General features: G+C 37.2%; 3 protein-coding genes across 5 annotated transcripts; 1 reads left to right on the forward strand and 2 right to left on the reverse strand.

The window, feature by feature from the left end:
- Positions 1–11,383: 11,383 nt before the first annotated feature.
- On the reverse strand, positions 11,384–76,676 carry LOC129742191 (dynein beta chain, ciliary). 2 transcript variants are annotated; one of them, XM_055734053.1, is made up of 30 exons: positions 76,476–76,676; positions 44,139–44,345; positions 43,733–43,863; positions 43,217–43,672; positions 43,006–43,158; positions 42,773–42,946; positions 42,658–42,695; positions 37,506–38,021; positions 37,184–37,449; positions 36,312–37,124; positions 35,043–36,252; positions 34,712–34,984; positions 32,943–32,972; positions 31,984–32,823; positions 30,980–31,926; positions 30,721–30,922; positions 29,926–30,638; positions 28,683–29,859; positions 28,262–28,623; positions 27,263–27,419; positions 25,658–27,007; positions 25,419–25,588; positions 24,864–25,361; positions 24,720–24,798; positions 24,055–24,657; positions 23,673–23,989; positions 20,600–22,016; positions 12,223–12,371; positions 11,934–12,066; positions 11,384–11,866 (listed from the first exon to the last, which is right to left on the reverse strand). In XM_055734053.1, the coding sequence occupies exons 2-30, from the start codon at positions 44,249–44,251 to the stop codon at positions 11,705–11,707; spliced, it is 13,449 nt and encodes a 4,482-aa protein (XP_055590028.1). In that variant the 5' UTR covers positions 44,252–44,345; positions 76,476–76,676; the 3' UTR covers positions 11,384–11,704. The 2 variants fall into 2 exon arrangements, with proteins under 2 accessions (XP_055590028.1, XP_055590029.1); XM_055734054.1 differs by lacking the exon at positions 32,943–32,972.
- Positions 76,677–96,181: 19,505 nt separating this feature from the next.
- On the reverse strand, positions 96,182–104,124 carry LOC129750131 (uncharacterized). 2 transcript variants are annotated; one of them, XM_055745361.1, is made up of 5 exons: positions 103,994–104,124; positions 103,836–103,939; positions 103,699–103,774; positions 103,120–103,560; positions 96,182–96,278 (listed from the first exon to the last, which is right to left on the reverse strand). In XM_055745361.1, exons 1-5 carry the CDS (start codon positions 104,087–104,089, stop codon positions 96,195–96,197), a joined length of 801 nt encoding a protein of 266 aa, XP_055601336.1. In that variant the 5' UTR covers positions 104,090–104,124; the 3' UTR covers positions 96,182–96,194. The 2 variants fall into 2 exon arrangements, with proteins under 2 accessions (XP_055601336.1, XP_055601335.1); XM_055745360.1 differs by having other exon boundaries at positions 103,120–103,563.
- Positions 104,125–119,573: 15,449 nt separating this feature from the next.
- On the forward strand, positions 119,574–133,427 carry LOC129748881 (excitatory amino acid transporter 1-like). Its single transcript, XM_055743663.1, has 4 exons — positions 119,574–120,366; positions 132,526–132,883; positions 132,964–133,169; positions 133,252–133,427. The coding sequence occupies exons 1-4, from the start codon at positions 119,657–119,659 to the stop codon at positions 133,403–133,405; spliced, it is 1,428 nt and encodes a 475-aa protein (XP_055599638.1). The 5' UTR covers positions 119,574–119,656; the 3' UTR covers positions 133,406–133,427.
- Positions 133,428–144,179: the final 10,752 nt, after the last annotated feature.

Raw genomic sequence — 144,179 nt, forward strand, 5'->3', positions numbered from 1 at the left:
AAAATATGAATCTGATTAATTCTTTGGCCACTGAAAAGGTGCTCGGCATGTGGTGGGATACAAATAATGATGTCTTCACGTTCAAAATTCCTCATCGATGCAAACGAGAACTACTTCTTGGTGAAAAGGTTCCAACGAAAAGGGAAGTTCTACGAGTTCTGATGCTAATTTACGATCCTCTCGGACTGATCGCAAATTTTATGATGTATCTTAAAGTTTTACTTCAAGAGATCTGGCGGGAAGGGACCAAGTGGGATGACCCAATAAATCATCAGCAGTTTGCGAAATGGCAGATCTGGCTTAAAGTCCTTGAGAAAGTAGAGACAGTTTCGATCCCTCGGTGTTACAGAAGAAAAGCCATGTTATCGACGAATACCAAGACCCAGCTGCACGTCTTTGTCGACGCTAGCGAGAGTGGCTACGCTGCCGTGGCTTACCTACGTTTTGAAACTGGCCAACATATCGAATGTGCGTTTGTCACCGCCAAAACTCGCGTAGCACCACTTAAATATGTTTCAATTCCACGTCTTGAGCTGCAGGCGGCTGTTATCGGCGTCAGACTGGCGAACGACATCAGAGAAAGTCACAGGATCTCTATCAGCAGCCGTTTCTTCTGGTCAGATTCAAGGGACGTGATTTGCTGGCTCCGATCGGACCACCGAAAATATAGCAAGTACGTGGGAGCGCGAGTTGGAGAAATTCTTGAGAACACCGAAATTCACGAATGGAACTGGGTGCCAACCACACTCAACGTGGCCGATGAAGGTACGAAATGGCAAAAAGCCCCGGAATTTACAGCGTGTAGTCGATGGTTCAGAGGTCCGGAGTTTATATGGAATAAACAAGATCAGTGGCCACTGCAAAATAACCAACAGGAACTAACTACCACCGAAATGCTGCAATCTGTGAATGTACATACTATACAGGAACCAATAATTAACTTCGCAAAATTTTCTAAATGGTGGACAGTCGTGCGAGTCTATGCTTTCGTTCTACGTTTTTTAAGAAACTATCTAGCAAAATCCAAACCAGAAAATCGCATATCAGGAATTCTTAAACAGAGTGAACTTCGAGAAGCAGAGAACCAAATCTATAAACTCGTGCAGCGAGAAGTTTTCCCAGAAGAGATTGCTATTCTTTCAAACACCAAGCGGATACACATTCAGGTCTCCAAAGGCAGCCCACTCTATGGACTTTCACCTTTTTTGGATGAGTACGGGATCTTACGCATGCGAGGAAGAGTTGCGTCATGTAAGTTTGTTCCTCCTGCATCCGCTCATCCAATCGTGTTACCCAAAGAACATCCAGTAACCGCTCTTATCATCAAGTCTTGTCATGAACACTACCGCCACACGAACCATGAAGCGGTTGTCAATGAACTCAGGCAGAAGTATCAAATCCCAAAACTTCGTAGAGTATGTGCGAAACTACGCAAAACATGCCAATGGTGCAAAAATGCAAAGGCCCAACCGCAGCCACCAATGATGGCAGACTTGCCACCAGCCAGACTCTCAGCATATTCTAGACCATTCTCATATGTTGGGATTGATTATTTCGGCCCAATGCATGTTGCTGTTGGAAGGAGAACAGAAAAACGATGGGGTGTACTCATTACATGCTTGGTAGTCAGAGCAGTACATATAGAGCTAGCTCACTCACTTACATCTAGCTCCTGCATAATGGCCATACGTAATTTCATAGCCCGACGAGGAACTCCAACAGAAATTTTCAGTGACCGTGGAACAAACTTTATCGGTGCACATCGTGAGCTGAACGAAGCACTTCGCCAAATGAATCACGATGAACTAATGGAGGAGTTTACAACAGCTGATACTAAGTGGTCGTTCCTACCACCAAGCAGCCCGCACATGGGAGGAAGTTGGGAGCGACTAGTACAGTCGGTGAAGAAAATACTTCAAAATATGCAGATTCCAAGAACGCCTACGGATGAAGTACTGAGAAACGGTTTACTGGAAATTGAACACATCATCAATTCCCGCCCATTAACATACATGCCCATCGAAGATGCAGAAAGCGAAGCCCTGACTCCTAACCATTTCCTGCTCGGGTCATCTAGCGGATCGAAACCTCCAGTACCGTTCAACGACACCATCGCTACGCTTAGGAATACTTGGAAAACATCACAGCTCATTGCCAATTATTTTTGGAAGCGGTGGCTTCAAGAGTATTTACCGACGATAAACCGGAGAACGAAATGGTTTCATCCAGTAAAACCGATAAAAGTAGACGACGTGGTGATCATCGTGGATCCAGACCTACCCCGAAATATGTGGCCCAAAGGACGAGTGGTGAAAGTTAACGAACGTAACGGACAGGTTCGTAGCGCAACCGTGAGGACTAGGTTTAAGGTATATGAACGTCCCGTTGTTAAATTGGCTGTATTGGATGTCGGCGCCACCGATAGTAAGCAGCAAATGGGTTCCAGCTTACTGGGGGGGAGTGTTACGGAATCAGTAAACGCGCCTCCGCTACCAAGAAGACCCCACCAGCAATCGACGTCAATGATAGGTATAGATGAGCCTTCCGGAAAGGGAAAACAGAAAACAAAGAGGAAGATATAAAACGACAAATCAAAACGTTTACCACGTATCGTGAAGTGGAGTTATTTCGGGAAATAGTTGTAGTCTAGTGTAGACAGTTGAATTTCTTTGAAGTCTATAACAGTATTAAATACCAGGGAATAATTATCTTCAGGTAAACTAGAAATTACAAATAATCTTACACTATAGTTATAAACACAAAACTTAACCTAATTATCACAGATTGGCTATCACAGATTGCTATCACAGCACGTTTATAGAACTTTATCACAGATTGTACCGTAGCAAGGTCACGAAAGGACATTATATCTAATTTGAATAAGGCATCGCACAGGTAACATATTACATATACTATTCGATGTGTGAAAACTAAAATGTAAATTTGATAAACAGTATACGATACAACCGTACCAGAAGTGAACACCGGCAACAAGGCTATTTAATTACAAAACGCAGGCACTAAACGTGAGTACAACACAATCAAACTTTGAACATCAATTCAATTGTAAAACACTATTGATAGGAACCTAAAATAATGTCAGATATTGGTTACAGGTAAAATTTAACAATTCATCAAATACATTGTTCAAATTTTCGGAAGTTTCCTGTTTTTGTTGCCGATTCACCAACAGGCAATAAATTGAACTGTCCCAGCAAACATTTAAGGAGGTATATCGCAGGAACAACATAATTATTCAAAAAATTATACCAGATGAAAAGATTGTATTAAACTTACCAAAATAGCATATAGCTACAAAAGTGGAGGCGATATATCTACAATGACAAGCCTCACAAAATGCAAAATAAACGATTTTAAGTAATTTGAGTAAAACGAAAAAAAAAAATCCCCGGCCGAGATTTGAACTCCAGTCCTACGAGTCCGCAGTCCGGTATTTTACCACGATGCCAATTCATCAGTTAACATGATCCACGCTATAGCTCTATAGATGAAATTTTCTTTCTACGAACTGGTAAAAGAAAGAAAGGGAGAGATCGGATAGATTTTCAATCGATGGACCTCCAATTTATCGTAAATCAGCTCACTCAAATCGTAAATGTCGAATAAGCATATTCCCAACTTCTTGGAAACATATTTACGAATTGATCTACTTGAACTGCTATCCGACTCAACTATTTTTGGGCAAAGCTTGTCGTAAATGAATGATAGAAAATCACTCAATACGAACGTGTTTACGATGGTTATTAAAAATGTCTTAATATTCGATTTGGATTATCATTTCTATTACGATTTCATGTTAGCTGGGGTGAGAACTACTGAGCGATCACTGTTTTCAATACCGTCTACAAAGTGTTGTCCCGAATCCTACTCCGCCACCTAACGTCACAAGCAAACAAAGAAGGGGGAAGTCAGCAGACCGTCTTCATGGAGGCACGGTCTACGACGGACTAGAGCTTCACACTACGGCAAATCCTCCAAAAATACCGTGAACACTAAGTCCCTACCCACTATCTATTCGTCGACTTCAAAACCGCATACGACACGATCGACCGCGAAGAGCTATGGGAAATCATGGACGAAAACGGCTTCTTCGGGAAGGTGATCAAACTGATTAAGGCAATGATAGATGGAACGCAGTTCTGTGTGCGGATTTGGGGTGAATTGTCGAGTTCATTCGAATCGCGCAGGGGGCTTCGAGAAGACGATGATGGTTTATCCTTTGATGTTCAACGTGGCTTGTGAAGGTGTTATTCGACGAGCGACGAGGCGAAATGCGGGGCATTGACATAGTCAGCAGATCATCTGCGGCAATGGAGGAGATCAAATTCAAACTAAGCGCGAAGCAGGAAAGATTGGTTGGTACTAATACGTCCAAGATGAAGTACATGCTGGCCTGCGGATCCGAGACCGACAAAGCCCGCTTGTCCAGTAAAAACAAGGTCACGATCGACGGTGACAAGCTGGAGATAGTCGAAGACTTTGTCTATCTCGGCTCACTGGTGAGCCGTGAGATGCGACGACCAAGTATCAGCGGAAGTCGTGCCTACTATAGACTCCACAAGCAACTGCTGTCGAGAAGACTAAGCCCTCGCTCAAAGTGTAACCTGTACACGACGCTCATGAGACCGGTTGTCCTCTACGGGTACGAGTCATGGTTATTGCTCGAGGAGGTTCTGCGCACACTCAGAGTATTCGAGCGACGAATGTTCAGAACCATCTTTGGCGGCGTGCAGAATAACTGAGTGTGAAAGTGAAGGATGAACCACAAGCTCGCGCGACTCTATGACAAACTCAGTATCCAGAAGGTGGTGGAGGCTGGACGGATACGCAGATAATGGCAGGTCATGTTGGGAGATTGACGGACGACAGCCCTGCAAAACAGGTGTTCGCTGCGAATCCGGTAGGAACGGAACGAGCAGGGGCGCAACGAGCGAGGTGGTTAGACCAAGTGGAGCGTGATCTGACGAATGTGGTATGCCCGAGAGAGAAATCGGAGAACGGTAGCCATAGACCGAGTGAATTGGAGGGATATCGTTCATGAGGTTATGTCTTGAGATGGAAAACCACGTACTTCAATAATATTGATAAAATAAATATCCCTGAAATACAAACTACTCAATTTCAGGGAAATTTAATACAAATCAAGGAAAATGTACAGTAGGTGACAACATAAGAGTTAAAAAATCAAATCGCCTTAGCGCACAAGCACTAAAATAAATCTTGCTAGCTTTATTGCATCACTCACATCCATAAATATAAGTTTAGGATGATAAAAATTCATCAGCTCAAAAAATTCAAACAACGATAACGCTGTTATCGGCAAGTTTCCAACTTGCAATCGCACCCCATTTTACACCATCAAACAACTTGTTTATGAATAGAGAGGTGGAAACTTTTTGATTAGCACACAATAACCGGATTAGGAAACCGAAAGAAAGAGTGGCTTTGCCTGTTGTCGTTCGACATTGATTCGAGACACAAAAGACCGGCTGGTGGTTGGGTTCACTTTGCAAGAATGTGTATTGATGGAAATCAATATCGAGATCCATCAGGGGGTTTTCGAGGGGGATTCACAACCTTCGGAAGTTTCTATTTAACCTAGCGGAAACGAGCTTTCTCGAAATTTGCGTTTCCCTTCCCTTTTGCAACTTAAGTAAGACGACAACAATACTGGGCCATTTAACACCCGTGCGGATTCGCATATCCACTTGTCAACCCCAATCCAATTGAAATGGACCGGATGTTCGGAAATTCGACAGTAAATATGGAACGTGATTTGTTTGTTCCGTTCCGGCATCAGGGAAAACCTTCCTCGGTTTTGTTGGGGTCGAATGAATAGGAAAAATAATCGTGGGTTTGCATGGTACAATACTGACAGGAAATGTTCCGGATAAAAATGTTAGTTCTCAAGAAATTCATACCAAATACGTAAGCTATTGAAAATGATGTTTCTTTACAGCACTTGGCATGAGTTTGGATGACATTGTCGACCAAAAGAAAGTGTACTTGCTTGGAGAATTGAACCTCAGTCTTTTGAGTTGGGATGGATACGCTACCATCTGCAGTACGAAGGTAGGAAGGAGGTGGGGAGCTTTCATACATTTTTTTCATAACTAATCCATCAAATTAAACCAAATTTTACAGCGGAGTGTATTTTAATACGAGAAATATATTAATGACGGTTTGAGTCCTCCTTCCAGTAGGATAGTAGGAAAGAAAAGAGGGGGTTCCACAAGTTATTGCATAACTCGAGAAATATTTCAAAAGATCAACTTATAACTGGCAGAGAAGGATATTTGGATACGAGAAACGTTTCTATAATGGGTTGAGATGCCACCCTTCTTCAGGGGAGAGATCAGAATAGAGGAGGGGGCTTCCATACCATTTTTCGCGTAGCTCGAGAACTTATCAAGCAAATGGATTCAAATTTGTCAGGGTAGGGTTTTTGGGTACGAGAAATGTTTCAATGATGGTTTAAGACCTTTTCCTGTTTTGAGTAGGTAGATAGGAAACGAGGGAGGGAAACCCCCAAATTTTTTTGCGTAACTCGCAAAATATAAAGCAAATGGAATCAAATTTGCAGGGTAGGGTGTCTGAGTACGAAAATGGTTTCTATGACTAGGGTGATTTGCCAATCGTTGTCCCCTTACCCATTGTTGCACAGATTGACTCAAATTGGCAATATTTCAGCTGTTTTTCAACTTTTTCCCAAAAATAAAACTGAATCATGTTAATTGGAATGTTAACTGGTGAAATCATGCTTTGGCGATATTTTCGACTGTAATGAATGCATCTAACGACAGTTTTAATTTTTCTTGTTTTTTTTCACGCTATTTTTATGCTATTTGTTAAACAAAACCTTAAGATTCCTTCTTCGACAAATAAGGTTTTACGTCAGAACAAAAAATTTTTCGTATCAGTTTTCTTCATGAAACGTTTGCTGGACAATTTTAACACCATGATTTTGAAAAATAAAATTACGATCCATACACAACCAGAAAATATATTGGAAAGTGCAACAATTGGTCTGCTCAATCTCCTCCTGCCCCATTGTTGTACATAAGTCCGCTGCAAAATTTCTATGGAAATTTCAAATTTAATAATTTGTATATCTCCAAAAACATAGCATGGTTGTTTATACTGCCAAAAATAGCAAATTTTTTTTTTTGAAAATTCAGAACTCAAAAAAAATAGTTCTGAATTAGCGCAACGTGTTTTGATTTGTACGGGAAATGAAAATTATCATTCCAAAATCACCAAAATCAATCACCAATGTATTAAAAGTTTAAAAAACTTAATTTTTCGATTTTCGAAATATTTTTTTTGGTTTTTTCAATACATTTATTGTGAACAAAAACCAATCCTAACTTGTACCCCAAGAATGATATTAGATGTGTTACAAAAAATTTAAAATTAATATTTTAAAATTTAAGAGTTTTTGATTGCTAATTTGAAAGCTGGTTAACCGTAAGATGAAAATAAAAAATCGCAATTAACTGCTTTGCATAGCAAATGAGTTTAATGATTTATATAACATTCGCAAAAACATGTCATGGAACTATTGAATGCTCCAACAAGCAATGCATTCCGATTTTGTTATAATATTTTTCGCGAAATACTTTTCTTCTTCTCATGCTGGCAAAAAAAGAAGCATAAGTTTTGTTAAAATCAATATCAAATCAAAGACAAACTTCATTTCTACCTTATTTGAATTTCGTGGAAGGTTTCATAAGCAAAAATTTCTTCTTCCACACAAATTTCCATACAAAATTGAACACGTTCTTTGATTACATGCAACTGAAAAAAGAACTCGGATTGTCTTTTAATATGACATGTTTTTTTGTTAAATACTGGATATTGGCGTTTAACTATTAGTTTTAGTAATTTCTGTGCTTTAATCAACTGTTTCCCACTCAGAATGTTTATATTCTATGCACTTAAATTCGTATGCATTAAGTAAAAATCGATAGACTTTCAAATGAGTCCTAAAGCAATTATCTTATAAAATCACATTTTCTTCATAGGGGCAAAAGGGGGCAAAACCGACCGTGTCCTTTTATCCATTCACCTATAAATAGGCACTTCAAAAAAAGATTTAGATACCTTTCATGAAATTTCAATAACACAAAATTTTATGTTGGTAGAACATATAAAGAAAAAAGCTCTATACTGGGAAAATAACACTTTACTCAGATGGCTCCGGTTGAATTCAGAGTCATATTTGAGTTTCTGAGGAAATTTCACGTGTGATAAATGCGATTCCAGATACTCAAACCAGCGGCTTAGTGTTTTTTTTGTTTGATTTTGGGTCCGAATTTTCTTATTGAGCTTTGGACGCTTTATATGGAAGACCCCCCTAAAGAGGGGCCGTCTCCAAATTTGATTTCATTTGAACTAAAAGTTCACATAATAAACTTCCGTAACAAATATCAGCCTCTTTGAACACATGGTAGCTGAGCCTTATGAAGATTTTCGAAATGTGCAACAATTGGAAAAAATCGGACAGCATTAAGTACAAAATAAAATTTGCATGTGCAACTATTGGGCACAGACAAGCTATTTTAAATGATTTTTTAAATTTTTACTTCACTTTTTTTGAACATTTGAACTTTTGGATGTTGTTGACCAATCCTGTATGAGTGCAATCGACAAAACAATCGAGTGAATTCGGTTGAAATGACTGAAATACAGCATAAAAACCAAAATATTGTGCTTAGCTGTTCAACGATTGGCAAATCACCCTACTTATCTTCAAAGGGTGTCGACGATGAAATTTCCACACTATGGAATTGCTCTAACTTTTTAATCGTTGGGTAGAATTTAATGAAAATTTGGGGGATTTAGTTCATAGTGCGTTGTTTACATCCTGCAAGTTTTAAAGTCTTGTGATCAAAACTCGCGGAAATCGAGTCGAAAGAACAGCTCGTGCGTGATAAAATCTTGCGCATTCATCACGAGAACAAGGATCTCTTGCATCTTTCCATCACTAAAACGTTGGGAATCGCGAGTAACACGGTGATTAAGCGGTTCGAGAAACGATTGACCACCAATCGGAAGCTCAGAAGTGAAGGAAAAAGTATTCCGTACAACACCAAAAATCACAGCTGCGTAGTTGGGGCCTTCAACTGAATTTCGAACGTTTCCGTTCGGGATGTGGCTAAGCAGCTGCACCTAAGTCGAAGCTTTGTCCAGAAGGTCAAAACTAAGGCTGGGCTTCGAACGTTCAATGTATAGAAGGCCCCTAATCGCGACGAGAAGCAAAACAAGTCCGCCAAAACCCATGCCAGAAAGTTGTACTTCAACATGCTGACGAAACTTCAACGCTGCATCATGGACGACGAAACATATGTGAAGGCCGACTTCAAACAGATCCCCGGCAATCTGTTTTTCACGGCCGAGGATAAGTTCAGCGTTCCGGAGCATGTCCGCACTCAGAAGATGTCCAAATTTGCGAATAAATTCCTGGTTTGGCAAGCCATCTGCACGTGCGGGAAGCGGAGTGCACCTTTCGTGACCCCGGACACGATGAACGATGTACATGAAAGAGCGCCTCCAGAAGCGGCTGCTTGCTCTCCTGAAGGCCCACAACGTACCAATAATCTTCTGGCTGGATTTGGCCTCATGCCACTACTCCAAGGGCGCCCACGTGTCGGCAATTTTGTCAGCTTCACGTGTAGATTTTTGACAATCCGTAAATCGAAACATTGACGACGATTCGGAAGCCTCAAGCCAATCGTCGTAGTGGAACTGTCAAATGAAAAATGCGTGGTAAGATTTTAAAGACGATTAAGAGGAATTCCAATTGGTTTGGACCGTGATTTATCCAGAAAATTCAATGCTGCCTACGACTTGGTGCTGACCAAGTTCGATGAGTGTCTTCTGATGGACGATGAAACCTATGTTAAGGCTGACTTTGGGCAAATCCCAGGTCAAAAATTTTACCTGGCAACGGCTCGGGGAATGTTCCAGCCAAATTTAGATTTTTTTTCCGACAAATTAGCTCGAAAATTTATGATTTTCCAGCTGTGGCAAAAACGAAATGTTTCGTTACAAATAAGATAATGACATCGAAACTATACCAAATAGAGTGTCTCCAAAAAAGAATTTCGCCGTTCATTCGATCCCACGACCATCCCGTAATGTTTTGGCCAGATTTGGCATGCTGTCATTACAGCAAAGTCGTTCAAGAATGGTATGTAGAGAATGGGTTTCAGTTTGTTCCGAAAAACCTTTACCCACCCAACTGCCCCAGTTCCGCCTTATTGAGAAATTCTGAGCAGTCATGCAGAGGTGACTCAAGGCAAAGGCAGAGGTTGTCAAAGAAATCCATCAGATGAAGACCTGGTGGAATAAGATAGCTTAATCGATGGACAAAGAAGGTGTGCGCTGCCTAAAGAGCCGTGTTACAAGAAAATTTCGAGAATTCTTTCGAAACCGTGACGATTTTATCCGCATTTTTTCTTAAAAGTAGGAAGAAGCCGCTACATTTGCATAAAAAAGATCTTGAATTCAATAATAAATAACTGAAATACTGGCAATTGTTTTTGTTCCAATTCTATTTTAAGCAAGCTTTATTTAAGGATACATTTTGAAAGTTTAAGGTCAATCAATACCGAATATTACCAAGCAAGTGATGGTCGTCTGTCTGGATTCTGAAGATGATACAGTTCAAGCTAGGTCGTGTTCCGAATACGTACCTACTTGCATTATAATGTCTTTGCCTTGAAAAATACCGGCACAGGACACAACAACAAAGCTGCTGGAGATTTCTGGCTGCCGGGAACCTTTAGTTTGCAGAAAAAAACCCTACTTTCGATAAATTCAGAGCACATGAGCGACCGCATCCTGCCAATATTGTAGGTATATTTTGCATATGAATGGGATTATGATACGTCGATACTTGTATCCAAACTGAATGTGGGTGCAGTTGGTGGGGGAAATGAAAGCTTTATTGTTATTCAAGCTACATTTTATGTTGCGGGTGTGTGTTTGCGGCAACGATGGAGTTGAGTACTTTTGCTATAAACCTTTTCTTGTGGAAGGATCAACAAAACAGCAGATTGTGCGACGTCTTTGAACGGCTACTCCGTCAATAACAACAACAAAAATGCCGATTCAAAAGGGCTATACAAATAAGTTTGTTCAATTTATAGCGATAGCTTTCAAAGGAAAGCAGTCAATTCGAGACACTACTCAAGAATGACTCTGGAGCGTTTGCCCGATATACAGGCAATGCAAAATTTATTATCAATTTTTGATAAAGATTTACAATTTCAGATTTAAGATTGTTGCCGATTTAAAGGTAAAAAATTAAAGATTCATCTTTTCAAATTCTATCAGAATAAAACGATCTTATTTCGGTGTGTTGCTGCAGTGCTGAATGCGTGCAATCTTTTTATTTCTGAGATGATTGTTTAGATGGGCAATTAAACTTGGCTTGCTTGAAGCTACTCAACGACTACGATAAATATTTGTACTTTTCTTGGGAGTACCAAACTATTTTACAATAATGATAGTTTTACTAAATATTCGATCATATAAACTTAAAACACTTGATTAAATCCTTTTTTTTTTTGTTAATTTTCATATAATTTTCTCACTCATAACTCAACAAGCAATCTATTTTTTTTCTATGAAAAACATCTTTTAGATAGTAAAATAATTTTTTTTAAAGGTGTAAAACTTAGACTTGCATCAAAAGCGCAACACCAGCTAAAGTCCATTTGGCTGGTTTGTCTTTGGTCTTCAAGTTGAAAGTCCATATGTAGGTTGGTCCTCGGGTTCTCGTTTTGTAAACCGGGCACTCGTACATGTTCCTTAAATCTTGTTTATCTTGGGTAAGTGCCTGTGAAAATAATCAGTGTAACCGTTAGGTTAAATTTCCTTTTTTATTCGTAAAATTTCTTATTTACTCTAATGTTGATAACCGGCATCAGAGGGTAAAGTTCTTTAAGCTTGGATTCCATGATAACACCTTGCTGAGTATCCCAGCGGGCTCCTTCCATAAAGATTCCGTGAACGTAAGCTCCCTCTCTTGGACCAGCCCTAGATTTTGATTCGTTTGAAAGAAATAATTTTAATTATCATACAACCAAACATGAAAAAATGCAATAAGTTGAATCATTTAAACATGCAAAATACTGGAGAATGAAAAATATTTAAAAAAGTTAAAAAGTTAAATTTATCATTTCATTTGCATACGTGAAGTCGTCCTTCTGCTTTTTGGTAACGTCACAGTGGAGACACATTTTGTCAAGCGGAAGTTCATTCTTGCGGGCCGTCGACTGCATGATGGCCGTCAGCAGTGACTGGGGATTGAAAAATCCGGCCAGCCAAACGGAGATGGGAAGCTGGAATTGAACAGTAAAGTTTTTATGTTAGTTGAGATTTAAATATTTGAACACATGTCAAATTTTGAATGTATTGAATTGAAGCCTTGGCTATGCCTCGTTTTATTGTCGCTTTCCGATTTTTTTAAAGCATATTGATGTCAAATTTTGCTATTATGTATAGACAATTATTTGATGCCTCATACAGTGAGCGAAACAAGAATAATACCACTATGTTGTTGACATATGAATGATTGAAGTCAAAATTTCTTTCTACAATTTGTTTTAAATTGTTTGACGGATAAATCAAGCATAAGTTTACCTTTTTTGGATGAAGCAATTGGCGTTGAGGACCAAAAATATTTAAAAAGGGTACGAATAGTACCACTTATGTAGTTCTACAAAAATCGAGAATTTTTCTTAAAATTTACTGTGTAAATGTAAACAATAATGCTTTTCCGAGCTATTTAAATATGTAGCTAACTGCATTTTTTCCTAGGTTTTGAAGGGGTTTGAAGATATTTCCCCCCAGCACTAAGAAATTTGATATTTGTGCTATTATACTTTATTAAACTGCTGTATTTCTTCATTAACATGACGTGAAATGATGGATTTGAATCCAAAAAACAGGCTTCTGATCCAAAAATATTTTTTTAATCAGTAAACACTTTTTTTAGGTTTAAAACGTAGATGACAGCACTATCCCGAGCAGCATAAGTAGGTATTTGCTGCTGAAGTGAGTTGCCCGTGCTTTGCCGCAAGTGTCTGTTATCATAAAGGTAGAGGATCGGCATTGAAAATGCCGATGGTAAATGGTAAGGTCGGCCGATAGGTAAGATGTATCTAACCATATAACTGAAAATATTAGAATGATCAATCAGTAGACAGCTGGCCAGGTATATACACGGATGCCGGAATACCTGTAGTAAATATATAATATTTAATAATGTTATACATTTTCAACTGCTTGTGTACTTGATTGACTCATTCCTCCAATATACACAAACATAGACACGTGAAACATTATTACATAACAGTTCACACGAAGCCTTGGCGCCGGGTATTGTGTTCACAGCATTGAAGATATGCCGATTTATCTTAATTTTGAATGTGAATCTATACTTTGGCCAAACTGCGGTGAATCCGTGCACCCGTGGTGGATTAACAACATACATACATTAATTTCTGAATTCCTTGTAATTTAATTGATTATTTCCTAAAGCATGTACATCGCCAACATAATGTAAACATTTCCCTAAACTTCCCTGAATTATTGTTTGTGGTTATGGTTTGTGGTCATGTTTACTGTTCTTAGTTTTTTGTACTTAAACTGAACTTATCATTTTCGATATTTTATTCAAATAATTTGCTTCGCAATTTTTTAATAGTATAAATTTTTTTATTTTAGATCAGATGGAAATAAATATGGTTATGATACTGAATAAGGTCGGTTACAGCTAAAGGTAAGCTTAGAGTGTTTTGAGGTAAGATGGGTATAAAGGTAAGGTTATTCTGTTGTATAAATATTTCATTTATTTGCTATATTATATAAGAACGTCCAATCAGTTGCCAGCTGGGCAGGTATCTACACGCATGCGGAATACCTGTCAAAGATGTATAACACTGAAAATGTTATGAACTTTATACGGTTGCGAAACTGTTTGCTTGTTCTACAAATAAGACAAACACATACACGAAATACATTCATTACATGACAGTTCAAACGAAGCCATGGTGTCGGGTATGTGGTATATTGCATTGAAGATTGGCCGAACTAAAAATCTAAAGAATGCAATTTAGCGCATACGTTGGCGAAACTGCGGTGAATCCATGCACCCATGGTGGATTATCTACATACATACATACATACATTAAAACGTAGATGACAGCACTATCTTGGTATTAGATGGAATTGAGACCCATTTTCTAATATCCAGGATTAATTAAAGTGTGTTGGATGATTTTGGTCAAAAAATAAGTACTTGGTAGAACGTGAACGCCTTGGATATTCTTAGATCACTAAATCAAATAATCAGAATAATGTTTTACTTTCCGATGGAGTTTATAAGATTATAAGTATTATTAGCAATTAAATCGTTAGTTGAGATGAGCAGAAACATCGACAGTGGTATATTCTTGTGCTGGTGATTTCTTGCAAATCCAGAAAAGCATTCTTTAGGGTGATCTCCAACAAAATTGTGTTGAAAAACTACCTCGAAATGATGAAGATCGACCTTAATAATCCCGAAAAATCAATATTGAGACTTCATTTGGTTTTAACTGAACGATAGAGCTGCCATCTACGACTTGGAACTGGAAAAAGTATGGTTTTCTGAATAAAATCAGAGCTATTGAATTCCAATCTGTTTTTTTTCTTATTCAAAATTAATCCAGAACCTTTGTTTCATCGTTTCACGCCATGTAATGAAGAAATTAAGTAGTTTGATAAAGTGAAGTACCCAGGCGCGGATCTAGAGATTGCTCTTAGGGGGGGGTGATTTGGAAAATTTTCAAAAAATATGGCCAAATTTTTTTTGAGTTACTGGGAAACATAAAAACTGTGACAGGAAAAATGTTGATGATAAAGGTGAAGAGAATTCAGCACCATGTAAATAATGTTAAAGACAATTTGAAAAAAAAAGTTTGTTCAAAGAATTCTGTACATCTGGCTGGCTTAGTCTTTGGCTAAACGCAGACAAATATTTTTTCACTGGTATGAAGTTGAGTTGATTTATTGATCTAATTGGGGATATGGAATGCTTATTTTTATCAGATTAGAAATCCATTAGCAATTTAATTTTGCAAATCGTACTTTATTTATTTTCAGTCAAAAATAAATCTCTTAGTTTGATTTCAACTTATTCAAATGAGCATCGCTGGTTTTATGATTAAAACTATGTCTTATTAATTTTGAAACTATTACAATATTCGGGTTGAAACAATTTATACAAGTTTCAATTATATTTAATTAAAATATTTTCTCTTTTGAGATCCAATTTTAAACCGTACGCTGCTTCATTACTTATCGAAACCCGTCAATGTATTTATTCAATAATTTTACATATTTTCCACTTGAAGTTCCGTTCAAATATCAATTAAAAGACCTGAATCAAAAAACAATCTAAAACAAATAAATATTTTAAACACAAATAAGCACTTATCTATACAAATAAAATATGGATTGCTAATCGTTATATTTATTTTTTTAAAGAGGTTTGCTGAATAGATTCGTCGAATACTTAGAGCAAGTTCACTGGTGTTGGGAGAAAGTGGTAGAAATTTTGACACTTGTAGCACTTTTCTATCTTTATCAGAGAGACGTTCAGCCTTTGGCTGGTTCGCCTCTTTTAGCACATTTTGAAAATTCTGCCATGCAAAAACATTTTCAAGATCTGTGGCCTTCAAGTTTTTTTACAACACGTGTTGTATTTTCGCATGCTGTGATGCAAAAATAGCAATATTTCTATCACATACGGCTGAAAACATTTTTGCATGGTAAAATTTTCAAAATGTGCTTCAAGTGTCAAAATTTCTACCACTTTCCCCCAACACCAGTGAACTTGCTCTTGCAGCGTTTTTTTGCTGTGAGTTTTGAAAAACAAGTCAGTGGCTTAGTAACAAGATTTAACAATTGAACAGTTTTATTAACTCCACCAGTAAGATTGACTACAAAGAGCGGACAGACTTTACAAGAATAACCTTGCTCAGTTTTGAAAAAAAAACTAGCCAGCTTTTAAATGTTCCCGAATGCTTTGCACTTGCGTATCGTTTTTCTTTTTCAGCACTTCGACTTCTCAAATGCTCGGAGTATGGAATTGAAAATTGTGGTGGAGGTATCCGGTGTCTAGTTAAAATTTTAAGCTTTGTGATATCATCAATAGTTGAGTAAGGTTTAGGATGAGCCTTTAAAACAGCACCTATATCTATTTCATAGACTGATGGATCTGCAGCAGATGCGAACGTCTGATCATTCTGGAGGTCAGATTAGCTAGTAGATCTTGAAAACTTTTCGATGCATTTATGGTTCAGTTGCAGAGGTAGGTGTACTTATCCCAGATTCGGATGTCCGCAAAGTTTGATCGATCAGACCTTCGGTTGCTACATTTGGAAATAATATCAACTATAGAGTTTTTTTGACAGTTCTTACGCACACTTGCCTACGTATTCCTATGGATAAGAAAAGGAAAAATATCCTCCAAAATTTTAGTTAACAAAACGTTGATGTTCGTTCATGGACATGATCGCTTTTATGATTATTTTCCCATAGTTAAAAGTGTTACTGAAAATGTCAGAATTATGTCACGAAAATTTCTAGCCGTACATAGAACAAATATTGATAGTTTTCATCTGTGGTCCCAATAAAAATTTTTTTTAGAAAACCATCAAGTTTGGTAAACATGCATAAATAAGAATCACTTTATGATCAACTTGAAAATAAATGTTGGCTTCTTTCAGGCCTTTTCAAGAAATCATTCAAAATTAGTCACTATCAATCGAAGTTTCTGGTACTGGCGCTTACAACAACTCTGGATATCGGTTAATAAAGAAAACCAATCTGCTGTCATGCTTAAAGAAATTCCTTGAAGAGTGAGGTGCAAGCTTCATCTTTTTCGCACCCTCGAAACTAACACGAAGTTATACACACGCATACTATTTAAAGGTACTCAATTCAAGCATATTTTTAAGCAACTATTGAATTCTTATGCACGCGTAAAAATGGTAATGTCAATGTTAAGATATTTTGACACATGAAAAGGTTGTATTTCATCTAAATTGAGTTAAAAAATATGTGACCATTTTACTGATGATTTATTTTTTCCGCTTGGGGGAGGTGATCACCCCCATCATCCCCCCCGTAGATCCGCGCATGGAAGTAGGTATCATAGCTCAAATGTCAAATGGCTTAGTGCTAGAAGGAGAATCCCCTAAAAACTCCTTTAAAACCTTTGCAATACTAGAAAACGCCTAAAAATGCAGTTATCTATTCCAATAGCTCGTAGAAGCATTAATATTTACTTTTATACAGTAAATTTTAAAAATAATCTTGATTTTTGTAGAAAAACATAAGTGGTACTATTCTTATTTCGTACTTTTTTCATAATTTTGAGGATCAAAAATATAAAAAAAGTGATACGAAATAAAAATAGTATCAATTGCTTCATCCAAAACCTACCGAGTACCTACCTATACTGTATTTATCCGTTGAACAATTAAAAACAAATTGTTGAAAAAAAACTTTGAAGATTTTCAGTCATTCAAATTATAACAACAAAATTAGTGGTACTATTCTTGTTTCGCTCACTGTAGCGGTAGACTGAACCAATTTGAGGTCATTTTTAATTTGCTCAAAACCTAGAACTTTAGAACTTTTTTGCCTAATGAGATACGAAGTTATGCATGGTCTTCGACAAAATTGTTCAGTGAAAAATTTCCTTCAAAAAATTTGTAAATTGCTCAAAAGCAGGCTCAGTTGGAGAAACAAAAACTACGTTGATTTTTCAGTACAAAATTGTAACGAGTAAGGAAAAACGAGATGTTGTTAGGGTTTCAGTTTTAGCTTAATTAGGCATCACTTTACCAACCATGTGTGAATATTTTTGTTCTAATTTTTGCTGTATCAGGGCATGGCCTCGGATCCGATCTTACAAGATTAGATTTTGAATATACACCATTTACTCAATTTTGTAGATCTCTATATTGTTTCGTGGTTCAAAAAATGTTGTGTAGTCTTGAAATAAAATAAAGCATTATTCTTTACACACTTTTTTAAATCTAAGTTTCGATGTTAATACTGTCGAAAACTTTAAAGCACTTTCTGGTCACAGTAAAGAATAGCAAAAAGTTTTTTAATATTAAGATTTTTGAATCATAAACTAACTTTTTAGACATTTTTACGAAAAGTGAAAGGGAGAAATTCTCATATTTATTTAAATGAAGTAACTTATGAAAATTTAGGGGGAACATTAAAAAATAAAACAACATCAGAACGGCATTCGAAGCGTAGTTAGTCAGGCCAGCCGAAGTTTCTCTGGAATATATTCGAGCATCCATTTTTTTCGAATTTTAACATTTGTTTTAGTTATTTCTGTAATTTTCAAAGTTTCAATTAAATTGAAATGACTGGTTCTGAATTTCGAATTTGAACTCAGATTCTGAATAAGTTTTGACTCTGAATGTGACTCTAAGTTACAATTCTTGTTTCTGATTTTTGATTTTGCCTATGTAATATAATTCTCAGTTCTGACTCTGAATGTTGTTTCCGATTTGTGGTTCATAATTTTAAATTTTAATCCCGAGTCCTGAAATTGTATTAATTTGAAATATTGGTAATGAACACTTGAGCAAATATTTCAATGCGGTTTTAGTTTTGTATTTCGATTTTTTATAACGAAGCCTGGTTTTGTCTTAGTTTTCATCCTGAGTTCGTTTCTGGACAAGAATGAATTTTCATTTCATTAGTAAATCATCGCTACCAAAATGTGCAAGTTAAGATTTTGTAACCGAATTATAAGCTCAAATTCTGAAAGTGGAATTGATCACATCCGAACTTCTCATGTAATAAATAACTTTAGAGTGCGAATTTGTTTTTTTGGATCCAATTTGTCTTCAATACACTGGGTAGGCTGGCAGCCAAATAAGTTATGTCAAATTTCGCAAAAATACCTACTTTTTTCTAGGACTTCATCCTGTTGGATGGTTCATCCTTAAAAAATACCTACCATATACATTTTGAAGATAAGCCCAAAAAATTGTTCGTGCAAAATTTCAGCTCAATCGGACTTGTTTTAGGGATGCTTCTAAGCGCTCAAAGTTTCGTTTTTTACCCTAAAAAATCATCAAAGTTGGGACCAAAGGAATTCAAAAAAATCAAAACGTTCATTTTGTTGCCAACATGACCTCAAATGTATAATACGTCGAAATGTGGTGTAATTTCGAAAACAAATTGTTTTATCAAAAATTGACTTCAAAATTTTAGAAATTACGTAAGGGGGACGACCAAAGAAAATCGGGAAAATCGAAATTTCAATTTCGATGTCAAATGACTTAAAAATGCATGAAAAGGCAAGATCTGATGTTTTCCCGAAATATTTTTTTTGCCAAAAATAGACTTTTTTGAAAATCAGCCGCCCTAGAAAGTCAATTTTTGGGCAAATTTTTTTTTAAATAACACCAGATTGCAAAGTTTTATACATTTAAGGTCATTTTGACATCAAATTTAAAATTTCAGTTTTCCCGATTTCTACTGGCTAGAATTTTTTTTTCTATTCGAATGAAATGGCAATTATTAATGATAAATCTCATTATTTTTTTTCTATTTAAAATCATTTTTACGAGATTCGGAGGGCTGGGGACCTTTTATTTTAATCTTTCAAAAGTGTCAAAACAGTTTTTTTTCGGGAAATTTGACTTGTAGTTTGTTGGGGTTCCCCTGGCCGCAAATATTAACCGATTTTGTTGTTTTTAGTTTCATTGTGTAGATTATTTATTCTAGTTTCTTAATATTTTAAATTAAAGTTGATTTTTTTTAACCCGGTTATCTGCACTTGGTTCCGAATGAAAAAAATCCATAAAAACCATTTTATTTTTTAAATGCTTACAATTTCTGACAGTTTGGCTGTGTTTGAATGTTTCATTGATTTTAAGAGTGGTCAATGCAATTATAAATATGTGGAGATCCAACAAATGTTTTGACAGCTATTCCTGATCTTCCGAGAAATTTCCAAAAACAAGAATTTTATTTGAGAGATGGCCGATAAAAATAAATACTACATGAAAAACCCCAAATGATTAATGTAAACTAATAACAAAGGTACACAAGAACTTGTATGAAGATTTTTTTTTATTTGGATGTGAAATAAGCCTCCAGCCTCCACCTACTTTTTGAACATTTCATATAAAATACAAACAAATTTTTAATGAGACTTACAAAAAAAAAAACCAATATGTAGAATAAACACTTGAAGAAAATGAACTCTTCATCTTCAGGAATAGTTTGTATGATGATAGTACAACATTACTCAAAAAATGTTGATGTATATGTAGTATGGGTTTACCACAACAATAAGATAAAAAGTGTATTTGAACTTATTGAATACCCTGTAATTTTGCAAAATTTATAACGCAATTTTTCTTAATCACTGCAACCTTATTGTTGGAAGTTTGATTCGTTGGCCGTTATTTATTTAAACGCAAAAATCAGAGAGTTTCGAAAAGATGGGAGATAGACTTTGATCGCAAGGTATACTTACAACGAAATCAGCGGACCACGTTTCCAGCTCCCTCAGCCGCAGCAACAGATCGACGAACCACGCGTTCAGACCCAGTAGCGAAGGATAAGCTCTTGCAGCCCAAATCACTGGGACTTGATCTAGGAAGAGCGAATTCTCCAACTCTTCCATGTCGGAGGTGATCGTCAGCTCGCCCTTCATACCAAGATCCAATTCCCTCAGACTCCTCTTCATTTCACCCGTCAGGTAGTTCATTCGTTCGCATTCTTGGAACGCTACAACCACGTAAGGCGTCCGTTCTTCGACCTTGCCCATAATTTCGGGCATATTGAATTCTTCCGGTAATTTTTCCATAATTTCGTCCAGTATCTGTTTGACCTTGTCCTCGCGGGTTACGGTGGTGCCGGATCCGGAACCAGCGTCACGTGGTTGCATCTCAAATACAGTTCTAAAGAGATTTTCAGAGGTCGTCGTGAGGAAACCGATTTCCGCGTTCGGATGCAGTCCGTACAGGTACGGAGATTCTGGAGGCATTGCATCATCTATGTAGGTGTGATACCCTACATAGTCAGTATTCGGGGGAGCGGCGAATCCAGGGGCGAGGAAGAGTTCACCATCTACCAAATCTGGTTGCATCAACTCTTCCAGATACGTAATGCAAGTTCGGCGGTCCCAATCATCTGTGATGTGACCACCGTACATAATTTCTCCGAACAAATAGCGCAGATCTTCCCAGGGCACCTTGGTGTTTGCCTCTAGGTAATTATACAGGACTGATACAGATATATTAAGGTCACCGACGTTGAAGGGATAGGTTTTGTTCCATCCTTGGGGTCCAAATTTACGCCTCTCGGCAACGACGGCATGGAAGTAGCAAAGTGAAAAAAGTATGACCTTGAACTCTGCTTCTTTACCACACATTTCCAACGTTTCTTGGGTAAAGTTGTCCAAGGCCTTGTGAATGTTTGCCTGCATTCCTGTGGGTGGTTCGTTGGTGATCTTAATCGATGACTCCAGTATACCTTGAGGTATAATATGGGCTGCAGCAGTTGCCGCCGGTTCAGCACTCATAAACACCCGATAGTTTTCGTGCGAACCTTCGGCGTAGAATTCTAACTTTTTCTCCAGCGATGGCAGCCATTTACGAACCAAGTGAATATTCTGCAACACCACCCAATGTCCGGAGCTGGCCGCTTTGTCCATGGCCGATTCCGCGACTACCTCCTGACCCTGACCCAGAGAAACGTTATAGAATTTACCGTTATCCAGTGTGTAGCCCAGATTTTTGCCCAGCGCTTCTACATCCTTCAACGGGTTGACACCCGGCGATAGGATGAAGAAGATGGGTGTCGAAGGGCTGGTTTCTTCGAATGATTTGGCAAATTCCACCGTCCGGTTTTCGACGTACTTTGCGCCGAGCTTTTCTTCGATGAAGTCTCTGAAAATTTAAAAGTTGAACGTTGTTGAAGAGAATATTTTTTAAAAATATTATATAAATTGATGAATATAAATATACATAGGTTGTTCGTTTTAACAGGAACCGGATTGCCATTGAGTTAATGATACATCAGTCATACCAAATGATGTACTACTACAAGTTCTTGTGAAGTGAAGTTTTCAAAGCAAATCCAGCACTGATTTCAATGCTGAGTGTTAATTTTTTACTTTTAATCCGAAAATTCTCATTTAGACTATGTAGAACAGCATTCTCTTATCATTGTTTTTGAAAAATCTGACATTTTCAGGTTGTTTGCCCTTCTACTTAGCTCATGAGCAAATTATTCAATGAATTCTAATGCCTTTAAGTGTTTGCCGTACAGCAACAACATGTCGAGGTTTGTGCGTGAAGAATCATTATATTAATAAGTTTGATTCATTACATCATCACTACCATTACCTGATCATTTTTTTTTACTAACGTGTGGCAACTAAAATTTTCGATTTTTTTCGAGGCTCCAATACTCAAACATAAACGAGCTCAGAGAAAAATGAGAGTGTGTATGTGTAAACTTTTCTTCTCCTCTTTCGCCAGGATAGTAGTAAACTAAGTAAACAAAGTAAACTCGACGACTTCATCGAACGCTTCAAGGCGGCAGGTCTCAAAGTCAATGTCGGAAGACCAAGTCGATTGAGATCAACCCAGGAAATCCTTTCAGTTTCAGCTGGGAAAAAAGGAAACCCAGAAACCCGGATCAGAAAAGCCCGATTTGCATTTGCGAGTCTCCGAAACATCTGGCGCTCACGTCAGATATCTCTACGAACGAATATTCGGATGTTTAACTCAAACGTCAAAGATCGTAAACGACGCGAAAACTGCAGGTATTTGTGAATCGCTACCTATGACATATCATTCGCTCTTGGTGGCCTGGCAATTGGATCTTAAACATGGAACTTCATATCGCCGGTTTCATCAGAGAATCAAAATTCGGGAACGTAAGTGAAGATGGATTTGGCACACGCTGCGAAGAGATGAGAACGAGATTTGCAGAAATGCGCTTGAATGGAATCCAGAAGGTCATCGAAGACAGACCCAGAAACTCGTGGCGGCGAAATACGAACTGTCGACGAGAGTCTTGACTGGGATCAAGTGAAGACGCTGGCTCCGAATCGTCAACAGTGGATGTTATTTACCATGGTCTTATCGACACGGGACTATTAGGTTAGTAAGTAAGTGAAGCTACACTCACCAGCTAAATGATTTCCAGGCACAAACTTCGACATGTTTGACCGAACACTACAAATTCTGCTGGCTCTATTATAGATAGTTGATTAAGGTGTTAGTATGTGGCTACAAATTGATTACTAAACGATATCTGATTCGAACCTCAGCTTGTAATCGTCAATTACAGTTGTGTATTGACAACTGCAAATTTCTCATGGAGAATGAAATAGTACCTACAAATACCTCAATACCTATTACTTCACATTGTTCATGAAAATACTGAATTAACTTGTTACCAACTGTTAAGCCTATCGAAATACGAAATATACTTGAAAAATCTGGCTGTTCGTATGCTACACCCATCTGAATCTCCGGCATCTGGTTCCCGCTAAACCCGTTTTCCATCTGTGGTTGCCCGGGCATCCAACTCACGTCATGGCATAGGTCATGCGATCTGGCCGCAGTGCCCGCATCATGCACAGGCGCTGGAGTGCTGTCTTGTTCTTCCACTCTTGGGGGAACTTTTCCTTCTCCGGGCACTCGGACTCGATCAGTTTCTTCCAGCGCTTCGACGATGTCTCGATGTCCCGATCAAGGTTGCGGAACTCGTCTTTGGATGCCAAACTACAGATGCCACCCCAGGCGGTATTGTTCAGGAAATCGACCGGGGAGGTCACGTGTGGTTTTATGGGGAAACGCAGAAGGAAATCTAGCTCGGCGGGCGTTATCTCCTCTCGTATCAACAGGATCTGAAATGAGTTAGAGATGTTAGTTATGTACATGTTAATTAAAAAGTCTAGAAACATCTACGTACCTGGAAAGCCATTTGAGACATAAATATAAGTTTGTCGCATTCGAACAGCCCACGGGTTGTGTATTGGAACACGGAAAACGAAATACAATCGATCAGATTGTTCATTCTCAAGGGGACAGTTTCAGCTGGATCCGCTTTGGCAATTGCGTTCTGGAAGACAACGCTAAAAGCTTTCAGCGAGAATTGATAGATCGGGTTGATCGTGTTGAGGTCGTTCAGGATAAAGTAGAGCAAACTGGCACGTGCAGCTGCCGGTCGATAATGCTCTCGCGCTTCGTCAATCTCCTTGGAAGTAATTTTGGCCTCTGAGACCTTTTGCTCGATTTCGGCTGCTGTTTTCTTGGTTGTTTCAAGATTTTCAACGAGTGCTGTGTCTCCCAGGATGTTCTCTCCAGCCGATGAAAGACGAGATAGGAGATCGTCTTCAAGTTTCTTCAACATAATTTTAAAATCGTTCTGTTGCTTGGTCAGGTCAGCTTTTAGTTCCTCTAGATCTGGCCTTTCGGCTTTAACAACCTCGGCTAACAGTTGATCTTCGAGACCATCTCGAGTAACAGTGAAATTGATAAGTGTTGTTTGTGCTTGCATTTCTGGTTTGTAGTGCTGTTGGTAAAGAACGTTGCTGTCAGAAAATTTGTCTTAACTTTTATTTTCGTTTATCTTACCGGGTTAGCAAGTTTGGTGTGTAAAATCAATCTAAAAGAGGGGTTGTATTCAACCTCTTTATCTCCTATTTTTATAGCTCTGAAAAAAAAAAACAACATAATTATATCCATCAATGAAACCTGATAAACCCCATTTATACTAACTTTCCCTTCTTGATCAAATTTCGACCCAAAAGAGGATCGAGGACGGGATCCACGTTTTCACCGATATTTTCGATGAGTACCGTGTTTCCTTTATTCAAAGACAGCTCCAACGTTTCCAGGTAACCTTTGGTTCCCAGACGGATGATCTTAAGACTGTCACCATACTTCTGCTTGATCCATTTGATACCTTGTAGCTGCGGGTCGATCATCAACGGCCACCGATCGGAGTTGGACAGAATCGTAGCGTTCTCGATGGACATACGATCACTGGGCAAACCTTCGTTCTGCCAGGTTGCAATCTGTGTGTCATCGGTGAGTAATCTCAATGGATCAAGGCTGTCGGTAATCGGTATTCCAGGTTCGAGTGCCCGCAAAAATGGTAGCCACATCTTGTTGAGCAAATCTAGGCGGAATTGTTTTGTGAAACAACCGACGTAGGATATGAAGGCGGTTATCAGAAGTATGTCCCCCGGTAAGGTTGTTCCTTGTTGCATGAACCTAGAACATTAAATGGTTAATCTCAAATTCGATGAGACAAAGTTTTGTAACCATTACTCGGCAACAGCTTCTGCCCAACGAACGTTTTCACTCGCCAATCCACCGACCAAACGGTTCGCAAGCTGAATTGTGGCTTGTGTAGCATCAGCTTCCTGTTGACAGCGAAGTTTATCGGCCGTAGCCTTTTCAAAATCCGCTGTGAGCCTTGCCAATTGCTCCTCTAAAGACTGAAACACACAAAGAATCGCTCGGATCATGAGTAGAAACACTTAAATTGCATTACATCTTAAACTTACCGCAACTTTCCTTTTAATGTTGGCGAGTTTATCCTGTGAAGCGCAGAGTTCTGCATTGGCTGCAGCCAGAGCCTTTCTCTTCGGCTCGACGTCGCAGAACACGTCGAAGAATTTGATGACGTTGATGACCCATGCGCAAAGACCGGCGGCAGCAGCCGATTTAGATCGTACGAAATCGGGATCAAATTCAGAATCTTTCAGGTATGGTTGGATAGCTTTTATAATTTCCGGATGGATGTGTTCTTTGTCGTAGGTTATGAGCATATCGAGGAAGGAGTCCACTTTGGCCATAACAATTTTTGCAGCCTTCCAGCTACGATCCTTCGGTATCTTTCCGTTTGGTGCTAGCAGAACCATAACAGCCGCCGTCACGTTAGTGACAGTGCCTGGTGGTGATCCGAAGGATTTCAACTCTGTCAGATTGGCCTTGTTGAGGGTATTTAAAGCCTCTTGGGCTGCAATAAGGGCTGGTTCTGCTTTAACGAGATCTTCCTCACAATCTCGTTGTTTTTTCGCCACTTCCTGTGCTATAACAGCTACTTTTTGTTCTTCTTCGTCGGCAATGCCTTTTTCGTTTTGGACCTTTTCGGTTTCAACACCGACAATTTCGATGAGCGCATCAGCTGCATCATTTTTCTCTTTCAACTCAACTTCTTGGATGGCTAGTTTTTGTTTCAGCGTAGCCACTTGATCTGCAGTAGATCTCAGCTTCTCTAGACCATTTTCAAGACGTTCGACTTTTTTCCTCAACTCACCGTGTTTTTCTTTTAGAAGTCTGTCATACAAATTGATTTGTTCAAGGTACGATTTCGGTGTGGTGTAATTGTATCGACGTTCATTCTGCAAATACACCTTTGACATTGAGTTGACTGAGGTGTGTACATAAGCCATGAACCGTGCAATCGAGTCCTTGCAATCACCTGGTAATATAGTCAAATCTTGTAAGAAACGCAACGACACGGACATCAAAGCTTCTTGTGGCCATTCGTGGAACCAATTGATCTGGGTGCAAGTAATAATAGCTGGGAACTTGCGTGAACGGACCCTTAATGTGACGCCAACAGGTGAGAAGCACAGTACCACCTTCAATTGACGCCGTACTCTATCGATGAAGAACTTCCAACAGTTCTCTCTGGTGTCGACTAGACCGGCACCTTTTACTTCGTTTCGCACTCCGGAAATGATGTTTTCTACCTCATCGTCGGGGAAGAGGTCTGGGATTTCACCAGAGGATAGTAGATCGTTGATAATAACCAGGAAGCCTTCGTTGGAAACCTGAGCGTCAGTCATGAGAAACATGATTCCGACATTCTTTAGTCCGGCTTTGAGATACAAGCCAGATAGTTCGTTCTGCAACCAAAAGAATTGGATTGTTAGAAAACCATCTTGCGATGTAATGCCCTTATTTAGCGATAGTGCAGAGGTAGCAGGAATCTTTCGACGATACCATTCTATGTACAATGGTGCACACAGAATGCCAAGAAGGCCGTTCACCCGATAAGATCCTCGATTTGACCATGATTGAAATGTGTACTGCCCGGCTGCCTTGCCGCTACGTAAGCAATAGAATCGGTCTTAGAATACGCATGTTTTCTTTGTACCTACCTTCAAATCCTGAACGCCATAACCTTTCTTAAGCTGTATTTGTGCGACCTCCAAACTGGATATGAAGGCAGCCAATCTGCTCAAAGATTGTTTACCGCTGCCTCCGACACCTACCAGCAGAGCACTTCCTCTTGGTGACTCGAGAATGCGATTGATCCTGCAACGATTAGCGAATGGAGTTATTCGAATGGATTTGGAAATAAACTCTTTTCGATTGTAGAATTCATCTACTTCAAAAAATATACCTACTTATAACTACTTGTACCAATAAAGCTGTCTGTAGGTGTTTCAAACTACTAGTAGTCGGTAGATATTATTATTCCCTTTAAAAGATTCAGATACTTCGGGATGTACGTTATCGAATTTTTTCTAATCAGTGTATAATGTTTCATTTCTCCATTCCCGCTTCTAAGTTATGCTTTGTTTGAATATCTGCGACCGTCTAACAATGCACAAAATTTAAATTTTAATGCAACGAACAATATTCGTTTTACTTCTATCGAAGGAGGATAACCTAATGGATTAAATTCCTATGAAAAAGGAAAAAAAGGTCTACTTCTATTTGCATTAGAAGTATGCTGCAAACAACGTCCAAGGGATGTCGGAGGACATGCGTCATCTCAACACGCCAGAAAATTGTCTAATTTGAAAATGTAGGGTTAACCTCTAGCATACCTCGATAACATGTAAAATCCATTTGTCAATTAATTGTGTATTTATTGAAAGGGGTCGAAATATGGGTTTGGCAATTCGCATTCATCTCTGGACGGTACTTGAAGAAGAATCATATGTAAAAACGTTTTTTTGCTCACAAACTTTTATGTACTGTGCAAACAATGTGTGTATGTGTGTCGATTTTAGAGCAGGTCTACGAAGCATTTCAAAGGCTTTTTGAAAGCATTTTGCGATGTTTAACAGCTGCTCGATTTAGATAGCCTTCAAGCGGGCAAGCGCACTGAAAGTCAAGCGAATGTACCCTATTCTTTCTTATAAACTAACCTGCAAATGTGCATCATTGCATCCTCAAAAAGAACCAGATTCATGGCCGCGATCAAATCGTTGTACGACGTCATAGCTTCTTGTAGCAGCTTCGACAACACTCCCCAATCAGTGATGGGCATGTACTTTGGTTCACCAATGCCACCGGCAAAGTGACAATAGATATTGGGTTTGTCGAACACGATCGATTCATCGATTTCCTCAAAGGATTTCTTAACCAGATCGTTCTGCATCTTGGTGAAGCTGTCGATATCCTTATCATCCAACAGCTTATCGCCGTACACCCGCTGAGTTTCATGCAGCCAAAGCCGGATGAAATCGTTCGAAGCCAGAACGCAATCATTGGTACTGAAAAGAAGCCCCTGTAATCAAAAGATTAGTAAATTTCAATTATATTCATTAAGAAGCGCAGTAAACTGACCTGAAAGACGTTAGTCAGATCGCGCAGGTTGAAAACGTAGTGGAACTTGATGGCCGTCGGCAGAAATACTTGTGCCACTTTAGAGTGCAGAGCCAAACTAGCGGCGACAATATTTTGCGAGATTTTAGTTACAGCTATGTTGAATTTCTGTTCAGCATTCGCAAAGTGCTGAAGAAGGATCGAATGATAGATGGTAGTAACCGCCTCAGTACCAGGGAAGCTGACAGCGAACACCGAAAAGTGCCGCTGGAGTCGGGGGTTGATGGTGAAACTGCCGGAGGTGGGATTCATACACGACACGTACTGACAGTTGTGTATGTCTTTGAGCGTGAGTTTGTTTCGATCGTACCAGTGGCTGTAGTCGAGGTGCTGCCGTATCAGTGTATGAGGTTGCACCGTTCCGTAGGCGTCCACCTCTGGCATGTTCATATCGTCGATGAAGTAGATGAGTGTTTTGCTTCCGGGAGGTCCAAAATTACGACCCGCTTTCTTTTCTAATGGTTTCTCCATAACTTTTTGAAGCATTTCTGAAGTGGTGTAGAAGTTGAACGGTATGTTTGCGACGGCAAAGTTCTCCGACAAGTTCGACAATTTTTCGTTGACAACAACTGTCTTGCCACAGCCGGCGATGCCCACGAGCATGACCGGATGTGCGCGTTCCATCAGCAAATCCAGGAAAAACCGCAAGCGAATGGACTCAGAAGTATGTACCAGCACGGCCTGTAACGGCTGGTCACAGTCCATCTCAAACTTGGGTATGATCTCCGTCCATGGAGTCCAGTGCTTGGTCTCTGTATCGATGAAGTAGTCGAAGACTGTGCCGGTGGGCGGGAATTTAACGGTTTTGAACTCGTTTATCCACCACTTGCTGAACTCGACGCGGTAGTCAATAGCCGCATCTTGAAACATAGCTGAACCGAAAGCCCAAACACAAGAGAACACAAAATATAGGTCATGCCACTCCTTGGGACAATCAGCAGGGGTGTTGATTGGGATCAGCAGACACTCCAATAAGTGACAAAGCATCTGTATGTGAGCCATCTCAGCAATCGGAGTGATTTTCTTAAACCGGGACCGGATGTTGTCCAAACAGGCCGGGATGTATTTGTCGAACAAGATTACGAGGTTAGATTTCTCTGCAGGGATGGTACGAGTTTCGACCCAACTCGTCACGTAACTATGGACAGAAATAGCAAAATTAGAGTTCATTGAGATAAAGATCCTAAAGGGAACGATAACTTACGGATTCCATCCTAAATCTTGTGGATTAATATACAAAATACCAGCCCGCGATACCGTAGCCGGTGTCGCGGTACGTAGATTCGAAATTTCGAAGATCAGTCGCATTAAAGGCGTAAGCGCGATACGCTCATTGGAAGCCAGCGTTAGCACTTTGTTGTCATCCATAACGGTGTTCAAACTTTCGATCCACATCGGATCGATATCGCCATCGAGTATGATCCATTTGGGGTTGTCTCCAGGCAACGCTGCTTGATCCCTCATGATCACAGAGAACAAACCGTCTTTCCACTCTCTGGTAGCAGGGTTGATAATTCCGAACAATTCATCATTGGTTACCGCCTTCGGGTTCAAATCGTTGAAGATCGGTTTCTTTTTTATGTTCTGGTATGTTTTGTAAAGCGTCTTCCAAACTTGGGTTTTACCGGTTCCAGCATTGCCAACGATAAAAACCGAATGTCGTACCTCGAGTAATTCCTCTAGTTGAACCACTTTCAAAATGAAGTTATCTTCGGGTTGTAGCGCTCGATCGAGGGTAGCCTGTTTGACCGTCTTCTCAAATTCCATGTCTCTCTTCCGGGGTACGTCCAAGGCAGGGAAAAGATCACCGATCAAACCCATAAACACGGGCATGTCATCAGTTACGATTTTTGGGATGTTGAAATCACGAAGTGCTCGCATCAGCACCTCTTCCTCTGGTCGACCCGGATCACCGCGCTAGTAGGTAACAAACAAGTTACAAATAAAGAAATCTTAAAGAACCCCTGCCTAAGGGACGCGAATTTCAAAACACACTGACCTTCAAAGATCCCGCCACCACCAGCACAGATTTGATAGCTCTCAAACCCCAATCGTAGTGATCTTGCTTCGAGAGCAGCTCCTTACACAGGGTGTAGAGTGTAATGAATTTCCGTGCTAAAACCCTCGCATCCTGGAAACCTTCGGCCACCAACATGATTTCACATATCAGCTCGAAATCTGGAACCACCATGGCGCATGGTCTGAAGAAATATTTTGTTAGTTCATGTTGATCTAAGTATGGTAAAGGAAAGCCTTACCTGAATAAAGCTTTCAAGTTTTCTGGTAGTTCGGTACGACCCGCATAACCTGGATTCATTGTGATAAAAATTCCAACTGTAGGAACACACTTAATTATTTCACCCATAAAATTGAAGGTATCCTTTTTATCGCGAATAGCGTCCTGTACCGATTTGACCTGCACGGCTACAACGGACAAGACCTCAACCGAAATTCGGTTGAACTCATCGAAGCATCCCCAGGCTCCCGTTTGGGCTAAACCTTTGTAGATGTTGCCGCACGATTTGTAATCCATCTGTTCCGAGCAGTTGAAGACATACACCATGATTCCGAGAGCTCGTCCAAGATCTTTGGTGGTTTCGGTTTTTCCCGTTCCTGCAGGCCCAGCTGGACCGCCACCCATAACCAAATGCAGCGATTGGGTGAGCGTAATGTAGCAACGATCGGTTAGTGGTGTGATCACCAATCGTGGAGTGTTTCCTAGATACTCGTGACAATAGCGGAATTGCGCATCACAAATGTTAGCGAAACAATCTCGCTCTCCGTCATCCCAACGGTGACGTAGCTGCGATTGCCACTGGAACGCAGATCCTAGTTCGACTTTAGATTGAATCAGTTTACTGACGACGTCTCGCGAGTGGACATCGATGGTACAGATCGTCATGATCTTTTGTCTGTCTCCCTTTGTAAGCTCTCCTAGGAGTAGTGTGATCAGGGTGCTAAGTTGAGCAATCTGTTTCTTGTAGTAGTCCTTGATGGCATTATCGTAACCTTCCTCGAGTCGACTAAATGCGATGTTGACCTCGGTACACCACCAAATTTGAGTACCGCAGAGTGAAACTTGAGCAGGGTAATCGAACAACCAGTGCTCACGCTGTTTTTCTTCGTAGGCTACCACTGCATCGGCTTTGTAGTTCCGCAGGGAGGCTCTCATCGCAGCTTGAACTTGATCCAACCAAACTTCAACCTAGAAGAATGTAAAGGTTACAAAGGCTGAGTAGTATAAAATTTGTTATATCTGTACCGGACCAGTGCAGGGACACAATTCGTTAAACTTGACGTATTCGGTATCTTTGGCTATCATCCCGGTTGAGAAGCGAGTGACGCCATCAGGTTCTTGCTGAAACTTGAGTTTTGCAATCGAATCGAACAGTTTCGTAAGATGCTTGCAAACTATTTCCGGACGGTTTCCGTTGCTGAGGATATCGAGCAAATCGGCCGACGACACGAAGTAGAATCGGGGGAAAAAGAGACGTTTGGTCTCCAGGTATTCGGCTAGTGCCTTCTCGCAAAGGGTCAGTTCACCCTGAAGTTCGTCTAGCTTTTCGCAAAGTCCATCACGATTGGTAGCGTGAATAACGTTCGAAGTTTTGGACATTTCTTCCATCATAATTTTGAAGTCTGTATCAATTTTGTCGAAGCGAGTTGAATCTACCGGTAGTTGCTTTCGAATATCCTCGGAACTCATGAAAATGGACTCCAAATGAGTCCAGGTACGCTGAACCTCAAACCAGACCGTAATGACCTGATCTGCTGTGGTTAGTTTCTTCTGCCAGGTTGAAACCTCCTCCAAGAAGTGGGCTACGAATTTCGAAGTCATCAAATTCTGCAATACGACCTGGTTTTCTTCCAGGGTCTCGATTAGCTCTTCTGAGGCCTTCAACAAAGAGCATCCGGTTCGAGAGTGGATTTCGTTCTCGAATTCCATCGCTGACCACGTTGTGTTCAGATCACGCAGAATCTTCTCCATCGACATTTCCTTTACTGCTTTGTCGACTATGTTCTTGACTTCTTCTTCGCACTCGTGAAGGTTCAGCGCCAACAGGTCCGATAGTGTTGTATTTTTGTCCATAATAAACGTGACCTTAAAACGGAAAGAATGATTTTTATTTCGCCCCAATAAAAAGTTATTTAAGTTTCTGTTGTTCAAAATTCAGATAAAAATTATTTAAAAACGCATATTTACATGGCTTCGCAACTTACTGTTATCTCGGGCGGCAGATTTGCTAAACTCTGGAATGCAGATTATACGATATTTACAGGTTGGGGGGTTACGGTGTAGTGTATTTACAGACAAAAATTCATCGAAAAAGTGATGAAAGTAAAAAAAGAAAAAGTAGAAGGAATAGACATTGACGTTATTTACAAAGCTTTTTGTTTGATCATTTAAAAAAACAAAATCAGATGAAAATGGAAACGGAAGGTAATGAAAATATTCCACACACAATTGGGGTGCACGACACACACGACAGGCTTTTCTCGGTAAGCTGCTCGTTTTACCGATTAAGGGCGAAAAATAGGTGCTCTATCTCTAGTCTAGGGCATGAACAAGGGAAACTCGCTTGAGCTAATCAAAAGGAGCGCGGTAATCAAATTAGAGCTACACTAGTAGAGCCGTGTCTAGCTACATATAGTTGCCAGCTTCTGGGACTCGCTTGTATCGCGTGATCTGGAACTATTACCGGGTGGGCAATTCTCTGTTTGGCAAAGTGATTTTCTGCACATATCACAATTGAAAACGGAAATCATCAAAATGAGCAAGTGTGCCGGCATGATCTTTTGGGTTGTGTTATGTGCGGAATACTTCCAGAACCTGTGCGATTTGGGTGAGGTTGGCAGAGTTGTTCGTTTTTCTCGAGGAAAGCCTGTTGAATCAAGTGGGGTTGCAGGCGATTGGAAAGTTTTTGATTTGAAAAAAGTTGAAAATTGTGGACCATTCCAGTGATTCATGAATCAGAGAATTTGGCATTTAATAAACTTGATCATTACATCATATTTCTCGAAAAAATTTCGTTAGCTGTTCAGAAACAAGTTCGACGTGTGTAGGATTGCTACATTGACCATAAGAAGTACGGTTATACCGGGTTGGTTGATTATGGACTTCTATAAATGTAAACTTTAATGCAATACATGCTCAAACATATTGATAATGAAAAAAAGAGGCTCTTTAGCAAAGTCACCGATACTCAACAGTCGGAATGTTGAATTTCTCTTAAAAGTAGGTACAAAAATTGTGTTTACAGATTTGATACTCCCAAGGCGCACGATAAGTGGAAGTTTCTCCAATTTCTGAAAGTATAGTCAACAATCATAACTCTGATCGACCGTAGTTTACTGAAATTTGGTAGAAGTTGAGAAGTTTGCGCTACCATGAGTATGGAAAGTTTTGTAGATCATTGATAATATGTGTCAGTAGACTGAGTCGATTTGGGGTCATTTTTGAATTCCTCAAACCCTGGGGTATTAAAAGCTTCGTTTTGGTTCAAAACTCATCCATGATTTTTTGCAGAATTTTTAAGTAACGTTTACATGAGTAAATTTGAACTTTTAGGTTTCTATGGGAAAATGGAATATTTTGTACTGAAAAATCAACTTAATTTTTGTTTCTTCTGTGCAACAAAGCCTGCTCATGGTTTTTGTGCCAATTTATAAATTCTTCAAAGGAAATTTTCCGCTGAAGAACTTTGTCGAAGACTGTAACTTCGTATCTTATTAGACAAAAAAGTTATTTGCTGTTTATTAGGGGTATGTCTTTTGGCATTGATAAACAATAAATTCAATTGACACCACTGATGGGTGCCTTGCGAGGTATTGCATGAAAAGTAGTCAATATACAAAGTACTTCACCCAGCTGTAGCACCACTTCAAAGCAAAGGCTTTCCTCTTCCAACTCAAAAAGTGAAGTAATGCTTCAAGAAAAACGAAATAAAAAGTAAATGCATCTGGCCGCAATCCGAACGCGGAGTGTTAACCTTCGTCGATGACATCAGCTGATTCCAGTGACGCTCACGGATGGCCGGATTTTGCAGTTCACCAACGGCTCGCAATGATGTTAGCATATTTTTAACCGTTGCCTCCAGCGTCATGTAGGTGTCCCAGGATCGCATCTCCTTATCCAACAGACGGATATCTTTAGAAAACTTCTTACACTCGATATCCATGTTTTCGACGTCCACCTTTCTCCATGGAGTTGTTTTCCAGTCCTCGATACTGGTGCGGACAATGTAGACGTAGTCCCACAGTTGCTATAAAAAGATTAAATACATTTGTTAGTTTATGCTTGTTACGACCTTCAACACTAACCTTCAGCATCTTCATTTCTCTTCGGCACTGTCTCAGTAATTTGAACTCCGGCACGGGAACTTCGAAGAGACTTCCGGACTCTTGAATATCTGACATCTCCCGCTCCAACCTTTCCATATCACCGTTGATTCGATTCATGAGCAGATAAGGCAGATCCAGATCATACTTGAAGAATTCATACGTACGAAAAATATCCCGGAACAGAGTAATGTGCGCATCGAATGCAGCGATCCGATTCCGGATGCCGACAACTTCGTTTGCTTGCAGTGGTGCAACCTGTTGCTTAACAGTGAGTGCAATCTTTTTGGTATTGGCCCATTGTTCAGGCAGTTCCTGCAGATACACATTGACTTCCTCTGGGATGTCCATATCGTAGTATTTCAGTAGTTCGATGGTTTCTCTCATCGGTTCGAACATTTCGTCCGTGGTGGCCGTACGTTCCTTAACGTGCATGAGATAAGCCATAATCTTGACCAGTCCGTCGTAGTCGCCTTCCTTGACGACCTGCAGCAGCCCTTCGTCTGCTTTCCGGATGAAGTTGCCCAAATCTGTCAGACTGTAGGTGACATTGGTGACCAGGTGGTCCTTGAACATGTTACCCCACTTGCGGACGATGTTCAAGAGAGACTGCCGGAAGGGTCTTACGTCTACTTGGAACCACGCGTTGAATATCTGAAACGATTCAATCTTTTCAATTTCAAGGTATAGAGATTCGTAGTGATCGATCTGCTCTCGGAAGGCTTCGATAGCAGGAGGTTGAGGTTGGGGTGCCTCGGGGTCTTTGTTGTTTATTAGATCTAATTCGTCCATTTCAAGTTGACGGCCGTACTCCAGGAATATCTCCATGCTGTATTCACGATCCTCTAACCAAAGGTAACTGTATCTTTCGAAGTCTCTGCAAAACTGTGCAGCCTCCTGTATTACACGATCAACTCCTTGTAAAATTTCAGTTTTCATCTCCTGCATATCAGCGTTACTCATTATCTGCTCCTCGTAGGACTGAGTAGCCGTTTTAAGCAGTCGTGGAATCAGCGACGACATGTGGGTGATGTCGTTTACCAAATCAGCGAGTAGAAAGTTGAATCCATTGGGATCGGTGGGGTTTAGTGAGGGTACAAACACCAGTTCTGGTTCTAGGAGCTCCAGCCTTGATTCAAACAGTGGTGCTAAATTGTTGTTTGGGTCCATGTTCTCTACGAGATATCCCATACTGTAAAGAAAACATTAGTACTTTTTTGTCATTGAAAGATTGTTGGTTCGATTATTCACCTTATTCCTATCATGAAAAGCAAATCTTCATAGATAATGTTATCGACAAATTTCACGTATTTAATCCAATTTTCATCGTCCTGCCTTTCAGCCATGCCGAAAAGGTGCATATTGGTTTCAAGCATTTGGTGCACTTTGATTGCGGCGGACTCCAGTTCGGTGTAGCGTTTGGTTTTCCGATCCGGACGCTCTTCAAGGCACAGGACGGTATCTTTCTTCGAGTCCTTTCGCTCGAATAGTGGTGCTTTGGACCAGGAGCACATCAGAGTGCGAATTTCTTTCAAGTTTCGTTGAATTTGATGCATCCTGTTCTGCAGCTGCTCGACAGGGTTTCGAATCTGCAGCATGTATTCCGTTACGTCTTCCGAGTTCCAGGTAAGTTCGTTGATTGCTCGTTCCAGCAGTTGATCGATCTCCTCCACTTCACTCTTGATCAGTGTAAGCTCCACATCTGTGCAGTTGCGACGGATTTTATTATACCATTCCACTGTCTTCTCGAGATTGAGAGTGTAGGATCGATAGACATCGTTTTTCTCGGAGAATTCCAGTCCACGTTGAGGAATGTTCTCCTTTTCCATCAAACATAAGTAGTGAACTTCTCTTAGAATTGCAAACAGCTGAGGACTAAAGTTCAAGGCGAGTTCGGCGTTACCACGCTTCCTTATGATGAGCGAGGTATCCAGATGTTCTTCGATGGTTGGCTGAACTGTTTCAGCCCAAGCATCGAAAATAGATTTTTCGAATTCCTTAAGTTTTCGAATCAATTCATCGTAACGGACAATCAATGCCGTACCATCTTCCGATTGAACCACACTGAAATAAAACCAAGCTGATATCTTATAGCACAGAATACATTATATGTTCAAACTTACGGATGTTGTAGTGTTTCGAACTGTTTGATCGGTTTTGTGATACGGTTTGTGAGTTGCAAAACCCAGCGTAAACATGCCGTTACAGGAGGAGCACTTCGGTCTACGAAGATATGCCCCTCCTTGCGGTAGTATTCCATTTGCATCTCGTAGATATCTTCGCAAGTAGAAAGTTCAGCATCGATCATGTACAATATTTGTCGGTATTTTCCGGTGAATTCTTCTCTTATTTTTGGTCGGTCTAGGACTGTTCCGACGATGCTGATCAACTGTTGGGAAAAATCAATTTTATATGATTTCCTCAAAATATTTAAAGAAAACTTACCTTGAAAACGCTTTCCAAATTGTGGCAATCATCGAACGCCTGGCACAGGATGGCGGCGAGCTTCAAGTCCAGCTCCAGGATCCGGTCCTGAAACTTGACGAAGTCTTCCTTGAACGTGGGATCGTCCGGGTCCAGCACATCGTAGGTTTTTGAGGCAAACAGCGAAAAGCACTGATTGAACTCGACCGATACGCCAGTGATGCGGGCACTGAGCGCACGGCCCTTCAAGCCACCGATTTCAACCTTCTCAAGTTTGAGGAACTCGGTCACCGTGTTAAAGAACCACTGGATGGTGAACAGTCGTTCGAGGAACGCATTGAACCGTTCGAAAACGGCGTTCGGGTGGAATGTCCAGTTGACCACAGGGCGTTCTTTAAAGAACGGAGCGATGTTATCTTTGTACTCATCATAAACCGTACGGAAGTACTTGAGAATTTGAATCGATAGCGATATCCGCTGCATGGCCTCGTCGATGTCGCTGTGGAAGATCGATGACGGATCCAGGAAGCGTTTGGCCTGTCAATGGATTAGGTTATTATTTGGCACCTTAAATATGTATAGTTCCCAGATTTCGGTTGAATCTACCTTTTAAAATTTGTTTATTTCGTTTGATTGTGCGAATTGAAGTTCGATAATAGACTTTATGAATCACTTAGGTGAACATTGGTTTTGACAGACAGTCGCAACCTCCCGGACATCATCGACGTCAAATCCTGTCGAGGTTCCAACATCGAGTCAGACCATTATGTGATGATGGTGAAGATGCGCCCAAAGCTCTCTGTAGTGAACAACATACGAAATTGACGAACGCCTCGGTTAAATATCGCACGACTGAAGCAACCTAACGTTGCGGCAGATTACGCGCAATCGCTCGAAGCAGCGCTGCGGGCATAGGGCGAGCTTGACGAAGCCCTTTCGAGGACTGTTGGGATACCATAAAGGAAACCAAACCATCGGAACGACTGGTTCGACGAGGAGTGTAGGATGACGAAAGTTGTACTAAGAAGAACCCGTCGAAAAGTGGAAAATCACCTACAGCGGAAGAGGCAGTCCCAATTCTCCAGGAGAAAAGCGCTACCTGGTGGAGGAAGAGCCAGAGGAGCTGTAGCAGCGGCATCGTTCCCAAGAAACACGAAAGTTCTATCAGAAACTCAACGCATCCCGCAAAGGGCAAGCCGAAATGTGCCGGGAAAAGAACGGAGGCACCCTGACGGACAATCGTGATGGTAATCGAAAGGTGGAAGCATAACTTCCATGAACACCTGAACGGCGCACATGCAGGAAATCAAGATGGTGGGGAAAGACACATCGCCGGCGTAGCCAATGACGAGATGGAGCTACTCCCAACGATGAGTGAAGTTAAGGAGGTCATTAACCAGCTGAATATCAACAAGTCGGCTGGGAAGGATGGCATCGTCGTTGAACTCATCAAAATGGGCCCGGACAAGTTGGCCGATTGCCTACACCGCACACAGGGGTAAATGAGCAAAAAAGGTGATCATAATTATTTGCAGCCAAACGGTACACGTTAGACATTTGATGTCTTCGAGACATTTTATGTAAATTTAATGATCTTTCATATTTCATTAAGTAAAATGTAGTTAACTTACTAAGGAGGGAGATAAAAAAATTATTTATTGAAATACTTAGTTTTGAAGCTTGACATATTCAACAAAGTTGTAGATTATGTAATTTTAAGAAACTTTGTCGAAGACATCATCAAAATTGCATTTGAAACAAAAAAGTTACAAGCATTTTAAAATACTGGTGGACTTCTAAATTAATGAACGAACACGAAAACAGCTAGGAGGGCACAACTCGAGGCATGCCACGTATAAACGAAAACGTTATTAGTATTGATACTAGATTGGTTGCTTAGTTAATTTCGTTTCGTTTTGATGGATTTTTATAGAAGATTTTACGACTGTTTTTGGGGGAAAAACCTATTATTAATAGGAAGTTTGCAAAACTTCCGCTAAAAACCGTTCCTTAATCCAAACATGATTCTGAAACTTATAACTTGAATAACAAAATCCATTCATAAAATCATACGAACTCGTCCGAACTCTTCATGGTTTAAGTGTCCGAAAAAAGCCAATTTTCACCATATTAATTGTTTTATCTCATTTGGAAAACGATTTTTCCTATTAAAATGTTCAACAAAGTTGTGTGGTTTTGCAATTCAAACAATTTGTTCTGATATATTAAGTTTCCAAATCATACACAAAAAAGTTATTTAATAAAAATTGAAAAGTACTTATTAATTTTTTAAAATGCTTGTAACTTTTTTGTTTCAAATGCAATTTTGATGATGTCTTCGACAAAGTTTCTTAAAATTACATGATCTACAACTTTATTGAATGTGTCAAGCTTCAAAGCTAAGCATTTCAATAAATAATTTTTTTATCTCCCCCCTTAGTAAGTTAATTACATTTTACTTAATGAAATATGAAAGATCATTTAATTTACATAAAATGTCTCGAAGACATCAAATGTCTAACGTGTACCGTTTGGCTGCAAATAATTATGATCACCTTTTTTGCTCATTTACCCCTGTGTGCACCGGTTGATGGTCCGGATCTGGAACACAGAACAGCTATCGGAGGAGTGGAAGGAGGGTAATATGCCCCATCTACAAGATGGGGTTCAAATTGGATTTTGAGAACTACCGAGCGATCACTGTCCTGAATGCCGCCTACAAAGTGCTGTCCCGAATCCTACTTCGCCGCGTGACACACAAGCAAACAAATTCGTGGGAAATCATCAGGCTGGCTTCATGGAGGGACGGTCCACGACGGACCAGATCTTCACACTACGACAAATCCTTATAAAATGCCGTGAACCCCAAGTCTCACGCACCACCTATTCATCGACTTCACAGCCGCATACGACACGATCGGCCGTGCCGAGCTATGGAAAATGATGGAAAAGAACGGCTTCTCCGGGATGCTGACCAGACTTATTAAGGCAACGATGGACGGAACGCGTCCTGTGTGCGGATTTCGGGTGAATCGCGAGTTCATTCAAAAGGCGCAAGGGGCTTCGACAAGGCCTATCCTGGTCTATCCTGCATGATGTTCAATGTGGCGCTAAAAGGTGTTATTTGACGTGCGGTGGTCGAAATGCGGGGCACGATTTTCAACAAATTCAGTCAACTTATCTGATTTGCCGACGATATTGATATAGTCGGCAGATCATCTGCGGCGGTGGAGGAGATCCTCCGCAAACTAAAATGCGAAGTAGGAAGGATTGGGTTGATGATTAATACGTCCAAGACGAAGTATATGCAGGCCTGCGAATCCGAGACCGACAGAGTCCGCTTGTCCAGTAATAACAAGGTCACGATCGACGGCGGCGAGCTGGAGATAGTCGAAGATTTTGTCTATCTCTGCTCACTAGTGACCACAGACAATGCCACCAGCCTTGAGATCCTGCGGCGAATGATCAGCGGAAGTTGTGTCTACTATGGACTCCATAAGCAACAGAGGTCGAGAAGACTTGTGTAACCTGTACACATCGCTAATTATTATTAGCAGGGGCACAACGAGCGAGGTGGTTAGACCAAGTGGAGCGTGATCTTGCGTATGTTGGATATCCGAGAAGTTGGAGACAGTTGCCATGGATCGAGTGAATTTCTAACAAGATGGAGCCCATGCCATATCTCGAAACGGACCAAACCCGGCTGGAAGAGAATATGAAATTTTCACCAAAGAATCTTTAGCCTTCGAGCAGTCCGGATTTGAACCCTCTTGACTATTTGGTTTGGGTGTAAGTTCAAGCGAAGGCCTGTGGACACTCTCAGCCAAGTGTCGATTCTTTGAAGGCTTCCATCACAGAGGTGGAAGCTTCAATGTAAGAGGCTTATATTGCGAAGGTATGCTCCCAATCAAGCTACCGACTGTAGAGAGTAGCTGAGAACGAAAGTGGACACGTCGGGTGACGTTCCTTAACATGTTTATTACATGCCTGAATGATTGAAAAGTTTCTTTATCATAATAACACTAAGAAAACCTTGAATGACAGATTTTCTTATTTTTTATGGGTCATACTGTAGGACAGAATACAATAATGCTGGTATAAATAGTAACAAAAATTAAACCAAGAAAAAGTATGTCAGCTTTGCTCGTTTTCATTAAATTCGCTGTCACTCTGCGTACCCAACATGCCAAAATCTGAGTTTCATCAGTATAATTATCTGAGGCTTCTCACCGGCCTTCAGAAAACTTGGGTAGAGGATGACAAACGGAAGAGCAGTGTACTCGGAACCAGAAACAATAAAATTGTAAATCGTTTTCTAGAATTTTATATTTGCGAGGACCGGCGTGGCCGTGCCGTGGAATCCTTCAACAATGGAGCAACTGAACGACCTTGACGTGGCAGACGATATTGTTTTGCTCGCCCAAAAACAACCGGATATACAGAGCAAATTCGACGACCTCACCAAAAGCTCCTAGGCAGCAGGTCTCAAAGTAAATGTCGGAATGATCAAGTCGATGGAGATCAACACAGGAAATCCCTCCAGTTTCATGGTAGCTGGGCAAAAAGTTGAGAAAGTAGAGTGCTTCCAGTATCTTGGTAGCCAGATTACGCTGTGAAACTTGGTGTGCATATGCGGTAACGACGCGAAAACTGCAAGTATTTGTAAACCGTTGCCTGCGGAATATCATCCGCGCTTGGTGGCCTGACAACTGGATCTCAAATGAGGAACTACATCGCCGGTTTCATCAAAGGGCGCAAGAAATCGAGATTCGGGAACGTAAGTGGAGACGGATTGGACACACGTTGCGAAGGGATGATAACGAAATTTTCAGAGAGGCGCTTGAATGGAATAAAAAGAACAGGAGGACCCAGAAACTCGTGGCGGCGAAGCCTAGCCGCCGAAATACGAACTGTCGACGAGAATCTTGACTGGGACCAAGTGAAGACGCTGGCTCCGGATCGTCAACAGTGGAAGTCTTTTACCACGGCTCTATGCACCGGAGGATCGGCGCGGGAACATTGAGTAAGTAAGTAAGTCGACCAACTATGCATTTGAAGGTAGACACATTAACAAAAATTACCATCAGCACATTATAACAAACTTATAAGTAGTAATCAATAGAAAAAGTATAATAAATCTGGTTCCCTATTGACAATCAATAAGTTTACTCACTTGTTGTATGATCAAATTACAAATCTGTCGGAGCAAAACTGAAATAGAATGCATATTAGTTTCAAATCATAGGTCAAGTAAGCTTTTGAGGAGTTAATTTTTTCAACTGTCCTACCAATCAGCTTCGCCGAGTGACAGTAGTATATGGAGTTGGACCAAATGAGACACACAACGTGCATCAGTGGTTTTAGCAGCACCTTGCATTCGGAAAACTCCGTATCTTCCAGCTGCTGAAAGTGACGTGTTAAAGGGTTAAGGTACAGCGTGATGTCACGGGCTTCTGCAAGAGCTGTTGAACAAAGGATAATGATTATTTAAGTTTTGTTAAGTTATGACGGATTAACCAACCTGTGACGACATTTTTGAAAAGTGTCTTGAAGCATGGATAATAGGCACTATCGGTGAACTCCAGAATCAGTGCCATACTACGAATCCGCTCGTGGCGAAGTTGTTCGTAGATGTAGGTCAAATTCTTGAGGCGATTGTTCCAGAAGGCGATTTCTGCACCGGATTAAGATGTTAGCTAACCCTCTTCCTCAATAAAGGTCTGGATACTTACCGGCCGTTGGGACCGGATTCTGGCCTCCGTTGAAAGCGTTCGCGCTGGACTCGAGCATCACGTCGTTCACCTGGGTGGCCCACTTGATGACGACTCCCTCGATCGCGCTTTTCAGGTAGAGATTGATCGAACACTCTGCATTAACTACCAGCTCTTTAGCAGTCTGCACACATTTATCAACCCCGACGGGCATTGGTAGAACGGTCTGTCCACTAACTTGACCCTGAACTTGATAAACGGTACTCTTGAGACTGTGAACCTGTTTCTGCACATCCTGTGCGACCATCTCGGGCCACCCATGGTGATTGTCCGGGTTGGACAGTAGCGGAACGAAGATCTCGTCCACCAGACATGAGAGTTGATCGATAGTACGCGGCGCCAGATCGCCAACAACAAGGCTGTTCTTGCAACCATCCCGCGGCACCTCGATGCCATTCTTTTTGACAAAATATACGCCTAAAATGGAGGAACTCTCATTAAATGATACTATTTTCTGAGTATTTTGAGCAAACTCACCCTTATTCTTCAATGTAGCCAATGGAAAACTGACTATGGGAATCAATTGTGCGGATGGTGTGAGGATAATGATCAGTACTAAGCACAACGGGTTGTCAAAGAATTCCTTTAATACGTTTTTGTGCTCCTCTCTGGAATAAAGAAATATTAGAAGCAACTACATACCTCAAGAACCTTTGGAAAATATCTACTAAAGCCTGTTAAATTCAAATTAAATTGAGTATACTGGACAAGCTCAAAAACACCTGAAGTGGTATTATTAGTTAATTTGTAGGATGAGAGATAAGACCGATTTCGACTGACGAAATCCTAAAGGAACGGGCCATTGCAACGATTACATCAAACAGCTTGTTCGTTAAGGTTTTTATTTTTCGGTACAGCCCCTTTTTATGTCGTCTATACTTACAGTGTGACTAAACGGTGCCATTTTTCCGGCTTCAGTTTAAGTGTTTTCTGGACAAACGATCCGAGAAACTCGAACCGTGGATCCGAATTGCTACTTCCGCTCGCTCCTTCCATGGTTCAAGTGGGGTGGAGGCTTTGTAGAAGTGTTTATTTAGTAGGTAATAAAATGTCCATATGCAACGTGTTTATATGTGTATCTGGGTGTAATCTGGAACGGTACAAGAAAAGTTGCTCGAGTTATTCATCACCCGGTGGTTGTGATTCGGCTTTGTAAATATGTAGCTCATTTTAGACTTGTACTGTTTCATTCATACGATTCTTAGTTATTTTTGTTTGCACATGAGCTCTAACATAAGTTTGCAACAAATTTTCAGCACGTAGCCGGGCCGGTCAAATCCCGGAAATTTTATACAAAAACCTAGAAAAATCCAGGCATTTGTTTTCAAAGTTGACGACCAATAATCCGGGCAATATCCCTGCAAATGTTGTCAAAACCCAAAATTACTCAACAAAAATCAAGAAAAAAATGAAAAATATTTTTTTTCATCTAAATTTATCGACAGATTTTAAATCGTATTTTAGGCTTAAATAAAAACTTTTACATAAAATAATTTTTGTAAAACTTACTCAAAAAAATTTCGTTTCGGACGCATAAATAGAAATTTCTACATCACAATTTTTTTTTTTTTTGGTTTGATTTGCCAAATAGAGTGAATAAATCAAGGCAAAATCCGGGCTTTCTCAATGAAATCCAGACACCCGGGCCGGACCAGACTGCTCCCTAATTTTGTAATAAATATCCGGACAATCCCGGATAAAACCTGGCAATCTGGCAACCTTACTCTAACATTATAATATACTAGCAGAGACACCATATGTATAGTAAACCGTAATATCATTAAATTTAATACGAAGTGTGCGAAAGATATGTTTGTTAATTATTATTGCCAGATTGCCCACATGTTGCTTGATTTTGTTCACATTATTTGCAAAATCAAACGAAAACTTGAATTGATTAATTAAAAATATAATTATACGTATTTTGCGTCCAATTTTTTTTAACAAATTTTATCCAATTTAACATGAACGGTTTTTAGAATCTTAAAATGTGATTTAAAATTAACTGATGTGTTTTGATATAGAAATCAGATTTTTAAGTGCTTTTCTTCATGATTTCATTGAATAATTTTGATATTGGCGGATGTTGGGGAAAATAACGCGAAGTTGCACGGCACGGATATAAGCGGGAAAATATTTAGAATAATTCTAGATTTTGTGGATCCAAATTTGCTTATAAACATTATTGAAATCCAGTTTGGATCATCATTGGGGAAAAACCTGGAACAGTTTTATCATTCGCAATTTTCATTTAGATTTACAAATTGAATCTCAAATAAATTACTAAAAAAAATAATTCAAATTAGAAGACGAATATTTAGAATTGAAATAAGAGATTTCTGGTTGAGGGTTATGATACAAATTTTGCTTGTTGGTTTATAATTAAAAGAAATTATAATCTGGAACTTAGATTAAAAATTCATAGTCAGATTTTCAATTCAGATTTTGAACTCAGGTCCAAAAGGCAGGATTCAGATCCGGAATTCAAATAAAAAGTTCAGATTTAGGTTCATCTCAAAGTTAAGTTTTTTAATCAAGATAAACATATCAATGAGACTCGAGGTCCGGCCTTTACTCGTAACTGCAAGAGACACTGCAAGAGACCAATGACCTCTCCTCTAACGACTCGAGATCTTGGCTCCACTTGGTTTGACTCGAGGCCCTCTCCTCTTTGCCCGTCCGTGTGCCGAATCGATAGCAGCTTATCCTGGACACGCGCCTGCCACAGCACACGTCCGGGGCTTTACGAAACTACTCGGATGATTCCCGGCGAAGACGTCATCCTACACCGACTCGAGTGACTCACCCGCCGACGACGTGAAGTCACCCTACCCGAGAGTATTTCGCGGCGTAAATACTCTTCCCCCTACGAGTTCGACTGCGAAGAAGGTCAAGTCTTATCCACGCAGCTTCCGTCGTTGGGAGCGCGTTCTACTCAGATACTCCGTGGCGGTGTAGGTGTCCTACACAACGTTCGCAACGACCCTAACAGCTCGGCATACACAGAAGGTAGAGTGTGACGGCGCGCCTCCATCAAAATCATTTTCAAAAATTTGTAGAGTAGGAAGGGAAATTTTGAATCAACATATAAAGGCCAACTGAAAAAGACCTTTTACTTGTGTGAGGAAATAGTTTGGAGAGAACATTTCAGAAAAAGAAAAGAAGAATAGTTAGGAGAAGCCATCTAGGAATTTATTGAAAAGCGTGGCACATTGTGAAGTCTAAAATTTATTAAACTTATAACTAAGTGGAAGTTATCAGGTAACCGCATCTGAAAAGATAAAAAAAAAAAAAAAGAGAATTAGTAAACCAGTTAATTTTTATATTATTAGGAAACTGAAACACTTCAACGCCGTAGTGATATCACCACAACGTCTCGTTGAGAATTCTCGAGCTGTGCATGTAAGTTGTTAAGCACGTTAAATGTCATAGTAGAATGCAAACTATTTCTAACATGTAAAATTACAACAGACATCCAACGCGTAGAACAGTTGCAAGTTGAGCATCCCGTAGGGCCCAAACGGCATCTTTGCGCCGGTTCGTAAAAGGTTAACATACTTACCTATCCACCGTTGAAAAGTGAGGTTACCTGAAACTTTTATATAAACAAAATACTTACCCAATATTATTGTACAAACACTCCAGGAACGTCCGAAGTTAGTACGTTGAACTGAATTGAAGAAGGATTAATTTAGAAGAGGAAAAATTAGTAAACGTAAGTAAAACATATTGTAAAAACAACAACAAAAGTTATATCTAGAATAATTGCAGGAAATTTTTAATACACTGTTTATTAAAAACTCGGACAAGGACTCTTCATTCATTCTTCGGCGATTCACATTAAAAATTTCGTTTATCACGATGATGTCGGAAGCTGCAACTACTGCAAAAGATGCCAATCGAAAAACTGGAACAACTCCGAAGGTAGTCCAAGGTGCTTCAAACCTATCGTGCATCGGTGCTTCCTGCAGTTTCCCCGGTTCAACCGCCGAAATGTTACAGTGCAACAAATGTTCAATCTGGTTTCATCTGAAATGTGTCGGGGCTTCGAATGATGCTATCAAGAGAGCCTGGACGTGCAAGTCCTGCGTTCGTACCGTCTTTGCGGCGCCTGGAAATCTATCTGCACTAATTAGGGATGCATTATCAAGCCAGTGTCAAGCCTGCGGTGGTCCGGAAACGGAAGAAATGGTGCAATGCGATTTTTGCGACCTCTGGTACCATTTTCAATGCGTAGGTGTCTCAGAGGAAATTGCTAACATGAGTTGGAAGTGCGCTGGTTGTCAACATGAGAATATTACGGAACATATTGTAAGTACTAGAAGTGAATTCGTTGTACCCCAATCAAATCCTCAATTAGAAGCTAGAGTTTCATTGTTGTCAATCGGCGATCAAACTACTACCGCAAATTCGACGGTTTTTCCAACAAATACAAACCCTCATGCAAAGCTTCCACTATCGGTTACCCCTGCATCCACCCTCGCTTTGACTTATACGCTCGCTCCCTTGGTTACTATGAATTCTCAAAGCTATTTGTCTAGTGCGACAAATGCTTACCAGGTAAATAGCTCGCTCCCGAGTGCTGTGTTCAGTGAAGTGCGCGAACGCGCTGTGCCTCTGGCAGGCTCTCCTACTTCCTTTCGAGCAGAGGCTGCAGCCACAACCCAACCAGTTCACACCACCGCCACCATAAAAAACTTTCGCGCAATGCCCTCATTAGATCGTCACAGTCATCAACATTTTGAAGTTGTGGATCAACCGAGAAAGCTGGACGTACCTGTTTTCCCACGGCCTCCGGTGAAACGAAACGTACGATTGGAATTGCAGAAATTAGAAGAAGAACAACGGTTGAACGAAGAAGAATATGCTAGGAAGAAGGAACTACTTCAGAGGCGCTACCAATTGATGCTAGAAATGGAGGAAGAGCAAGTTGATATCGAACCTGACACTAGGGCGAGAGGACGACTGCGTCGTATGGAATCGGGCGTAGGGCTACGAAACCCATCGAACGATCGTCAAATGTACCAACTCGATGCTGTAGAAAAACGTTACCCCACAACTCAACCAACAATAAGTAGTCATTTGCCTCAATCGCAGTCTCACTTTTCTCAGCCACCTTTCGAGAGAAGACATCCACGTAGGATCGCAGGGGATTCAGGTCTTAATCCAGCCGTAGCCGATTGTCAAAGTAAACAGGATGATTTTCGACCACCAGTGTATTCCGTTCATGGACAATTCACTCCCAGACATCGATCTACGCCGCAGTATCCTGCACATCGCTTTATGACAGGAAACGTTTATGGTGAAGCTGATTTCGAAAGTGATCTGACTAACAGTCAAGTAGCCGCCCGAAAAGCAGTGTCCCAAGAATTGCCGACCTTCAGTGGTGTGCCGGAAGAATGGCCGTTATTCTTGTCGACATACGACACTACAACAACTATGTGTAGGTTCACGCCGGAAGAAAATTTGATAAGGCTTCAGAAATGCTTACGAGGGAAAGCATATGAAGCTGTGAAATGCATGTTGATGCACCCATCGAATGTAGCATGTATAATATCAACACTGAAGATGCTATTTGGCAGTCCCGAGGTGATAGTGCATAATTTGATTTCGAAAATTCATTCCACCCCTTCCCCAAGAGAAGATCGATTGGAAACTATGGTAGAATTTGCACTTAAGGTGAAAAATTTGTGTGCCACCATTTATGCATGCAGATTGGATGAATATACGTATAACGTTGCTTTGATTCGAGAATTAGTTGCGAAGTTACCTATGCAATATAGGGTTGAATGGGCTAAATATCGGAGATCGATAGGCGAAGCGAAACTCACAACATTTTCGGATTGGTTGTACGATTTCGCGGAGACTATTTTACCGATAACATCTTTCACAGAAGCCGAATCCAAAACGGTTAAATCTTCGAGGAAAGGACCAGCATTTTTGAATACTCATTCCGAATACGACGATGATCAATGGATAGATTCTAAGGATCACATGCTACATTATCATCAGAATACCGAGCTGAAGGAGAAGCAGAAACAACACTTTCAGGCACCTGCTGAGGTGAACAGACCGTGTAAAGTTTGCAAAGGCAACTGCACTTCGCTGGAGAGGTGTAAGCGTTTCGGAGAGCTCACATATAACGGTCGCTGGGCTGTTATCAACGAGTATGGTTTATGTAAGAGATGTTTGGGGAGACACCCCAGAACACCATGCAAGTCACAAAAGCTTTGTGGTCAAAACGGATGCTCATATAAACACCATCCGCTAGTCCATAAATTTCGAAGCGACAGTCGCGTTGATGGAGAAGATGGTCAGGTAGTCACTGCGGATTGCAACGCACATTATCAAAACTCGAACCAAGCTGTTTTTCGTGTGATACCCATATTTCTGTACGGACCAAGCAAGACGGTAAAAACCTACGCGTTCCTGGATGACGGCTCATCATTGACATTAATGGAAAGTGCTCTAGCGGAAGAATTAGGAGTGAGCGGAAAGGCGGAACCATTGTGTCTTCGATGGACCGGCCACAACACTCGCAATGAACTCGATTCACAAAACCTGGCAGTCGATATCTCCGGAACAGGGGCTGGACATAAAAGGTATTGTTTACCGGAAGTGCACACCGTAGCCAACCTTGGACTATTTCATCAATCACTGGATATGCAGAATTTAACTGAAAAATACAGTCATTTGAAAGGGATCCCTGTCGAGTCATACCATAATGTACAACCTCGTATATTGATTGGATGTAACTATGCAAACCTAGGGTATGTCCTTAAAGGCCGCGAGGGAAAAATACACGAGCCAGTAGCGACTAAGACTCGTCTTGGTTGGATCGTCTACGGTGGATGCAATTTACATAACCAACAATTCTCAAGCTATCACGGTGTTCATAAGTGCAATTGCAACGGCACTCAAGATGACGCGCTTCATCAGGCGATGCACGAGTATTTCTCAATAGACGGGCTAGGCATCACTAAATCCACAGCGCTTTTGGAATCTAACGATGATCGTCGAGCTCGGGAGATCCTTGAACGTTTCAGGCGAAGAGATGACGGACGCTTCGAAGGTCGACTACTCTGGAAATACGACAAGTTTCGGCTTCCAAATAGTAAACCGCATGCTATGCGCCGGTATGAATGCTTAGAAGCCAGAATGAGGAAGGACAACTCACTAGCAATCGTTCTTCATACAAAAATGCAGGATTATATATCGAAAGGATACATACGAAAACTGGATGATGACGAAATTGAAAAGAACAGTCAACGAGCGTGGTATCTTCCGATTTTCCCAGTAGTCAATCCGAACAAACCCAACAAAATTCGCATCGTATGGGACGCGGCAGCAAAAAGTCACGGAATAGCACTCAACTCACTCCTCCTGAAGGGTCCGGACCAAAATACTCCACTAATTGACGTTCTTATCAGATTTCGGGAATTCAGGATTGCAGTTTGTGGTGATTTGCGGGAAATGTTCCACCAGGTTATGGTTTCTGAAGAGGATCAACACTACCAGAGATTTTTGTGGAAGGAAAATCGTAGCGATCAAACACCTAGCACCTATGTGATGCAGGTTCTCACCTTCGGCGCATGCTGCTCTCCGAGCATTGCACAGTACGCAAAAAACATGAACGCAAGAGACTACGCAGGACGGTTCCCAAAAGCAGCAGCAGCAATCATCAACAACCATTACGTTGACGATATGTTGCTGAGCGTTGAGAGCGAGGCGGAAGCCATTCGCTTGGCTGAAGAGGTGCGTTTTATTCACGGAAGAGCTGGATTCGAAATGCGAAATTGGATTTCCAACTCTACAGAAGTGTTGGCCGCTTTAAATCAACCAAACATCGCAGAAAAAAGTCTAAACCTTGATTCAGAGCTTTCCACCGAGAAGGTTTTAGGCATGTGGTGGTGTACTGCAACCGACAGCTTTACTTACCGGCTATCCCAAAGGCACGACGATGATCTTTTAGCAGGGAGGCGTATTCCGACGAAAAGAGAGGTGCTTCGAACACTCATGTCCGTTTTCGATCCCCTAGGATTTTTATCGAATTTGCTGATACAATTGAAAATTATTCTACAAGAAATATGGAGAACTTCGCTAGGATGGGATGAACAAATCCCAAAAGGTATCTTCGATCGTTGGCTAGAGTGGGTAGCTGTTCTACCAAAAGTCAAAGACGTACAAATCCCGAGATGTTTCCGCTCAGATGTATCAATTGGACCAAATACAAATGTTCAATTGCACACGTTTGTCGACGCAAGTGAGCTTGGTTACGCAGCAGTATTATATTTACGTTTTAAGCAGTATGAGAGGGTTGAATGTATGATTGTTGTTGCAAAATCTCGAGTAGCCCCACTTAAGTTCTTGTCAATTCCGAGAATGGAACTTGAGGCTGCATTAATTGGAGCAAGACTTGCAAATTCAGTATGCCAAGCATGGAGCCTAAATGTTGATCAGCGATTTTTTTGGAGCGACTCTAGAGATGTCCTTTGTTGGATCCGGTCAGATCATCGCCGCTACTCACACTACGTAGGACATCGCGTTAGTGAGATCCTTGCGCTAACTCAAATTCCGGAGTGGAGGTGGATACCAACCGACGAAAATGTTGCGGACGAAGGCACCAAATGGCATAGATCATCGGTACTGACGAACAACAGTCGCTGGCTAAACGGACCTGAATTTCTTAAAGAAGACGAGGTGACATGGCCAATCGAGCGAGTGATCTTAAAACCGACAAACGAAGAACTCAGGGCAACTGTTTATTACCACAAACTCGTCCACCGGGCGCCAGTCGTTTTGTTTGACACAAAGAGATTTAGGAGTTGGAATCATCTAAGAAGAACATCAGCTTGGGTTCAACGATACTGTACTAACTTTAGAAACCGATGGCAGAGAAAACCATTTGTTAGAGGTCCGCTTTCTGGTCAAGAAATCCACCGAGCAGAAATGGTCTTGTTTCGCCAGGCACAAAACGAAAGGTTTGCAGCGGAAATTGAAATTCTATCAGACGATAATGCTTCTCACAAACTGTTACCCAAATCTAGCTCTATCTACAAACTCTGGCCGTTCATAGATAACGAAAGAGTATTAAGAGAAAAAACTCGTATTGGCGCTTGCGTGATGACTAGTATGGACGCCAAAAACCCAATTATATTACCGAAAACCAGTCACATATCGATCCTCATTGTTCAACATTACCATGTAAGATTTTACCATCGAAACCATCGCACCGTGTTGAACGAAATTAGACAACGTTTTTGCATAGTACCCCGCCTTGCCAGCCTCCTCTGGCAGGTACGTAAAGAATGTCAAATTTGTAAAAATCAGCGAACAGTTCCATTACCCCCTCCGATTAGCGAACTTCCTTCGGCAAGATTAGCAGCCTTTTCAAGACCATTCTCATTTGTTGGGATTGATTATTTCGGACCAATAAACGTGACGGTAAGACGCAGCTCAGAGAAGCGATGGGGGGTATTAATAACTTGTCTAACGGTGCGGGCGATCCATATCGAAATAGCATATTCACTATCAGCACAATCTTGCATCATGGCCTTAAGAAATTTCATGGCAAGAAGAGGCGTTCCCATAGAAATATACAGCGATCGTGGTACTAACATGGTGGGGGCTAGTAAAGAACTTTTAGCGGCTTTGAAGTCAATGGATCAAAACACCGTCATTAAAGAGATAGCAAGTCCTAATACTACCTGGTCATTCATCCCTCCAACTTCGCCGCATATGGGTGGTTCATGGGAAAGGATGATTCAGACAGTGAAAAGAAATCTCAATCAAATTAAACCACGTCATCAACTTACTGATGAAGTTCTTCAGAATCTTTTAATTGAGATAGAAAACGTCGTAAACTCCAGACCATTGACACACTTGGCTTTGGAAGCCGAATCGTCTCCTGTTTTGACTCCCAACCATTTTCTATTGGGTTCTTCAAACGGACTGAAGCCAACGACTTTATTCAATGATAGCAATCAAGCTTTGAGAAATACATGGCGAACTTCTCAAATCGAAGCAAACGTATTTTGGAAACGATGGATTCGTGATTATCTTCCCGACCTCACTAAGCGATCGAAATGGATCACTCCAAACGCATCGATCAAGGTAGATGATGTTGCTGTGATTGTTGACCCCAACCTTCCGCGAAACTGCTGGCCACTCGGTAGAGTAATTTCGGCTATCCCAGGCAAAGACGGTGAAGTCAGAGAGGTGGTAGTTCAAACTGCGAAAGGAATTTATGAGCGACCCGCAGTGAAGCTTGCTGTACTCGATGTTCGACGCGATGTATAAGTAAACCAGGAACTGGTGTACCCGGGGGAGTGTGACGGCGCGCCTCCATCAAAATCATTTTCAAAAATTTGTAGAGTAGGAAGGGAAATTTTGAATCAACATATAAAGGCCAACTGAAAAAGACCTTTTACTTGTGTGAGGAAATAGTTTGGAGAGAACATTTCAGAAAAAGAAAAGAAGAATAGTTAGGAGAAGCCATCTAGGAATTTATTGAAAAGCGTGGCACATTGTGAAGTCTAAAATTTATTAAACTTATAACTAAGTGGAAGTTATCAGGTAACCGCATCTGAAAAGATAAAAAAAAAAAAAAAAAAGAGAATTAGTAAACCAGTTAATTTTTATATTATTAGGAAACTGAAACACTTCAACGCCGTAGTGATATCACCACAACGTCTCGTTGAGAATTCTCGAGCTGTGCATGTAAGTTGTTAAGCACGTTAAATGTCATAGTAGAATGCAAACTATTTCTAACATGTAAAATTACAACAGACATCCAACGCGTAGAACAGTTGCAAGTTGAGCATCCCGTAGGGCCCAAACGGCATCTTTGCGCCGGTTCGTAAAAGGTTAACATACTTACCTATCCACCGTTGAAAAGTGAGGTTACCTGAAACTTTTATATAAACAAAATACTTACCCAATATTATTGTACAAACACTCCAGGAACGTCCGAAGTTAGTACGTTGAACTGAATTGAAGAAGGATTAATTTAGAAGAGGAAAAATTAGTAAACGTAAGTAAAACATATTGTAAAAACAACAACAAAAGTTATATCTAGAATAATTGCAGGAAATTTTTAATACACTGTTTATTAAAAACTCGGACAAGGACTCTTCATTCATTCTTCGGCGATTCACAGTAGAGTCTTATGCTTGTATGCTGTACTGCTAGGATCGGACGCACACTACTCGAATGCCCCCCGCCGAAAGGGCATTCTACTCCGACCGTGGTCCGGTCTTCCTTCTCCCTTTTGGCTGGCAACCCTTATCCTGGACTCGCGCCTGTCACAGCACACGTACGGGTCCTTTACGCTTGCGACTCAGATGAATCCCGACGGTGATGTCATCCTATCCGACTCGAGTGGCTCATCCGACGGCGACGTGAGACCACGCTACCCTGTTTTACTGCCAGGATCGGACGCACAGTACTCAGATGCTCCCCGACGAAGGAGTCACCAGTCGTGGACTGGTGCTGGTTCCAACTCCCGTGCAGGGCAGTCTCGATCCGGGTGAACCCACGCGCCATGTATAGGCATCCTCACACATCCTCCACTCGATATTGTTGGCTGTCGTGTCTGGTTCGCAGGCGGCAAGCATGTTGGCGCGTACCCCTTCGAATCTCGGACAGTTGAACACTACGTGCTCTGGTGTCTCAACTGTGTCACCACAGGTTGGGCAGAATGGCGAGGCCACAGGTCCAAACCGTTGGTGGTGCAGCATGAAGCATCCGTGACCAGTCAAGAACTGTGCCATGCAGCAATCCACCTCTACATGTCTCCGGTCCATCCAGGATCCGATGGGATGAGATCAAGCGATGGGTCCACCGGCCACATTCCGAGCTGTCCCACTGGTGCTGCCAGTTGGACATCGAGGCTTCTCTGGCATGTTTCCGCACATCGGACATGTGCCTGTGCTCATAGCAGAAGATATCTTCCTCTAACAAGACCGAGATGGGCATGACCTCCGCCACAACATCAGCAGCTACCGAGGACATCGTTCGGTATGCGCTGATTACTCGCAAGTTCATCAGCCGCTGCACACTGCAGAGCTTTTACAGGTTACACTGCCTGCTCAAGACTGCCGCTCCGTACCGCAAAATGGACGAGGTCACACTCGCCAGGACCCTACTTCTGCTGCAGCGGATTGCCGAGTCGCTCTTGCCGTTCTTTTACAGGCGTAGTCGACGTGGGCCGGTCGTCGGTCATCACCTCCAGGTACTTGATCGCACGCTTGGATTTGATTGCCCACGGTCCAGCTGCAATCGTCCCTGATTGTGCTGAAATCAGGTTGGTGATCAGCACCATCTCAGTCTTGTGGTGAGCCAAACGCAAGCTCTTGGTGCGGATCCAACTTTCCATCTTCTCAATAGCTACTGTGGCGAGTAGCTAGACCTCTCCGGTTAATGGATCCGATGCCAAGAGAACCAAGTCATCAGCGAATCCCACGAGTCTCATTCCCGTGGGGAGACGCAGTCTCAGCAGTTCGTCGTAGACAATGTTCCACAATACCGGGCCAAGTATCGATCCTTGTGGAATTCCTGCCGAGACACTCACTGTTTCCAGTCCCTCGCTGGTCATATACTGTAGCTGTCGGTTACGGAAGTAACACTCCACCATCCTACAGATATATGCCGGATTCCTCATAGGAATGAGCGACGACGCAATCGCTGCCAAACTAACGCTGTTGAAGGCTTTCTTCACGTCAAGGTTGACCACTGTGCAAAACCGATTTCCTCTCCTCTTCTTTAGTCTGGCTTCGTCTGCCCCTTCGATGACACGTCGAATGGCATCCACCGTACTGCGGCCTTCCCAAAAACCGAACTGCTCTGTACCACCTTCTCTAACACCTTTCCAGCAGTATCCAGGAGACATATCGGGCGATATGCTGATGGGTCACCTGGTGGCTTGCCCGATTTTGGCAGGAGCTTCAATCGCTGCCACTTCCACACGTCTGAGAAGACCCTATCATCCACGTACTATTGCAGTGATGACCGAAACATTTCAGGATGTTCCATGGCCGCGGCCGTCATTGCTACATTAGGGATGCCATCCGGACCCGGAGCTATGTTCAAGTGAAGAGACTTAGCGATGTCGCGCAGTTCCTCCAGCGAAATCTGCTCCTCTTCACTTGTATCCCAGATGTATGGGATCCTCGGCCATGTAACTTCCTCGTGCTGTGGGAACAGCTCGTTGACGATCTCACGCAGTTTGTTCGGACACGATTCCTGTGGCGCACCTCCACTCCGCGTCTTGGCCATGACAATCCTGTAAGCGTCGCCCCAAGGGTTGTCATTTGCGTCCTCGCAGAGTTGCCTGAATCGTGCCTTTTTGCTCGCCTTGATTGCCCTGCAGAGGGCAGACCTCGCCATTGCGTAGGGCACTCTTCGCTCCGCTCTCGCTGGCGGGGACCTCGCTCTCTGCATATGTCGCCTAGCCCGTAGGCAGCTAGTACGCAGGTCCGCGATTTCCGTCGTCCACCAGTAGACGGGTTGCCGAGTGTCCTTCCGCTTGGCCCTCCTTGTCATCGCAGCGTCACATGCACGTGCGAGTACCCTCGTCAGGTTTTCCGCGGACAGATTTTCCAAGTTCCGCTCCCAATTTAACACTTCGACAAAAACGTTCTGGTTGAATTATGTTGGCTTCCAGAGGCGTGCTCCTGTTGTCGTACCTCTTCTACCTGTCCGCGTACTTGTGCCCACCCGATACCGAATTGCAAAGTGATCGCTATCGGTGAACGCATCACTTACTTACCCTCCAGTCGCTTGTCCAGCCCGGACTACTGAAGGTGACGCCAACGATGGACTCGCTCCCATTCCTGTGGTAGGTCCTTGTATTGCCTACATTTCCCAGGTCTACGTTCAGCCTTGCCAGGGCTTCCAGTAGAAGCTGTTTGTAAGGCGACTACCCCATTCTACGGCCCACGCGTTGGCCCAGTAGCAACATGGCTATGCTGCGGGCAGTCAGCGGCCCATGAGTTAAGAGTCAGAGGCCTGTATGGCCATTTTTAGAGGTAAAAAGAGACCAAAGTGTTTTGTCGGAAGTCCTTGTAATTAGTTTTCGGTTGTAAAGCCAACTACAGTCAACTAAATTGTAGTAATGTTGTATGAAAGAATGTGTACGGTTTTTTAATTCATTGTAGAAAGGTCTGATGCTCAGCGGCGATCCTGAAAAACTTTAGAAAAATATTTATTTTAATTCAGCAGTACCTGTTTTTCGCTCAGCTCAAGGAATTTAGCAAGAGGAAAAGAAAATCAACAAAAACACGTCCGACTGTAACAACGGTTTGATTTTTTCCGATTCACTTTTAAAGGCAGTGATGCCAATAGAACTAAGATATAAGATAAACAGAAGGGCTGTCCAATTTGTGGAACGTTCATTCTCCCCCCGTTGAGTCTCGACATCGAGATCAACTGAAGGAAGCACGGCTATTTGAGCAGAACTGTCGATGTTGTCTTCGCCTGGATGAAAAGTCACGATGCTTCCAAGTCGCTACTGCTTTTCAACCAATGCTATTGGCACGCACTGTTTCTTTACAAGAATTTGCAGGTCACAAAGAAATTTTCCTCGGCAATTTCAGAGAAGTATCAAGTTCGGCCTGTTTGTGGTTGAATTGACACACACATGAAAGAGGTTTGGGTTTCCTAGGCTGTACAGAACCTGACATCACCCAGCCCAAATCTGTTTCTGCTAGGGTGAGGCTGCTGTTGTTCATTTTCAATCTACCATCTCGTACCAAGTCGAAGAAGATTTCGTTACCAATGATTATGTCAACCGGATCAGGAACATAGAAAGATGGATCTGCCAATGTCAGACCGGTCGGAATTTTCAATGTTCGTGTGTCTACTTCGCATTGGGGTAGGTTGGCAGACACAGATGGCACAACCAAAAATTCAAGCTCGGAGGTGGAAAAGTCTTTGGCACATTATTTGATGCGTGTCGTGGGAATGTAATTCACACGGGTCTGAGTGTCGTTGAGTCCACTAACCGGAAGTTCAACTGGTCGCATGTTGATCATAAGCTTGGATGCCAAACTCTCACTGATGATATGCCTATCGTATCCGGAGTCTAGAAGCGCTCGATACTTAACAGTGGAGCCACCCTTCCCAACAACCAGCACTTGCGCTGTCGATAGTAGCACCTGCTTTGTGGCTGCTCCCAAGTGAGCACACATTGTTGCAGCGGTGTACTTCGATGTTGTTGGCGTCTCAACGGCACCATCAGCTTTCATATTTACGCTACTGGTTGCAACGGGATGCAAGACACCGGGTGGGGTGCTTTCGATTGCATCCTTCCACCTTGCACCCTTGCTCGGACGGACACTCATTGACTCGGTGAAGTGCTCGCAAGCAGTTGAAACAAAGACTGGCCTTAGAAACGACAGCCTTCCTGTGTGGCAAATTCATTTGCTGGAATTTGGGACACCGGTAGATGGAGTGATCTTCCTTGCAGCAGGGACACGATTGCATCGCCATGTGGAAGAATGATCTGGCAGCTGGTTTCAGAGCGTATGTTGGGCGTCTAGCTGGAACTGTTGACTGCTGCCTTGCTGGCTGCTCGGAGCGACTTGTGCGCAGCAAAACTCGTCCTCTCTCCCGCAGGAAGTCTCGTCTCCCACTGCTCTTGGGTTTCCTTGTCCAATTTATTGTACATCACATTGACGAGTATAAGCTCGGCTAGTCCTTCCGCTGGGAAACCATGACCACGGAGTGCATCGACGTGTTTGGTGCATGTTTCAACCAGCTTAGTTATGCATTGTCCCCGGTTTTCGATGGTGACTTTGGGGCAATGCAAAACAGCGTCAATGTGAGTGTCCATAATAAGTCGTCGGTCCTCGTAAGCATTTTCCAATATTCTTCACGCCAAGTCGTAGTCGTTCGTGTTGATGACATCCAGGTCAGTTTTGCCTTTGACATCACCGACCAATGAAATTCGAAGGTGCAGAATTTTCATGGCGGGAGTCTCGTTGGTGTACCTCTGCATTATTCTCTGGAAAAGGCTCTTGAAGCTGAACCAGTTTTCCGGGTTGCCATCGAAGATCGGAAACGGAGCGTGCAGTTGTGGAGCGGCAGCTTGCACGTAGACATGTTGCGGGGGAACTGGACGAGCCATTTCACTGCTGGTCGATGGGGGAGCGGGTGTGAGACGATTGATTTTTGTTTGTAGCGTAACGTAAAGTTGGTTGTGGAGGGACTCGAATCGCAGATATTCGTCCTTTTCATCGTCTCGCTCTTGCTTGTTGGCGACGATTTCCACGTGGACCTTGTCAAATTCCTCCTCACATTTCCTTAGTGTCTCCAGGTGCTACTTGAACAAATGGATGATGACGGATTCAGCCTTGAGGGAATCTTCAATCCGCAACAATTTGTCAAAAATTGATTCCCGGCGATCGAGAAGACAGCACAATTCTCGAGCCATTTTTCGTTGCTGGTCGCGTAGGTCCTGGGCAGTTTTTGGTTCCGCAATAAACGGCAGAATATTTCTCGGAACCTTGCCTCCAGAAATTTCACGGCGCGGGGTTTCAGATTCTGACATTTTTTGCAGCACTTTTTTTTACACCCGTGGGGGAGGGGTGGGGGTGGTGGTAAATCACTATTTGATTTTTTCGTCTTGTGGGAAACACTTTCAATTTTTTCCTCTTGTGGGAAACACTTTTTTCCAAATTTAGTTCAATTTTGAATTTAGCCAAAATGGCTGACAGTTTTTTTTTCACTAGTGCCTTGGGCACGTACACACTCGGCACCAAGATGGTGGACCGGTTAACACTAGTGTCACGGGCACACACACACTACTGAACAGTCAGACTTTTCGCACAGATGGCGGATTTTGTGTGCTACGAGCACACACACACTGCTAAGAATCGGACTTTTCTTTGCCAAGATGGCGGATGTCTTCACCCAAATGCGCTTCGAGCACTTTTCACCAATATGGCGGAATGTCTTTGAACTTGTGCGATGCGCACACACACAGTCACAATTTGGAAGCAACGGATTTTTCCAAAATGGCATCGTGTCGAACATTTTCGCACACGGTACGAATTTAATCACGATAAACTTTTTCGATAGCCGGAAATCATTCGAAATTCCTCAGCCTATCCGGCTCGAAGGACCAAAATGTTTTACGCTCAGCTCAGGGAATTTAGCAAGAGGAAAAGAAAATGATTTTTCGGCTAGAAAAGGTAGAATAAAAAAACACGTCCGACTGTAACAACGCACAATGGGGAAAAAAGTGTACAATCCGCGAAGAAATTCAATATCTTTCGTCCTACATGACCCAAATCTATGAAATTATATTTTTCTTTTGTGAAAATTTCCGGAAAATTGATTGGATATAGTTTCAAACGCCGCACAAGCTTGCGAACGGAGATATAGTACGTTTTTAACCCCTAATTCCCCTATATTTTGTAAACATTCCAGAAAAACACTGTTTCGAATCAGACAATTTTGAACGAAAACAGACCTGTAACTGAGACCAGACTGTGTAATTTTTTCTGAGGAATGGAATGAAGGCTGTTTTGGCCACCGCACGCTTCAGAAAATGGAGTTATGGCTGTACCCTCAATTCCCCTATATTTTTTAAATTATTTCTGAAAAAAGCTGGTTCGGACTTGAAAATTTTGAACCAAATGGGTTGTATCTTGTGTGGTTTTTTTCGAGCAATCGAATGAAGGCAATTTGAGCCACCGCACACTTCGGAAAATGAAGTTATGGCTGTTTAACCTTCAATTCCCCTCGATTTTTCAAATTGTTACGAAAATGCATGTTCGGACTTGAAAATTTTGAACCAAATGGGTTGTATCCTATGTGATTTTTTCCAAGGAATCCAACTAGGCCTATTTGAGCTACCGCACGGATTGGGAACAGGAGTTATGGCTGTTTTATCCTCAATTGCCCAACATTTTTCAAATAACTCAGAAAAAGCATGTTGGGACTTGATAATTTTGAACCAAATGGGTTGTATTTAGTGGAGTTTTTTTTGAGGAATCGAATGAAGGCTGTTTGAGCCACCGCACGCTTCGGAAAATGGAGTTATAGCTGTTTTACCTTCAATTCCCCTACATTTTTCAAATTGTTAAGAAAACGCATGTTCGGACTTGAAAATTTTGAATCTATTGGGACGTATCTTGTGTTATTTTTTCCGAGAAATCTGATGAATGCTGTTTGAGCCACCGCACGCCTCAGAAAATGGAGTTATGGCTGTTTTTACCCTCAATTCCCCTACATTTTTCAATGGTTTCAGAAGAAAGCATGTTCGGACTTAGAAATTTTAAACCAAATGGGTTGTATCCTATATGATTTTTTCCAAGGAATCCAACGAAGCCTATTTGAGCCACCGCACGTATTGGAAACAGAAGTTATGGCTGTTTTACCCTCAACTGCCCAACATTTTTCAAATTGTTACGAAAAAGCATGTTCGGACTTGAACATTTTGAATCAAGTGGAACGTATCATGTGTGATTTTTTTTGAGGAATCGAACGAAGCCTATTTGACACACCGCACGCTTAGGAAACAGGAGTTATGACTGTTTTACCCTAAATTCCCTTTCATTTTTCAAATAGTTCAGAAAAACCATGATCGGACTTGAAAATTTTGAACCAAACGAGACTTATCTTATGCAATTTTTTCCGAGGAATCCAATGAAGGCTTTTTGAACCACCGCAAATTATTCTGAAATTATTGAAAAATGTAAGGGAATTGGGGGTAAAAACAGCCATAACTCCATTTTGCGAAGCGTGCGGTGGCTCAAACAGCCTTCTTGGGTTCCTCGGAAAAAAATCACACAAGATACGTTCCAAAAGGTGCAAAATTTTCAAGTCCGAACATGCATTTTCGTAACAATTTGAAAAATTGAGGGAAATTGAAGGTTAAATAGCCATAGCTTCATTTTCCGAAGTGTGCGGTGGCTCAAATTGCCTTCATTCGATTGCTCGGAAAAAACCACACAAGATACAACCCATTTGGTTCAAAATGTTCAAGTCCGAACAAGCTTTTTTCAGTAATAATCGAAAAATATAGGGGAATTGAGGGTAAAAACAGCCATAACTCCATTTTCCGAAGCGTGCGGTGAACAAAACAGCCTTCATTCGATTCCTCAAAAAAAATTACACACGATAGGTCTGTTTTCGTTCAAAATTGTCTGGTTCGAAACAGTGTTTTTCTGGAATGTTTACAAAATATAGGGGAATTAGGGGTTAAAAAAGCACTATATCTCCGTTCGCAAGCTTGTGCGGCGTTTGAAGCCATGTCCAATCGATTCTCAGGAAATTTTCACAAAAGAAAAGTATAATTTCATAGATTTGGGTCATGTAGGACGAAAGATATTGAATTTCTTCGCGGTTTGTACACTTTTTTCCCCATTGTGCAACGGTTTTATTTATTCTGATTCTCTTTTAAAGGCATTGATGCCAATAGAACTAAGATATAAGATAAACAGAAGGGCTGCCCTTCTGTGGAACAATCAGTACCTATTTCACAAAAAAAATAGTATCCTTTAATCAGTGTATGATATTTAATTCGTTGAACGGCTTTAAGAAACTACAACTTTATCCATACATTTTCGCCTCAAATCAACGAAACAAATTGAGAGATCACTCTAAAAGCGTATAGACGCTTTGAAGTAGTGAAACCGCTTTAGAGCCAACGTTGCTCCCTGTCAACGACCGACGATTTGTGTTGATTTGAGAAATATTTCCTAATCCCATTTTCTTATGCTCGACGATTTCTTTCATTGTCACCCTTTTCCCATAAGCAGGTCATCCACCAAATGTTCGGTATTCTTATGTCTTTCGATTTTTTTTATACAAATATACTTTAAGGGCACATTTAAAAAATTCGAGAGTTACTATTCCAAACAAAATTAACTTGAAAATCATCTAAAATTTGCATTGAGAGTTATTCCATAAGAAGACCCTATTCTTCGCCTTATCTTCGCATTCGTCAGACCAAAACATAAAATTCGCAATTTAAAAGGACGCAATGTGGAACGTGTTTCAGAGCACAAATAAATCGCTGCTGTTTATCGCCCTCCTCGCTTTAGTTTTGTGCGTCGATTTTTTTATACAGGAAAGGACAACAACCGGATCAACTTTTTTACGTTTTCTTCTCAACTTGCTTTTGGGTGATGTTTAGAAGGATGAAAATGAAATCAAATTTATTTGAAAAATACCCTGGTAATCTGATATAAAATACTGATCTGGAAATGAAAGTTAAAGAAAGTTGTTCATATGTCTTGAATTAAAACGTTTAAGATATTAAGAAAATCAATTAATTGATTGAATCTGAAACTTCAAAAGTATTATCAATTAATCAAGCAAACAGAATAAATATCTAATTTTATTAGATTTCTTGTCGATAATTGATCGATCGCAAATAGACAACATCATCAATCAATCAATCATTTAGCCCAAGAAGTGGTAGTGCTTGTACTGCATTATTGTTTATTGCCATACAAAACGATAAGCGTCAATCAAAAAGAACCATTCTAATGACTATATAAACCAGTGATTGAAATCCTCACCAATTTTCTCATCAGAGGCATTCAAAATACACACTTTGAGGCCTCGCATAGCTATACAGGAGACGATACATATACATTCATTCAAACCTCCCCCCATGAGGAGGATCTGCTCTGAGAGACACTATCCGTTTGCTGCCCCGAACGAACTCTCTCAACGTTCGGTTGCTACATGATGCATGAAGAAGACGAGGCACACATACTCATTTACGTTGTTGAATTTGAATAACTCGAGCCGACAGCAAAGGTTGAGGTAACAACAAAAACAACCGAACTTATTGCGTTGCACGGCCCACAACGTATGGTGAAAGAGGGGGGAAGAAAAAGAAATGAAAAAACTAGCTGCCTGCGTGCGGTTGCTGTGCAATAATAGCAATAGCAGAAAAACCTCACGCATTCGATCCAGGCACAAACGAGGAGACTCGGGTTTGCTCTGCCTTTTGAATTCGGTTCCCTCAAGGTTGTGACAGGAGATGAGTGAGAGCCATTCGTTTGGTTTTTTGGATTCGCTGCCTCGAATGTATATTGCTTCATGAAGGCGGCCATGTTGAGAGCGTATACATCATCGGTTTTGTCGTTTTCGCTGCCTCAAAGCAACCTTTGCTTCCGAGTAAAGCGTTGAGCGAGAGATGGTTGATCAACTCATGCTCAGCAAAATTCAATCACTGATATAAACAGTCCGTTTCTAGGAAATCGTTACAGTTGTCCATCGTTTAATAATTGACAAAGGAAAGAGAGCAGAGATCTAAGTCATTCATTATTAATATGTAGTAGAATTCTCTCGCTACTAATTATCCCGAATCTGAACAACAAATTATCATTCTATTATTTTTATTTTCATGTTTTGCTCTAATCAATCACACCATTTTCATAATCAAATACAGGCCCATTTTCGATTGGTGTTACCTTTCAATTATTGAAAATTAATTATCCTTGTTGATAATGATGGGTGCAAATTATTCTCAGCGAAGCAATGATTTTAGTTTTGGAAACATGCTGTTTCACCTGTTTGTGACAGTAATCACTCACTGATTGATTTAATTCTTGTTTTATAAATTTTGTAATAGATGTTCAGAATTAATTTTCTGAAGAAGTTGAAAACAAATAAAATCTAACTCTTGCACCTATCTTATTAATCATAAAAAAGATCAAGATAGCAGCTCTGTCCCGGTAAATATTTTGCATGTTGGGAGCCAAACTAATATTTGGTTGTTGTTATTTGAGTAAGCAATTCGTTTGTGAGGAAACGCAAAAGTTTTTGCACCACCACGACATGCATTGCTTCGGTTCCTACCTAGTTGTTTGCTGTTCGCAATAAACATCTGGTTTTGTTCCGATTCGAGCGAAGCGAAAATAAATTAACGAGCACAACATTACTTGTTCGATTCATTTATGTTTGTGCAAGCTATAATTTGTATGATGGTGATGTACTGATTGCAGTATTTTTTTTTGGAAAAAGTTCATTATCTAATTTTGGATGTTGAGTAGGTAGGTACCTACCTTTTTCATAATCCTTGATTTATAATGAAGGGTTACTGATTCGCTGGACATCATATTTATAGAAAATATTTAGAATCAAAAGTCCTTAAAATACATATCTATAAGGGCTTGTGATATAGCTCAGCTGGCAAGTCATTTGCATCCTGAGCTGATGTCCGTGAGTTCGAGCCCAAGATTAAAGATGTAAAGCATGGATCACGATGAATCTGGACGCACTGTTTATTATACCATAGCGCTCCTAACTGTCGGATCTGGAATATTTTGACAGTACTTTGTTCAGAAATGTTTCCTCTATCAGTGCTAAAAATTTCATTACGATTCGTTTTGTTCCCAAAAAGTTACACGTGATGGAAGCCGCGAGACGAAAATTAATTTTGGACACCCACGTCAAAAACCCGTGGTCGGGTTCAAAAATCGCGAAATCTGTAAAGATGGTCAAATCGACTGTGTGCAGCGTTCTCAGCGTTTCCGTGAGATGCATACTATCGATCGGCAGGTTCATACTAAGCTTCATAGTGGAATTAAGGATAGGAAACTGCATTTGAAGGTGTTGAGAACGATCAAGGCAAACACAGGGTAGTTGGACTACGACATCGCCAAGAAATTCAACGCCGACCGGTGCACCGTCAGAAGGATTCGTCTGTGCGAAGGAAAACGATCCTATTAGGCCAGTTATCAACCAAACCGAACATTGAAGCAGAATTTAGTAGCCAAAGGACGTGCCCGGAAGTTATATAACAAGATTCCAACGAAGTACGACGGATGCATCCTCATGGATGACGAAACGTACGTGAAGATGGATTTTGGGCAGCTTCCTGGTCAAAAAATTTATAAAGCCACTGTAGTGGTGCACTGAGCCGATAAGTTAGCAAGAAAGTGTTTGATCTGGCAAGGTACTTGCAGCTGCGGACGAAAAACCCCGGTTTTGTGAAAAACAAGACCATAGACTCCGAAACGTACAAGAAGGAGTGCCTGAAAACCGTTTTTTTTTCGTACATTAGATCTCACAAAGGATCAGTAAAGTTTTCGCCAGATTTGGCATGCTGCCACTACAGCTAAGAGGTACTACAGTGGTATCGGGACAACGGGTGGATTTTATCGAAAAGGGCATCAACCCACCCAACGACCCTCAATTCCGCCCTGTCGAAAAATTTTGAGCAATTGTCAAGCAGAAGATGAAGAAGAATGGTAGGACGACTCGGGGTGCAACAGAGATGAAGAGATTGTGGAACAAAATGGCCGTTGAGGACAGCGAATAGGGTGTCCAAACTATGATGAGTGGTACTCGACGAAAAGTTCTAAAATTCATCAAAACAACATCGAAATATTTTTTTTATTATTTTTCCTTTAAAGTGCAATTGTTATTTGGACTCTTTCTAGCTAAACCGAATTCATAACAGAACAAAATGGTGTAAACATTCATCATACTTTTACTAACACAAATTTCTGTACACAATTCTATACCTATTCCGTACACAATTCTACACCTATCTTATCAATCATCATCGATCCGTCATCAATGTTTTTCTGACGCACAGTGGTCGAATTTGCGTACAACATTTATGCAATCTGGAGTTGAAACGTTTGTCATAATTTGAGCTTTAGAAAAACTAAGAAAATCAAATAGTAATTGAGTCAACATTGCGCATCCAAATTAAGCTTTGAAGTTGCTATTTCAAATCAATTCTCGAACTGTTCAAGGACAAAAGCAAGGAACAAAGTTATTCTTCTTAAAAATTTAGATTTTTGGGCTTCCAAGAAGATTATGTTTTCAAACGCAAAAATTAAGACATGAAAAATAAAGACAAACTTATTAAAAATTGTTCAAATTTTCTAAAAAGTTTGACTTCAAAATTCGGTGAATTAATTAAATAAAATGCATTGGCAATAAAACTCAATTTATCCGAGTTATTGGTTAAAGTCATGTTATTTTAGTAAGAACATCTCAAGATTATGAATATGAAAATTTGTTTCATGAGGAATTGATGACACGTGATGAAAATGTTAATCTCCACAAATTCTGCGCGCTATTTTTTAATATCTATTAATTTCATTTCTTTCAATCTGCCTGAATTTTAATGATTTTAAAATTATCTTAATTAAAAAGCATAACTTTCATCAATGAGGTCTTTTCATATATTAAAATTTAAACAACGAAAAAATATTTCAGCTTTTTCGGTCAATTAACGGATCCAAAACAAATTGTTTTAGATACAATTTTAACATTTTTGGAAAACAATTTTTCAATAAAAACGTTATACAATTTTCTAGCTAATTTATTGAATTCAATTGATGATTCAAATAATCAAACTTTTCGAAATATGCAAAACGCTTCAATTTTTGCTTTAAAAATATCTCACATGCGATTTGGTTAAAAAAGCATTAAAAATTCGTTAAAAATCTATTATTTTACAAAATTGATACCTTGACTTTGATAATTTGATAAGTTTGATAAGATTTACTTTGATGAGTTTTTTTCGCAGGAGTCAAAATGACTTACGGTCTTGGGGAAAAAATTGGTTTGAAATTTGTTTGAATTGTTTCAAAGTTTTTTTCAGACAAGTGTAGAATTTTCTTAAATAATTTATACATATTTTCAAAAGTTGTAAAACACCAAAATCAATCGAAATTAGCTGTTAAATTCTTCGCACCTGAATTAAATGTGAATTTTGTGGTTTTGTGTAATTTATCAAAATTCTTCAAATGTCGAGTTGAGTATTTGGAAGAACGCAAACGCAAATTAAAGTTGATGTTGAAATTGGTTGGTCTCTTGAAGAATATCAGCATTTAATTTAGTAATTAGTAATAATGTAATGGATGAACTTGTTTAGATAAATTTCTCATTAAAACTAATTTCAAAGTCGAGATTGGATTTAATATTAAATTGTAAATCGAAATTGATAGTTAAAAACTTCATGATTGCCATGTACTGTCGCAGATTGTAATATCTTAGGCCTAGAGTGATGAATGATAAAAAACCGCCGGAGGCGAGAATATTTTACGACATGTATGTTAACACGTATTTATGAACACCTTTTGAGATCAAGTAATTTCCCGTTACTATGGTAAATTCATTTCTTGAACTGATAAATTTTACTTGGAAAAAATCTCCATGGTGAGGGTTAAACCCAGATATAGGGGAACTGGGGGTATAATGCCCAGTGTGGGCAAAACGCCCCACTGCGATATCTAGCTAGATATACACTTATTTTAAGAATTCTTTACGTTATTCCCTTCTTATCAACAGTAGAAACCTTTTGTACAAAAAATTAGCATCAAATATGCGACAAACACTGAAAAAATCCAACAATATTTTTCAAGCCATATTCTTTGCAATTTGTGCCTTGACTTTCGTAAGAAATTACGGCATCTTTCAGCCAAAAAAATACCTGACATCTGTTACAATGATGAACATTGGTCTTAAAAATCATCAGAAAACGAAAAATTTCTTTATTAAGTTATTTTTTCTGTTATTTTGAATGATTTATAATAAACATGTCTAGGTAGGGTAAAACGCCCCATGTCCGTTTATCTTTAAGCATGTTTCATATTTGTTTATATTTATATGCAGTTTCATCACAACAATTTTAAAGATATTTAAAAGTTGTATTAAAAAACATAACTTGAATATAAACGTATATATTTAAAATTTCTAAATTTAATATAGATTTAATTAACTATCCACAAGAATTTCAGTATATCTGGCAGCACTGCGCGTAGCAATACATCTGTGAAGTAGAATAGAAGTGTTTTTACCTGGCAAACACTTTCGGAGGCACTAGAATCAATAAACACTTATTAAATGTTAAACGGCACGATTGGGTACACACATATGCGCATTATGCCCCTACTGAATCTGAAATCCAATTTTTAAACTACTCTCCAAACTTTATTAAATTTGTGGCTTTTTTTGACCTTCCAGTTATTCTAACTATCATATTTAGACAAAAATTAAACCAAACTTTCAAACACAATCGAAAATTAAAGTTAATCTTTTCAAATGTACCGTAATCCGGGGTAATATTGATCACTTTTTTCAATATTTTTCGATTATTTTTTCTGTTAAGGGAAATGTGACATGTTTTATATTTTTTAAACCAGTACTGGACTCCTATGAACGTAAAACATGGATGCAGAAATTTATTGGACCTCTTTAAATTTGATTTAAAAATTGTTTTCGTCGCTGTTCAGAATTTGATGCTTTGGGGTGACATTGATCAGTCTTTATTCTGACGGTTTTAACGCGTTTCCTTGATCATAAAGGATACAAAACACCTTCATAATATTTAAAAATGCTAGTCTATCAATTTAACCTTGATTTTTAACGTTTTATTTCAAAAACAGTTATTATCGAAAAAAGAACTAATATGCTGCCTACATTTAGGGGCAAAAATAATTATAATTGCAAAATAGTTAGAGCTTCAAAATACAAATGAAAATTTACCTTCACACATTCCCCTAGGCCCTCCCACTATTTCCATTTCCTTTTTTTTCTTCAAAGTTAACGATTTGATAGGGTTTCTATCCATTTTTCCAATACGGGCTTACTCTTGGAAAATGTCCTTATTTTTTAAATATCAAAAATATATCATTAAATGACAATAAAAATAGCACTATAACTATTCATATACAAAGAAAAAAAGTTGTTCTTTCACCTTAAGCAACCCGTTTGCTTCTAAAAGCTTGTTGGAATCATCAGGAGAGCTGTTTGTTTGCGAGCCTTGAAAAAATAGATATTTTAAGATTTTGAAATTAGATTTGTAACTAACAGAAAAAAACTTCAAATACAAACCAAATTTTGCCTATTTGATACTCAATTAATAGGCTTTCAAACGTTGAAAACAGTTTTCAAGAATTCAAACTATAGACTGAGCTATTGATGATAATGTGGAAAAGTTTCATGTTGGTCAATGTTTCCCCGGTGATCAATGTTACCCCGTTTTACGGTACTCTAAAACAAGGCTTTCTTCTTAACGTGGGCATTATGCCCCCTCTTCCCCTACTTAAACCGATATACACCACTTAACGAGAAAACGGGAGACACGAATAGCGCTATCTGGCGACAGAAATGGAAGTATTACACTGCACGCAAAATAATTTTCACTTAAAAAATAAGTGACATCTGTAGTAAATTCTCGCCATACGTAATTTCATTTGAATTTTAAGTGATCAAGGGTCAAGTGAATTCATTTAAGTGACCGGTCAAGTGAATTACACTATGACGTTCGATTGAAATTTATCTGAATTTCTACGTAAGTTTTTAATTAATTATCTCTCGCGTTTTTAAATAAAAGAACATTTATAGAACACCACTTCGATTTCAAATACTTACATTACGCTTTCGCCAAAAATTTATTGATTGGAAAATTCCATCGTAATCCCAAGGCAGATCGGTTACTGCGGATAGTTCGACTTCTAAATCTTCCCTGCTGCAAACCAGAAAATCTGTCCAGTTCAATCCACAAGCTGAAACATAATAACACCTTCAAATAACTTTTTCTTACATCACGTTTAACACGAACTACCGCCAAAATCGCCTAGTAAAGAATTGGGAAAATCCAAATCCAGCATAAGCTTTAAACGCTGCTCTTTAGAATTTGCCATTTTGAACTCTGAAAATAAACACAATTACAACCCGACATTCACTTGAAATTCAAGTGATGGGGTAGTGAATATTTTTTCTCACTTCAAATTCAAGTGACGACTGAAGTGAATGTGGATGAATTCACTTGAAATTTAAGTGACTGCCAAGTGAAATGTATATGTCGCACTTGAATGGAAGAAAATCACTGGATCCTTGTTTTTAAGTGAAAAATCATGTGTATTTTAAGAGTGAATTTGGGTTCAGTGTGTGATTTTCTTCGGAGCTTTGATCAGAGATGCCAGGTGTCCTGATTTTTCAACTGAGAATCGCAAAAAGTGGGGCGTAGCATATCGCAAAGGCGGAAAGTGAAATGATTCACTTTCCGCCTTTGCGATTTTTGAATAAATATTAATTATTATTAATAGTGCAAATTCTTAGAATTCTCAAAACGTTATCCAAACTTTCACACATCGTGATTTTGATATGACAATTGATTTAGCGCAAAGTTTAAAAAAAAAGAAAGAATCAAAAGTGGATGTTAATAGACTCAAAAACGTTTTAGGTCAAGCATTCGTAACAAATCACTAATTTATTATGTCTTCATAAATAACTAAAGAAAAATATTAAATAAGCGCTGCCGAATTTGGGTTATGATTTTCCATTAGTGCAAGTGGGATGCAGCTAAAATTCCTTCCAACTATGACAGATCTCGGGTCTTTCTTAGGCAGAGAAAGAATAACTTTTCGATTAACTTTCGTGTGCTAGGGTATTGGCAAATAAGTACGTTAATATGTTGATCATAGCAAAGCCACAAATTATGAATATGTCATATGTACAAAACGGCAAATGTAAATAAGCGGAAGCTTAATAAACATTAAAAAAAATTAGCTAAGAGATGAACATTAGATATTGATAAGTTTATAAAATAATGGAAATTCAAAAATGAAGTTACAAAAAAAAATATCAATAATTATTCTCAGTTATATTTCAATAGTTTTCAATGACATGTGTTTAAGACTACCATTTGTTTGTAATAGTAAAGATTTAAGAAATAACAAAAATGTTTCATTTCAAAACCAACATACATGCCATTCGGAGCTGAGCGGATGCATTTTATCTTATTTCGAAAGAGTTTTTTTTATTTCAAAACAATTGGTTTAAATTAGGAAGAACAAAACAATTCTGTTGCACATTTTTGTCTCTAAAAATAAAAAAAATACATAATATCATTTTGTGCCATTTCAAAATGTTAATCTGGAGTTGTCGAAATGCTGATCAGGGATGCCGTCCGAACATATTTTCATTACTTTTTTGTTGAGTTTAGGTACACTTTAAAAAAAATAAACTCCGCTTATTTGAGAAATGTGATTTGATGTCAGAATTTAAAATCTTTTTCGCCGCCAGCTCAATCCTCGAATCCAACTGGGCATATAGTGCTCGTTCTCTGGGCCTAGATTTATAAAAAAACTCATAACAAAAATATTTACCTTAGTAAGAAATTGTGCAAGGAGAGTGGATGATTGGGAATATCTTGTTGTAATTGTAATAATTTTTGTTCTTTATTGATTTCTTGTTTTTATACAATCAGTTCATTAGGCGCTTATCTGTTTTTTTTTTTTTCATATTTTTGGCCAACCAACTGCGATATATTCGGTCAACAGATGACGCAGAAGTTTTACTTTGGAAGCGGTTTCTTAATCCATCCCAGGTATGCCAATAAGTGAATCAAAGAGGAAACTGCTGATTTTAATGTTGATGTTTTTCGAGCCTTATCATTGATGGAGTTTATAGTGTCTGCAGCCATAATGGATGGCTGGCTGAAAAACTTGTGCATGTAACAAAATCATATAACAAAAATTCATCAGATTTCGTCAGATGTGAATTTGTACGAAAAAACAGTGCGGTTTAAGAGCTACTATTTACGGATAATCGGAGCGCTGGATAGAAAATATGACTGCGTTTGCCTGGGAAAAAATGACTGCAGGTATGTTTAAATAATAAAGAAATTTACGAAATGTTTTACTTCACTAAATTCTGCAGTTTCTTGACCATTTTCCGGTCCTACTTTGACAACTTATCATTGTTTCTGGTTTTGTGCATATTTAAGCAAAGTTTATTTATATAATATTTTACTAAATAGTATTTGTTTCCTTTCACAAAGATATTGGTCGTGAATCATTAGCGGGTCATGTACGAATCCTAACATAAAATAAGTAGGGTAATTAAAATTAATTACTGAGATCTATATTTTGTTCAGAAATATTAACAAGTATTATATGGAAATATTTTCTTCAATTCCTTTTTATTTGTTAGTTGATTCACTAAAATTTTTATGGTGCAAGAATAGAAATAAACAATTCCAATTATTATAACTGGCATCCCTGATCAAGTCGAGTCCGGAATACACGCTATTCACAAGTTAGACGAATTTCTCGAATTAGTGCTTCCATTTTGTCCGCTAGAGGATGCTGATGGTGTCGCCTTCTCACTGTATGAGGAAAACAAGTGTGGTGAATATTGGTCTCTATTATATTTGGTTAAACCTCTAAAACCCCCCCGTTCGCACGGCCTTGATGTGAAAACATTTATCATATTCAAAACATAACCTTTGATTCACTGGGAATACTAAAATAAAACAATTTTTTCGGGGACCCTCATAGAATTTTTTTTTTTAAATAACCTCTTATAATTCGCACCTTCATGGAAACAATCATCTTCACTTCACGTATAGCGAAAATAAGAAAGAATTAGCACACTTTTAAATCCTCTAGGACTCCTTAAACGATTTACTAAATGAATTTTTTTCGAATACTTGATTTCCAGCTGTTTTTGAATCTCCAACTGGAACTTCCCTGAATTTTTCGTGATCCGGCTCTTAAAAATTTATTCAATGACCTTCTGTATGTGACGATATCTCTGTAACCACTCGACAGAACGTCTAAATATTTTTCACATGTAAACATTACACTAGTAGGTAGCTTCCCTGAAAATTTCATCAATTTTCATTCATGCATGCATAAGTTAGCAACAAAACAAAGTGTTGCATTTTTTCGAATACACTCCCTACTGAAACGTGATAGCACATGTTAACAGAAATTTAGAGCTTTTTATTATTATTTTGTTGATTAGCCATACTTTTTCATTTTCAGAAACCAGGATTCAGTATTGACCAAAAAAAAATTATTTTTAAAAATAAAACGACTTCAGAACTGATTTCCATGCCATGTTTGAAAATTAATTTTTAACTGAAAACATAAACCGGTTGCGTTTTCGTTGTACAAAAAGAGTAGAATATAATATTTGAAGTTAAAAAATAAGCCATATTTTATTAATTGAGAAGTCTTAATACAATTTTCCGTCAGGATTTATGATCAAATCTTTTCAAGTACTAAAATAGAAGAAGATCATAATTATAATTGTTGATTTTTATTGAACCTTTAAAAAGGAGATCCAAAATTGACATTCAACTTGGATTTTGAAGCAGGATGTTAAAAAATTCAATTAGCGATTTGCAATCAATAAAGAATTAAAATTTACAAAATAACTCGAAAAAATATTTTGAAACTGTATATTTAAAATACAGTTCAAATTTTTGAAGATCTTAGTTCAATAGTTGATGTTTGAATAACAGTAGTTTTTCAATTCTATCACGGTTATTAAAAAAATTTCAGCGTGAATTTGGCGAAACCGTGAATTTGGCGAAATTAAATGTGTTTTTATTGCTTAAATCAATAATTTATATTGATTTCAATAGTGGAAACGTTTTGTATCAATAAATTTCGATCATGAGATGTAATTAGCATAGTTTACGGAACACAAAGGATCGATTTCAGTTCAAATTATTCTTCTCTATAGCAATTTTAAGATTTTTTCTTGAAATAAAACCACGAAGAATATCAGATTGATAGTGTACATCTAATTGAAGTGAATTATTTTATTTTTATGAAATCTTAACAGTCTCTAATGTCGATTTTGAAAAAGAATGCAAAGAAAACTGCATCTAAAAATTATCTTCTGTAAATTTTGAATTTCAATATTTAAATCTTCACACCTTGTATTAACTGGAAAGTTAAACTTTTCGAAACATATATTGAAATTTGCTCAACTGAAACTTTTAATGTGTGTATCTTGAAATTTTTGTATGGGCAGATAATCCTTTCTTTTTCATATGTAGAAAAACAGAAATCTGAGTCCTTTTTACATATTTTAAGGCAAAGCAAGCAGAATTTCATTTTGATCATCCAAAATTATCCATTCATACAATACTGAAGGCTACCCAATCAGGATTACGCACACCAGTCTTTCAAATAAACAAATTAAAAAAGAAATCAGAGACATTTATCTCTTTTCAAAAAAGATTTAATTCACTCACATCTTTATATGATTTGCATAACCAAAAAAGTCAACGTTTTTAGAACAGCTAACCAAATACAAATAACAACACTAGCATTAGCGTGACTATAATACTTATGTCGATTATTGCATTAATGCATTATTGCATTAAATGTACAACCATTAAAGTTCGGTTTTGTATTATTTTACACTTTTTTTATATCTCGTTATTAAAAATCACATTGCAATACTAAAAAAAATAATATTCTAAAACTATTCATACATTTTTTTATTCTAAAAAGATATGTAAATTGAGTTGAATCGGGACAGTTTTTGGATTATTTTTATAATGTGTTAGTCAAATTTAGCTGGTCTAGCTAACGATTTAATTCGGTTGAGTATTTTTTACTTTTTACCTAAACAAAACTAAATAAAAGACAAAAGACTATTGCTATAAATGTTATAATATTTTTTAATAGTTATCCTAAATTTTCTCAATAGATTTACCACAGTTTTTAATTACGTCTTGGAATCAAAATAATCATAAACAGGGGGTTATTTGAAGACAATTATTGATCAAATAACAAACAAAGCTGATTATAATTACAAACCCGTCAAGTTCACGACATTGTGCGTTGTTTATACAAAGAATGACAATAAAATAGTTTTCGCGCCACCTCCCTCACGAAGATTGCCTCCTCTATTAACCCAGCTGATAATAATTTTTCCATTTTCCGGCAAGGGAAGGTCTCGAAAATTATGCTGAACTAGTTTTCAGGCAGCACGCGAAACCTAGCGTGGCGAAATTGTTTATTTGTCAATCAAAAAGTTGACAGCAATAAATAGGAATATCGATTCCACAGCTTAAGCTTTCGTTTTCCGTTTTATTGCGTCGTTATCCGTTTTTTTTTTGCGGACTGAAGGTTGAAGGTCGACGATTCAAATAATTCCTATACTCAAAATGGCGGTCGTTGTAATTTTTTGAGTTAAAAAAAATCTCAATTTTTGTGATATATTTTACGGTTGTAAGAGTGTAATCCGTTAATGCGTTATCCAAAATGTGGTAATCCTTTGAGCTGGTACGATCACTAAGCTTCAATTTGATATCTTTTTGGCAATTTTTTAATGTTTAAATCAGGATTTTAAAATATTGGGCACTTAAACCATTCTCATTCATTTGAGAATCTTTTTTTTTGGCACAAAAAGTATAAGAGAAACTTTTGCTTTTCATCACTTCATGCGCATTACGTAACGGTTATGTAACGGTGAAAATTACCTAAAATATAATCAATTCTAAACAAAATCACTCTTGAAAATACACTTGAATAGCTTTTAGCTGTTATCACAATAAATTTCCGTTTTTTGAGCTTCGGTTACGATTTTTTCACGGTTTTTCCGTCTAAAAATTAAAAAATCCCATCCAGATACTTAACGATCGATCAAAAGCACAAGGGCGCGCGTGGATCCGTTCCGTTGAAGATCTGTCCGAAGACTAGCTCAAAAAGTTTTCCGAATCTAAAAGTGACATCTATTTCCTCCTTCTGTCCTTAATCCAGCGCCCCTTCCTCTTCCATTGACCTCATACATCCATTCATTCATCCATTCCCAAACGCGATGTGCAATCCTGCTCTAGGCCAAACCATTCCAAAGCGTTCGTGCCGTGGAGCTCATTTATGAACATTATTTTTCATAAATAAATACCCGTATCTATGGCAGTGATACAGTTCCCTTCCGGCCAATCGCCCGATTTGGACCGATCGACTTTGATGTTGCTGTTTCAGGGGCCAGGGGTGTCGTTTTTCGGTAACTTCTGAACTGAAGGAGCTAGAAATCCTTTTCATAGAAGAATTGAGGCTATATTGGGGAATTTTGTTTTATTTTATGTTAGCTTGAAGTTTTTTCAAAGATATGGCCTTAAAAATAACAAACATTAGGGGAGAATGAGGATACTTGATCCCTGGGGATACTTGATTCCTTAGCTATATCTCGAAACTGGAATGTCTTACAAAAATCAAATGTTCTAGAAAAATGTGCCAAAATGAGCAAAATAACAATGCTTGTAGTTTAAATTTTTTTAACAAAATAATTGTTTGAGTAATTGAACTTTGTTTGAAAAATTTCACAAAATGTAACTTGAAGATCTTTTTTCATAACTTTAAAATGTTCCTTACATGGGAAAATTATGAAAAAAATATTTGTTCCAATGTATCAATCGTTCGAGCGTAAAATGAACTTCATGCCATATTTTCAAAGCAATGGAAAACTCTCAACTTTTTTCAGATAATGGGTACAATTGATCCCCTAGAGTTGGGTATAATTGATCCCCCTTCCAAATAGCATATTCTTCTTCTGAATTGATCGTTATGATTGCTGATTACGAAATTACTAATATTTATTCAAAAACTAATATTCATCAAACAATTGTCTGAAAAAAAGAGCAAAAATAATTAATTTTCTCTTAATTATAAAAAATAGCGCCTTTAAGTATGCTTTGTTATTAGCGGTGAGACAAAGTTATTAAATTTTTTTCATATGTCTGTTATAAATTGTGAAATGAGAACAAACATGACCAAAATAGTCAATTAACATTCTATCTTGGGGTTTTGTTTGATTTTTATAAAAGGATTAGGGCTTCCTGAATAAAAGATCAAGTCTCCTTCAATAGGGGATCAAGTCTCCCCTAACTTCAGAAAAATCGTAATTTTTTTACTCCCACGAAAATGCTTCTAGTTCATCAATGGGATCAAGTATCGTTCTAATTTTTGGAGCATAGAAACTTGAAGTTACAAGCTGTCAGAAAATGTCAAAGACGGCAAGTTGCTAAATTTTTCCAAAAAGATTTGGTGAAAATAAGAAAAGGGGATCAAGTATCCCCACTCTCCCCTACATAATGTATGGATTAAGAATATTTGAGTAAGCTCTGTTTTGAATCTTGAAAGGTTTTAACACTAGAAAGACCGCACCAGTCAAAATGACTGGTTGGACACTTTGTTTGTTGAATATCTTTTAAACACTACGCTCTAAAAATTTGCAAAAAATACGACTTTTCATGAATTTTGAATTTCTACAAAACTGTATATTTTTTATTTCACTAGTTCTTTTAATAAGCGAGAAAAATTTCGCCATGGACACTCGGACCGTGACCAGTCAAAATGACTGGTAAAATTCTCAACCCTATAACTCAAACAAGATAAATTTTTTTCGCTTGCTTTTGGTTTCATTTGCAAACTACATTCAAGACAATGAGCCTTGTTTGATTTATGGTGGGCAGGAGTGTGTCATTCGTAATGAAATTATTGATTTTCGATGCGAAGTCATGAAAATTTGTAGAAAAAGTTCTCGGATTGACCGCTGTGTGGCGCTTCAAGCACTTGACTCCAAAATTTTTTAGTCCGTTTTGTTGCTCAACTATAATCAAACTTTCTGTCAAAATTTGGCGGAATTTCATCAAGATATGTAAAAGTTATGTTAGATTTAAAACATGTCCATTCGAGAAATCGAGTAGTTTTAGGTGATAAATATGTTTTATACTAAACTAGAATGAGTAAAATAATTATGAATTGAGTACTCATTTATTCAAATTTGAAGACATCAGCTATGGAACTGAATAATTTAAATGATATTTCAACATAAGATGCACGGAATATTTTTTATGTATTGGTGATCCACCATGGGTGCACGGATACACCGCAGTTTCTGCCCAAGTATGTATTCACATGCATTCTTAGATTATTAGGTTCGACAAATTTCCAATGGAAGTTCACTTATAGGTATTCCGGCACCCGTGTATATACCTGGCCAGCTGGCAACTGATTGAACATTCTTATTAAACAATTTTATTATAAGAGTAAACACATCTTATCTGTCGGCAACTTATGGGGTTTGAACCCAAGAGTTTTCTTGCCGATACCGGATATCAAACCCAGTACGCCTGGCATACCTAGACCAGACTCGCGCCAGCTTATCTGATAGACCACATCGGTGTTAAGATATTTCAACATGGGTGCACGGATTGGCTGTAAATTCGCCGTTGAAAATTATTTAGAAATAAATAGTTTTCAACTTGCTTCAGAACATAAAATATTTTTGAGTTAGATATGATAGGTATTTGAAATGCAATATTGGTCAGTCAAAAAACTTTTAAGGAAAAACAAATCAACGTGTACATTTAACAATGTTGATTCATTATTTTTATTTTCACTGTTTTCCGTCGCACGACATAACTTGATGCATATAATTCCTAAAATTCACTCGGTCCATGGTAACCGTTTTCCAATTTCTTGGATGTTGATCAGATCTTATCAGATAAATATACGATTGCAAAAACCTGTTTTTTAATAATAAATAAATATATTTATTATTTCAAGATATAATTAAAATTTTTTTCCAGGAATGAAAAAAACGGAACTTAAAATAAAAATCGTTATTTAATTCATTATGTCTCAACATGAAAGACATGGTTTCGACTTTGGATTAGTTAAAAATTTGTAAAAATGCTTTTTAAAAATTTGCAAAAAGTCCAATATTTGATTAAAACGCAGTGAATCCATGCACCCATAGTGAAAAACCATGTATTAAACACATATTTTCATTTGAATCTATAAATGTCTTTATTCTTTACTTGTTGCATGCAAAAAAATTGATTTTGGATGAATTTCGGTGAATCCGTGCACCCATGATGAATTGCTCTACTTATTGAAAAAGTAGGCTTCAAAACCTACAATATTAAGTATAATTTATAAGCAACGTGTTGAAAAATTTCAGAGCGGTGGATGCTAGAAAATATCTACTAAAACAAAATTGAAGTGAAACCGTGCACCCATGGTCAAAACCAATAGCCATCTAACATGATTTTATAATTAGCTTGATAATGTGTTTTAATTTTTTGATAATTATTTGAAATATTCATTTTATGACTTACACGCATTCGTCAACAATGCGAAAATGAGGTGAATCCATGCACCCATGGTGAAAAAATATTTCCATTTTATAACAAAAATGATATCGAATAAATAACAAAATAATTTCAAAAGAAAAAAGTTAAAAATGTTATGATATAAAAAATTTTCCCTTTACCAGTCATTTTGACTGGTCGCGGTCCGAATAGGTATATTCAATTTGCCGGTCCTTCTAGTGTTAATATATTTGAGGGTGGTCCAGAAATAGGATTTTGTTTCGGAATCAAATCCCTGGGAGGTTTAAATAGTTCCTTGGCCTGTCAGAAGTGTTCACGCCTAATGTCAGCCCATTTTGTTAACTTTAAGGGGTCGCTTAACGAGCCTCAAATATATATGAAGATTTGAACCTCAGAAAAGCAATTGGTGTATCGATGAGCTCTGAAGACCAATATCAGCTCATGCGAACGAAAATTTCAAGGCTAGAGAGGCTATTTAATCCAGCAAAACTATATGAAATTTCGTAAGTCACGTCACTCGCGTCGCAGAATAAGCCCTTTTATCTGTCATGTCTAGTTTTGATTGGTCGGTGGAAATTTTAAAATTGATCAATTTTGTACAAAAATCAATTATTCATAGTTGATGACCTAACAAACCTAAATTACGAACGAAAACTAGTTTAAATTTTTTTTATTATCTCCCATTCAATAAAGTTTTCAGATTTTGCCTAGATATTCTAGTTTCTTTAAATTTCAAAATAACAAATTTTTTATTAATGATTTTAATTTATTTAACCAAATTTGTGAAGACTGCAAAACAATTTAACTTTTACTTTAAAAAATAATCAAGATTTCATTTGTGTTAAAACTTCTTTGAAATTTTGTTACATTTATCGTTTTTTGTTGAATTAGAACAAATAAACAATAAAAGAACATGTCTATATCTCTATATATCTAGAGAGCCAAATTATTCTCGGTCTCCGGAAAAGTCGATCGTTGAATTCAAATCTTTATTTTTTAAATATTTGCAATGCTCTATTTTTTGCCAATAAAGTGCACAAATGTATTACATGAATTTTAACCTATTTTTGAAAAATACCTCGAAAACAAGAGCTGTTGAAAAAAACCTAGAGCTTCCAAATTATTATAAATCAGTACTTAAAATGTTAATTTTGTGTAGTTTATCAGAAAATAGATCCATTTTCAGTTTTCTTATGTTAAGGTTTTCTTAAAAATAGCTTTTGAAAACTGCTTGTCTAACAGTTGCCATGAGTATGAATATGATGCTGATTATAAATTTTATTTTTGATAACTTTTTTCATAAAGTAAAAAAATTGATAACGGACATGCACAACATAGAAAGGCGAATTTTTTCAATCCTTTGCCTATCAGAAAAGATAAGAAATAAAGAGAATCAATTTGTTTTTCTTGTGATTTGTGACTAAATTTTAATTCTGAATTTCTTGATACACTTTCAATTGCAAATCCCGATTTTGACGGAAAGCATTATAAAGACAATAAAACTAATAAGATAATTTCAATTGAGATGCATTTATATTTTAAAAACAACATAGCTCCAGTTCACATTCTCTACTAAATATTCGAATTTTGTTCACTTTCCTTTTTCATTTGTGTCTTAGACCCGTTTTTTTGGTAAATCATGTATAAAAGTTTATGCAAATAGCGTACAAAACTAAAAGATATATCAATAGATGGAGAATAGCATTACCCTTTTCCATGCCAAAGAATCAATAAAAAATTGAAAATCTGAGTTGAAAAGATCGATCTTCCATGAATCGATCCAAGATCGACCAATTCTAGTCCTAACAATTCTACTTTAAATTTCATAATTCGCTGAAATGCCATAAATTGAATAAGATAGTATAAAACAATATCATTAAAAAAATCACTCCAATAAATAAAAAAATAACTCAAGTCGAACGAGTATAAAACTTTTAAAAGATACATCGAGGAATGTTCAACTTACATATATTTTGAGCCAATCAAATCAAACAATTAAAAAAAATGCCATTGTAGCTAATTTTTATCGAAAGTTGTCTGTTTTTTTTGTCTAAATATTACCTTGCTATTCACCGGGATGCTGATACTGGATGTGTATGTATCATAAGTTATAAGCATAAGCATAAAAAAACTAGTAAGAAAAATGTATCTCCACAATTTTTAGAGAATTCAAATAAAAAAATGATATAACTATTTCCTTTCTGACATTACAAAACAGCGTTTTAAATTTTTTGATATTAAAGATTTTAATTTGTTTATCGTCTATGTAAAAGATTGCAAAACGTTTTGTTCTCGAAATTTTTTGAGATTTTGGTTTGATATTTCTTTGAAATTTGATCAAACTCTTATAATTTGAAGAACTGTAAAAAAAAATTAAATTTATGTAACTCTTTCTCAGAAGTGAAAACTACTTGAACTCTTCGAGAAAATGATCATTTATTCAAAACTCTTGTTTTCAATGTCTGTTTTATTTTACAGATTTTTCAAAAATATGCACCATTTTTTTTAAACTCCCAAATCAGTCAAAATCAACTCTTAATTTTTTTTTGCATCAATGTGATTATTGTGGAAAGGAAGTATTTCGATCAAACGATCAACCTTTAATTCAACCACGGTATAAGAAAAGTTCAGAATTTCGATAGCAACTTACTTGCTTCTTCAGTGAGCATTTCTAATTGATAAATGGGTATCGTTTCCCTCTCTTAAATTATCCGAGTTAGGTAAGCTACTGTAGGGCGTCCTATTATGTCTAAGCATGATTTTCATACAGCCCTACTAATTCCGGATGACGTTTAAACAGCTGATTCCTGCTATGTGTTGTTGTTTGCAGTTCAACTTCAAACTCTGTGTGTCTTGAGCTCTAGTTTTCATAATTATCGTAAAAATGACAAGCATTTTGTCGGAATTCGCTTTACCCAACATTTCACTGAGTCAGTTGGCAATTTTGTGGGTAAATGCTATTTATTCGAGTTTCATACAATCATTCCATTATGTATATGAGACGCATAACAAAGTTGTTGAGAAATATACCTGCAAAAATTTCTGCTGGGGTATTAAGAGGAATGCAGCTTCATAGGCGAAAAACGGGTCCTGTGGACAAAACTTTGGACCGAGAATTCATGCGTGCTTACCCCAATAGGAGGACTGCCTCAGTTCAGGATGTGCCCAGAAAGTAAAAGTGGAATATCGTCTCCGCACCGTCCATCGTGCCAAGGTAAGGTTGGATCTCAAAGAAGCTTGCCAGATTGCCCGTTTTTCCGGATCTGCCCGGATATTCAATACATAATTTGGGAGAAGTCCCGATTGTCCGGATTTATTTGAAAAAGCCAGGATTATGCGGAAAATTTCGAGAAAAATCAGGACGTCAGAACATTTTAGAAATAAAAGCAGCGCATGTCCTACTTTTGCGATACGAATTGCAACCTTAGAAATGATAATCCACTTAAAAAGTCTAACCTATTTGAACGAAGAGGTCTAAAAGTGTAATCATTTCTTCATTAACATGAAAATAGTGTTTTTTTTAGTTTTTCTTCCCACAATGTACAGAACAGTGCCATCTAAAACAATGGCTGTGGCTTCGTAGAATAAATTCTCGCTCAGACGCCGCTGGCTTCCGGTTCAATTCGGACGTCGTTGCACAGAACCAGCTCCTAACCAGGTGCACGTAACGTTCCCAGCTTGTTGTTTAGTCGATGTTTGAAGTCATTTTTGCAAAATATGCCGCAGGTAAGAATGGATGACGGTGATGTGCTTTGCCTCAACAGACTTGCAACTGTTTTGTGTGCTGCCGTTTTTTTTTGTTTCGTTGTTGTTTGAGCTTTTGTTGTTTATAGTTTTTGTCATTCTATCGCTCTGGTAGCTCGCTCGGCTAAGCCCCCGAAATCTCACCCTCGCTAAACTAAGGAAAGTGGTGTCGTGCGAGGAGACCTGAATTGGGTTAGGGCAGGGTGAGAGACTTATAGCATGCCCGCACGAATCCGGCTCAAAACATAACATCACATTCGGGAAACTCTCGAGAAAAAGGATTTTCCGAAGGAGGGCAACATAAACAACTTTTGCTTTTGTTTGTCTTTGATTTCTGGCCTTTGGTTTCGGGTGTTTTTTTTTTTCATTCTGTACTTTTATGCTGATACTTGGTTTCCTTTTCGATGAAGGGGTAGTTCCTGATACTTTTTTGCTACCTTCAGGCAACTTCACTCAGCAACAAGTTGGCATAGGGTAGGGAAACACGAGTAAGCTTATGATTTTTTTTTCTTGAGCACCCAAATGACTGACCAAAAAATAGAAGTTATTTAGGTTATTAGATTTGAAGCCTGGTGCCGATGCTTGCTGCCGGGAGATTTTTCCTTTCCCTTTTTGCTGTCATATTCAATGGAATTAGTTTTGGGTATTTGGTGAAATTTGTATGCCGATTAAGGTCGTTTCTTTTGGAAGCCAACAAAAGATGTGTTCAATTAGAATCACAATGATACTTTTATAATTTATTATTTTCCAGTGACAATTTGTTTTTTATATACTTTAAAATTTTGTACATCAATGGATTTTAACATATTTTAATTGACTCATTTCGACCTTACTTGTTTTAACATCAAAAGCAATAGGGTCAGCTTAAAAATTTCTAGTGTTTGTTTTCTTTAATCAAAGAACATTTACACCAGGGTATCAAATTTGCTTCATAACTTCAACCTTACTAAGTTTAGGCGTTGTTAAGTGGATTAGTTATTACAAATTTTGTGTTCTTCATGTTTTAAAATTAAATTTTAAAGTTTTATTGTTAGCTGGTTTTGTGGGTTAGAAATTTGTCAGACTATATCTACAGTAAGGCACCATATTCAAGAAACTTTAACAATTTCAGCCAGTGAAATACTACCTACTAGCTTGTTGAAATTCTGTAAATTGCCATGAAAAGTATGTTTTATTTGTAAACTCCTGCGTTGTCAGAATTTTACATTCATATTTTTTTCATTTCTTTGTATTTTTTAGACATTTTCAAAATACTTGTTATTTAAAGATAATTGACCATCCTCATTGTCAAAAAGAAACAAAACATAAAGTTTCATGAATGCCTTTTGCCAAGCAACAAATCGAAATGTTCTCATTTATTGCGACAAACTTCTCTTACCCAAAAATGGATAACTTCATCATAAGCGTGTATTCCGTTTAGAAAAAACGTAAAACGATGCTGTGATTCAAGGTCTTTTAAAACTATTTTTAAACTATGTATAAAAACTGTTTTATTACAACATTTTTCAAACTGGCATAAAACGATTTAAAAACTGTTTTACAATTGCTTTAAGATTTTCAATATTAACTTACTAAACGCCATGTTGACTGTGAATCTCAATCGAAATTACTAACGCCATTTTGCTGAAATTAATATTATAATTCTAAAAACTAAACATATTCAACAAATTTGACAATGTTTGCAGTACGATTTGATTTATAGGTAATGACTTTCAATGCAATATAAAAATTGCATCATTTGAGCAAATTAATATTTCGTATATATTTCACCAGAAATCTGAGGTTGTAGGAAGTTTCTTGCTAAGATGTATTGAACATTAAAATTAAAATATTTTTAAAATAATTCAAATGGAATCTTTACCAATCACAAAATGCTTGGGAGAGTAAGTGATAACACGGGAAAAAACACAGAACGAAAAGCTGTCACAGTAAAATTCCTGTCAGATTCCATGACATAGTTTAAAAAAAGCTCGTTTTATGAGAGCTCTGAAGGGTTTCTTAAAGCTATGTCTGTAAGGTCGAATAAAACAATTCTGTTGGGAGATTTTAATAGTTTATAGAATTAGCTTTAAAGACGTTAACAAAACAGGGCCAACTAGTCCATATGTTAGCTTTAAAGTAGTTCTGCTAAAGCATAGAATGTTCTTTGGCTTATAAAGAAGCTTTAGGAAATAGTCTTAAGCGAGCTGTGAAGATTGGCATAAAACTAAAATTGTTACTTTTGCTAGAGAATCTAAAAGTGTATTCACTCTGATTATCACTAAAGGGTGATACGATCAAAATTTGGTCAAGGGAAAACGCGTGTAAATCTGTGAAATCGTTTATTTAAAAAATCAAATCAAATTTCTTTTTCAAGTTTGATTAGTATAAAATTCAGGAAAAATATTCAGTTAGGCTTCCGCTTTTCCAAATCCGAATTGCCGGGCCTTACGCTTAATCCCTGCCATCAGATTGCGTACAGCCACCTTGTTCACCTTCTACGCCGCCGAAAGCCAGTTTGCCTTGCTCGTCCTTAGCAGTTTTTTTGGTCTTCTTTAGGTTCCACTTGACAATTGCCCAGTATTTCTCAATTGGGCGGAGCTCTGGCGTGTTGGGAGGGTTCTTGTCGTTGGGAACCGCCTGCACGTTGTTGGTGGCGTACCACTCCATGGCCTTTTTATCGTAATGGCAAGATGCCAAATTCGGCCAAAACAGTACGGAACAACCGTGTTTCTTCAGGAAAGGCAGCAGACGTTTATTCAAACACTCTTTCGCGTAATTTTCTTGGTTGACAGTCCCGGAAGCTATGAAAATGATATTTCTTCGCGAACTTTGACAGTTTCATGTGCTTGAAAATATCTGCTACCTTTCCCCTTCCTTTTGCCGTATAAAACTCCTGTCTTGGAAGCTGCTTGTAGTCGGCTTTGACGTAGGTTTCGTCGTCCATTTCCACGCAGTCAAACTTCGTCAGCATCGTCGTGTACAGTAGACCGCTACAGGCTTTGTATAGGAAATCTGAAATTTATAAGTTATCACAACTCCCATACCATTTTTTGACGGAATTTCCACACACAAAAATCTCCGTAAAGTTTGGAAGCGATACATTGAGTCCTGATTTAGCGCAACGAGTTTTAATTTTGTATGGAGAATTACATGGGGAATCAATTTTTTTTATTCAAAAATCGCTACAGATTTACAGAAACATCGGAAAAATAAAGAAAAGGCTGTATACTATTCCTCGAGTTAATATCTACAAATGATGTGAAGGTATTATGATGCTTAGTTGTAATACAACAAAGATATTTGGAATTTAGAAAAGATTTATTAAAAACTCAGACGAGTTTACTTCACTCATGGCATCGCTGACTGAAAACTTGCATGCAAGTTATTCCTTCCCAGATCTAAGAAACAGTCCCGAATCGGCCCGAAATCGGTCAGAAATTAGTCCAAAGTCAGTCCGTTTAACATGTGAAGATTTATAATGTTGAATTCTTCATAAACTAGTTTAGTAACTTTACTTTACACTATGGTGGTGTTATTTAGAGAAAAAGCACCATTTTTACAGTGAAAAAAATCATAACTTATATAATTTTCAATCGATTTCGGTAAAAAACCTCTTGAATCATTTGTTTTCACTGATTCACAGAATCCACAGGAAATGAATTTTTTTCAAATGTTAAAATCAGGTCCAAAACCATAACTAAAGTTGATTTTTCTAAAAAAAATGCGTTATTTATCGTGTTTTCTATCATTAATTCACAAATTCTGTGTGTATTGTGTTAAATTTACCCAAAAATGAAGTTCAGATGATCAATTGCAAATTTAACACTAAACATACCGACATTTTTTTATATATATTCATACCGCGAGCAGTCATATCTTTTCCGCTAAAACTCTCTTGTTTATTTACCGATTTCTACAAAGTTTATAGTTTTGGAAAGCTCGTAATGTGACTCAAATACGGTTATTCAAAGTTGAAGAAAAAAAAATCGAAAAAACAGGCTTCGGGAAAAAGGCTTTAAATCAGTTATTAACTACTCGAAAAAAAAATTCCCTTAGTGCCTGAGAACGCTGAAGTTAGAAGCTATATGTTACACATATGGAAATATTTTTTGAAATTTTCTTAAGATCATGGCCACTAAAAATGTGAAAAAGTGGTGTAAAAATCGTAATTTTTATTAAATCAACCGCCAAAGCTGTTCTCGTTACAGTAGAAAATACTAGTAAAGTAAACTGGAAATTTGACGTAATTGACATTTTGGCATCTTTAGATTTCTAAAACACAGAATTTTTGACGACTTTTCAAAGGTAGCTGTTTCTTTTTTTGCAATCTGCCTTTTCTGAGACTATTCTAGCACCTAGATTTGGCTTTGCACTGGAGCGCAGCGTTCTCAGGCACTAAGTGAAATTCTTTCCGTGTACCTAATAACTTAATAACTGATTTATAGCCTTTTTCCGAAGCCTGTTTTTCGATTTTTTTTTCCTTGACTTTGAATAACTTTGAGAAAAATAATTGTATCTAAATTTTGTTTGAAAATCGTATTTGAGTCACATTACGAGTTTTCCAAAACTATAAACTTTGTAGAAATCGGTCGAGAAACAAGAGAGTTTTAGGGTAAAGTGTTTGCCGTCATTTGATCGCTCGCGGTATGCAAAGGTATACCACATGCGTAACTTAATCTTATTTTTCAACTTGGTTGTGAATTTCGGGATCGTTTCACCACATCTATCACCGTGTATCTCCAATAATCTCAAAAAGTTTGTATCTTACTTTCTACATAGTGCTGCAGATTTTTTCTATCTGCGTTACCCGATTAAAAACGCCTTTGTGTATGCCACGCATTAGCTTGTATTCAAGAATTCATCTAGGAATATTGCATGCAAGTTCAGGTTTCCAGTGCTGCTGACAGTTTTGACTGTTGATCTACTATGAATGATTTTTTTTTTACAGATTGCTTTAACTTTTTTCTGGTAGCATCTAGCTGAAAGTAACCTTAGTAAAAATTGAAGTTTAAGAATACAGTAACCCATTGAAGAAGTTATTTTTTGCATAAAACCCAAAATCGCTTCCCTAGCGATTTTAATCTGAAAAAAAAAAACTTTCCCTATACTAATTTCCATACAAATTTAAAACCCGTTGCGCTAATTCAGGGATGAACCAAATAATCTTATATTTAACAGAGATAATTGGAGAGCAAAAAGGAATCGAAAAAACACATGGGAGCAAAAAGTCAGTTTTTGCAGCGGTCTAGTGTACAGTCTCCGAGATCGCGCTTTGGCCGTCGTATTTTGTTTATCATCGCGATTTGGAGTCACTACCTTCTTGTAAGTCGATAGTCCGGCTCGTTTTTTGGCTCGATGCACGGTTGTAGACGACACACCCAGCTTATTTACGGCATCTCGGAGAGAGAGGTTGGGGTATCGCTTGGAACTACCGGCAACTTTCTTTGTCGCCTCAGCGGCTTCCGGTTTTCGATTTCCCCCCGATCCAGACTTCCTGGCTGTCGACAAACGTTCCCCAAACACTTTAATTAGATTTGTAACGGTTGATTTGTCAACTTTTATCGATTTTGCCAGCTTTGCGTGCGAGTAGCTCGGATTTTCGCGATGCCCAAGCAAAATTTTGATACGCTGCTCTTCTTCCTTGGACGGCATTTTGATAATTTGACAAATGAGGGGTGTTCAGGTTTTTTTTAATGCAAAATTGAAAGAAATACGTCAAGTTGATATTGACCTAATTTTGACTGTATCACCCTTTATGTGAATAATAATTGTAGGCAATTTGACTTATAATTGTTACAAGCTACAATTTTTAACCATAATTGTGGTTTTGAAAAACGTTGATTGTTTCGTTAAATTATTTTATTTTTTAACAAAATTGAATTTAAAAACACTTTTAAAATCAAAGAGGAAGTATTTAATGACTGAAATTCATGCAAAGCTTGATATTTGGTTAACGAAAATCCGAATAAACGAACATTTTGTGGTGGAAGGATACGTTAATTGACTAATGATTGTGGGGGACTGTAAAATGCGTCTTAAATAAAACACAATACGATAATATTTTAGAGAAATCTACATGAATCGCATGTAGCAGAACAAATTTCTCTCCGTACGCTTCAGATGGATTTCACTTACAACTCATATGAACATTACGTGAATTCTGCTTGCTTCGCGAGCTCTGTTTGTTACTTAAAATTCACTTAGATTCCACATGATATGTACATTGTTTTGTCAAAAATCAGTACACAGCGAAGAAAAAATAAGGATCTTTTAGTACACCACAAGAATGATGGAAATAATATGCAGCTCAACTTAGATTGCATGAATAAAAGCAGAATCTTGTCAAGTCTCCAGTACATGTTATCTTAACCAAAAATGTGATCCGTTAGGGTTCAACAATTGGGTACTAATCATATAGATATTTTGTTAAAATCATTTAGTAAATTTTTAAGACTATTTTTTTCAATCAGTGCAATTTAAGCATTTTAAAGAAATAAGTGCGGTCTCTCGAAAATCAGGACACCTTGCACCCCTGGGAATAATATGCGTACCTAACAATTTTTATTTTAGTTTATAAAAAAACGTTTCTAAAAATATTTTAAATTTGTTTCTAATCCCTTCTTTCATTAAGTTCGATTTTTTTTGTTTCTATATTATTTCAAATACTCTAAACTCAAGCCACTCCAATCCAACTTTGACCATCGTACTCCGTCCATCAGAAGGCACCACAAGTACCCAATCAACGATATCAATTAACCGTTCCGACGACGAGAGAAGAGGGGTTCCACAATATGGAACGCCACATCTTCCACACACACAAATCAACATCGAACCGTTCGGGAAGCTGGAAAGAAAAAATGATGGATTTTGTTTTTCCCTAGTTTTTCTCCTCATTGACTAGTAGGTACCTACACAGTACAGTGTATTCATTTTACTTCCAAGTTCGCGATCACCAGAACAGGCTGGTATCGGGAAAAAGTGAGCCAGGTGTTCAAAAGTTGTATGGAAATAAAGAACTAGACGTTTGGTTTTGCTTATTTGCTTTCAGAAGCTGTTTGCTGTGGGAGATGTAGAGAGTGTCGTTAAAAGTTTTGTGCTCGGGCGCTTTCTGAATACTAACTAAGGTGGATGATTCATTAGGGTGAAATTAGAAACTGGTGGATTATTTTGTTGAAGAACGTGAGAGTGTCTAACTTGTGTTGTAATTCGAAGTATTTGAAGATCTATTATTTCGTTTAAAGTTCATTGATATATAAATTTGAACAAAAATTTCCGAATCTAAATAATTAACAAATATGAAAATATTTCCATAATTACCTTTAATTTCAGTTTTAACAACCCATCTAAAGTCGGTCCATTTCCCCTTTCTAAGTTCCAGTTTGAATTCTCCTGGAATGAATATGTATCAACAGGACAGCCAGCCTCCTTCCATTGCAATGGCGTCGGCAAGTTAGTTGGTAAGTCAAAACTTTGGAAACCACTTACCTTTTATAAGCCAGATGGTGTGCTCTCGAACTTCAACTGAACGACCAACTCCATCAGTCCTGATCAGCATAATGCAATGCGCGATGAGCAGGGCAAAGAACAAAAACTCAATCAATATTTGCGAAAGCTTACGAGCGATTATCATACTTTCCAACTTTTCCCTGATCTCAAATGAGGTTAGTAGTTGCGAAAGTTATTTTTCCCCCGTTACACTTGTTTGATTTATTCAAATGAGTTGGTTCAGATTAAATGGCTATTTTAGGCTCTTCCGAAGTCATTGTTTTGCTTCTTTATTGAATAGAAAGATCCACCCACAAGAAATGGAAAATAGTTTCGAGAAAGGTTCGATTATGTCAAACACCAAACACATTCCTCAGGAGGTTTAAAGTTTGCTGTTGATTTAGGACTATGAATAGATAGTTTTTTTTACCGTAGAAGAGCCATGTCATTCTGGCAGAGAAAGAAAATGGAAGCGGATTAGGGATGTGAAAATCTGTAAACCCGACCCACCTGTTAGAGAATGTTGTCTGGAATTTGCTTTGATTAAAAGGTCAAATATTTTAAGGTTTCGAACCATGTAATGGAGTCGTCCTTCTGAAGGAAATCAGAAAAGGTTGAAGAGCTCAAGGATTAAGGACAGGCAATGGAAGAAAAATGTCTTCTGTAATTGTAATTTTTTTTACCCCGTCAATAGAGTAAAATAATTTTTAAGCCATTGTTATGGCTTGCCAAATCATATTCAGTTTGAATATAAGAAAATTTTGTATAATATAGACCCCGTTCGTTTTTGGCGTTTTATTTTTTATTACTTTTTTAAAACTACTCAAAATAAATGTAAAACATAATATTAGCATTAAATTTATTAAATTTCCTAAATTGGCAAAGCAATTTTGAATTTTTCGTTTTTTTACAGCTTAAAACTAGTTTAATTAAGTCAATATAATAAATTCTATGCTGATATTATGCTTTACATTGGTCGGGATTCGACCAGACCGAACTGAACGCCATAAACTTTATTTCGAGAAAATCGAGTTCAAAGTTCACAGCACTACCAATTTATACCATTTTATTTGATATCTCATTTAATTATTTTACCATCACATTTAGACTCTTATAAAGCCATCGAGGCTATACTGGTCGATTTCTGACTTCACAATTAGCAGAAAACTGAATTTTAATAGCAATATGTTTGCACCTGTTTGCTCTGGTCGAACCGAAATGTTTAAAAAAAACTGCCATGCACCATAATTTGACTGAGCAATTTGTTCTAAATGTAGGAGCCTACTTATAGGGGCTTTACGAGCAGCACCTAACGAATATGACTGATGCTAGAAAAAATGGTTTTTTTGTTTAGCCAGAGTGAACCGAGCCATACAAATTTCACACTTTTGAAACGCAGAATAGCTGTGATTTTTTCTTACCGGTTGCGTTCTGAACGACAATAAGCAATAAAATAAAGCATCTTTTATCGTTAAATGTTAAAAATCCTTACATTCCCATTAGTAAATTGGAAAACAAAATTCGAGAGATTCGGTTCAGTCTGGCTGAACGAGATTTTAACAAATGGGGATTTTTTTTTATTATCTGACAATTTGCGCCGGGGGTCTTCAGATTTTTCCCAAAATTGAAAATTTGGTTCATTTTTGCGACTTAAAAACACATGTATTTTTTCAGATTTCTAACATTTTTATTTTTGGAGTTAGCTTCGGTTAGATTTTTTTGTCAATAAAAAATAACCATTTTTCAAAGCTACATAACTCTGTTATTTTCCAACGGAAATTATAAAATAGCACATCAAAATGCATTGAAATCTTATCAGCTTTCCAAATAAAATAGCTGGAAAAAAATAAATAAAGACCTTCAACATGAAAAGTTGTAAATAAACTTTAAATGGTGTCTAAAAGTACCGGCTGCACCACCGTATATTTTGCAAAAAATACCATTGAATAGCTCAATTTATGATGCAACTTTCATCTGAAAACACCAAAGTGGGCCATCAACTCCTTGAAGAGTTATGAAAGAAGTAATGACAATAAATCTCTTTTTTTGCGACGAAAACAAACAATGGTCGATCAACTGCACACACATATGAAGTTAGCGCGCACTTCTAACAACATGGAAACAAAAGAACTTACCAAAACAGGTAAAAAGCATTACTTTTTCGTGCTATGTAGAGTATTTGCAGCATAACTGACTTAAAATTTTAACCAAAATTCTAAGTATCGTATTGTTAATGTGATATAACAAATAATGGAAATTTGCTTTTACAACATGGTCATATGCTATATAACTTATTAACTTTTCGATCAAAGATCATTATGAAGCATAATCAATGCCAATAGTAGAAGGTTCAGTCCCTGTGTTTGGGATCACAAAAATGTGATTAAAAAAATGAAATATAGACGTGCTTTACATAGTTTTTATATCGGTAAGCTAAGCACTGGACACCAAAATCCTTTCCCATTGATCATTAACAAAGAGTGTGGCTTAAATGTAGAAATAATCGAGCTCAGTATGGCCAGCCCAGGCTGTAAAAAGCATCATTCCCATTGTAGGTAATATGACATTGAAAATATGATACTTTTACCGTATTCGTTTTCTCCATTCGCCCAGTTTTGAGGTTTACCATACTAGAACGAACATAATTTGTTGTCAGTGTTTTGCTACCTCGATCAAACGAATCTTCAGTGTTCCACCGTCCATTTTAAATCAAATCTGGGGAATTACGGATGGAAAACTGGGCGCATATACTTCTAAAAATGACAGCAAAATTTGCAAAACTTGTTGTGACCTGGTGCAAAACTGGGTATAAACGAATACGTTATTAGATTTTTGGATATAACATGAAGTCAGTTTAGCTGCAACACTCTACCGCCCCTACTTTCATAACAGTCCCATATGCAAAAACAAGCAAGCGAGAAAATCTGCTTTTCCTGTTTTGAAATACATTCTTAAATTGTGATCACCACTTTCAGCGTAAACGAAAATCGTTTCTAGGTTGTCATAATAAATCGTAAGACCTGAAATTTTCGAAATTAAGTTATTGGTAAGGTCGAGAGCACCATTTTTATTCATTGTGGGACTGTTAATCGACCATATTTGAAACCTTTTTCAAATCTACTCGCATAACAGTCCCATGCAGAATTTTTTTTTCTCACCAAGCTACTTTCTAAGACTTAAATTTGATCATTTTTGAACTTCTAAATGCAATTGTCAGAAAAAGAAACATACAAAATATCGTAAATTCCACATTGTAAGTTGAATCTTTTTACGATTTTTGATTGCATCCGATAGTTTTTCGCTCAGGAAGTCATTCCTAAGGAAGTCAGACCTGCCTTCGAAAGCTCGTGTGCATCATTTGACATAAAGTGAGTTAAATTTGTTTTAAATGATTCAAAGCAATAAATCAAAGACTATTTCGCCAAAAGAAGCATTGAAAAGTAACCAAATCCATGGTATTTCATGGAACTGTTATTCGGGTATATTTCATATAGGACAGCCACAAATTGATATTTTTTTCGAAATTTTTAGAACAAAACCTCTTTTTTAAGTGTTTTATTTTGAATCCCTATGTTGACCTAAAATGACGAAAATTCATATGGGACTGTTATGCGAGTATGGGCAGTCTACAAAGCACAAAAAATAGTGTTTTTTACCTGCTTTGAAAAGTTCTTTTGTTTCCATGTTGTTAGAAGTACGCACTCACTCTATATGTTAGTGCAATTGTTCGACCATTGTTTGTGTTCGATGCAAAAAAAGAGATTTGTTGCCATTATTTCTTTCATAACTCTTCAAGGAGTTGATGGCCCACTTTGGTGTCTTCAGATGAAAGTTGCATCATAAATTGAGCTATTCAATGGTATTTTTTGCAAAATATACGGTGGTGCAGCCGGTACTTTTAGACGCCATTTAATGTTTATTTACAACTTTTCATGTTGAAGGTCTTTATTTATTTTTTTCCAGCTATTTTATTTGGAAAGCTGATAAAATTTCAATGCATTTTGATGTGCTATTTTATAATTTCCGTTGGAAAATAACAGAGTTATGTAGCTTTGAAAAATGGTTATTTTTTCTTGACAAAAAAATCTAACCGAAGCTAACTCCAAAAATAAAAATGTTGGAAATCTGAAAAAATACATGTGTTTTTAAGTCGCAAAAATGAACCAAATTTTCGATTTTGGAGAAAATCTGAAGACCCCCGGCGCAAATTGTCAGATAATAAAAAAAAATCCCCAAATGCTAAAAATACGCAAAAGGAAGGTTTAAGCCACGGGAACGGTTTTTATCATTTAATTTATCAGATATCAGTTCTTGACGAGCCGAAGAACTGTTTTGAATCGAAAAAATCAACACACATAAGATTATTTCGCATAAAATCAGTTTTCATGTCCAAAACATGCTTTTCATCTTTACCTCTAAGGTGGCTCTCAGTTCACTTTGACGCAACGCATGTTTGCCATTTCTACTGTCTGCATTCTGCAACATTGAAATTATCTTATAAAATCAGAAAAAATTGGAGAAATGTTCTGATTTTCCTTGGATGGGTAGTTTATTATGTTTTGCATCGGCTGCAATAGATAACTCAATTTTTTTCAAATTGGCGTTCAGTTCGGTCTGGTCGAATCCCGACCCATTATGATTAATTCAAATAAAAAACAAAGTGAAAGAGTGATAAGAAACCGTTTTTCGAAATGCTGCCAAAACCGAACGGTTCAGCAGGTTTGTCGTTTTTCAGTAGTCCATTGAAGAAAAAGCAAAAATTTAAACAATTAGTATGCATTTGACTATTTTATTTTTTTATCATTTTCCCTTCAAAACCTAATCACACACTATAAATCTAGAAAATAAAAAATCACCATCTCCAATCTCTCAAACGGACTTGGGGCGATAACGTTTCGAACTAGGAAGCTTCAACTTGGAATTGGTACGGTCTGATGCTGTGTGGAACTTTTTCTAGAAACAAAAAAAAACAGAAAAAAGCATTATCAGCAAACTCAGGCAGTCGATTGGACGTTATAAGGGAACGTCCATAAATGACGTAGCTTTTTTCGAATTTTCATACCACCCCCCTCCCCCCTCGTAGCATTTCGTCACAAAGTCATATACCCCCCCTAGATAATAACGTAGCTTTAACAACCCCCCCCCCCACTTTTAAAAATCGATATTTAATTTAGAATAATACAAAAAATAATAAAAAAGGGAAAGAAGTTATAAATGGAAGTTTAAAAAAGCATATCAATCAGTCAAAAAAAATCCGATATAAGATTCTATACCGGACGGGCATAAGCAAGCTTTCAAATAACTAGCGTTGTCCTCCCAGCACAACCGCATTGCATATGTCTAAGATACCAAATAAAACATATCCCATGTCCTATCACAAGCCAAAGCAGGATGGAAACAATCAGCTAGCAAGGATGTTGTCGAATGATGTAGCAAACGCTGTGTGTGTGTATGTAAACCGGCCTCAGAAAAAAATACATTCTTTGTTTCCAACCGGCGGCAAAAAACCACCATCCAAGATGTGCTATGCGTGTTTATGTAAACCAGCCGGCAATAGAAAACAGTCTCTAGTTTCCCATTACCACCCCATTCCCTTCCCATTCTCATCCCTTTCCCATCAAAGACAAAGAATGATGAATAAACACCGCCGAAACGGCAGATGGCCAATGCAGTGTTTTTTTTTTTTGGTGAAGGGTGATGGCAGAAGGGCTATGACAATAAACTTTCGATTGCTAACTGGTTCAGATGGTGCATTGAGCAAGATATCGGACTGGCAAGCTGAGATGAAATATTGCAGTGAGTTCGATTCTCACTATATTTTTTGGGATGAATTATCCAATAGGATAAAAATTCCTTAAAATGTTTTTCTTGTTTCGCTTGTATGTACTGCCGTTCTAAGCAAGAATGTCCCATGTGGAAAAACGTGCAAACGAGAAAAACGCGATTGAAATATCAGCTATATTTCCAATTTTTCTCTCAAACTAAAAATTCACCGACAGTTTTTTCGAAGTGAACAGTTCAAGTTAATCATTTTACAATGTTTTCTGCCAAAAAATTACATTTCCTACAACAGCAAATTAGAGCCAAAAATGCTCCGTGTGACACTTTTGCGTAGAATCAGAACGCATGCCGTTGCTAGTTCTACGAAAAACTGTCACACGGCTACAATTTTTCTATCATTTTAAAGCTTGCGTAGTTTATTTTTTTTCCCAAAAACTCATGCTAAACCGTAATTTGAGAAATACGTTCCTTTTTGTTTATAAAAATGTATAGTTGAGTATGGATCTTGTAAGTAGTGCCTACCGAAAAGTGTTTAGTGAAAATTTCTCTGAATAAAACACTCAAGGCTTCTCGCTCCTTCTCTGCCCTCTATTTTAGTGTTCTTTTCAGTGAATAACATTAAATTCAACAAGTTGAACTCATCTTAAGACAATTTTTTGATAAAATTTGCATTTTCCTTAGAATTTTCTCTAGTGTGACATTCTTGCGTAGAATTATCAACATAGAGACAACCACCTTGATGAAAATTTCGTATATGTTCAGAACAAAGTATACTTGTTTGTGTTTTTATTCGAAAGTTAACACTAAAAGAGACCGTTTCCAGCAAAAAAGTGAAAATGACCCAAAAGTCACATGGGACATTCTTGCTTAGAACGGCAGTGTAGTGGTCATGCATAATTTTGCTTGAAAACTCGAGTCTTTATGCTAGTAGTGCTCTTCCAATCATATTGTCTTTGGTTCAGTACGCTATTCAGCACATTTCCGGCTCAGAGATTTGCTAAATAGGCGTTGGATTTTTGCAATATCTTCTATGGGTGTATATTTATTTTCAGATAAAAACCTCAATCGAAAGCATGCTTTTGGACCAAGTAATTTTTTTTTAAACAGTCATTTTTTTTCTCAATGCCGGAACAAATTTCTTATCCTTCTTTTGTCACTCGGAGTTGGAACATCGCGAGGGGGGGACAATAAAAAATAATGCGAAAAACAAATAAATTGGAAAAAATTGCACGGAAGCTTGTATGCAAAAAAATTGCATACTATATCGTTGCACAAAACTTGCAAATCAAGTAATTTTTTACCGAATAATTCAATCAAATCAAGAAAACAAAAGGTGAAATAACATCCATCTTCTTAAATTTGTTTTTTGGTCTTTTAATCTTTCAGATATTGGAATTTTCAATCGAAATTTACATAAATTACTTCAAACTTTATTTATTACTCCCTTCGGGTTTTTTGAAATTTCGAAGGGGGGGGGGGGGGGAGTGACAAAAGAAGAAATTGATATTTGTTCCAGCCTAAAGCATCCTGGTAATGGACACGCTGAATTTATTCTTTTAAATTTTAGCGTTTTTGGCTTCTTATTTTAAGCCGTTTAACCGTCGATGAAACAAAAAACATTCTCAAAAACTGCTTTGCATAGAAAATGAATTTGTGGATTTATTTCACCTTGACAATTACATTTGTTGAAATTCATGAAAGTAGCAAAACCTGTCATTTTAAAAAAAAATTCATTAAATTCAGAGCTTTAGTTTTGGAATGGTTATAACTTTTTTCACGAAAGACTTAGCTTCTTCTCATGTTCCCAAAAAACCAATAAGACTAGCATACAATCATGAAAAAAAAATTGACTTTATTTAATAAGCAATCGGCTGTTGGAGAAAAAAGTTATTAATGAAAACCATAATTTTTTGTTCCTCTCGAACAGAATACCTTAAAATCCTATTCACGTTTGAGACTCAAGCAATCCTTCCCCTCAGATCTGTCTGAAATTTGGCATGTGGTCTTCAGGTAATCTAATAGTTAATTTTAACTTGGAGCGAGTGAGATTTACCATGTTTAATTGTCACTGCACCATGATTTGTGTACTGCGGTTCGTTAAATTGTTCAAAAATGAAAAAAATACTGTTATGGTAAATTAACCATAACTTCTTCAATTTTCAACCGATTTCGATAAATAACCACTTGAAATCTTTGTTTTGAATTGTAGCAAATTATTTTTTTTTAAAGGTTTCAAATTTTTGCTTAAACATACTTTTCTCCGAAAAAATGCATTTTATATCATTTTTTCTATCATAAAGTCACTGATATCAACAATATTGTTGATCATACGCACAAATGAAGTGACAATTTATTCCCCTTCAATATGCAAAAATGAAATCACGAATTACTGTTATGCAGTCCAAGATATTTAAACATAAGTACAAGTAAATTTTTATTTTTCCAAAATTTTCTGTTCGGTTGAGATTTTTTGAATTTCATTTTCGGATTCAGCGCCCGATCTCACATTATTTAAAAGATTCACATAATATTTAGTTTACTTAGTTCAAAAATGCTGTAACTAACTGGCGAAAACTTTGTGAGATCCTTTGTGAGATCTAATGTACGAAAAAAAAAAACGTTTTTCAGGCAGGGTTACTGATAATCAACCTGTATACACATCTCAGGTGGCGATGGAAATCCCGTGCTAGGTGTTAGTAAAGGTTTTTTTTTGTAAACATTGAAACCATGACAATTCGTGACGTCAGTTGCATTTCCAAACAAACAACCAACAGCGAAAACTATAGAGAAAAAAATCATTGCCAACTGCTGTTTACGATTCTCGCCTAGGATACATAAACATCCTGGCAAGTGACGTAGGCTTTGTTTACACATTTTTACTTCTTGAATAACGAGTTCTGTATTAGTGTGCGTGTTTCTTCATCACCTTCTTTCCACCACATTGACTGATAATCGCTTGGTTTGCTTCAAAATTTCCAATCGTTACCGACGCGACCACAGTAACGACGCTGTTAAGCATTGACTCGCGAACGAATCAAAACATACAATATAAGAATGCCGTCTTAGTGAACCATGTACTATGAATTATCGTTCTGTTTGTCTTGCCTAGCGTTCCTTGTTGATTTTCTCCTTCCGATTTTTAGTCATTGTTTACTCCAGCTGATTATTCGCTTCGCTACTGAATCAATTCGTTTGCGCCAAAGTCAGACCTTTAAGGAAAAATGCTACTAGGGATCAATTCCTGGGATAAAGACTAAGACTAAAATTTTAATAAAATAATTAACACACCTAGAGAGGAAATTAAGCCAATTTTGGCATAAATTTGGTTTTTGGGCATCTCTTGCGTTCCAAGAATTAAATCGTTTTCCTTCATGAAGCGTTCGCGGCGAAGCATTATCGTCAGCGATTCGAGTAGATGTCGAAGAATTCGACGCCGTCTACGCGCAATGTTTTGATTAGAAGCGAATGATGATTGTTTGATGGTTACCGATAGTAACTCAGAAAATAACTGATCACTAAGAGCAAGTTCACTGGTGTTGGGAAAAAGTGGTAGAAATTTTGACACTTACGGCACATTTTGAAAATTTTGCCATGTAAAAACATTTTCAAGATCCGTGGACTTCTAGTTTTTTTACAACACGTGTTGTATTTTCGCATGCTGTGATGCAAAAATAGCAATATTTCTATCACATACGGCTGAAATAGAAACAGTGTTGTAATAAAATACAACGCCCAAAGATCTTGAAAACATTTTTGCATGGTAAAATTTTCAAAATGTCAAAATTTCTACCACTTTTTCCCAACACCAGTGAACTTGCTCTAAAGAAGGGAAGAAAAACAAACTAGAAACAAAAACAAAGAAACAAACAAACTTAATTCACAAAAATGGAACCAACACCGTATTTCTGATTCGCCGTAAGCTGCATAAAGCTTAGTTTATATAGAAATGGGACAGCTACGAACGCGTGAACCTATCTCAAAAACCATTCGTATGATCGGTTTATTTTCTAAAAAAAAAGAAATATTTCTACTTTATTTTTGGTGTTTTTGATATTGATGAGTTTTCCCACTTATACTTTGTACAATCTGTATTTTGAGTGGCCACTTCCTCTTTTTTCATTTTCCTCCACTTTTTGGCCCAATACTTCTCTTTTGAATGAAACTGAGAGCAAATTGGTGGATTCAGCTGTTTCGAAATTATCAAAAATTAACAATTTTTTTGTGCCACTTAAAAACGTTTTACTGGAATGTCTGCTGGCAAAATTTGACAAAAAAACGAAGCAAAATCATTATGAGATTGAACTTAAAGTACATATAATCGGTTAGTTTAGATAGTAGGTTGCGAAATATACACACAAGAGTACTCTTTTTAAGCTTTTAGTAACAGCGAAAACCAAAATTTTCGTTTTGAAAATTGTTGTTTGTTTTTTACTTGAGCAAAGATTGGCAAATCATTATGTTTTTTTTTTACAAAAATATGATTATTTGTTTTAGGATTTCCAAGCAATCAAAAGTCACATATTAACTTGAGTGAGGGCATTGATAGTTACATATTGACTGACAAAGAGAATCAATTACCCAACTCCCTTTAGTGAACTTTATGTTCTCATTAATGAACTTGAAAGTTGCAATAGTGATTAATATGTACGTTGTTTGTGACTTGTGTTGCCCAATTCCCATGAATTAACTATATGTACTCATTAACGAACTTGAAAGTTGCAAAAGTTCGTTATGCATACGTTGTACGGGACTTCAGTCACATTAAGGACACAAAAGTGCTCAAAATAAGATTGCATTGAGGTGCTTTCAAAATCAAATCAACGCTTCGATTTTAAGTTTCAGTTAAACAACGTCTAGGCGTGGTCTTGTGGTAGCGTGTTCAATTCTCTCCACGAAGGTCGGAGTTCGATCCTGTAGCCGGGATAGTTTTTTTTCAATAAGTAATTGGGTAATTGAGTGACCATTCTAATGCGATACATGTGGGAAATGTAGGAAAGAAGTAATTGAGCAATTTGTCAAGTTTGAAATCCGGCGCGTGGCATCATGGCGGCACCATGTACAGAATAGTAAATAATCAAGAGAAGGTGATATGAACCGATGCCAAGGGTGCAGTTAAGATGGAGAGAGATTTTTTGCTAATTTTACGATTTTTTGGAAGCTGACTTAAAAGACCACTGGAAGCTGAATAGAAGATCATTAACACTTGTTTTGGAACTTGAAAGTATCAATAAGAACTTAAATTTTGAGCTGCATAGAACGTACTTCATAAAAATGATGGTGCTGAGTAAGCGTTTTTGTACCTGTTTTATGGGACTTTTGGTTGCTTGGGTTAAACCTCTGGAATTTGTTTGAAATATCGGTTTTCACAAGTTTTGTCGTCCATCAGAAATCATCTGTCTCATTGCCTCGGTACCGGCTATAGAGCTTGCGAGCTCTTGAACTAGCAACAATTTGTTGTTTGAGGTTAGGTTTAAATGACTCATAGCTAGGCAACACTTTCAGCATTTGGGAGATAAATTTGCAGGACATTTCAGCGATCTACACTTAGCTTTTCGCTTATTAAAAATTAAAAATTACAAATTCTGGTATGAGCCTTGCCTTCCCTGATGACGCTTAACCGTAGTTGCCGATCATGTGATGTACTCTTACGCTTGATTTGACAGAGTTTGCGTACTTTTCCGCCACCCACGCACATAAATTTTCTAAATAATAAACGGTTTTGTTAGCTAGCGTTTCGATAATGGTGTGCACAATAAGTTTTTCTTCTTTTCTTGCATCGTAAATATCTTAAAATCGCGTAAATTTTAACTTAAAAAAATTGATCAGATAGTAATTTTCATAAACAACAAAATTCTGTCAAAATTTTGCGTGTCCTTTTTCCTATTTCTAAATGAACTAAGCTTAAGAAATGTCGAAAGAAGAAAATTTATAAATTCAGCCACACTAGCACACGCATTCATCGTTTATCAAAATTGTACACACAAGAATAAACGGTCCGGCCGACCGGTCTTACCTCTTCTGATGGCAACGCAGAATTCCTTGCCGATGGCAATTCTGACCCACACCCGGCAATGGTATCTACCAGCGCTGCTCGTTCCGATCTCCTCACCAAACTTCCGGTCCGGTTTTCATCCTTCTGTGCCATGGCCAATAGCCGGAGGTTCATGTTCTCGTGTAGCAACTGGGAGCAGCGGGTCAACAGGTCCAGATACTGACCGTGGCAGGACGAGATGCTCTCGCTGTCCATCTTGGCCTCGGTAACGGCACTCAAGTAGAGGTTCTGTTCCCGCACGTAGGACGCAAATTGGAAACACATCTGCTGGTACCGGTTTTGGCTGCTTTCGCATCGCCGTTTGGTCGACCGCATCCGGAGAAACATGGCCCCCAGCCGGAAACGGGTCCTGGCACACCGGCTCATGTGCCGTGCTAGTTTGCGGTTTGAGACGTGCAAGGACTTCTATATGGAGTGGTGAATGTGTTTGGATATGTAAATGTGTTTGTGTGTGTACAATTGTGTTTAGCGATTAATTGGTTGATTAGTACTCTGCTCTCCCGCACATGAAAAGGAATCGATGAACATTCGCACAAGTACCTGCATCAGCCCCAGAGTCATTTTGATGTCCTGCATTTCCGCTTGGCTTTCCTCGTAGTACTCGTTGAAACGATCTCTGTAATTGTGATTGGTCATCTGTAGGTAGTTCTCAATGAAGAAGTAAGAGGAAAACATACCTTTGTCTATCTATTTTTGTTACCAATTTTTCATTTATCACTTTGCTGGTAAATAAATCATTTTTCAAGGTTTGCTTGTCGAGTACCATTTCATTGATTAAGTCCTGATAAAAAAAAAACAATCTAAATAATCAGATTTTCTTCAAAACAGCTCCTACCTTGAGTTCTTCGTTTTCCGCCAGGGTATGCCGTAAGGAATCTTGCATAAATTTGAGATGTTGTTTAAGGTAACGATTCGGACTGCCAGATGACATTGTCTGGTAAAAGTTTGCATCTTCAAATATTTCAAGCTAAGGGTACTTTGATTAGGCTTTCATTAGGCCAAAATCATTGTTATTCAATCAAGTCGGTTCATATAAACAAAATATTTGAAAAAATGTTATAACTAAACAGTAGAAATTTTCAGCTCAATCGGACTTTATTTAGTGGAGCCTCAAAGTGCTCAAGGTTGCGATTTTTTGCCCCTTAAAAATCACCTAACGAGAGACCTAAGAAAATAGGAAAATCTTAATTCAGATTTTGAAGCCAAATGATTTAAAAAAGCATAAAACGTCAAGGTATGATGTTTTGTCTTTTCAATTAATTTTATTCTATTTTTAGAGTCATGGCCGTAGGAACGGGGGGGGGGGGGGGGGGGGGGCGGGGGGGTTTGGGGGTTAAACCCCCCTTATGACGATCCAAAAATGCTAAGTGAAATTTTTTATGCTATACATAAAATTTGACATTTCTAATCCAAATTTGATTAACAACTAAAATGATTCAAGAGTAACAATAGAGATACAATTTCAACTCCAAAACCTCGAAATCTCATGCCAGGACCATAATTCTACAACAGTTTTTCAAAAAATTTCTCACTTGTTGATAATTATTGAGTCCCAAATAATGAATTCAAAAAAAGTTAGACTAAGCTTACCAGATTGTCCGAATTTCAACCAAATTTTCTTACTCTATTTGCAAAATCAAACGAAAATTTCAATTGAGTCCTTAGAATAATGTATCTTGCGTTCAATTGTTTTTCATACAAATTTGGTCAAAATAAACATAATTAATGATTTGGTAGCCTTCAATATGATTCTGAATCGGCTGAAGTGTTTCTATAAAATTAAAAAAGTTTTTCACGTGTTTCTCATCTTGATTTTTATGGAATAGTTTTTATATTTGCCTGAATTTTGGCCGGATTTTAGGGAAAATTTTGAAGATAATTTTTTAAGATAAAATTGCCTGGATTTTCCCAGCCGGAAACTTGTGAAAAAATATCTAGTAAGTATCCAGTTTATTGTTCTTGATCATTAGTTTGGATCATTATCAATATTTAAAATTCAAACCATTTTTTGAATTAGGATCTAAAATTTTTATCCGGTGTTTATGCGGAGTTGAAACATTAGAAAAATTTATGAGTCTAGAATTGAAAAATGTGAAATAAAGTTCAATTACGAAAAAAAATTAAAAGAAAATCATATTGATAACCACAAATTCAGAATCAAATAAAAAATTTCTGGTTAAGGGTTCTGACACAAATTTCGCTTTTTGGTTTTACATTCATAGGATTTCTCATCTGGAATTAACAACCAGGTTTAATGAATTAATGTTAAAAATGCAGAATTCAGACTTGGAACAAAAATTCAAGATTCGCATTTGATTTAGCTCAAATTTAGTTTCTCTTATCAATATTAAAATATCACTGTTAGAATTTTTTTAAGGATTGAAATTGAAGGAATCTATTAAATTTAAAATTAAATTGAATTAAAGATCAATCAAAGTCAGTTAGAAACACAAACCTGGTGAAAATTATATATAAAAAATCAGATCTAGATTCGTTTAAAAGAATTTGTTTTTTGAAAAATCTAGATTTTGATTTTGAAAACTTCAATCACAGGATTAAAATTATGAAATGTATAATAATAACTTTTAATTCTTGACTTGGTTTTTTTTATCCTCAGGTAAAAATTCAGCTGGAAATTTTATTTAATATTAATTACATTTATTGCAAATTCTTCAAAATCAAAGGTCCTTACTAAAATTTAAAATTTTAATCGAGTTTACAAGAGTAGAGAATAAACCTTATTTTAACCGTAACTCTATTTCTTTTTTAACTATTTCAGAGTATTTAATACATTTTTACCCATGCTTAAAATGATTATGCTTGTGGTTCAAAAGAATAAGCTTGCTCATTAAACTGAGTCGATTTGGGGTCATTTTTGAATTTCTTAAACCCTGGGGTCTAAAATGCTTCGCCTTGGTTCAAAACTCATCCGTGATTTTCTGTAGAATTTTTTAGTAACGTTTTTAAGAGTAAATTACATCTTTTTGGTTTGTATGAGAAAATAGAATATTTTGTACTAAAAAATCAACATCATTTTTGTTTCTCCTGTAGAACCGAGCCAGTTGACAGTCTGTGTGTCAATTTATGAAATTCCTGAAGGAAATTTCCCGCTGAACAACTTTGTCCGAGACCGTAACTTCGTATCTGTTTAGGCAAAAAAGTTATTAGCTTTTTAACAGAGGTTTGTCTTTTCGCATTGATAAACAATAAATTCAATTGACATCACTGCTGGAGGCTAGCGTAGTATTGCAGGAAAAGTAGTCATGCAATATCTCGCTGGGCACCCTGCAGTGATGTCAATTGAATTTATTGTTTATCAATGCGAAAAGACATACCCCTGTTAAACAGCTAATAACTTTTTTGCCTAATAAGATACGAAGTTTCGGTCTTCAACAAAGTTGTTCAGCGGAAAATTTCCTCTAGGAAATTTATAAATTGGCACAAAAACCATCAGCTGGCTCGGTTCCACAGAAGGAACAAAAGTGATGTTGATATTTCAGTACAAAATATTCTATTTTCTCATATAAACCAAAAACTTGTAATTTACTCATGTAAACGTTACTTACAAATTCTACAAACAATCACGGATGAGTTTTGGACCAAGACGAAGCTTTTTGGATCCCAGGGTTTGAAAAACTCAAAAATAACCCCAAATCGACTCAGCCTATTGTTCATTTAAATACCTAAATTAAAAAAAATTCTTCTAAATGAAGCGTTTAAAATCCTTTTCATCGATCATCGTTTCTACATCATTGTGTCACTTGCGACTTTTATCAACAATGCAGTTGACACACCAGTCATTGAAAAACTTGTCTGGAACAACAAGAACAACTGTGTTCATGTGCTCGAAATCACGGAAATCAGCTCAAGAGGCAACTGACTTACCAACTGGGCTAAATCACAAGTCTTCTTATTTTTGAAAACTTTATGAAAAAAAAATTAGGAACTCCTAGGATTTATTTTCAAAAATAAATAACTTCTAATGCGCAATATAATTAACCTTAATAACTTGAAGTTAGTACATAAATATACATTTTTTTCACTTGTGCATTGTGCATGCATTTTTCAAGCAAAAATGATTGAGGAAAAAAATTGTCATCAAAACCCCCCCCATGAGCCGGTTCTTCCTACGGCCCTGTTTAGAGTTTTCAACTAGTCACTCTAGCGGAAAACTAATCAATCAGTATTTATTGCACTATTAAATTTAAGTTTGATACATTAGGGACCGGGAAGAAATCGAAGCCGAGAAACATTGAAATTCGGCATTCAATATTCCAAAACTCGCTGGACGCTGGATTTTGCAACTAAAATAACTTTAAGCTACCGTAAGTATTGTTTCATACCTTAAGAGTATCACCTCAAGCGAAAAAACGCTATGATGTCTTGCAATCATTCAAATGGTTAACATGTGGTTTGAAGTGAGTTTTGATTCATTTTATTAAACATTTCCTATCAATCAACCGGAGTTCCGAAAAACGATTGAGAACCAGAAGTCGATTTGCACCTAAAATTCATTTGAAATCAAAATTAAAACTTCGGTTTCCCAGATTCCCTTAATGTCCCTCTTACGTGATTTTGAGGGTATACCAAATGTTTAAGGTCGATTTTTGAAAACCGACTTGACCACTTTTGCTGCCGCCCTATTATGCATATTACAATCTGTAGTCAGCGAAACCAAGTATTTTTTATTGTTTTCAATAGCAGATACAGCAAAAATAGTTATCTTTGATGAAACCCATTTTAAGGACACATTCACTTCGAGGTCGGTTATGTAAGCATCTAAAAGTAAAAATTCAGGACATTACAAAATTATAAAAATAATGTATTTTGATTTCACATCTCAAACAGGAATCCTGGATATTATAATCCTAGATAATTTCAGTTAATTTGCTAAGACGTTATGGTGACATTTCCAAACAATCCAAAAATGAGAGATTGTAGAGCTTCTTTTGTCGAAAAGTCGTAAAATTTCATGTGTCTATTTAACTTTGATTATTCCTGAGATATTGCATCGAGAAAGTACAGTTTGGTTCATATGAACCCTAATTCAGTAGGGAGGTTAAGATCTTCCTAGTTATTTCTGATTTTTTAGGGGTTCCGTGTCACGATATAAATTTCCTAGTAAAAATTAATTGATCTTTTACTAGGGCCGGATTAAGCCTTCGGAGGGTCCCTATGATTCGATTTTTTTCATATGTTCCCCAACGATTGCATAACACTTTAAACGTGCTAGGGAACTGGAAATGAGTTCTGGTTTATGATATTTGAAGGCAATATATTAGAATAACTATTATGTCTGAATAGAAAGTAGTTTCTGTAACCTTCAAATAAAAAATGGTAATTCATCATGTGCAAACATAGAGAAAGAGTGATTGAACTCATCAAAAATGAAAACTCTGATTAGCTTTGTTAAAGGCATAATTAAATTCACAATGTTTTCAATACTTCTATCACCAGCTTAAATTCTCTGGTTGAGAAAAATTCAAGGATAAATATTTAAAATGTTTTTTATTTCATCATTGATCGCTTGGTATGTGCGTCATTGAAAATAGAATAAATATTTTTCTCATGTCAATAGGGAAGTTTCATGAAGATTCCAGACAAGAATAAACAAATTTAATACTCATACCAAAGAATGAAATTAAAATTTTATAGAGACACAACTAAGGGAGTTTAAAAAAATTAAAACCTAAAACCAGATTTTATTTAGAACCACATTTCAGTGTCTCAAAGGAAAATCATAAGTTCAAATCAAGTTTTGATAAACAAAATACAAATGCAAAATTACGAATCGAAGATATAATCAGATCCAAAGCAGGAATTGCAGAATTTATAATTCATACCAAATACTTGTATTAATTGTATATCTTGAAAACCCAAAAGAAATCATTTTCATGTTATGTTTAAAAAATTGAAAAATGAAAAGTGGATTACAATTTTTTTTTATTTTAAAGTCATTAAGTTAATAAGTAGCCGTGCATCCATCCATTCATGTCATTTTTATAAAATTCTCCACAAACAGTGTAAAAGTTTAAAGTTAACGTAACAAACCTTTTAATTGTGCAAGAGTTTGCAATTATTGTAAATGTGAAAAGTTTTTCTTTCACCTATTGGAAAATTACTTAAATAAAGGGCGAACACGAAATTATTGCGCCACATTCATAACATAACTTTTTTAAGCATTGTGTAAAAATCAACCAAATTTTGAACACTTTCTCATTTATGTGTATTGTTTACGTGCTGTCAAACTCGAAGTCGTGTTTTTTTATTCAACGAAAATGGAGGTGAACCAACGCAAGTCGAGAAATCAAATTCTTCCCAAACATCTGGAATTTCCTGACCTGTCGCACCGGCAGTTGGGAAAAATATTGAACATTCACCATTCAACCGTCTCCATAGTGTTGAAGCGGTTCCAGGAGCAGTTGACGTTGAACCACGGCAAAGAAGCTCGAAGAAAACCGGGACCGGAGAACAAAAAGACGGAGGGAAAGGTGAAGCGGATGATTAAAGCAAATCCCGACGTCTCAAGCCGTGATTTGGCTAAAACGATCGGCATGTCGCAGAACTATACAAGGTAGAGAACTTCCCAAATCGCGATGAACGGCAACAATCGACAGCTAAAACTCGAGCACGGAAGCTCTACGAGAAGATGCTGACAAAATATGGCTGCTGTGTGGTAGACGACGAAACGTATATAAAAGCCGATTTTAAGCAAATTCCGGGGTTGTAGTTTTTCACCGGCAAGAGCAAGTGCGATGTGGACGACAAAATTAAGAAGAAGAAAATGTCAAAGTTCGCCTTTAAATATCTCGTTTGGCAGGCCATTTGTCTTGCGGACTGAGGAGTGAGCCTTTCGTGACAAAGGGCACAGTAAATGGCGAGATCTACAAATCTGAGTGCCTCAAGAAGCGTCTTTTACCGTTCTTGCAGCAGCACGACGAAGCTCTGCTATTTTGGCCAGTTTTGGCATTATGCCACTATTCTAAAATTGTCCTGGAGTGGTGTGAGACCAATTCTGTCCATTTTGTTCCAAAGGACATAAACCTGTCAAACCGTCCGGAACTGTGCCCGGAGAAGCAGTACTGGGCAATAATATAGCGGGAACTTCGGAAGAGCAAGAAGACATTCAAAGACGAGAAGAACATGTTAAGAAAATGAAAAAAAAAACTGAGAAACTGGTACCGGATGACACTGTAAAGACTTTGATGGAGAACATCGAGCGAAATTGCGTTCAATTTTGCACTCATTTAGCATTTTGTTTGTTTGTTTGTATGTTTGTTTGTTTGTTTGTTTGTTTGTTTGTTTGTTTGTTTGTTTGTTTGTTTGTTTGTTTGTTTGTTTGTTTGTTTGTTTGTTTGTTTGTTTGTTTGTTTGTTTGTTTGTTTGTTTGTTTGTTTGTTTGTTTGTTTGTTTGTTTGTTTGTTTGTTTGTTTGTTTGTTTGTTTGTTTGTTTGTTTGTTTGTTTGTTTGTTTGTTTGTTTGTTTGTTTGTTTGTTTGTTTGTTTGTTTGTTTGTTTGTTTGTTTGTTTGTTTGTTTGTTTGTTTGTTTGTTTGTTTGTTTGTTTGTTTGTTTGTTTGTTTGTTTGTTTGTTTGTTTGTTTGTTTGTTTGTTTGTTTGTTTGTTTGTTTGTTTGTTTGTTTGTTTGTTTGTTTGTTTGTTTGTTTGTTTGTTTGTTTGTTTGTTTGTTTGTTTGTTTGTTTGTTTGTTTGTTTGTTTGTTTGTTTGTTTGTTTGTTTGTTTGTTTGTTTGTTTGTTTGTTTGTTTGTTTGTTTGTTTGTTTGTTTGTTTGTTTGTTTGTTTGTTTGTTTGTTTGTTTGTTTGTTTGTTTGTTTGTTTGTTTGTTTGTTTGTTTGTTTGTTTGTTTGTTTGTTTGTTTGTTTGTTTGTTTGTTTGTTTGTTTGTTTGTTTGTTTGTTTGTTTGTTTGTTTGTTTGTTTGTTTGTTTGTTTGTTTGTTTGTTTGTTTGTTTGTTTGTTTGTTTGTTTGTTTGTTTGTTTGTTTGTTTGTTTGTTTGTTTGTTTGTTTGTTTGTTTGTTTGTTTGTTTGTTTGTTTGTTTGTTTGTTTGTTTGTTTGTTTGTTTGTTTGTTTGTTTGTTTGTTTGTTTGTTTGTTTGTTTGTTTGTTTGTTTGTTTGTTTGTTTGTTTGTTTGTTTGTTTGTTTGTTTGTTTGTTTGTTTGTTTGTTTGTTTGTTTGTTTGTTTGTTTGTTTGTTTGTTTGTTTGTTTGTTTGTTTGTTTGTTTGTTTGTTTGTTTGTTTGTTTGTTTGTTTGTTTGTTTGTTTGTTTGTTTGTTTGTTTGTTTGTTTGTTTGTTTGTTTGTTTGTTTGTTTGTTTGTTTGTTTGTTTGTTTGTTTGTTTGTTTGTTTGTTTGTTTGTTTGTTTGTTTGTTTGTTTGTTTGTTTGTTTGTTTGTTTGTTTGTTTGTTTGTTTGTTTGTTTGTTTGTTTGTTTGTTTGTTTGTTTGTTTGTTTGTTTGTTTGTTTGTTTGTTTGTTTGTTTGTTTGTTTGTTTGTTTGTTTGTTTGTTTGTTTGTTTGTTTGTTTGTTTGTTTGTTTGTTTGTTTGTTTGTTTGTTTGTTTGTTTGTTTGTTTGTTTGTTTGTTTGTTTGTTTGTTTGTTTGTTTGTTTGTTTGTTTGTTTGTTTGTTTGTTTGTTTGTTTGTTTGTTTGTTTGTTTGTTTGTTTGTTTGTTTGTTTGTTTGTTTGTTTGTTTGTTTGTTTGTTTGTTTGTTTGTTTGTTTGTTTGTTTGTTTGTTTGTTTGTTTGTTTGTTTGTTTGTTTGTTTGTTTGTTTGTTTGTTTGTTTGTTTGTTTGTTTGTTTGTTTGTTTGTTTGTTTGTTTGTTTGTTTGTTTGTTTGTTTGTTTGTTTGTTTGTTTGTTTGTTTGTTTGTTTGTTTGTTTGTTTGTTTGTTTGTTTGTTTGTTTGTTTGTTTGTTTGTTTGTTTGTTTGTTTGTTTGTTTGTTTGTTTGTTTGTTTGTTTGTTTGTTTGTTTGTTTGTTTGTTTGTTTGTTTGTTTGTTTGTTTGTTTGTTTGTTTGTTTGTTTGTTTGTTTGTTTGTTTGTTTGTTTGTTTGTTTGTTTGTTTGTTTGTTTGTTTGTTTGTTTGTTTGTTTGTTTGTTTGTTTGTTTGTTTGTTTGTTTGTTTGTTTGTTTGTTTGTTTGTTTGTTTGTTTGTTTGTTTGTTTGTTTGTTTGTTTGTTTGTTTGTTTGTTTGTTTGTTTGTTTGTTTGTTTGTTTGTTTGTTTGTTTGTTTGTTTGTTTGTTTGTTTGTTTGTTTGTTTGTTTGTTTGTTTGTTTGTTTGTTTGTTTGTTTGTTTGTTTGTTTGTTTGTTTGTTTGTTTGTTTGTTTGTTTGTTTGTTTGTTTGTTTGTTTGTTTGTTTGTTTGTTTGTTTGTTTGTTTGTTTGTTTGTTTGTTTGTTTGTTTGTTTGTTTGTTTGTTTGTTTGTTTGTTTGTTTGTTTGTTTGTTTGTTTGTTTGTTTGTTTGTTTGTTTGTTTGTTTGTTTGTTTGTTTGTTTGTTTGTTTGTTTGTTTGTTTGTTTGTTTGTTTGTTTGTTTGTTTGTTTGTTTGTTTGTTTGTTTGTTTGTTTGTTTGTTTGTTTGTTTGTTTGTTTGTTTGTTTGTTTGTTTGTTTGTTTGTTTGTTTGTTTGTTTGTTTGTTTGTTTGTTTGTTTGTTTGTTTGTTTGTTTGTTTGTTTGTTTGTTTGTTTGTTTGTTTGTTTGTTTGTTTGTTTGTTTGTTTGTTTGTTTGTTTGTTTGTTTGTTTGTTTGTTTGTTTGTTTGTTTGTTTGTTTGTTTGTTTGTTTGTTTGTTTGTTTGTTTGTTTGTTTGTTTGTTTGTTTGTTTGTTTGTTTGTTTGTTTGTTTGTTTGTTTGTTTGTTTGTTTGTTTGTTTGTTTGTTTGTTTGTTTGTTTGTTTGTTTGTTTGTTTGTTTGTTTGTTTGTTTGTTTGTTTGTTTGTTTGTTTGTTTGTTTGTTTGTTTGTTTGTTTGTTTGTTTGTTTGTTTGTTTGTTTGTTTGTTTGTTTGTTTGTTTGTTTGTTTGTTTGTTTGTTTGTTTGTTTGTTTGTTTGTTTGTTTGTTTGTTTGTTTGTTTGTTTGTTTGTTTGTTTGTTTGTTTGTTTGTTTGTTTGTTTGTTTGTTTGTTTGTTTGTTTGTGTGTTTGTTTGTTTGTTTGTTTGTTTGTTTGTTTGTTTGTTTGTTTGTTTGTTTGCTTGTTTATTTGTTTGTTTGTCCTCTATAGGCTCAGCCATCTTAAGAGCAAGAGAGTTGAAATTTTGCATGGACACTCATTAGGACCAGGAGTAATGAAAAATGTTTTCATATATTGTTTTCGCGATATTGGCGTTAAATTTCGTCGGAATGTGAAAAAAAAATTGCACTTAGGGGTTTTGAGATATGGAGAGTTGATACCAGGTATTGTATTTTGTGTCAGGGGTCGGCAAAAGGGGTCGTCCATATAAACTGTTCAGTGTTTTTTTTCTATATTGACGTTATTATAAATTTGATTGTTATAAAAATTTGAACATGAGTGTTTTGAAGGTCAATGGTCGGCCAAAGGGGTCGTTGTTCACTTATCTGTTCACTGTGTTTGTTATATTAGAGGTTATTCTGCGAGTCGAGTGACGTGACTTACAACTTACTTCACTTCTTTATCCTGTCTCCATGAAATGTTTCAGAGAAGAAACGTTAGTATGAATGAGCTCCAAAAATCGATCACAGGACATTTGAGCTGAAACTTCTAGCCTAGAGTGATTTCTGGATTCAGCACAACAATGTGAAATTTTGCACATCACGTCACGTTACTCCATTGTCTTGATTATATGTAGGTACATCACATTAAAGTGAAAATTTTCACATGGGAGTTTTACAGCACATGTAATTGATTTCACTTGTCAAATTTTGACAAGGGGTCGTCTTAATATTTTCGATTTTTTTTTGTAATAACTACGTTGTTAGTCATCATATCGAGGCAAAAATTCAAACACGAGAGTTTTTCAGGACGAGGAATCGAATCCTGATGACAAACTTTCTTTTAGACGACAGAAAAAGGGGTCGTCCACATTCACTGTTTCATGTTTTTGCAATAATTGATTTATGAATTGAAATTTTGAATCAGACGACAAAAAAGGGGTCGGTCAAATTATCTTTAAAATATTTTAGACATAATTTAGTTGTTGTGCATCCGAAAAAGAAAAAAAATTCTACACGAGTGTTCTTTTCGATGGTCAATCAATTTCTTATTTTAAATTTCCGTTTGGTAGACAAGCAATAAGGTGGTTTGCAAATTATTTTTTGTATTTAAGCTATTTTTTCGTGAAAATGCGTCCCAATAACCAATCAAATACAAAATCATCCGCTTTAAAGTTAAAAGCGAAACGAAGTTCGTACGGGATCAGCTAGTGAATTTTAACTACCCTGAAATTTCGGTTTGATTCTAAACATTATAAGAAAATTGGTATGACATTTTCAGTGTCGCAATAATTTCGTGTTCGCCCTTTATATTCAAATTATGACAATGCTAAGAAACAGCAATTTCAGCCGCCGTGAAAGCCGATACATTTTTTCAAAGATTTTGTTTAGGAAAATATTGAAAAAATGCCTAGAATTTGAAAAAAAAATGTTTTGAATTGTTCTCTTTCGGAGGCTCCCTTAACTAATATTAGAGATAAAATATTCAAATATAGGGGAGAGTGGGGTAACGTGAGCCATGGGGAAACGTGGACCATTCTAAATAGCTTAGCTGTATGCTGAGATAAAAATATAAATCCAACTGTCATCGTCGTCGCTTTGCGTAAGCATGTTTTCCTATATGTTGTTGACTTCTGTATGCATCATATGCTTCTGTTATTTATCTAGCGTAGAAAAGTGTACTTACATAATTAAAAAAAAGCGCCCGCAAATTGCACCCGTGGGCGATCTAAAGGACATAACGAAAATATGCTCATACGTTTATGATCTTAGTTTTGTCATGTTCTTTCACGTGGGAAAGGAATTTTTGGTGAAACATAAATAAATCCAACAAACGCAACAAAATTGCATAACATAGCTTGTGAGGAATCGTGGGCCACATTTTGTGGGGTATCTTGGGCCACCTATATTTTTATGTTTTTATATTTATATGTTTTTATGTTTTTGATATTTACGATGCAAAAAGACATGGTAAAAATAATTTTGCACAAATTTGCGCCTTTTGCGCATTTTGCGCCTCAGAAATTCGTCATTTTCGACTTGAAAACTCATAAAGTGTCGATTTTTTTCTGATTTTTTTTTGGACCGAATGGTTAAGAAGTATAAAGAGCCACTCTAGAATCCACACGAAGTGCAAATCAAGCATCGGAATGAAACACTTGATCTTAAATATGGTAAAAAGTCTATGATTATTAGAGATAACTGATTGCAGACCCCTTAAATAATGCAATTAATCCATTTCCGTCAGTGAAATAGTGTTTTCCGACTAGTAGACACCTAGTAAATAACTAATAGTGAACAGTTCCTTAGATTGCAACATGTGCAACCGGTTTTTACGCAATGTGACAGATGTGTTCTGATGGACAAAAAAAATTATGTTAAAACCGGATTTAAAAGATCAAATTTTTCGAGATACCAACTCATGAAAAGGTTCCAACCAGATTCCAATTGCTTTTTCCAGGTGAGTTTGTGTAAAATATCATGATTTTGCAAAGGTTTTGGTTCTGTGGTAAAAAAAATAAATCGATAGATGACTGAAAAAAGTGTGCAAAGATAAAAAGGAGATTTTATGAAAAAGTTAGAGTATTTTTAAAAATCATTGATAAATATTTTTAATATTTTTAGTATAAATGTCATTTTAACATCTTCATTTCCTTCATATAAAGTTTTTCGATCAAATGAATAGTTTTTAAAATACACACGTTTGTAACTGCCCGGATACTAAATGATCATAGCCTTAATAATGAGTTATGAAAAATACTTTTACCAGTTTTTTCAATGCGATAGAGACTGTTACCATTGGGGTATTTTGCCCAATCAGAACCCACCGAGAGCAAGCATTGAGAGCACTCAATCTGAGTGCTAAGGTTAATAATTATTCATCGATAAAATATAGATGAATTTTCCCGCTTAGTATTCAAATACAGTGAGCGAAATAAGAATAGCACCACTATGTGTATTGCTTGTTAAAATATGAATGATTGAAAATTACGAAAATGTTCTTCCACAGATTGTTCTGAATTGCTTAACGGATAAATCAAGCATAAGTTTACTTTTTTTGGACGTAGCAATTGGCGTTGAGGACCAAAAATGTGAAAAAGGGGTGCGAAATAAGAATAGAACCACTTGAGTTTTTCTAACAAAAACAAGATTATTATCAAAAAATTACTTTGTAAACGTGAAAAATAATGCTTCTACGGGTTATTTGAATAGATAACTGCATTTTAGGAGTTTTCCAGAATTCCAAAGGATTTCAATGGTTTCAAAATGGGGGTTTTAAGAGATGCTCCTCTAGCGTTAAGGAATTAAATATTTTAGCTGTAACTCTTTATCAAATTACTAACTTTCTTCATAAAAATGACAAGAAATGATGAAACAAACATTCGGGATTAATTTTTAATCAGCAAAAATAGGTTGGAAATCAAAAACTTTGATTTTGTTCAGTAAACCACACTTTTTTCCAGTTTCAAGTCGTAGATGGCAGCACTATCTTGCAGTTAACACCAAATTTTGTCTCAATATTGATTTTCCAGGTTTATTTGGGCCCATATTCATCATTTTGAGGTATTTTCCCTTTACAGTTTTGTGGAAGATCACGCTGCAGAAAGCTTTTCCGGATTTGCAAAAGAATCACCAGCACAAAAATGTACAACCGCCAAAATTCCTGCTCATCTCAACTTCCAATTCAATTGCAAATCATACCAATAATACTGCTAGCCGTCTGGTCCATCAAGCTGCATCCCAAAGTATAACTTTATTCTGATAATCGGTCCAAAAAATTCACTTTTAGTGACCTTGATGCAATTCTATTTTTTTTTGGATTTGGTGATCTTAGAATTTCGAAAGCGTTCACACGGTACATGTATTTATTTCTTGACCAAAATCGTCCAGCATTCCCTAATTAATCCCAGATATTCGAAAATGGGCATGAATTTGGTTTAATGGCAAGAAAGTGCTGCCATCTATGACTTAAAACTAGAGAAATAGTGTTTGATTATTAAAAAACATTAGTATTTTTGAATTCCAACCTGCTTTTTGGATTTAAACTCAGCCTCAAATCTATGTTTCATCATTTTGCATCATACTTATGAATGTTAATGAAGAAATCAAGCAGTTTGATAAAATTTTATAGCTCAAATATCTAATTCCTTAACGCTAGAGGAGCATCTCTTAAAACCCCGATTTTAAAACCTTTGAAAACCTGTGGAATTCTGGAAAACTCCTTAAATGCAGTTATCTATTCAAATAACTCGAAGAAGCATTATTATTCACTTTTACACAGTAAATTTTAAAAACTAACCTAGTTTTTGTTGGAAAAACTCAAGTGGTTCTATTCTTATTTCGCACCCCTTTTCCACATTTTTGGTCCTCAACGCCAATTGCTACGTCCAAAAAATGTAAACTTATGCTTGATTTATCCGTTAAGCAATTCAGAACAATCTGTGAAAAAACATTTTCGTAATTTTCAATCATTCATATTTTAACAAGCAAAACACTTAGTGGTGCTATTCTTATTTCGCTCACTGTATATAAGAACAAAATCTGTTATATAATTTAAAAGGACCGAGCTAGTTAGAGATTTGAATATTAACACACAAAAATTGTAAAATAAATACGATAGCGATCACTCGAAATAATGGATAAAAAGTACCCATTCTACACACATGTCACTTAACACGAAAACACAAAATATATATTCTCGCGATAGATGAGCCAGAGTTGGGAAATGTCAGTGGAAACTGAAACTGAAATGCTAACTAGAATGGGTGGCTTATAGGAAAACTGTCATCACTAGTTCTTTCCAACTTCGACCAGCAAACGGCAAACATCGAGCCTCATACTAAGTTACATCGAATCTTAGTTAAAAGTATTAAGTCAAGTGAAGTGGAAAGACGAGTGAAGTGATCAGAATTATTGGATCAAGTGAGTAAGAAAGCGGTAAGCGAAATTCCCATACTACCCCAAAAATGACTTACCAGGACCCAGACGGTTTAATATTGAAACCTTAATAGAAACTTTAATATAATATACTCGATCCCTTCAAACGGGTACGTGAAATTTCGGACATGTCCCTCCGGTTCCATCGCTCTGTCGAGGAGCCTGCGGAGTGTTAGCGCTGCGGGCACCATCCAGAGCAACAGGAAAGAGTTGGTCGTTTCCGCGAGGGCAAGCTAATGTCCTTGATTCATCCCCGAGAAACACGTATCATCGTAGCCGGCCGGCCCAGCAGCAGCAGTTACACTTTACACCCACACACACACAACACGTAAGTTTTTATAATATACAGGATTGAAAATTTAACAAAATTGTTTTTTCCTGAGAACATCCGACCAGTGCCCATTGTTAAAGCCGACCCGAGGTTCTCCGCAACCTCTGCTCTGCTAGCCAAGCAAAAGAGGCCGCATGTGAGCCCACCCTCACTAGAATTCCCGTGGCTTGACCAGGAGTTCGAGTGCAGTTGTAGCTGGCCCTTCTGGCCAGCTAAGTAATAAGACGAACATGAATGCTGTATAAAGAATTTCGCCGAAACGTTCGAGAGCCAGGAATTAGGAACTATTCGATCATACACAACTCTCTTTTCAATTTCCGAATTTTTCATGACCGAATAGACTCACTAGTCACTGCTGAGGATTTGTGTTAGTCAATAAATTTTGCTTGAATCGTTGAATCTTGTTATGAGTATTAATTGAATTTTATCTTTTTATATTTTCCAATATCTTACTAAAAACTTTCATGTCATTTATGAAAAAATTTAACTTTTCAAATAAATTTAAAAAGAAAATCTGAATTACACTTACATAAGGTCAACGGTAGCTATTCAAGGTTAGTAAACGAATACAGAAGTTTTTCCGGAATGCGAACATGACCTTCATTTCCACGAATGACGCGTCGTAATCTAGGACAGTCTCTAGAGCACTTTCTTTAAAAATCTGATATGTATTATGGCTTGCCGCAGGCCGCCGCTGATAACACACAATCAGCTTCATTATGTCGTGTGTTCTAAAAACCAAATGACTCACTCTGGGGTGCCAGTTGAGAGCTATTGGGAACGATATAAACACAACACTTTTATGATCAAGTTATGTCAGGTTAAATTGCCCAAGCTTATTATATGGTAGACCATCCGTTCGTTGGTTTGACGAAAGATAATACTCACCTTGAGCCAGCAGGTAAACAAAGACAGATATCGACGAGAGCAAACAGTTCTGGCGCACTAATCAGAAGAGGGCGTTCACAGTACGAATCCGGTCGGGTACGGAAGGTGTTCGGAAAATATTTCGTTTTCGTTCTATTAACATTTTGAACTGTTAAAAATGGGAAGCTGGACAAAAGAGAAAATAAAAAGTGCGTTGCGGCAAAATCTGTTGATCATACTGACCATAAGTGGGGTTGTCATTGGAATAGTTTTGGGTGTAGGGCTGCGAAACCTTGAAGATGGAACCTGGACTCAGCGAAACGTGATGTATGTGAACATGGTGGGAGATCTTTTTTTGAGGGCTATCAAGGGCATAATTCTTCCATTGATCATTACTTCTCTTATTTCGGCTGTTGGGTCGCTCGATCAAGGATTAACGAAGAAGATAGGTGGAATCGCCATCCTCTATTACATGACCACAACTATTCTGGCCGTGATCGAGGGAGTAATTTTGGTGACAACAATCGAGCCGGGAAAACGATCAAGTGATTCGAATGTAGGGGGCAATGCTCAGAAAACCAACGTTACAACGGTGGATACGTTTTTGGATTTGGTGCGTAACATTTTTCCTCCAAATGTAGTGCAAGCATGTTTGCAGCAGTATCAAACGGTTTTGACGCCACCGAAGAACAATCCAGAGGAAACCGACCTGGAAAAGTGGGCCATATCTGGGCATTTTGTGGATGGCACCAATTTGATTGGAATTGTTATGTTTGCCATCGTGATGGGTGTGGCGTTGAGTGCGGTGAAAAATGAGGCACAGGAATTGCTGAAGTTTGTTCAACAATCGGCGTTCGTCGTTATGAGGGTTACAACATGGATTATTTGGTAAGTCAAGTGGAATAATTTGAATATGGGTTTTGAATTGCTAGTATGTACTTGTTCACTTTTATTTTTGTCGAAGTACCGGAGAAATTTGCAGAGTGGAACCTGAAAAAAATTTCTACTGAATAAATAAAATGCGAGAAAATGAGAAGAAGTTTGGAATTCAGGTTCATCTGCGGCATGTTTCTTCGGAGTCTTGAGGTTTATTACGTTGTTTGCTGGGGAGATTTCGTTAATAATGATCTTGAAAAGCAGCTGAATCGAAGCTTTTTCCGTAGTCAAGAGGGATAGCTGGAGGGGGCTGGAAGAGAGGTGGGTAAAAGAGCGTGTGTGGAAGGATCCGGCTTGCTTTGACCAGGGAAAATTTGCTAAAATCGACCGAAAGAAAGGTTGCGTTGGTAAACGCGTTGGTAAAAACTCCATGTTTTTTATAAAGGTGAAACCTGCTTGATTCTGATTCAACCAAAAAATGAACCGAACTCATACGAGCTAGAAAGATACAGGTGTTTGAAAACAGCTATTTTTTCTTAGTTTTTCCAATCTAACTCGTTTCGGTCTGAATATTTTTATAAAGTGAGTTCGGCAAAACTGTTAAATTTTTGGTGACTCAAAACTCTTTCAAACACACTTTGCTTGAATAGGCTCGGCCTGATAAGATATAGTTAAAAAACTAAAAATTTTGAGTAAAAAATATTTTTTTATTTGAACCCTTCTAACTTTTTTGGGCTAGCTTCTACGAAGTTGACGTCTTCAACAAAATTACTACATTTTTTACAATTTAAAAACTTGCCGAATACATAATTGATCTAAAATGAAAATTACAAAAAATAATTTTTCTATCTCACTGCTAGGTGATTGAATCATTTTTTTCAAAAGCGCATTTTAAAGTGCTTCAAATGTAGGTAAAATGTCCCGAAGACACTATGGGTCTAAAACACTTCGTTTTTGCGTAACCAATTTTGATCACCTTTTTACATCGTTTTCCCCTGTATGCGGCCGTTTGACGGAATGGCTAACAAGACAACATATCTAATCAATGCATTTTGAGGGTAATACGCTTTGAACGTAAGGCAAGAATGAATTTTATGAATAAACCAAATAAAAAAAAAAAAATAATTAAAAATTCATACAAGGATTTGATACCTTTTGATGTAATACATTGACTTTTAAAAATTATACGTATTAGAAGCTCAAAACAAAAAGTTGGGAGGTTTTTGTTTCTTATTCAAATGAACCTTAAAAGTAAAACAAATTGAAGCTATTATAATGGTTTCATAATGATTGGAAAGTGGAATAAGAGAGTATTTTTATATGCCCCCATCATGTTTGTAAAGTGCCGCTACCCTTAAATAACAGGTAAAGTAGAATAAATATATGATTTTTATCATTAAAACTTCGAATTTAAGCTCAAATTAACACCTTTAGAGAGAATTAAAGATCTTAAAACAGATTTGATAAAGTTTTTCTTATAGATGAATTGCCTTCATAATATAGCAACCCTAACTTTGGTTTTATTCTATAAAATAATAGAAGAAATAGCTTTTCATAAAACTTCAGCTTTGTCGTATGAAAGTTATCAGTTTCTAGCATTCCCAATGAAATTATACGGAAATATTGTCAAGAAATAGAAATTTTGCCTAAAACATAAATAGGCGCATTTAGCCCGCACGGTTTGAGGTTCGGCAGTTTTGACAACAGTTATAATAAAATCGATTTCTCAAAAACGGAAGGAGATTTCAACATAAAAATTACTCCAATGTATAGAAAGCAGATGCCTGCTCATGTGTATACAGTTTTATTACACATACTCGATGCAATGTTTGAGAAAATCAGTATTCTTCTTAATAGGCGCATATTGCAGGCTCCTCCCCTATTGGATCTGTAAGCCGCCATAGACTACACTACACCATATTTGCGCAAAGTCTATGGCGCTGTTGGATTTAGTGCGCATTCGGGTTGCGTAAAATTTTGAGAGGGCCAGCGGATGGCAGTTGGGTTTAAGCAGTGAAAACAGAAGCTGTGTACAGAGGAGAGGAGTGGTGAAAAAATTAAAAGTTTGGATGATGGAAACAGGGTAAGTGCCAAACGAGGTATTAGAAGTAGAGTGGCATATTGGAAGCGTTGGATCAATCGCTTGACAAACCAAGGGAAAAACAATTTGGCTTGGGTACATAAAAAAATCCAAAGAAGATGAAAGGTATATTCTGGTTATAAGGTAAGGTGGGTAAAGTTACGGCAACTATGTAAGATAGTGTATGCAAAAATTTTAGTTTTCTATATCACTATATTTGAATGATCAATCATTTGCAAACTATCCAGGTATATACACGGATGCCGGATAAATTTATAAAAATACTAGTTTTTACAAATTTTTGTATGGTTGTGGAGGTGATTGAAACATTCCAACAAAATAAACACCAACATTGATACAAATTACATACATCCACAACAGATAAATAACACGAAGCTATGCTGCCGGGAATGGAAAATTTTGCATTACAAATACGCCAAATTGATTATATGAAGAATGCAGAGGTGTTCATACTTTGGTAAAACTACGGTGAATTCGTGCACCTATGGTGGATTACCATCATATATTATACATACATTTCTTTCATCTCAAAGCCCCTCATGTTTTTAAGTCGATTATTTCCAATCAGATTTAAAGGGATTACGGTCAAAATTTGGTCAATATCACCTTGACGTATTTCTTTCAATTTTGCATTTAAAAAACCTGAACACCCCTCATTTTGAAGGTTTGTGTGTGTAAAATGTTGCTCCTATTTTGATTTTGGAATTCACTCTTCAGTTGTCAAAATGCCGTCCAAGAACGACGAAACCTACGTCAAAGCCGACTACAAGCAGCTTCCGGGACAGAAGTTTTATACGGCAAAAGGAAGGAAAAAGGTAGCAGATATTTTCAAGCACATGAAACTGTCAAAGTTCGCGAAGAAATATCTGGTTTGGCAAGCCATCTGTACCTGTGGCTTGAAAAGCAGCATTTTCATAGCTTCCAGGACTGTCAACCAAGAAATTTACGTGAAAGAGTGTTTGAATAAACGTCTGCTGCCTTTCCTGAAGAAACACGGTTGTTCCGTACTGTTTTGGCCGGATTTGGCATCTTGCCATCACGGTAAAAAGGCTATGGAGGGGTACGCCGCCAACAACGTGCAGGTGGTTCTCAAGGACAGGAACCCTCCCAATACGACAGAGCTCCGCCCAATTGAGAAATACTGGGCTATTGTCAAGCGGAACCTAAAGAAGACCAAAAAACTGCTAAGGACGAGCAGCAGAAGGTGGATAAGGTGGCTGTACAAAATCGGATGGCAGGGGTTAAGCGTAAGGCCCGGCAATTCGGATTTGGAAAAGCGGAAGCCTAACTGAATATTTTTCCAGAATTTTATACTAATTAAACTTGAAAAAGAAATTTAATTTGATGTTTAAAATAAACGATTTCACCAATTTACACGCGTTTTTCCTTGACCAAATTTTGACCGTATCACCATTTATTAAACATAATATCTTCTTTAAGTAGAGGTCGCTTTGATTTTCAAAATATAACCATTAGCTGAAGGACATCAGATGACTTGTCGCTTCTAGGATGTTTATCACCAAAGAAATTGTGTTCCAGTGAAATCGAGGACAAAACATGTCAAAACAGGTGCCAAGCTATTGGAAATTGCTTATTTTATATCGAATTAGATGCATGTCAAATTTATACTAGATGTCTTTCAAAATAGTTGCCAAAAAAACGATGATCTTTAACTTTAAGCATACCTTACTTTTTACCACACGTATCCACACGGCCGGGTCTGGACAATTTTTTTGAAAACTTGAAATTACTTGAAATTTGAACCATTCATTAAATCACAGCAGCAGTATTTAAATTGTATCTAACGATTAAACAAAATTTGATATCCATTTTTAAATTTACTCTTAAAAATCGTATTGTAACACAAAATCTTAATATTCAAAAAAATAAATTTGATTTTTTTTTATGATTTAGTAAATAATCTGAATAAATTCGGGTCAAATCCGAAAAGCTTCAAAAATATCCGGCTATTCCGGTCAGATTTGTTTTTATCTCGAATTCTTCAATGGATTTATGGGCAAGCCTTAGGGGAGAGTGGGGATATTTGATCCCCTTTTCTTATTTTCACCATATCTTTTTGGAAAAATTTAGCAACCCGCACTCTTTTACATTTTCTGACAGCGTGTAGCTTCAAGTTGCTATGCTCCTAAAATTAGAACGATACTTGAACCCGTAGATGAATTAGAAGCATTTTCGTGGGAGTAAAAAAATTGCGATAGTTTTGAAGTTAAGGGAGACTTGATCCTTTATTCAGGAAGCCCTAATCCATGGAAAAAATCAAACAAAACCCCAAGATAGAATATTAATTGACTATTTTGGTCATGTTTGTTCTCATTTCACCATCTATAATTGTCGGAAAAAAAATTCTATAGCTTATTCTCAACCCTTATAACATTGCATACTCACGGGCGCAATTTTCTATAAACAAGAGAAAATCAATTATTTTAGCCCTTTTCTTCAGATAATTGATGGATGAATATTAGCTATTGGATAAATATTAGTAATCTCGTAATCAGCAATGACTACGATCCATTGAGAAGAAGAATATACCGGGATCTTTTGTACCCAAATAGTAGGGATCAATTGTACCCATAATCAACATTTTAGAAAACTTTTTCTGAAAAAAGTTGGGAGTTTTCCATCGCTTTGAAAATATTGCATTTTGAAGTTCATATTACACTCGACAGATTGATGTATTGGAATAAATATATTTGTTATAATATTTCCATGTTAGAAACATTTTAAAATGATGAAAAAAAATCTTCAAGTTACATGCAGAGATGCGCCTCGGCTCGGAAAGAATCATTCTGCTGATTTCTTCCGAGTTTAACTTGCTATTTGCAGATTGATTTCATCTTCATTTCAATCATCACATCAATGTGCACAAAACGAAGAAAACAGTTTTGCATTGATGTTTTCCATGCCTCGCAGGAATAAAATCACAACAACGAAACAACAGAACGAAGCTGACCGTACACGAATGCACACGAGCGATCGTTGCCCGACGGACCGAGTTAACATTCCTCGCACCCTTCTCTCGCTCGTTTCCCGTTCCCTTGTATCTATCACTTTTAGCCACGCCCCCATGCGTTGTCCGATTGATGTGTTCGGCTGCCGAACGAAAACGATTTTTTCAGAACTGTACGTTCGATTCGCTGATGTTTCCCCCGATTGCTGTTTACTCCTGCCGAGTTTACCCGAAGCTTCCTTCCTGATGCTTTCCGAATTGAACTATCGATAGCATCATTGCAGTTTGAGTTTAACGAAATAAAATCGTTCTGCAAAGAAGGGCAAAGTGCGAGTATGAAGACTCGCGATTTTAACATCTCTGGTTACATGTTGTAAAAATTTTCAAACAAAGATAAATAACCCAAAAACTTATTTTGTTAAAATTTTTTGAGCCTCAACCATTGTTGTTTGTTCCATTTGGCACATTTTTCTAGAACATTTGATCTTCATACGACATTCCAGTTTCGAGATATAAAGCTTAGTTCTTTTAGAAATGGGACAGTTACGAATGCCTGTATCTCAAAAACCATTCGTTTGAACGAAATACTTTCTATGAAGAAAAAGAAGGCAATGTTATGATCTTTCATGAAAAAATTTGGAAAAAAATATTTACCGTTTTTTGTTAAAGAAATTTCTACTTTATTCTTGGTATCTCTCATTGGCCGGCGCACACTTTGTTTAGTCATGGTATTGATCAGTTTCTCCAACTTACACTTCGTAAAATCTATATTTTAGGTGGCTTCACCTTCCTTCTTCAATTTCTGATACTTTTTGGTCCAATACTTCTCTGGAAACTGGAAACTGGAAGCATTTTAGTGGATACAGTTGTTTCGAAATGAACAAATTTGATTATTTTTGACCACATTTTTGAACGTTTTTTTTTCGGTACCGGTTTTACAGCTTAAGAGCTTTGGAACTATCAAAAAATGGTTGTTTGAGGTTGGATTTTAATGAGTCATCACTAGGCAACACTTTCAGCTTATCGGAGAAAATTGTTTTGGACATATCAGCGATCTACCCTTGGTTTTTCGTTTATTGAAAATTAAAAATGCTGGTATGAGACTTGCATTCCTTGATGATCCTTAACCGTTGTTGCCGATCATCTGCTTCACTCCATTGCTTGATTTGAACTTTGTGGACATTATTGACAGTGTTTGCATACTTATCCACCACAAAAACTCAGTAATTCTTTGAATAATCAACGGTTTTGTCAGCTATCAATTTGATAATGACGAATTTTAAAGGAAACTGTGCAAAATTATTTTTTTCTTTTTCTCTTGCATCGTACATATCTCAAAAACGCATAAATTTTAAATTTTGGAAAAAATTGGTCAAATAGTACTTTTTACAGGCAACAAAATGTTGTTAAAATTTTTAAAATCCAATAACTAGTTAACGAGCTATTAGCAAATGAAAGTGTCCCATTTCTAAAAGAACTAAGCTTTAGCTAAGGAATCAAGTATCCCCAGGGATCAAGTATCCTCATTCTCCCCTATATATCAAGAAAATTTGGAATAACGATAATCAAAATATAGAGCTATCTACAGTGAAAGATACACGATACATCTAAGATGATTAACTGAAACTATAACTTTTTCATCAGTTTGTAGCCTTTTCAACATTATTTTTACATATTTTATAATTTATCGAACATCAGTTGAAAAATTTGGAAATTCTGTAACTGTATAAATTGAAAAAAAAAAATTCGACCTATTCGGTCGAAAACTTAGCTCAACGAGACGGCTTAACGGTTTTTTGCGGTATTTGGCGCCGAATATTTGGCCGACCAAATATTCGGTACATCTCTTCTTCAAACTTTACCATTTGATAGAGTTTCTAGCCTTTTGTCGCTTACTCTTGGAAAATGTCCCAATTTTTGAAATATCAAAAATTTACCTCAAACTACAACAAAAACTACACCAAAACTATACATTTACTTGGAAAAAAAAGTGGAACTCTCACATAAATCAACCTGTTTGCTTCTAAACGCTTTGATTTCATCAGGAAGGGTGTTTGTGGGTGCGAGCCTTCGAAAAAAATAGATATTTAAAGATTTTGAAATAACATTTTTACTTACATTTGACACTTTCAAAATCAAACCAAGTTTTACCCAATTTGAAACTCATCGTGTAGGTTTTTAAACGTAGAAAATGTTTCAAGATATTTAACTTTAGAGTCTACATAAAGTTTAGACTTAGTTATTGATGATTATGTGGCAAAAATTTCATGTTGATCAAAGGTACCCCGGTGATCCATGTTACCCCGTTTTACGGTGCTAGTATTTCTCACACGTGTATGACTTTTCTTATCTTGATAATTTAATTTACAGAATATTATACCTACAATCTTATCTGTCTGCCGGAATCGGGATGCAAATCCAATTGGCCTAGCTATCACTAAAACTCATTACACTGTCTAATACGTGCAAGAGAACTGCTCTATTTTTTAACAACAAACATCTGTTACACCTATGAATGAAGTGTTTATTTAAGGATTTCCTATCGGCAAATATTTTGTTTGTCTTTGATCAACAAGCCTGAAGTAAACCAGATCAATAGATAAATGTACCGTAAACTGGGGGTACTTTGATCAGCGGGGTAACTTTGATCAACATGAAATTTTTGCAGATATTCATAATTAACGAAGAATTAAGTTAAAATATCTGAAAACTGTTAACTACATTTGAAAGCCTGTAAATTGAGTTACAAATAAGCTAAATTTGGTTTTTATTAGGAGATTTTTATATTACTTAAAATACACCGTCAACTGGGGCAACATGCAACAATTTTCATCTTCAATGGCTTCTAAAAAACTTACCTTCCTAAGGGTCCAGCGCCGATTGACCGGCGCATAGGGCTGAGATAAAAGATCTCCACTGCTGGCGATCCGGAGCCAGCGTCTTCACTTGCTGCCAGCCAAGGTTCTCGTCAACTGTGCGGATTTCAGCGGCTAGACTTCGCCGCCATGAGCTTTTGGGCCTGCCTCTTCTTCGATGCCCATCTGGATTCCAGTCAAGCGCCTCTCTGCAAATCTCGTTTTCATCTCTTCGCAGCGTGTGCCCAATCCATCTCCACTTACGTTCCCGAATCTCGATTTCTAGCGCCTTTTGATGACACCGGCGATGAAGTTCAACGTTTGAGATCCAGTTGCCAGGCCACCAAGCGCGGATGATATTCCGCAGGCAGCGATTCACAAAAACTTGCAGTTTTCGCGTCGTCACCGCATATGTGCACCAAGTTTCACACCCGTACAGCAATACGGATTTGACGTTTGAGTTGAAGATTCGGATCTTAGTTCGTAGAGAGATCTGGCGTGACCGCCAGATGTTTCGGAGACTCGCAAACGCAAATCGGGCTTTTCTGATCCGGGTTTCGATGTCCTTCTTGGTACCACCATCAGGCGTAATCTGGCTACCAAGATACTGGAAGCACTCCACTGTCTAAACCTGTTGTCCAGCTACCACGAAATTGGAACGATTTTCTGTATTGATTTCCATCGACTTGGTCTTTCCGACATTGATTTTGAGACCTGCTGCCTTGGAGCTTTCGGTGAGGTCGTCGAGTTTGCTCTGCATGTCTTGTTGTGTTTGGGCGAGCAAAACAATATCGTCTGCCAGGTCAAGGTCGTTCAGTTGCTCCATGGTTGAAGGATTCCACGGCAATCCTCGGTTTGGTCTACAGTCAATCGATCCAGTCAAGATCTCATCCATTACGATAAGAAAAAGCAGCGGTGACAAAATACATCCTTGTCTCACTCCAGCAGTTACCGGGATTGGTTCGGACAAGACACCGTCGTGCAAGACCTTGCACGAAAATGCCTCGTACTGTGCTTCGATGAGATGGACTAGTTTCTCTGGGACCCCTCGTCGTCTAAGAGCAGCCCAGATGTTTTCGTGGTTCAGTCGGTCAAATGCTTTTTCGAAATCAACGAACACCAGCAGAAGAGAGTCCTGGAATTCGTTGATTTGTTCCAGTATTATTCGTAGCGTTGTGATGTGGTCCACACATGATCGTCCGGATCGGAATCCAGCTTGTTGCCGTCGGAGTGTAGCGTCGATTTTCTCCTGGATCCTGTTCAGGATCACTTTGCAGAGTACTTTGAGGGTTGTACAGATCAAAGTTATGCCACGCCAGTTACCACACTCTGTTAGGTCTCCTTTCTTTGGGACCTTTACGAGGATACCCTGCATCCAGTCGGCCGGGAATGTTGCAGTATCCCAAATGTCAGCGAAAAGACGGTGCAACATTTGTGCTGACAAGGCAGGGTCGGCTTTGAGCATTTCAGCAGGAATGCAATCGATTCCAGGCGCTTTGTTGGATTTCATGTTTTTGATTGCCGCTTCTATTTCAGCCAGCGAGGGCGCTTCCGAGTTGACGCCATTTATGCGACTTACTGAAACTTATGTTTACAATTAATCCTATCCCTTATGCATCAAAAGTTTTAAGGATGCTGGGGTATCAAATTGGCGTAGTTAGAAAAATTATAGGTTTCTTCAGTTTTTTTTAATTTTCTAAAAACATGCGATTTTCACCCTCCTTTCAAAATGAGGTAACTTGCAACAAACTTGGTTTTTAATGAAAAATCTTATGAACACGTACGAAAATTTATAGTTTTTAGTATATTAGCGATGCCTAAAAGATCATTACGCATGACAACACCAATTGCAGTAGTTTTTGGGTCTGTAATAACTAATTTTCACATTTTTTCTGAAAATGAAGATGCTGCATACATTTAGGGGTTAAATAATACTAAGAAAAATTCTAAAAGCGGAAATCATTAAAATAAATGTTTGGATGAATGAAATTCCAATGTTTACAAACGCGTGATGCAAAACATTCATATTCCACCACATGGAAACGAGATTTACAAGGTATTTCTTTGATTTGCATTTTGTTGCATTTAACCCCAGCCACCTAACGGAATTTTAAAAATATTTATTTAAAAAAAATGGGTGATTGTTTGAAAAATATTTTTACACCAACAATGTTGATATAACATGAGGAAACCAGTAAAAAGTTTGTAGGTAATATTATCAAGCCGATCCGTCGTACTGGGTAAAGTTTTTTTCGGCATAAAAAAATGTTAAAATTTGTACATTTATTGCTCGATTTTTCAAATTTAACATAAAAATAAAAAACTTAAGAAAACTAGCTTAAGATGTGAGAAATTATGTCATCATCATTTTGTGATCATTAAAAGATAACTTTATTACAATACATTAAATAAAAAATTGATTTAATGTAGTGTTATATAAATGTTGCATCGAACCCCGCTGTTGCATGATGCCCCGTTTGACGGTAATTTTAAAATCTTAAAATATCTGGTTTTTTGAAGGTTCACAAACAAACATCTCTCCTGATCAAATTTAAGCATTAAGGAGTTAATGGATTGTTTAATGTGAAAGTTCAACTATTTTTCTTGGTTAGGCTAAGTTTAAGTATTATTTTTATGGTCATTTGATCATAATTTTTGGACATTGAAAAAAAAACGGTCATTTTCCATGAAAAAGCCTGTATAGGAAAAATGGCTAAAAACCCTGTCAAATGGTAAAGTTTGAAGAAAAAAAAGAACGTGGGAACAGTAAGAGGACTTGGGGAATTGCATGAAGGGTAAATTTTATTTGTTTTCGAGGCCAAAAAATATTAAGAAATGTTAATAATTTTTGCCCCTAAATGTATGCAGCAACATTGTCCATCTTTCGTGTATATTTGTTTTTGAAAGAAAATGTTGAAAAACTCAATTGAGTCCAAACAAAAAATTACTGTTATCGATGTTTTGAGTCTTCTGTACTTAATGGCATCAAAACAATAAATTTGAAGATGTTGAGATTCGTAAAAACCATAGTGATCAAAGTTACCCCGAAACTGGAAACCTGGTTTTGTAACAAACATTTAATTATGATCACAAATGTCGTTTGAATTTACTGCAATCCATGATCGTGTTTAAAACTCCTCACTTCAGTAAGGGTTTTAAAGCTTTTAGGTATTACGAAAAAGCAACCTCTTCCAAAATATTCTAAAATGAATGAAAAAAGTGATCAAAGTTCCCCCAGTTTACGGTACCCTTTTTTGCCTATACGTCACTTTGTTTTTGTTTACATAAATCTGCATTCATATTACAGTTTTCTCTCTGATGCTTCGGCAGTGGGTTCTTTTAATTTTTTGTATGATGAAATGCTTTATTTATCTTTTACTCTTAATCTCGGATGACCAACAATTGTATTCTGTTAATACTGAGCTAGGATGTCAAATTTGGCGTAAGATTTTAGCTGTGAGTTCGCAAGAAAGCGCTGCAAGCTTTGTATGGAAATTTCATATTTATAACTTTAAACTTTACATTACTTTTTAGTGGTTTTTTTTGCTACCATTTTAGGGAAGGATGAAAACAAAAAAATCGCAATAAGCTGATATGCATAGCCAATGAGTTTGTTGATTTTTATAACCTTGACAAAACAATTCCATAAAACTTTTGAAAGCTCTAGCAAGCAAATGAAGCAACTTTTAAATACTTTTCAATTGATTTAGCTTTTGATTTTAAAACGGTTATACATTTTTTCATGAAATACTTAGCTTCTTCTCATGTTTCCAAAAAATAAAATTGAAGAATAGGCAAAACCAATTATTAAAAACAAACTGAATTTTACACTTTTTTTAATTTCCTGGATAAAATTTAATGCAGAAATTTCTTCTTCGATACTATTTTCTATACAAAATTGATATGCGTTGTGCTTACTCAGGAATCAACCAAATAATTTCAAATTACACACTGATGCTTTGTAACCCTCAAGGCATTGAAATAACATATGGGAGCAAAACATCAATTTTTGCAGAGGTCTAGTGTAGTGTACATTGTCTTTGAAATCAGTGCTCTAGATTTTGAACCAATATTTTCCGTTAATCAGTTTCTGCTTGAAAAATAGTTAGGGATCTTTTCAGTTACGTATTCAAAATTAATTAAAAAAAACTGAAACATAATTACCGACAGACAAGTGATAATGAATAACCGTTTTTGGATGTACATACACTTATTCACCATAAACGTTTTTAATCGTCTACTTTCAGGTTGTCCCCCATCGGTGTGCTGTCACTCATCCTGGCCAAGTTCCTGGAAATGGAGGACCTGGGCGAGGTGTTTGCCAAGCTGGGCATGTACTTTGCGGTGGTCGTCTGTGGCATAATATTTCACGGGGCGTTCGTACTGCCGTTGATATATTTCCTGCTGACGCGCAAAAACCCGTACAAATTTATTGCCAACATGGCCCAGGCGATTGCCACGGCCTTCGGAACGTCCTCCAGTTCGGCCACGCTGCCGGTTACGCTCCAATGTCTGGAGGAGAAAAACAAGATCGATCCACGCATAACTCGGTTTGTGGTACCAATTGGAGCTACCATAAATATGGATGGAACCGCGTTGTATGAGGTAGAGATTGCATTTTTGGATTTTGGATTTTGATAATATACCAAGGATTGATTGACCCTTTTTTCCATCTCTATCTCAAGGCAGTTGCAGCAATTTTCATAGCCCAGCTGCGAGGAGTGGATATGACATTCGGAAAAGTTATTTCGGTGGCTATAGCAGCTACTGCTGCCAGCATAGGAACGGCTGCGGTTCCTCAGGGAGGTTTGGTGACTTTGGTCATGGTCCTTGATACGATTGGACTTCCAAGTGAAGATGTTTCATTGATCATTGCCGTTGATTGGCTTGTGTAAGTTAATACTCTCCCATAAAATTCCTCTGAATGGCTTTTTCCATCAGCTAGATATTTCTGTACTTTAATTTTGTTTCAGAAATCGTGTCCGGGCTGTTGTCAATGTCCTAGGCGATTGTTTTGGAGCTGGTATTGTAGATCACTTCAGCAGAAAGAACTTGGAAGAAAATGAGCCGGAAGCAGTCGAAAATGCCAAGCAAGATAACAAAGATACACGAATGACTATGGATTGATACACTACCTATTTTATACATACTGTCGATTAAATGGTTGTCTTAAATTTGTTTATGCTATTTATTTCGTTGAGTCGTGAGCAGCATTATTTTTGAGAATAATCAATTTATTCATCAGTATTTATTAGTTTTCTTCATGAGGACAGTAATTGAACATTAGCTATTTTACTTTTCCGGCCTAAGGCTGGGTAACTTCTATCATTAGATTCCCAAGGTAGATTATAAGCCGTCCTTCTATGTGTCGCACACCAGTAAGACGTGTTCGTTTACCGGCTACAGGGAAGAAAGATATAAATCTTTACTTTTCCGAAGAACAAATCCCTAGCGGGTGCTGTCATCGCGCCATCAATTAATATTAATCGCATTGATATGGCTATCAGAAGTAAAATAAGGAAAAAAGGCGGAAGACGATCTAAATGGATATTTTTTCCCGAAAAGCGGCATTATAGATGTAATCGATTATTTATGTATCGTTTCGGCGTTTGTCGGTCGAAAGAGCGAGAATGCGGAGCAAGATATTTACTGTGAAACAACAGCCGGAGATTACATTTCGGTAAGATTTATTTGTGTTTTGGGTTGTGTAGACTTACTTCTATTGATCTTGTTAACATGTGCGCTTTAAACATGTTTTAATGTTTTTGATGTTTTCTTATGAAAAATGAAAAAGTAAATACAAAACTTCTGTTTGAATTTATTATTTTTATTTATTTTTGTAACTGATTCAGACGTGTTACTTGCGTATAAGTCCAAATGGAAGGCTTTTTAGTAAAATGTGTTTTCTATTTGTAAAATTACTAACACTGTTGAGACTCTCTGAAGCCACTAGTACGTACAACTACCTAGTACAATGGTCGGCAACCTTTTGTGACGGCTCTTCCAAAACTTCAAATTTTCAAAACTTCAAAGTTTGAAAGAGCCACATTAAAGACTTATTGTTTTTGTTTAAAAAAAAAAAAAAAACAACAAAATATATGAATTATATATGAACATATTAGTTTTACGCAAATAACTTTAAAACCATTAGAGTTTTTTTTCTAACTCCTAGATATATTTTTTAAGTCTTTCTGATTACTATTATGTACATCGATTCACTTCTCCTTATCATAATCCTTATAAAACTTGATTGATGTTTAAGTAAGGTTGTCTGATTTTTTTCAGCACGTAGCCGGGCCGGGCAAATCCCGGCAATTTTATATAAAAATCTGGCAAAATCCAGGCATTTGTTTTCAAAATTGACGATCAAAAATTTTGTCAAAATCCAAAAATTGCTCAACAAAAATCAAGAAAATGTAAATGAAAAATATTTTTTTTCATCTAAATTAATCGATAGATTTTAAATCGTATTAAAGGCCTCAAAAGACCTTTTATGATTATTTTTGCAAAACTTACTAAAAAAATTATTTTTGGACGCATATAAAATTTTTACAACACAACTTTTTTTTTGTTTGATTTACCAAATAAAGTGAATAAATCAGGGCTTTTTTCAATGAAATCCAGGCATCCGAGCCGGGCCTGACTACTCCCAAATATTGTATTGAATATCCGGGCAAACCCGGATAAAATCGGGCAATCTTGCAACTTTATGTGAAAGTGAATGATTTTAACACATTAACACAAGCAGGATAATTATCGACAAAGAAAAGCTTATAAAATAGTAAAGTAAAGGGAAATAAGTTTTTCTTAAATTATCAAGCCTTTTCACATTCCCCAGATTTAGCTAATCCTTTCAAAAATCTAGAAGTATGAGGTTAAATTAAACTGAAATTTATGAAGACATAAAATTTTAATTTTCAAAAATAATGCCCCTGAAAACTGGTGGAATTTTCAAAATTCATGACATCAAGTGATTAAGGCGTCTTAAGATTTTTTTTGCATTTGAAAAATTCATAAATGTCATGTTGTGTATCATTTGATTTTTTAGTAGATATTGTATGTTAAATTGAATGAAGTATGAAATTCAATACATTGTATATTAATCACCAATGCTTGCTAAAACTTAGATTACTGAAAAAAAAAATCAATCTGTGGTTGGACCAATATAAGTTTGTAATAATGTGATTTGATTTGATTTGATTTGATTTATTTATTTATTCTTGCAATTCAAGATACAATCTTTTTAGACATTGCAATCGGCTTGTACTGGGTTAACAAAAAAAACAGTAATTAGAATTTCTGGGGCTAAACTTATTAGATCTTATCCTTACCTAAACCTGGCTAAATTTGTATCCCTTTATTGATTTGTACCCTTTATTGATAATTTGTGACAAATAATAAAGAAATAGTACATTTTAATAAGGAAAATTAGTTCAAGAATACTTTGAAAGTTTCGAAACAAAAATAAAAAAAACAACGAAAATTCACTCATAATAAAAATGAAAAAAAGTCCATTACTGAAACTTCGTTCAAAATTTGTGTGCTTTTGGTGAATATTGGCTGCAAGCATCACACTTGAAATTTTAAGTATATTCAATGTCTCAAAAGTTTACTTTTTTTTTTTTAAATCAAACTGTCAAACTTTAATTTTTATTTCTCAACTCAGTTTGCTACTGAGCGTGGTACTGGTCAGACGAGTTTTAAGCAACAAAGATTCAAGGTTATCTCGTGTGCAAAATCAGCTTGCTTTTGGTTATAAAAGCAAGTGTGATAGTGTATTGATTCAATATGGTGGACAATAAGCTTAGAACTAATTCTGTGAGGATCCGATTAGTTCGCGGATCCCAGGAACCGACTGAAATTAAAGTTTTCGGTTTTATGACTTCCAAAATGTGTCTAACGTCTGATAAACTTTTGTCAATGTACAAAGACAAATTAGATAAATCTGTGATTATCAAGTTTAAAAAAGAGGAGAACATGCACAAAACTCTCAAGGAACTACCCCAGACCATGGATTTTGAGTATGAGAATAAAAGAAGCGTTCAGGCGACTTTATTCTCGGCTGATGCTATTGTGAGGTACGTGCGATTGTTCAACTTACCGCCGGAAGTTGAAGATCACGAAATCGCTATAATCATGGGAAATTACGGGAAAGTTGTCAGAATGGTCCGAGAAAAGTATGCTGAAGAGACGGGATTCCCTATTTGGAATTCGGTGCGTGGAGTGCGTTTGGAGCTAAAGGAAGAAATCGAAATACCAGCCAACGTGTGCATACGGAATCTAAGAGCACGTGTTTATTATGAAGGGATCATTAATAGATGGCCTGGATTCGACCAGACCGAACTGAGCGCCAATTTGAAAAAAATTGAGTTATCTATTGCAACGGATGCGAAACATGATAAACTACGTGTCCAATGAAAATCAGAAGATTTTTCCTTTTTTTTCTGATTTTATAAGAAAATTTCAATGTTGCAGACAGTGGAAATGGCAAAAATGCGTTGCGCCAAAGTGAACTGAGAGCCACCTTAGAGGTAAAGACAAAATGTCTGTTTCGGTAATGAACACTGAAATTTGTGCGAAATAATGTTATGTGATGGTTTTTTCGATTCAAAACAGTTCTTTGGCTCGTCACGAACTAAAATCTGATAAATAAAACAATTAAAAACGTTCCCGTGGCTAAAAACATATTATTTCGGATTGTAAGCATTTGTTAAAATTTCGCTCCGCCAGACTGAACCGAATCCCTTGAGTTTTGTTTTTCAATTTACTCAAGAGGATGTTAGAATTTTTAACATTTAACGATAAAAGATACTTTATTTTATTGCTTACTGTAGTTCAGAACGCAACCGGTAAGTAACAATCAAAGATATTCCGGATTTCAAAAGTGTGAAATTTGTATGGCTCGGTTCACTCTGGCTCAACGAAAAAAAACATTTTCCAAGCATCAGCTATACTCGTTGGGTGCTGTTCGTAAAGCGCCTATGAGTAGGCTCCTACGTTTAGAACAAATTGCCGAGTCACATCATAGCGCATAGCATTTTTTTAAACATTTTGGTTCGACCAGAGTGAACTGGGTGCAAACATATTGCTATTAAAATTCAGTTTTCGGCTTATTGTGTGATCGGAAATCGACCAGTATAGCCTCGACGGCTTTATAAGAGTCTAAATGTGATGTTGAAATGATTAAATGAGATATCTAATAAAATGGTATCATTTGGTGGGGCTGGGAACTTTGAACTCGATTTTCTCGAAATCAAGTTTATGGCGTTCAGTTCGGTCTGGTCGAACCCCGACCAGATGTTTCTTGTGCGGTAATGTAGAACATCTCAAGGCCAACTGCCCTCAGAAAAAGACAACCACCGAAAGACTACAGCAGGCAGGAAACTCAAGTTTGTATAGTGCTGTTCTTGCAAGCGGCTCAAAATGGTTCAAGCCAACTGCGGATCCAAAGCCAAACACATCTACCAGCGGTGAGAGTACGCTCCATGTTTCTCTCCTTCAGCGTACAACAGTGCAGCCAACATTTGAAGGCCAAAATGAAAAGACGACCAGCGAAAACATTCTTGATCAGGAGAAGACAGTGAAAAATGGAAGCAGCGTCATGACAATTCATAGCGAAGATGAATCTCTCGAAGAAATTGGCCGAGTAGGAGCCGAAGTGAGCGTCGACCCGAATCAGGCGGAACATATTTCAACGAAAAACTAGCGTGAGCGGAACCAAGGGAAGAAGAGTAGTGGAAAAACGAAAGGTCAACCGGAATCCGAAAACTCTACTACAGATTCGGATACTAACGAAGGTGTTGTCAACGTACCTAGTACTCAGCTATGTGAATCAATAGATCGCCTTACAAGAAGTAAAATCAAGGCAAAGCAGATGAAAATGACGAGCAACTTAGAGTAGATCAGACACGACAGAAAGCAGGTCACAGCTGATAGTCTAGGTAGATAGGTTCAGGTTTCTGTGCATTCAAATTTATTTTGTAATTTTGATCAGTTCAGGAAAAATTCTTTATACATACGCAAATATATTTAAAAAAAAAGTAACAATTATTGTACTACACAAAAAAATAATAAAATTATAAAAAAAAGAAAGAAAAAAAACAAAAAAAAACAAAAACTTTTGGTTTTGAATTTATAATAAAATTTTTTAAATAATTTTTAATCAATAATCATAGTAGGCCAAACATTTATTGCGAGTGATTAAATTAAAAAATTTGTGAGGGTCACGTAGTTTGCTAACAAAACAGAGGCTTTCTATCAACTACTTTTTTTTTAAATGATGAACTTTGATTTTCAGGTAAGCAACAGCTCAACTTTTGTTTTCGATCGATTGAAAAATATACACACGTTTCGGAAATAAATAATTTAATTTTTGTATTTGTTGTTTTGAGTTATTCTTTGCATTTACAATTGTTAACATTAACCGTAAATTAAATCTTTATTTCTAAGCTGTTGAAGCATCAGTGAAAAGCAAAAATATGTAAAATTAGACTTTAAAAACGGATATTACGCCATTTGGTCCTTTCTGCTTATTCCTACAGCAGATGTTATTTTAAATTTTTCTTCTAGATCTAAGAAGTTTTACAAATGTTTCATTCAAAAATATATATCAGAAGGGTACCAAAAAAAAAAGCAACACTTTGTTTTATGAATAACTTATGAATGCATTGATGAAATTTCAGTATAGCTACCTAGTAATGTATTGAGTGCGTGTACAAAACATGACAATCTGTCATGTGGTTTTTGAGATAGCGTCCAATACTGAAGTTAATTGACAAAATTTTTTGGGCAGGATTAAAAAAAAAAAAATCTGAAAAGTCCCAGTGGGAGACCCAAAAACAGCTGGAAATCAACTTTTAGACCAAAATTTACAGGGAAAGTCGTTGATGAAGTCCTCAAGGACCTAATAGTGTGTTTAAATTTGAATAAAAGGTAATATAATTGATTCCATGAAGTAAGAGGAGTGTGAAAGATTTTTTCAAGCTCAATCCTAAAATATGAATGGAGGAAGTTATCAAAAAAATTTTCTAACTGGTTTGTCTAACTGACTTATAAGTAGGCCTAAATTTAATTCTACAAGGTAGAAAAGCAGGCCATTGGTTAAATAAACAAAATACGGTAGTCAAATCCGGCGCAAAATATTTGGACTGCTTGTGGGGAGATATTTTGAAAAAAAAAAAAAAAATCGTGATAGATTGCAAAACGAACTCTTTTGCAGTCACCAGGCGGGTTTCTAAACAGAAATTTTTCGTTGACACGTCTCGCATGTATTTTCCGGAGATATTTAATGTCCAGTACTTGAGGAGGCTAACGATCAGTGGAAACTGAAAATCACTTAGTTTTTCATTGACACGATTAATGGCTTAAAATACAAAGAAGGCTGCCTCCAAATGCGTCCGTTTTCTCTGTGTTGAAAACGGAGGTTTCAGTGGTGGAATAGATTTATCTTTATTCATGTTTCGTCTGTGAGGTCAGTAGAATACAACTATATTACCGGGAAAGTACTCATTTCTCAATGAGTACCTTGATAATCTTACCCAGAACATCTGTCAACACTGTTGTGTCACCACAAACCCAATTCGAATATTCCCGCCTAACCGTGTGATGAGGTAAACATTTGTACCGCGTTTATCATCATCACCTGTCATCAGCAATCATTGATCTATTGTTCTCGATTGCGAATTGGAAATAGCAAGAGGAACTAAAACAAATAATGTTTTGGTTCTGCTGCAATCGGCAGCAATGTGAATCTGCCGAAACCGTGAGTATCAATACTCTGCAAAGCATTTCAATTGGTCTCACAAATTTTATGCTCTGTTTAAGTTCGATCTGGAATCGTGCCATTACGCAAAAACGGTGGTGGAGTGATAAAAAGTCAAATATGTTGTTTTTGTGCCCCAAGTGGACAAGCTGCTAAAGTTATTCACAAAACAAAGTGTCACATTTTTTTTGTAATACACTCCTTGATATTTGCGCAGTGAGCTAAAGAGCCGCAGCTTTATTTCCAAAGAGGCGCATGTGGCTCGGGAGTCATCGGTTGGCGACCTATGACCTAGTACAATAAAAAAAAGAATAGGTTTAAATGTTTCTATTACATTTTCAAAGTCAAAAGACATATGTATGTAAAAAATTGGAAAAACTTAAATTAGCTTCAAAACATAAGTTTAACTCAAGGAGATCAACTAAAGTCAATGTGCTAATGTTCTATTTTCTGATTTCAGTTGAAAAATAACAAAGTTATAAAGCATTGAAATATGCTTCTATTTTATTTACAAAAAAATCTAACCAAAATTAAAAAAATAAATATTCTAGAAATCTCAAAAAATACATGTAATTTTAAGTCTTTAAAATGAACAAAATTTTCAATTTCGATGAAGATCTCGCCAATATGTCACAAAAAAAACCCGTATTTCAACAAATGAATTCGTTTCATTTTTTGTTTTTTTTATTTACAGTCCGGTCATTTAAAATTCAGGCTCTTTGGATCAAAACGTTGCTCACCACTGAATGTAGTGCTTTTAATAAATAATATTGAAGGAAAAAAAAGAAAAGAAGAAGGGAAAGGATTATTGAATAGGAAATAAACATGTCATACTCCACTTTTAAAGAGAATATTGATAAATTTAAATGGGGCCCGGACATTCGGCCGAAAATGTAAGTCCAAAGGTCGGTAGGCTGAATAAGTTAGCAGGCCGAAAGATGTTCGGCTGAATAGGACAATAGGCCGAATGGGACATTTGGCCGAAGGTTAATTGGTAGAATATTATTTGACCGAATGGATGTTAGGTCGAATGGTCATCAGGCATAATAGTCGTAAGGCAGAACGATGATTAGGACGAATGTTCATTATGCCGAATGGTCGTTAGGCCAAACGGTCTTCTGGCCGAATGGATGCTAGGTCGAAACGTCGTTAGGCCGAATGGTCAATAGACCGATAAGACATATTAGCGCTTTTTTGCAGGCTGGGGCGAATGGCTGTTATGCCAAATGGTCATTAAGCGGAATGATCATTAGGACGAATGATCGCTAGGCCAAACGTTCGTTAAACCGAATGGTCTTAAGGCCGAAAAATCATCAGGTCAAATGATCATCAGGCTGAATGAATATGAGACTAAATGGACATGAGGTCGAATGTATATAAGGCCGAATGGATGCTTGGCCGGCTTTACGACCATTCGGCCTAACAGTCATTCAGCTGACAGCCATTCTGCAAAACAGCCATTCATTATAACAGCCATTCGGCCTTACGGCCATTCAGCCTGACGACAATTCGGTCTGATAACCATTCGACCTAACATCCTTCGGCTTTGCGTCCTTTCGGCCTAACAGCCTTTTGCTAGATAACCGTCGGCCGAATAACTCATTCGACCTACTGGCTTATTCGGCTTGAACCCATTCGACTTAACGTCCATCGGCCGAATAACCTTCGGCCGAATTGCTTTCGGCCTCATAGCTTTCGGCCGGAAGACCCAGCCTCTCGAATGTGAAAAAAAAAGTATTTTATGTTGAATCATAAGCCTACATACAAAATTAAATGAAAAGAATAATCCAAAAGAAATTCCTATCAAGCAGTTTTCATTTTTTGAATTGGTGTTCACCACTCTCTGGAGCCACAAAATCTCTAAATAATCTAATAAATTACAATATTTTTTTATCAGAATAATCAAACTACTCTGCGAATACGTTCTGACACGGCCTCTAATCACAGAGAACCAGAGAACGGGCCCCGAACAAATATGTGTCGAATCCGTGTGTAAGAATTTGAATCGTCGGCCATTTCAAAACCGTTAAAATTGGCCTAAAAACAGCACCATCTAGTGGCTCTTAGCTAAGTGACTCAGCTGTTGTTGTCAATTTTTTTGGTCAACAGTTGAGGACACTCAGAACATAAATAACCCAAAATTTACTTCCAGGTCGCACCAAAACAGAGTTCAGCTAGTTTTTTTTTGGGGTGTAGAAAAAGCGACATAATAAAATTTGCAGCAGGAATTATATGCTCTTTTAACGAAATCTTTTTCTTTTGGCAATGTTGCCTCATTTGGTACTCGTTTTGTATTGAGCCACTGATTTTGTTTGAGAAAAAAAGCAAACTTTATTTAGTTGTTTGAAGAGAAAGTTCATATAAGATTTTGACATAAGTGTCTGTTTTAATATGAATTATAATTTCAAAAATAGTTCAGTCAACATTTGCCGCAGGATTTCTGAATGATGTGTTAATTTATGATCCCTCTAATGGATAAACTCCACTTATTGTTTAGGATCAGATTTTTTTAATCAATTTTCACTCATAACGAAGCATTTCAAATCTTTTAATCGAAAGTATCACCACCCATCTTCGTTCGAACATTGCGAAATTCTAGCATGTAAACATCGCGTCATTTCTGCCATGATAAGACTTCAGTACCTACTTCCGAAAATATTCGAAAATTGGAATAGCTTCATTTTCGTAGATGACGGAAAGAATTAAAGAAACATAAGCTATCAAAGAACGAAAGAACATAAGCCGTAAATATCATGAATTTTTCGAAAAAGATACAACGGCTCACCGACAGGACTTGAACCTGCAATCTCCGCTTCAGTACAACGGCGCGTTAGCCAATTCCACCACGGTGAGTTCACCGTGGTGGAATTGGCTAACGCGCCGTTGTACTGAAGCGGAGATTGCAGGTTCAAGTCCTGTCGGTGAGCCGTTGTATCTTTTTCGAAAAATTCATGATATTTACGGCTTATGTTCTTTCGTTCTTTGATAGCTTATGTTTCTTTAATTCTTTCCGTCATCTACGAAAATGTGATTATTTTCAGGTACAAAGATGTACCAAACGATTTCATAACATCAGTATTGATTGGAATAGCTTCTTAATATCGAATTTGGCCTCTTAGACAGAACAAAGTAATTGCATGGAGGTTACCCGGACACCTAAGAATCCTAAGAATTTAAGGGAATAGCAATAGGCGTTTAAGCAACTAGATATCAAATTTTTTTAAATGCTCCAAATATTCCCCCTTTTATTATACTAATTACAAATATCCGATGACACCATGCGCCAATTGTTCACCTATCCTACCGAGATAACAATTTTGTGAAAGAAAAAAGAATACTGAACGAATTTTCAAATTTGTGTTCATCATCGAAATTTATTCTAAATTATAAAAAGAAACTCGATTTAATCTTGATGTAGTGAATTTCATTTCGACAAAAACAAACACAGGCCAAAAACTGAAACCATGATTTTAATACCCGATTGAGTGACTGAAAATAAATTTGGCTTTGAGCGCATTTTTCATTCGTTGAAGGTACTATCGTCTTAGTGTGTAGAAAAAATGGAAATAATAAAAGTACCGGTAACGACATCTTGTGGCTCTTTGCTAAGTTGCAAAAATGGCGTCGTTTATTTTGAAATCACGGTTGGTATTTTTACACACGGTTGGGGCTCCAGCCCGAACTCTGGTTCTCTGTGCTCTAATGCCTCTCCTATGATGCCACGTTATTCACGAACTTTATTTTTAAATTAGAACATGTTAGTTCTTTACAATTCTTGTTACCTTTGCCATGTGTGTAAGGTAAAGTTGCCAAAAGTTTTTCAGTACGTATCCGGGCCGGACAAATCCCAGCTATTTTATTTAAATACCTAGCAAAATCCGGACATTTGATTTCAAAATGTCGACCAGAAATCCGAGCAATATCCGGGAAAATTTTGTAAAAACACAGGAATTACTCAACACAAATTAAGAAAAAAAATGAACAATAATTTTACCCTTCAGCAGTTTTTAAATCGAATTTTAGGCTTTCAATAAATTTTTCATGAATATTTTTACAAAACTTGTTCAAAAATTTTTGTTTTGGACGCATAAATACTTTTTTTTTGTTTGATTTCGTAAATAAAGTGAATAAATCCAGGCA

The sequence above is a fragment of the Uranotaenia lowii genome, chromosome 2 (assembly GCF_029784155.1).
Source record: "Uranotaenia lowii strain MFRU-FL chromosome 2, ASM2978415v1, whole genome shotgun sequence".
In the NCBI taxonomy this organism is placed as follows: Eukaryota; Metazoa; Arthropoda; class Insecta; order Diptera; family Culicidae; genus Uranotaenia; species Uranotaenia lowii.

What these genes read in the sequence shown, in the direction of transcription:
- LOC129742191 (XM_055734053.1), bottom strand. Translation starts at nt 44,251, where the DNA reads ATGGAAGGAGCGAGCGGAAGTAGCAATTCGGATCCACGGTTCGAGTTT. An exon ending in CTTTTCATGATAGGAATAAG is followed by an intron (nt 36,253 to 36,311) that starts GTGAATAATCGA and finishes TTTTCTTTACAG; the next exon opens with TATGGGATATCTCGTAGAGA. An exon ending in CAAGATTTAGGATGGAATCC is followed by an intron (nt 29,860 to 29,925) that starts GTAAGTTATCGT and finishes TTCTGTCCATAG; the next exon opens with TTACGTGACGAGTTGGGTCG.
- LOC129750131 (XM_055745360.1), bottom strand. Translation starts at nt 104,089, where the DNA reads ATGTCATCTGGCAGTCCGAATCGTTACCTTAAACAACATCTCAAATTT. An exon ending in CGGAAAACGAAGAACTCAAG is followed by an intron (nt 103,940 to 103,993) that starts GTAGGAGCTGTT and finishes TTTTTTTATCAG; the next exon opens with GACTTAATCAATGAAATGGT. An exon ending in ACAAAAATAGATAGACAAAG is followed by an intron (nt 103,775 to 103,835) that starts GTATGTTTTCCT and finishes TCACAATTACAG; the next exon opens with AGATCGTTTCAACGAGTACT.
- LOC129748881 (XM_055743663.1), top strand. Translation starts at nt 119,657, where the DNA reads ATGGGAAGCTGGACAAAAGAGAAAATAAAAAGTGCGTTGCGGCAAAAT. An exon ending in GTTACAACATGGATTATTTG is followed by an intron (nt 120,367 to 132,525) that starts GTAAGTCAAGTG and finishes GTCTACTTTCAG; the next exon opens with GTTGTCCCCCATCGGTGTGC. An exon ending in ATTGCCGTTGATTGGCTTGT is followed by an intron (nt 133,170 to 133,251) that starts GTAAGTTAATAC and finishes ATTTTGTTTCAG; the next exon opens with AAATCGTGTCCGGGCTGTTG.